Here is a 144,179-nt window from a genome sequence, read left to right as displayed (position 1 = left end):
GATTGCACATTTATGAGCTTATAGATGCATGCATGCATATATATATATATGTCAATACAGAAATCTATGTATTGCCTCATTTAGCTCTTCACATGTCTCAGACGAGTGATTTGGAGAGCAGATAGAAGTGCCATGGAAGGAATGAAGCCCTGTCACCTCTGATGGGCTGTGAAGATTTTGGGAAGTGTCTGAAAAAAAAAAAAAACTTCAGAAGTATTTGAGATTACTGGGCATTGAATTCTCCAAGATGAGTAATAATTGATAAACATTAGGGACGAGGGTTGTCAGTTGCCTGATACCATCTAAAATATGGTGGAATCTGATTACAGAGGCCTTTCATTACTTTTCATCAAACAATTTCGACCTTCTGTTGCCAAGCTTCTTTCTTTGGATTTGTAAAGAATCTATTGCAAAACTGGAAGAGATAAAGATGGAAAATGTTACAGGTACTTGATATGGATGTAAAAATTAAAATAATCTGATAAATGTAGAGTTCTGTACAAAAGTCTGAGGCACATGTAAAGAAATACTGTAGACCAAAAATGGCATAAAAGAATAATGAAATGTTTCAATATATTAAAAAAAAATACTATAAACAGTAATCAGTAAGCCATAATAAATGAAACAAAGTCCATATTTGCTGTGAGACGACCCTTTGTTTTAGTCTCAGGTACAGTGAGTGCAGTTTTATGTGGAAATGAGCTGTAGGTTTTACTGAGCATCTTACAGAACCAGCCACAGTTCTTCTGGACACTTTGTCACACTCGCTTCTTCATTTTGCACCAAAACCCAGTAGCCTTCATTACGTTTTCTTTTTTAATCTAAAAAAAGTGGTCTCTTATGTAATATGCTGCTCAGATACACACTTTTTTCTGTAACATTTAATTTTGTTCCAGAAAACGAATGTTTGGACTCTAAAATGCTTTTGTTATGTTTTGACTCGATAATGTAGGTCATAAAATTGAAATCTATAACAAAGTTTGTATGAAAAAAATATAGGGTGCCCAAGACTTTTGCACAGTACTGTATATATAGCATGTTTTCTTTTTATTTATCAAGATGAACCTGACTGAACAGCTCTATTGATGCTCACTTTTGTGGAGTTACTCATAGACTCAGTGAGGAAACATGGCTAACCCTTTTAGCTGGAAAATCATCAAACTGTCCGCTCCACACTCTGTCCTGAAGAGCAAGAAGAAATTTTTAATATGCAGTGTTTATGATCCATCCATCCATTATCCGTAACTGCTTATCCTGTACAGCGTCGGGGGCAAGCTGGAGCCTATCCCAGCTGACTACGGGCGAGAGGCGGGGTACACCCTAGACAAGTCTCTAGGTCATTGCAGGACTGACACAGAGACAAACAACCAGGATTTTTTTTTGTCTGTTCCCAGCATAACTCAAAAAGTAGTGAACTGATTTGGATAAACTTTGGTGTACAGCTTTAGTATTATCCTAAGTTCAAGTGATTTGATTTTGATGTTGATAATACGTGGCTTGGCGGAAGTATGCACTGTACCGAGTGCCCTTGTAGTTTTGTGTGATTAAATTCACAAGGGAAAGAAAGGGAGATGCTGGTGATCATTCATTGTTATTACATAACAGATAACAGGAACTATCCCTTCTGAATTTGGAGTCCTGTGATCTCAACGCCCTCAAGGGGGTGATTCCTAGAATCACTGGTGGAAGGGTGAAAAGCCAGGTGGTCCAAACACTCTGGCGATTCCTGTGGCCAACGCAGACATGTACCCCCCATCCTCCTGGGAACCAACATCCCCCCCATCCTCCTGGGAACCAACATCGGAGGTGCAGTCCCCTGTTGGCCCTGGTCCTCCTGCTCCCTTGCTTGCCACCTGGATCCCCAGCGGGGAGCGAAGCCATGCGGACAAGGACTGCACAACCTCATCACCACCAACAACAGATTCTTTGCTCAGGCTATGTCCTCCCTCTTATGGCCCTTTTCCACTACCCTTTTTCAGCTCACTTCAGCTCGCTTCAGCTCACTTGAGCCCGACACGGCTCGCGTTTCGACTACCAAAAACCAGCACGACTCAGCTCGCTTCAGCCCTGCTTAGCCCCTAAAACTCGCACGGTTTTGGAGTGGGGCTGAAGCGAGCCAAAGCGAGCCGAGTGAGGCTGGGGGTGTGAGCAGACACTCCCCTGTGCACTGATTGGTGAGGAGGAGTGTCCTCACATGCCCACACATGCCCCGCGAGCACGCTGGGATCTGTCAACACCGTAAACCCGGAAGAAGAAGAATTACGAATTACGAGAATTTCTGAAGCCTTATGCGCCTCGCCTCATCTATACGCTCTTGCCAGTATCTGTCCGCGTTGTCGGTGACAACAAGCCACAGCACCAAGACCAGCAACACTAACGACTCCATGTCCTCCATGTTTATTGTTTACTATCCAGGGCGTGAGACTACCGCTTAAAAGCTCACTGATGTCACTGTTTGCGCTGCTTAACGACATCACCTGATGTCCACCCACTTTCGCTAACTCCACCCAATGTGTCCACCCACTTCCAGCCAGCACGGTTCAGCACAGTTGTAGTCGAAATGCAACTCCAACAGCCCCGCTCAGCCCGACTCAGCACAGCACGGCTCAGCCCGACTCAGCCGCGTTTGTAGTGGAAAAGCGGCAATAGACAGTAACAACCCCAAAAGCAACAGCAGCAAGACTTGGAAGGCAAAGAAGACAACAAAGAGGAGGACTTTGACATTGTCATCGTCAAATATCAATAGTCAGCCATACACAAACAGGAACTAACTTGTCTCACATACATTCAACAGGATTTAATCTGACTATAAACTGTTAAAAGTGTGATATGTCATCTCATCTCATCTCATTATCTCTAGCCGCTTTATCCTTCTACAGGGTCGCAGGCAAGCTGGAGCCTATCCCAGCTGACTACGGGCGAAAGGCGGGGTACACCCTGGACAAGTCGCCAGGTCATCACAGGGCTGACACATAGACACAGACAACCATTCACACTCACATTCACACCTACGGTCAATTTAGAGTCACCAGTTAACCTAACCTGCATGTCTTTGGACTGTGGGGGAAACCGGAGCACCCGGAGGAAACCCACGCGGACACGGGGAGAACATGCAAACTCCACACAGAAAGGCCCTCGCCGGCCCCGGGGCTCGAACCCAGGACCTTCTTGCTGTGAGGCAACAGCGCTAACCACTACACCACTGTGCCGCCGTGATATGTCATTTTTTAATAAATTAAAATTTATAGTCTTGGGTAAATCACTGTGGTAATATGCATATCTAGCGGAGCTCCTGATGAGTTTATGAGCAAAATATTTGTAAGGGCACAAAGTCAACCTGAATAGAATAATAATATTATAGCACCATGAATGAACCATCAAATTGTGTCATGTCGTGTATTGCACCTCAATAAATTACTGCATTGCCTTGTGACAGTGAGACCAATGATGAGAAGCATCGCAGTTACGATAGATATTTATTCCTTTCTTTGACACCACATGCCATGCGCCAGAAACAACACCATGATATTTATTATGGTGTGACTCTGCTGGGTGCCTGGTGGACAGCAGTGAACCAGCGCTTTCACTTTAAATCAGTACTATAGAGTTACCATCCAATATCAAAGTCGATATGACAAACAGCTGTCTGGTTACATCTGTAACGTCCACGCATGTTTGCGCAGCACCATTAGGACTAATTACCATGCATCTGTTTCTGATTAGAGCTCAATCACAGCACAGACATATAAGGACTCTCAGTAACATACAAACTTTGTGAAGTATACACTCTGTACCCTGTGTCTGACGTTACCGAGCCTTGGATTTTGTATCACTTTTCTGGTTTTGACCCTGTTTGTGTTTTTGGACTGTGAGTATTGTATTCCCTCTGATATCCTGTTTGTGTCTCACTTCACCACTGCCTGTTTATCGACTCTGCCTTTGTTTACGTTTTGGATCTGTTTGCGAGTGCGCTTTCAATAAAACTCTTCCTGTGATTACATCCATCTATTGCCCTTACATGACAGAAACTGTTAACTGTCCAACAAGCTGATGGACTAATAAAACTGTTTTAACTAGTTTTATATAAAACTGTTGTGAATATTTTCTGTAAAATGTGTTAGTAAATAATCCCACATTCTTTTTTTTTAAAATAAGTACTGGCTAAATACCCATCTATCTTATGTCAATAAAAAGACAGATTTCGCTGCCCAGTTGTCAAGTGTTTATGACATACGTTGCCTTGCACTTACAATCAGGTTCCCTGTGATGGTACACATACGTTGTTCGTATGTACATCATACAGGCAAAGCCATCAAAAGTCAGGTCGATGCATTAATCTTAAGTCTGCGGATCTGCTCTGAGGAGCTCCTCTATAAGACGACTTTCTTTTAATGTCAGTGATGATTAATGTAACCAGCACAGAAGGAAAGAACCTTCCATAGAGATTCTGAGATTCTTATAATGATCTCTGAAAATAAGAGGATGCACTTTCTTGGTTTTACTGCACCTTGTTTGTCTGAAGTCAAAACCATATTTTTGAAAATATGTCTTTATGTGTATTTTATCTTTTATTTTTATTTATTTTTTGTTTGTTTGTTTGTTTGTTAGCCCTGCGATGATCTGGCAACTTGTCCAGGGTGTACCCCGCCTTTTGCCCGTAGCCAGCTGGGATAGGCTCTAGCTTGCCTGCGACCCTGTAGAACAGGATAAAGCGGCTAGAGATAATGAGATGAAGTCAAAACCATATTTTTGAAAATATGTCTTTGTGTATTTTATCTTTTATTTTTATTTATTTTTTGTTTGTTTGTTTGTTAGGCCTGCGATGATCTGGCAACTTGTCCAGGGTGTACCCCGCCTCTTGCCCATAGTCAGCTGGGATAGGCTCCAGCTTGCCCATGACCCTGCACAGGATAAGCGGCTATAGATAATGGATGGATGGATGTTTTTTTGTTACATCACATTAATACATTCTCCTGACCATATTCAAATTTCATATCCAGTGTTGTTAAATATCAAGCTTTCAGGATCATGCAAGACAATTTTGCCAGTACTGTACCGTATATGCATACAGCCATGCCAATACAACCAACAGCCCTTACAGAAACAAATGATAGTTTACTCTAATTTCACTCTGACTATATCCACCCATCCATCCATTATCTGTAGCTGCTTTATCCTGTACAGGGTTGCAGACAAGCTGGAGCCTATCCCAGCTGACTGCGGGTGAAAGGCGGGGTACACCCTGGACAAGTCACCAGGTCATTGCAGGGCTGACACATAGAGACAAACAACCATTCACACTCACATTCACACCTACGGTCAGTTTAGAGCCACCAATTAGCCTAACCGCATGTATTTGGACTGTGGGGGAAACCGGAACACCCGGAGGAAACCCACATGGACACGGGGAGAACATGCCAACTCCACACAGAAAGGTCCTTGTTGGCCGCTGGGCTTGAACCCAGAATCTTCTTACTGTGAGGCAACAGTGCTAACCACTGTGCCGCTGGCTATATCCACATTTTAGCTCTAAAATACATCACTTTTGCTACGTTAACTCTTGGTGCCCGCACTACTCTGGAGTGTTCAAGCTCCCAAAACAGAGATTTTTGGAAATGCTCCTGTCCTAAATTTAGTTTAAAAATTCCAGGGATTTAGTGTAAACAGGCAAAAATTGAGTTGTTTGGAAATGATGATCCAGACTCCCACCTTCTCTTCCTGATCGGGTCTTATCTGTCAGGATGTATCCTTCCCTGATTCATCACACTCCTATCATGTGACCCTTTTCCAGAAGAAAACAAATGACATCAGCTGTTTATACCGGCACTCGCATGCCCAGTGTACATGGATGGTCATGTGATCTGTGTTTTCAGGCATCTGGATGGAAATTGTTTTAAAACTAAAAGGTGTCAGTGTGGACGTAGCCTTAGATGCACCCTGGTCTTACCAAGGAACTGTACTGTAATTGTCGTTACCAAACTCAGCACCATGATGCTACCATAATTGTAACCATCATCTTGTTAGTGTTTTACTCGGGTGCTGTAGAGTAACTAATATTTAACTACAACACATCTACAGTTTTACCATATCATCACATCAAAAAGTCAAAGTCCAGGACCTGGTCTTCCCAGGCAGTCTCCCATCCCAGTACTAACCAGGTCCTTAGGGTGCATTGGGTGGTGCTGATCTCTGTTTCTATAGCCCACGGCTTCTCACCTATACAGCTTGGGTTACAGTGGGGGGCTAGTCCTCTGGTAATCATGAGAGTTTGACTCCCCACTTGCATCTGTATTGCAGCGTGCCTTACTAGATGGCAGTAGGTACCATTTTTTATGATGGTCTTTGGTATGACCCAACCATGAGGAGAACTCGCCATATCGTCACATGGAAGAATTACATTTTTGACGGGCTCATGATCATAGACTTTGGTGAGGCAGGACAACATTAATAATGACAGACCCTCAAACAAAATACTGACAATCACACTTGACTTCTGCTGTAGGCTAGTGTCTTATGCACTTTTTTAATTGTCTAACACTTTACGTATGCAACTATACAGGAACTAAGTGGGAGTTAATGAGTAGTTCTTCATTAAGAAGGATCTTACTCCCATTAACTACTAAGAACTACAAGTTAATTACCTCTGTCAACTTTGTTGGAGGAGGTTATGTTTTTGCCTCTGTTTGTTTGTTTGTTCCTAACGTAACTCAAAAAGTAGTAAATGGATTTGGATGAAATTTGGTGGAAAGGTGGGCCATGAGCCAAGGAACAATTGATTAAATTTTGATGCAAATCCAGATAAGCATGTAAATCCAGGATCCAGATATGTATGCAGATCCAGGATTTTCTTTTTCTTTTTTTTGTCTGTTCCCAACATAACTCACAAAGTAGTGAATGGATTTGGATGAAATTTGGTGTCCAGCTTTAATTATCCTAGGATCAAGTGATTTGATTTTGATAATATGTCACTTGGCAGAGGTATGCACTCTACCGAGTGCCTTTCTACAAAATTACGTTATTAGCAGCTGGCTATTAACTACTGATTCTTTCCCAACAATTAGTTAGCCTTACATTTAAAAAGAGTGAAAGGGAAAGTGTATAAGACAGTAGTAAGACCAGCGATGTTGTATGGTTTGGAGACAGTGGCACTGACAAAATGACAGGAGGCTGAAATGGATGTAGTGGAGTTGAAGATGTTGAGATTTTCATTGGGAGTGACAAAGTTGGACAAGATTAGAAATTAGTACCAGTATATTAGAGGGACAGGACATGTAGGACAGTTTAGAGACAAAGTCAGAGAGGTAAGATTCAAATGGTTTGGACACGTACAGAGGAGAGATCCAGGGTATACTGGGAAAAGAGTGCTGGAAATGGAGTGGCCAGGTAGAAGAAAAAGAGGAGATTTATGGATGTGGTGAAGGAGGACATTAGGATGTTTGGTGCGACAGATGAAGATACGAAGGACAGGAGGAGATGGAGGGACACTATCTGCTGTGGCGACCACTAATGGGAATAGCCGAAAGAAGAAGTTAGTCTTACATTTCTCCTGCAGAACTAATAGTTAATGATGACTTAAAATAATAATAATAATAATAATAATAATAACTACTGATTAATCAACCTAATTAACATACCTCAGCCTATTCCAGCACCTCAGTGTCCTGAAAAGGGTTGGGATGTTGTTTTTATTTCACCAACAAAACAAAACTACAAGGCTGTAACATGACTAACAAAACACTATGCTTCGGTAATTAGCAATGACTTACCTTGTGTTTGAAGTTGGCATCCGTCAGTCAGTGATGACTATGGGGTTGCACTTTAGGAGGTACAACCTCTACTGTGGCTGTAGGGGTCAAGTCAAGTCAAGTCAAGATGGCGGCAGGTGTGTGTCATGGCTTGGCAGGTGCTAAGACGTCACCTTCCCAAAAACCGTCTAGGGAAACGCCATCCCAGTATAATATTAAATATGCATTACCATCGATCTGGATACGTTTGTCTAACAAAAGATCACAAGAACTTTGCAACATTGTCTCTTATATCTTATATCTTACGATGGTGCTCATTCTACCTGTGTGGGGAAGCTGGCAGGCGGCCTGTTTGAGATCCGGCGCAGAGTTCAGCAGCGAGCCTCACTTACCGCACGTTTCATGGAACCTTTTCACCCTGTATTCCACCGTGTTGAAAAACAGGTATGCAAATGTTGTGCGCTGTTGGTGTAGGCAAGCAGAAAGTAGACCATCCTCTGGGGATCGGAGGCTTGCGACTATGCTGTGTGTGATCCTTCTACTCTGCGGCGACATCCAACTTAATCCCGGGCCAGAAAACAGCAGGCTTCCTCAAGACGAAAATAATTCAACTCCGCTGTGACTCGGAGATGTTCAGCACGGCTACATTACAACTGGCGGCCTTGGGCCTACTGCAGAATCCGTGATGTACCTCTTCAATGGAGAGCGACTGGTCGCTAAAGCTCAAGGTAACGCTGAAATCGACAAGGGTAATATGAAAAGCGGACCGCTTCTTTCCACGCTGAAATGTGAACAGTGCAATAGCAGCATTACGGCTGCTAAACAACAGAAAACAAAACTTTTTCAAACTGTTAACCACGCTAAAGTTTTCTGGGATCCAAAACTAAAGCCAAAAGGGATTTTTGGTGGACATTTAAATATAAGGAGCTTAGTATCCAAAACGGAGCAATTTGAACACTTGCTGACAGACTCTAATGTTGACTATCTGGGCTTATCTGAAACGTGGGTAAATCCATCTACTCCATCGGGTGTTTACAGTATTCCAGGCTAACGCATCTTCAGACGGGACCGTGGACATAGCAAAGGGGGCGGTGTCATGATCTATGTGAAAGAACACATTCAGTGTAAACCGCTTGATCTGCCAAATGATCTTGAATGTATTGGTGTCACCATTAACCTTTCGCCTGAAATGTCTTTTCATGTTATTGTTCTGTATCGGCCACCATCTGAAAATGACACGTTTCTTGATAAACTGTCTTCCCTACTGAAATCGTGTAATGGTAAAGAAGTAATATTAATGGGTGATTTCAACCTGAACTGGTTCGATAAAGCGAAAAAGAACAAGTTAAAGGTTATCGCTAATAAATTTCATTTAACACAGCTAATTCAAAGTCCTACAAGAATAACAAGATCTTCAAAAACTCTATTAGATTTAATCTTTACATATAAAACAGAACATATCTCGAAGACATATAACTTAATTACTGGTTTATCAGATCACAATCTTACCCTGGTCGTAAGACGGTTGTCAAAAAAGCGCTTTAGAAATAATATATCAGAAAGGGGAAATTTTATTTCACTCATTCCAAAGAAGGAAATGCAGCACTTTGAAAATGAATTTAGACAAATAAATTGGAGTAATATCGTGAATGATAAAAACAGTGAACAAGCCTGCAAAGATTTATTGGATGTTATTAAATGTCTTGTATCTAAATATACTAAAAATATCCTTCTTAAACATAGAAAACAAACTTTGCCCTGGTTTAACCCCACATTATGGCAACTCATTAAGGAAAGAGATGCAGCCCTGAAAAAATCTTTGAAGTCTGGGCTAGATACTGACCGCTCAATATATAAAAGCCTCAGAAACAAGGCAACATCGCAGTTTAGAAAGGCCAAAGCCAACTATTTCCTTGAAATTATAACACAAGCAAAAGGTAATTTAAAATTATTGTGGAGAACTATTGACCAACTTTCTGGAAAAGAAAGAAAAAAGAGTGCACCCATACAGCTTAAAACAAATGGTATGTTACAGAATGATAGTTTAGTAATTGCAAACTCTTTTAATGATTATTTTATTGATTCAGTTCTAGAATTGGGCAGTAATTCATCAGATCTCCATCTGTCAAAGGTCTCTCATCTCATCTCATTATCTCTAGCCGCTTTATCCTTCTACAGGGTCGCAGGCAAGCTGGAGCCTATCCCAGCTGACTACGGGCGAAAGGCGGGGTACACCCTGGACAAGTCGCCAGGTCATCACAGGGCTGACACAGACACAGACAACCATTCACACTCACATTCACACCTACGGTCAATTTAGAGCCACCAATTAGCCTAACCTGCATGTCTTTGGACTGTGGGGGAAACCGGAGCACCCGGAGGAAACCCACGCGGACACGGGGAGAACATGCAAACTCCGCACAGAAAGGCCCTCGCCGGCCACGGGGCTCGAACCCGGACCTTCTTGCTGTGAGACGACAGCGCTAACCACTACACCACCGTGCCACCCCCTGCCAAAGGTCATTGAAAATAATTCTACGTTAGTGAATTTCACTTATATAGATGAAGCGAAAATAGCTACAATTTTATCTGCAATACCTAATTCCAAGGGCGGCACGGTGGTGTAGTGGTTAGCGCTGTCACCTCACAGCAAGAAGGTCCTGGGTTCGAGCCCCGGGGCCGGCGAGGGCCTTTCTGTGTGGAGTTTGCATGTTCTCCCCGTGTCCGCGTGGGTTTCCTCCGGGTGCTCCGGTTTCCCCCACAGTCCAAAGACATGCAGGTTAGGTTAACTGGTGACTCTAAATTGACCGTGAGTGTGAATGGTTGTCTGTGTCTATGTGTCAGCCCTGTGATGACCTGGCGACTTGTCCAGGGTGTACCCTGCCTTTCGCCCATAGTCAGCTGGGATAGGCTCCAGCTTGCCTGCGACCCTGTAGAAGGATAAAGCGGCTAGAGATAATGAGATGAGATACCTAATTCCAAGGCAAAAGACATCTGGGGCTTTGATACATTTCTCTTGAAAAACTTTAAGGATGTCTTATCCACTCCCATTACATATATTGTAAACAGATCATTGGAGGAAAACTTTTTCCCCAATACTCTCAAAACGGCGATAGTAACTCCAATCTTTAAAGTAGGGGATAGACAGGATGTCACCAATTATAGGCCAATCAGTATACTGCCGGCAATTTCTAAGGTTCTTGAAAAAACAGTGTCAGAACAGTTAATAGCACATTTCAATAAAAGAAATTTATTACACCCCATGCAGTTTGGATTTAGAGCTAACCACTCTACTGACACTGCATGTTGTTTTTTTATTGAATACATTAAGGCAAATCTTGACAAGGGAGGAGTAGTGGGTTTGGTGTTTTTAGATCTGCGAAAGGCATTTGACACCATAAACCACTCAGTACTCCTCTCCAAGTTAGCTAGTTTTCAGTTGTCTCCAAGTATACTGCAATGGGTTGAGTCTTATCTGTTAAATCATTCCCAATGTGTCAGGATAAACGATAAAACATCATCCCTTAGAGCATGCCCCATGGGGGTACCGCAAGGTTCCATCTTGGGGCCGCTTCTGTTCAGCACATACATCAATGACCTCCCATCAGTATGTGATGGTGTGGAAATATTGATGTATGCTGATGATACAGTCCTGTTTACACATGGCAAAGACCCAGAACAGGTTGCAAACAGACTGACACTAACTCTCACTAAGGTCACCAAATGGTTGACCGATTCTTGGCTTACACTAAATACTGATAAAACTGTCACCATGTTTTTTAAAAGCAGATATAAACTAAATTCTGTACCAAATATATACGTAAGCGGAAAGCAGTTAAAAAATGTTGATGAGTTTAAATATTTGAGAGTGAATTTAGACTCCACACTTACTTTTAAGAAACATTTAAAAAAACTGGGCAACACTGTGAAATACAGTATAGCAAATTTCAGACACATTCGTAATTCACTAACTGTTGATGCTGCTAAGACCTATGTGAATGCTATGATAATGTCTCATTTACATTACTGTATGTCAAGCTGGTCTCAGGCAAACAAGACTGCCTTGAAATCCATTACATCACTTTACAAACAAGCTCTTAAAGTCCTGGACAAACGTCCTACTCAATTTCATCATTGTGCCATACTGGACAAGTATAGTGGTGCTTGAAAGTTTGTGAACCCTTTAGAATTTTCTATATTTCTGCATAAATATGACCTAAAACATCATCATATTTTCACACAAGTCCTAAAAGTAGATAAAGAGAACCCAGTTAAACAAATGAGACAAAAATATTATATTTGGTCATTTATTTATTGAGGAAAATGATCCAATATTACACATCTGTGAGTGGCAAAAATGTGAACATTTGCTTTCAGTATCTGGTGTGACCCCCTTGTGCAGCAATAACTGCAACTAAACGTTTCCAATAACTGTTGATCAGTCCTGCACACCGGCTTGGAGGAATTTTAGCCCATTCGTCCGTATAGAACAGCTTCAACTCTGGGATGTTCGTGGGCTTCCTTACGCTTCAGGTCCTTCCACAACATTTCCATTGGATTAAGGTCAGGACTTTGACTTGGCCATTCCAAAACATTAACTTTATTCTTCTTTAACCATTCTTTGGTAGAACGACTTGTGTGCTTAGGGTCGTTGTCTTGCTGCATGACCCACCTTCTCTTGAGATTCAGTTCATGGACAGATGTCCTGACATTTTCCTTCAGAATTCGCTGGTATAATTCAGAATTCATTGTTCCATCAATGAGGACAAGCCGTCCTGGCCCAGGTGCAGCAAAACAGGCCCAAACCATGATACTACCACCACCATGTTTCACAGATGGGATAAGGTTCTTATGCTGGAATGCAGTGTTTTCCTTTCTCCAAACATAACGCTTCTCATTTAAACCAAAAAGTTCTATTTTGGTCTCATCTATCCACAAAACATTTTTCCAGTGGCTTTCTGGCTTGTCCATGTGATCTTTAGCAAACTGCAGATGAGCAGCAATGTTCTTTTGGAGAGCAGTGGCTTTCTCCTTGCAACCCTGCCATGCACACCATTGTTGTTCAGTGTTCTCCTGATAGTGGACTCATGAACATTAACATTAGCCAATGTGAGAGAGGCTTTCACACTGTAAAAAAAGAATAGTTGAGAATACTTGAAATTTCAAGGCAACAGTCTGCATTAAGAATTTTATGTTTTGCCAACGATGTGCCCATGATAATCCAAACTATGATAAAACTGTTATCTTTATTAAGAATTCTTAATTAAGTCAATTTTCAATTCCTCATTCTGCCAACATAGATTTCTCTTTTTGCTGAACAGTGGCATTCACAGTAGTGCAAAAAGGCAATTAAGGTTATCAGACTTTTTTGGGGGGGCTTTTTTCACCTTTATTTGGATAGGACAGTGTAGAGACAGGAAATGAGTGGGAGAGAGGGACGGGGAGGGATCAGGAAATGACCTCGGGTCGGAATCGAACCCGGGTCCCCGGATTTATGGTATGGTGCCTTATCCACCTGAGCCACACTCACGACGTAGGTTTTAAAAACTTTATTTCAATATTGAAGTTTTGTAATTGTGTAGAACAATGAAAAAAGGCATGTATAGTTTAATGATAAATTGCGATGAAAATGGCTTTTAGGTAATCAGTCTTGTCAGCACTAACTTCAGTTTTTGTACTCACTTTGCGCCTGACATTTTGCACATGACAATAACCTTTTTTAATTTTAAGTGTGTGTGTGTGTGCCTGAGTGGCTGTTCTTATTTTATTGTCTTTTTTGTTTTTTCACCTGCCCAGGGACTGCAGATGGAAACTAGCTTCTAAGCTATAATCTGGTGCAGGTCATCTTTTTACTCTTGTAATAAATGTACTTTGCACATGGTCCCTGACAAAATAAACCAAATAAATAAATAAAATAAATAAAAAATAGAGGCGGTCCTTGATCGGTACTGTCGATTGCAGCGAGCACACATGAATGTTGCATTATTGATGGGCTGCTGTTGGAATTGCCTGTCCTTTCTTCTTTGGCGTTGTTCCGCTGCCTTGGCTCTCACGTTCCCCTCACTTTCAGTCAATCCGTGGCGCACCAGAGACCTCCAGACTGACCTGTCTGTCGCACGGGTCTCCCAGTTATTGGTGTCGATGCCACACGCCTTCATGTCGCGTTTGCAGACGTCTGAGAAGCGAAGGAAGGGCCGGCCTGCCTTGCGCTTACCACTTGACAATTCCCCATATAACAGGTCTTTGGGGATTCGCCCGTCATCCATCCTGTGAACGTGGCCCAACCAGCGAAGACTTCGCTTGCGAAGCAAGGTGTACTGTACATGCTCGGTATGTCTGCTTTAGCTAGCACTTCGTTGTTGGTTACTTTGTCTTTCCAAGTGATGCCGAGAAGCCTACGCAGACATCTCATGTGAAAAACATGAAGTTTCTTTTCATGCTGTGCATAAGTGGTCCAGGACTCGCTGCCGTAGAGCAGAGTGCTTATGACGCAAGCTTGATAGACTTTGCTTTTGGTGGAGACAGTGAGGTGTTTGTTTTCCCAGACACGCTTTGATAATTTAGCCATCGTTGTTGAAGCTTTTCCGATACGTTTGTTGTACGTTTGTACGTTTGTTCCGATACGTAATTAGCAATGAGTTACCTTGTGTAATACATCCATTAAAACATTTATTCACACTTTAAAATAACATTACATTAACAGCATTTAGTATGCATTCTCAGCCATTCCTGCTGATCCAGGGAATTGAACCAACAACCTTTTGGTCCCAAAAGTGCTTCTCTAACCATTAGGCTATGGCTTCCCAGCTTACATTAAGGTTAAAGTTATGGAGAGTGGAAAATCCTACAGGAAACCCTGCCAGAGAAATCAGCGATGTTTAAACTGCTGAATAAAGGTACAGCACTGAATGGCATCATCATCATCATCTGATTACAGCACACACAAGCTGACTCTCCTGAGTGTTGAACAAAGCTGACAGTGGCAATAAATTTGCCAAACCCATTCCGAATAAACCCGTGTGTCTCTTGAATATTTCTTTTTCTTTAGGAATAGATGTTTTCCTATTGATTTTGTGATTTGTTTAACAACCATCTACACAAAGTGCTCCGTTGACAGAATATTAAGAGCGACCCAAACCCGTTTGACGCAAAAAATAAAACGACTGCAAGCGCTATTAGATTAGCATCTCACAACAACCCAATACGAAGATCGAATAACAGAAATGAACAAGACATGCTGATAAATGAATTTTCACTCAGTGTAGGATATACTCCGAGTGTTGGACAGCTGGAAATCGTTACTACTAAAATTATAAGGATGTACACAGATGATATTTCATCTCAAGATCAAATCATTTTGCGGCGACCACGCCCATGTCCTCCCCCTCCATGACACTCTCTTGTCTAAATAGTCATTTATTTGAACAACTTAAAGCCATATTTAAAATACATGAAAGTCCTCGGACCATGTTTAATGTATAAAGTTAAATAAGTGCTTATTAAAGTATTCCAGATAAAATGAGAGGTTAAAACATGTGGAGGATTTTTTTTTTCCACAGAGGGTCATTTGCAGAGCCTTTTATACCCCTATTATTTTATTCATTGAGTCTCACATGAAATATCTTTCACATCACATTTTCCTCTTATACTGGCCATCTAGGAGGAGCCCAAAAAGCCTGCCTCTGAGTGTTAATAATGTCTGCACCACCGAATTATAATTACACTTCAGCACATTAATCTTAAGGAACAACCGATCGTACATTTTAGGTATTGGCAGGCTGAATTTTATCATTCAAAATTTGTTTAAAAAAAGAAGGAAAAAGTCCAGAAATTCTGATCTTCTCTCAAGGCCTCTCAATTAAATTTAAAGTAACTTTAAATTTAAAGCTTTTTTTTTAAAGCAGCTTTTTTCAACATAGCATTATCGGTTCTCATTAACAAACCGTGTTTGCATTAACACAACAACTCACTAAGTAAGCAACATTTTTTCTGTTTATACTAATGAGAAAAAAGAAACACCCATCCATTTTCCATAACCGCTTATCCTGTGCAGGGTTAAGGGCAAGCTGGAGCCTATCCCAGCTGACTACGGGCGAAAGGCGGGGTACACCCTGGACAAGTCGCCAGGTCATCACAGGGCTGACACATAGACACAGACAACCATTCACACTCACATTCACACCTACGGTCAATTGAGGCCAAGTTTACATTAGACCGTATCTGTCTCGTTTTCTTCGCGGATGCACTGTCCGTTTACATTAAAACGCCTGGAAACGCCGGGAAACGGGAATCTGTCAGGGTCCACGTATTCAATCCAGATCGTGTCTGGTCCGGTGCTGTGTAAACATTGAGAATACGCGGATGCGCTGTGCTGAGCTCTAGCTGGCGTCGTCATTGGACAACGTCACTGTGACATCCACCTTCCTGATTCGCTGGCGTTGGTCATGTGACGCGACTGCTGAAAAACGGCGCGGACTTCCGCCTTGTATCACCTTTCATTAAAGAGTATAAAAGTATGAAAATACTGCAAATACTGATGCAAATACTGCCCATTGTGTAGTTATGATTGTCTTTAGGCTTGCCATCCTTCCACTTGCAAGTGGTAAGTGTCGCGCATGCCCGACATGCACTGAGATCACACACACAGCGGCTCAGTCCCGAATCACTGCTCGTGCACTTCACTTGCGTGCTCTGTGAGCTGCGCAGGGCCGGAGTGCGCACCCTCCAGAGGGCACTCGCTGTTCAGGGCAGAGTGATTTGGAGCGCAGGATGCCTGCGGAGCCGAGCGTATCCGTGTATTGGCGTTGCTGTGTGCACGCAAATCGTGTATTGGCGTTGCTGTGTGCACACTAATCGTTTTAAAAACGTTAATCTGATGATCCGCTGATACGGTCTAATGTAAACCCCACCTTAGAGCCACCAATTAGCCTAAACTGCATGTCTTTGGACTGTAGGAGAAACCGGAGCACCTGGAGGAAACCCACACGGACATGGGGAGAACATGCAAACTCCACACAAAAAGGCCCCCCATTGGCCACGAACCCAGAACCTTCTTGCTGTGAGGCAACAGTACTAACCACTACACCACAGTGCTACCAAAAAGTAACATGCATTAACTAACTGAAAGAAATGTAATTCATAACATGAAGTTTACCTCAGCTAACATTATTTACAACATCAGTCAACATTAACCATAAACTTCAACCTCAATACAAAAGCAGAACGAATAAATACCACTAATTAACACCTTAATTAATGAACCTTGAAAGTCTGCCAAAAGAAAAGAAACACCTACGTAAGCCACTGTTTATTTCATCCATGATGAAAAATAAACAAGATAAATTAGCACAAATTAAATTACAGCATGTTACTAAATTGTTGATCATTAACTGAACTTGAGTCTCTATGTATAAATATTGGCACCACCTCTTTAGCAACAGTTATGAATTATGCTAATTAACCACCACAAACAAGTAACGACACTGTTTTGCGTGAAAGCATTGTTCAATCTCTGTAAGTTTCCTGCTAATATGCACAGCTAACTGTCAAGGTTCAAGGTCAAGGTGTTTTTTTTTAATTTGTCATTTCAACCATATACAGTTGGTACAGTACACAGTTAAAACGAAACAACGTTTCTCCAGGACCATGGTGCTACATTAAACATCACAGGACTACAAATCTACAATACAACATTAAGTGCAAGAGTGCAACGACTGCAACACTGCAGACAGTAAATGACACAAACAACATAAGGTGCAGAGTTGAGTGTGCATATTAAGGTAATATATGAAAAAGGAATAAATAAATGTAAACCTTGTATGTGGGAGAGACATTGTAAAAATTGTAAAGCAATAACCCAGATAGCAAAAGGGCGTTGATTCGACGGGGAATCATCGGCATGTTCTTCGACCATACGCCGTCGAATCATCGTGGATCACCGGCGTTGATTCAACACCGCTTTGCTCATACGAGTTTGCATTGAAACGACGTTGAAAAGTGGATGGTGGCCGACAGAGAATAGACCCCCTTTCACCCTTTATTCAACTACGGATTTCGGTCGATTTATAGTTTAATTTTCGGCGATGATTCATCCAACTTTACTTCCTGTTTTATGTACACCGAGTATGAAAGTAACACCAGGATAAGTTGTAACACCACCATTCCCACCAGTTAGGTATAAGATGCAGGTTTTGTAACACTTTCAATCTTCTTAGAATTAATTTATGATCATCTTGGAAATGTTAAGTTATTTGCAAAAAAACTTTCAAAGATAGAAGGTCAACCATTGCTGAGTTAAGAAAGTAAACTGTTTTTTGTTCTTTTTTTTATCATTTACTTATCATTATCACTTATACTTATATCATTTACTCGTATCTATGTGTAAGCAGAATAAGACAAACAGTGGCAATTTATATTCTGAACAATTAGTTGCTCATCCTACCAATGTTGAAAACTGGCCGGCAAAAGTGACGATGGTTCAACATCGTATATTCGACCTTCTCTGACGGTCGACAGATCAACCTTTACCCACGGTGATTCAACAGTGATAAATCGACCTTCTCCGACGGCGGAGAAATCGACGTTTCACGGCGCCGTTTCAGCGTTGATTTTCTGACTTACAACGGAAACCGACCATTCTGACCAAGAATCGGCGCCGTTTCAACGTCCCTCTGCTATCTGGGAAGACATTATTGTCCATCAGAAGTAAAATATCCTGTAATTCATGAATATTTACCATTTGCTAAAATGTGATTTATTGCCTAGGTGATTTCTTTTAGCTACTGGAATCTATGGGTGGTTCTCCACTATAGTTGCAAATTGGGATATGGACCTTGAGCAAACTGATAAGTTCATAAGGCAGAATTCTGGTAGCCAATTTTGGAGTTTTATCAAAGTATCTTCTTATTGCTCAATATGGCAAAATTCAAGGTCAAAGGTCAAGGTCATTTCAAGGTCGCCCTTGTCTCTGTCAGTACACAAACAGGTCTCTGAAATGCCTAATAAATCTCTGACCAAAATCAAAATGTAATTGACCCCAATTACAAATCTGGCCCTTATTATAAATAATTCTATTTGAAAATGTATATTTATCACAATAGAACAATAAATATATGTATTAAAAGGGTGCAGCATTTGTGTACTGACAGCATGTTTGTGTACTGACATGTTCAAAAATAAGACAACGAAGTTGATTATTTGAGCAGAACAGTAATAGATTTAATTTTTGAACCTCAAAAATGGCAACAGCATTAACCATGTGTTAACAAAATTAGGAACAAAACATATAAGAACCTAAGGCAACATTTCATGACACCAATTATAAAGTAGCCTAATTTAACATTTCTTCACTTTTCTAAATTTGCCCGTGCTTTTGACATTTTAGTCAATCCAAACAATGTCCAAATTCATGACTACACCAGGCGCTGGATAAATGTCCCAATCACTACACCAAATCTGGGTGATTTTTTACTAGTTGGGTCCATGAAGATGGAGGAATCATCATGTGCCTAGAGTTCTTGTAATTTCTGGTGACGGGGACACTCTCAGAAATTGACTAGGCCTAATCAGAAAACCTTTAAAGATATCCTGGTAGGATACATGTACTAGGTATAGGCCTATATCCTAGTAGGTTGACAAAAGGGATCGAGAGACATCAAACTGTCATCCTATCAAATTGGTCAATACACTAACACAATAGTCAGTACACAAACAGACTCTGGTGTTAGTGTATGGACTGTTAGTGTATGGACAAATAGTTCATCATCTGGTCACCAGGGTGCAGATGTGTATATGATGCCTGTGCATTGTAGTCTAGTTGAAAGGTCTTCTAACTCACATTCATGGCACAAACATGTTTTCATGACAAAGCTGGGCCTATATCATTCTAGAAGTGTTAGTGTATTGACTGCTATTATAAATTCTGTTAAAAATTGCCATACAAACCTGAACAATGCTGGAAAACTACCACAATATGAAATTCAATGTTTCCCTCCCTTGAACTTGTGGGATTCCCACAATGCACTGCAGTCATCTCATTAGAATAGTTCTGTCCATTTTCCCCAGGTGTCTCTAGTTAGTACTGTTAGTGTACTGACTTAATTACTTGGGACACCAAAAATCAATTTATTGGCGGGAAAATTTCTGACTAGTATTGGAAATATTTTCAAAATGTGCTTTTCTTCATGCTGCATGGACAATACTGATCATATTTAAATGGGTGACACAAAATAATAACACCAATAAATATTTTTCAGCAAGGGTTTATTTTCCTTCTGGGATGTATGAGACACGCATTTTGGACCCCCTTGGATACTTCCAATGAAAAATTCTACCAACACTATTATATTTGAGTGGATAAAATTTAATATCAATTAATTTTTATAATCAATAGGAAGGCATATGAACACAGACACCCTGATTTTATTTAAAGGCCTGGTCTCAGAATACTTGTTAAGTGATGTGACACCAATTTGCAACTATAGTGGAGAACCACCCCTATGCCAGTCAAACCAGGCTTTAGCAAAGAGAACATGCGATAAATAGAGTAAAACTAGGGTACTTGTTAGAGTGTATACCTCCACCAAGCCACATATTATCAAGATCAAAATCAAATCACTTGAACCTAGGATAATACTAAAGCTGTCCACCAAATTTTATCCAAATCTGTTGACTATTTTTTGAGTTACATTGGGAACAGACAAAAAATCCTGGATCTGCATGCATATCTGGATTTATATCAAAATCCAATCAATTGTTCTTTGGCCCATGGCTCACCTTTCCTTAAAATTTATTCAAAATCTGTTCACAACTTTTTGATTCATGTTGGAAACAAACAAACAAGAGGTAAAAATGTTATTAGCAACTTAGCAAAACTTACTTCTACATGCTTTTCAAATTACATGTATTTCATTCCTTCTAAGGAGGTAAAGATGCCTCGTTTTAGATGAGTCTTTGCTCACTCCAGTACAATGAAATATTTCACTCATCTTCAAGTTCTACACTGCAGCCCAGTGGCTTATTTGTGTATAGCGGCCTTTCACGTGACATCATCATAAATGACGATTTGTTTCTGCAGCCATGTTGCCTGGCAAGCTTTGTGTTTAACAACAACCAGCACAAGTGCATGTGAGTAATCTTAAGCCCAATTCAGTACATCTACAGATAAACTTGTAGAAGTTCTATTTAAAAGAACAATGCCAAAGAGCTATAGTGCTTTTGGATGTAATAACAGATGTGGAGATGAGCCTGGTTTAACTTTTCACTGCTTCCCAGCAAACCCAGAAAGACAAGAAAAATGGCGAGCTGCAATTAAATGGGAAGACTGGGTGCCAATAAAGAATTCCCATGTGCGTGGAGAACATTTCATATCAGGTTAGTGTGAAAGCTCTGTGTAACATTAAAATGTAGATTTGGATGTGGGCTTTGGACACGATATATTTTAGTAGACCTAATGCTTGTTTGTTGTGTACTGATAATGTAGACTCAGTTAAACACCATAAAATATGCTAGATCTAGGCCCTGGCTTGATTATTACTATTAGAAGTCCACATTTGAGTTACCTTTGCCATAATAAGGTATTTTTCTCATCTCATCTCATTATCTCTAGCCGCTTTATCCTTCTACAGGGTCACAGGCAAGCTGGAGCCTATCCCAGCTGACTACGCGAGGCGAGGTACACCCTGGACAAGTCGCCAGGTCATCACAGGGCTGACACATAGACACAGACAACCATTCACACTCACATTCACACCTACGGTCAATTTAGAGTCACCAGTTAACCTAACCTGCATGTCTTTGGGGAAACCGGAGCACCCGGAGGAAACCCACGCGGACACGGGGAGAACATGCAAACTCCACACAGAAAGGCCCTTGCCGGCCACGGGGCTCGAACCCGGACCTTCTTGCTGTGAGGCGACAGCGCTAACCACTACACCACCGTGCCGCCCCACACAGGGTCATATCTATGGTAAAAAGAAAATAAAGGTTCTTCTTTCAGCTGCTCCTATTAGGGGTTGCCACAGCAGATCATCCAATTTATGATCCACATACTTGATTTGGCACAAGTTTTACACCTGATGCCCTTCCTGACGCATCCCTCCCCAATATATCTGGGCTTGGAACTGAAACTAAGTATGCACTGGCTTGTGCAGCCCCACTGGCTGGGTATTTTACATCATCTGTATGTCTTTGAACTGTGGAGGAAACCGAAGCACCCGGAGGAAACCCACGCGGACACGGGGAGAACATGCAAACTCCGCACAGAAAGGCCCTCGCCGGCCCCAGGGCTCGAACCCGGACCTTCTTGCTGTGAGGCGACAGCGCTAACCACTACACCACCGTGCCGCCAAGGTATTTTTCTTTATCAGGAATTTCCCATAACATTCTGGCACAAAACCTGCCTCGAAATATTGGTAGGCATCTGTACTTTTGTAAGCCTTTAGCATGTAAGCCTTTAGCTCCGGTGTATTTAGAAGTCTAAATACTAAGTAGTTCAGGATGTCGTAGTGTCCCAAATCCGGTAGCTGGTTTGCCGAGCACTTTTCAAGTGGAATAAGTACATTTGTCGGTAAATTAAGAAGAAGCAGCCTTAATTTTTTGTCACATGTTAACTCAAGCACAGTGAAATTCCTCCTCTGCATTTAACCTATCTGAAGCAGTACACACTTGCATGCACACACACACACACACACACACAGATAGATAGATAGATAGATAGATAGATAGATAGATAGATAGATAGAGAGCACACACAGTGGGCAGAATAAATAAATACATTTGTGGGTAAATTATATGGATCTGTGATGCTGCATGTTTCAGATTTTGGATGTAACGTGATCTGCTAAGTATAATTTAAATTTTTAATCGTTTCAGAGAGATTGCACTTACTGCAGTTGTCTTGATTTTCATTATTAACTGTCGCAGCTGTTTCTTTGTTTGCCTGGCAATATAGCGGACACTACGTGAAAAACAAAAATCTGTGGTGTCAGTGAAAGGCCTCTATAAGTGCCCATGATTAGCTATAGTTGCTAACTACATTGTGTATCATGAGAAGGTCATCACAGATGGTATGATTTTTGAAAGTTGCTTCTCCATTGATGATGATTGGATGTTAACCTGAAATGTTAAATTAAATCTTTCTTGTACTTCCAAACTTTAAATAAATTTGACTTTAACATAATTTTTATTTCAATGAATAGTTGCACTTTTATTGGATAAACAATTCAGACCACTGTAATAATTCTGTAGCCTTTTCTCAGATACTACAAAACCCAAAATATTCTGTCAATCTCTCATTGATGAATTTCTTTCTCCGGGATGTATTTCCTCTTTTCCTCCTCTGACCCCTGTCACACACAATTCATAATTTATAGTCACTTTTTGTAATAGAAATAGTCTTTGGATACAGACAAATAAGGACCTTCCTTTGCACCTTTGCAGGGCAGAAATAGATTCCTGAACAACTACTGTTTTCTGTGTGGGAAGGAAATTGGCAGAGGAGTGAGGCAGTTTGCAAGGTGTGTGGTATGAAGATCCACGTTAGCAGAGGAAATGACAAAGTTCCACATGAGACAAACACAATTTAGTGTTAATGAATAATTGAGAGTCATAGGAGGGGTTTGAGAGGAGAGGACAATGAGTCTACGAGTCACATCCTCACTGCCATTTTGACAATTCAACAAATTGTCCACAATACATGCTGAAGAGTGACTGCTGGTAATCTATAGGTGCTAAAGAATGCAACTGGACTTGCTTGAAATCCTTGAAGACGTTTCACCTCTCATCCAAAAGGCTTCTTCAGTTTTGTCTGACTAGTGGGGAGTTCCAGGTAGTTATCCTCTAGTGGACCAAATGCAAGCCTAAGGAGAGTCATTGAGGTCACATGGGTCAAAGACCGGTGATTTGAAAGAGGAGTAAAAGAAGCCAGCTTCGTCAACCTGGAATGACCATTGCTGAACAGAGGAGGTGGTCTGAGACACCACTTATCAGCCACCTATGATGCAGTCCTTGGCACACTTCCCAGAAAACTGAATACACATCCTCACCAAGACTCAGCTGTCTTCAGTGACTCACATGATGGCAGAGAGGGCCAATGACCCACAGATCATACTAATGACCCTCAAGGCTGCTAACACCATTCACACCCAGCCTCCAGTGATCCTAACAGCTACAGGATGACTGAGGCTACATCCACACGACAACGGCAACGAGATTTTTTTTTTTTAAATATCGCATCCACATGGGCAACGGATCAGTAAAATATCAGGTACATATGGCAACGCAACGCTTGCTGAAAACGATGCAATACACATGCCACACCTCTACGTGCGCTGTAAGACGGTCCCATCGGAGACACCAGAACAATAGAAGAAGTAGACGCATGCGCATAAACCCCTTCTTCTGTAGCATCAGCCACATAAAGTTTTGATTATTAATCAGTAGCGTAAAATGAAAGATGTGGAAAGAGGAATGAATGGGAGTAGATGGAAGCCGGTACGCCAACATTTTGATATCCTCCAGAATTCTTTAATGGTCCGGAATAAATTGAATGCTACACGTTGATGGATTACTTTGTTCTTCTACGCCCTTTTTGAGGAATGTATTTTCGGACTTAAACCAACATCTGAAGAGGTGAGATCGCTCCTTTTTTTTCCCCTATTTTTGCTGGCGGGATTGTTTTTGTTTTTGGAAAGTGCATGGGCGGTGCGCGGTTTGGTACTGCTTCCGCAGTGTTTGGACTAAAGACTCTGTCCTAAGGGCTATTCTCTCACTCTCTCTCTCTCTCTCTCTCTCTGTCTCTCTTTGCACCATTACACAATAAATATTCACAGTGAAAATATTTTGTAAGCGCGTTTCATGAACCAAGTTACAGGATTTGTTGACAACTCGCGTTGAGTTCATTACACTTCTACCCGGCGTGAAGCACTGACAGTCATGTGGTTGTGACGTCATCGTAAACAAATCCGTTCTACTCATCCAGATGACTTCGCAACGGTGCCGTTGCCAGATTTTTCCACTCTGGAACCCGTTCTCAAAAGATTTCGTTTTGGGGCACCCAAAACGCCGGTGCCATGTGGACGCCAGGCCGAAATGATAAACAATTTTATCAGATTCACCTGAATCCATTGCTGTGTGGACAGGGCCTGATAGGGTCAACAACCCATGTGACCTCAACGATTCTCCTTAGGGTTGCTTTTGGTCCACTAAAGGATAAATACCTGGAACTCCCCACTAGTCAAACAGAACTGAAGAAGCCTTTCGGATGAGAGGTGAAATGTCTTCAAGGACTTCAAGCAAGTCCAGTTGCCTTCTTCAGCACCTATGGATTACGATGACCTGGATGACTGAGAACCTTCACAGACATCTGACTGTTGGTACTTTAGCCTACTGGTGAATGTAAAAGCATGCACCAGTAGGGTGAGTGTTTCAGGATGGTCGTGAAGGTGATTTGCATAAGGTGAGCATTTTTTGCTCTTGAAAACTTAATTCTAAACCACAATACCAGATATCAGTCAATAAATGAATGCTATGTTGCCTTAAAGCCAAACAAAACTCAAAAAATACACTCTGTTTGCCAATCACAGCAAGTGCCTTGATGTTCCTCCCCAGCACGTTTTAATTAAAAGTAAAACTTTACAAGGACAATTTATCCATTTTAAAAGTTATGATATTGCTAAAAATAGGCTTACCATGGCCATTTGCACAGAAACTGGATATCTGCTTGTGATGCAGTTTAAACACTCGTCCAGCATTTGCTTCAGTCACACAGAGCCATTGACTTAGAAATTTTCTGTAATTTTTTTTTGTAGTTTTGCTGTGCAAACATGGAAGATGTTCCTCTATAGAAAGCAATTCAACCGTACAGTGGGGCAAAAAAGTATTTAGTCAGCCACCAATTGTGCAAGTTCTCCCACTTAAAAAGATGAGAGAGGCCTGTAATTTTCATCATAGGTACACTTCAACTATGAGAGACAGAATGGGGGGAAAGAATCCAGGAAATCACATTGTAGGATTTTTAATTAATTAATTGGTAAATTCCTTGGTAAAATAAGTATTTGGTCACCTACAAACAAGCAAGATTTCTGGCTCTCACAGACCTGTAACTTCTTTTTTAAGAGGCTCCTCTGTCCTCCACTCGTTACGTGTATTAATGGCACCTGTTTGAACTCGTTATCAGTATAAAAGACACCTGTCCACAACCTCAAACAGTCACACTCCAAACTCCACTATGGCCAAGACCAAAGAGCTGTCAAAGAACACCAGAAACAAAATTGTAGACCTGCACCAGGCTGGGAAGACTGAATCTGCAATAGGTAAGCAGCTTGGTGAGAAGAAATCAGCTGTGGGAGCAATTATTAGAAAATGGAAGACATACAAGACCACTGATAATCTCCCTCGATCTGGGGCTCAACGTAAGATCTCACCCCGTGGGGTCAAAATGATCACAAGAACGGTGAGCAAAAATCCCAGAACCACACGGGGGGGACCTAGTGAATGACCTGCAGAGAGCTGGGACCAAAGTAACAAAGGCTACCATCAGTAACACACTATGCCGCCAGGGACTCAAATCCTGCAGTGCCCCCTACTTAAGCCAGTACATGTCCAGGCCCGTCTGAAGTTTGCTAGAGAGCATTTGGATGATCCAGAAGAGGATTGGGAGAATGTCATATGGTCAGATGAAGCCAAAATAGAACTTCTTGGTAAAAACTCAACTTGTCGTGTTTGGAGGATAAAGAATGCTGAGTTGCATCCAAAGAACACCATACCTACTGTGAAGCATGGGGGTGGAAACATCATGCTTTGGGGCTGTTTTTCTGCAAAGGGACCAGGACGACTGATCCGTGTAAAGGAAAGAATGAATGGGGCCATGTATCGTGAGATTTTGAGTGAAAACCTCCTTCCATCAGCAAGGGCATTGAAGATGAAACGTGGCTGGGTCTTTCAGCATGACAATGATCCCAAACACACCGCCCGGGCAACGAAGGAGTGGCTTTGTATGAAGCATTTCAAGGTCCTGGAGTGGCCTAGCCAGTCTCCAGATCTCAACCCCATAGAAAATCTTTGGAGGGAGTTGAAAGTCCATGTTGTCCAGCAACAGCCCCAAAACATCACTGCTCTAGAGGAGATCTGCATGGAGGAATGGGCCAAAATACCAGCAACAGTGTGTGAAAACCTTGCGAAGACTTACAGAAAATGTTTGAACTCTGTCATTGCCAACAAAGCGTATATAACAAAGTAATGAGATGATCTTTTGTTATTGACCAAATACTTATTTTCCACCATAATTTGCAAATAAATTCTTTAAAAATCAGACAATGTGATTTTCTGGATTTTTTTTCTCATTTTGTCTCTCATAGTTGAGGTATACCTATGATGAAAATTACAGGCCTCTCTCATCTTTTTAAGTGGAAGAACTTGCACAATTGGTGACTGACTAAATACTTTTTTGCCCCACTGTATATGTTTGAACCAGAATACGAGCTCAGGGAGGAGGAAACAACTGGTGAAAATGATTCCAGTGATACCGGAAGCAATGAAATGCAGCCATTTTGCCACATGCTCCTTCAATGTAATATCCTTTATTGGATTGTGGATTGCAAAAAACAATTTCCCTTTGCGACATTTGGGCTTGTTTTTACATCCAAAAGCTTGACACTCGCATTTCCAGGGTTGTTTCCAACAATTTAGAAGTGATATAGATGCAATGTATCCACTAGATCTCAGCCTCGATAAGTCATGTACCATGTAAGTGACCAAAATCTCTGATTTTCTTGCATAAGTTGCACTCAAAGCATGATGTTTGAACCTCACAGAAAACAAGATGGCAGTGCCCAGCAAAGTTTTATGATCAAGTCTGGTAGAATGATGCAGTGTGAAGTTTAAATGTTTAAATGTTCATTCCTCTGGGCAGTTCATTGTCATGAATTATAAAAGTTTCAAATGAAATGAGCATTTCTGCAAAAAACAGTTGTGTGTTCATCAATCTTTTTAATAGTTTCTGCTGTTCTTGTCTTAAAGATTTTCTCATATTCTCAAGCATCATTTTTTATTATTATTATGTTTATTATGGAGCCCTGCGATGACCTGGTGACTTGGCCATAGTGTACCCTGCCTCTTGCCCACAGTCAGCTGGGATAGGCTCTAGTTTGCCTGTGACCCTGTATAGGATAAGTGGCTACAGATAATGGATGAATGGATGTTTATTATGGCTGGGTTTTTGCCCGAACTGATAATTGCATCATCAGTTTTTCTTTGGCTAATCAGACACAAGGTACGCCACCACACTTGCCAGAGCAGTTGGGGGTTAGGTACCTTGCTGAAGGTCATTTGAGCCAATCCTGCTGGTTCAGGGAATCAAACTAACAACCTTCTGGTCCCAAAGCTGTTTCTCGAACCATTTGGCCATGGTTTCCCCAAAGCATCAGCTGATAATAAAAATTTTGAAAAGAACTGTACATAGTTTTGGCATTTATTGACTACCATACCATACAGAACACAACTCTTCCTATAGAGATCAGTGACTGTCATTCCACCGGACATTAACGTTGCTGTAGAAAACACCAGGTGAGAGAAAAATTCTGCTATTCTTAGTGATTTCTTATTAATCTTTTTTTTCTATTTTTCTTCATGTGAAGGAAATTTAGTGAATGAACATTCCTATTCTCTGTGTTTCTGTGTGTTGAGCTCAAGTGGCCTAGTGTACTGAGAAAAGTTGTTTTTCCCACATGCTGTAATCGCCTTTCTGTGCCCTTGGCTGGTGATAAGCAGGGTGTCTGAGTTCTCCCTAACCACGCATTCGCCTGCACATCCCAGAGCACGCCAGATACACACTTTAACAAAGCTTCATAGAAAGTCTCGAGCCAATCACGTGAAGACGAGAGCAATAAGTGAATGCCTTTAGAGTATAATAGATAACAGCCACTAAAACGCAACTCAGAGTGCACTCTCGACATCACTGGAGGTGGTGTCTTCTTCTTCTTTTTCTTCGTTTCCTGTTTTGTATCTCTGTTTATATAATTTACTATAATAAATAACTGAAAAGACAACTGCTAAGCATTCTGAAGGGTTTATTAGAAGTTTCCATTACATTCGTAAACAAATATATAAATGGCTTAGCTACAAATAAAACCACACATCATCATCATCATCATCCTCATCTTTATAGTCCTTTATTAGTCCATGCAAGCATGCGTTGAACTGTCATCTGATGCTTTTCCTATATTCAACTTGATCTTGTGCAAGGCAACTGGATATTCCTTTGGATCAGAGATCTTGATCAACAACTTGATGCCAGGTTTTCTGAGGGTGGCCATGACCCTCAATCAACAGCATTGTACCTCATTTTCAATTGAGTCCATACCAACAAGTCTCCTCTGCTCATCACAAGATTTCATCTCCTTCCTGGAGGAACCACACATCCAATGTACCATGACCATTTTGTTATGATGAAGTCTCTGAACATCCTCAGCATTTAATGGCCATGTTTCACAACCATACATCAATGTTGACCGATTGTTATATACCTAAGGTAGAAAAAAAAATGATTGATTTGGTTACAACCAGGAACGGAAAGCTTAGGTGCATCAATCCACTGGATGGCATTGTGTTTTAAAAGAAAAATAATCTGTACATGGTATACAGGTACAAATATGAACAAATCAATAATCAAGCATGTCTTGGATGGATATTATTTGTCAATATAGAGTAGTCTATTTTTTGGGTTTTGTTTAGCTTTAAACTTGGCTTCAGGACTGCAAAACCGTACTATACCACAGACTGTTTGAATTCTCAAATCTGATTGGTCAGAAGGTGTGGGTAATTTTTGTAGATGAAAACAGCACAGAAAGTAGTTCCGGCTACAACATGGATGATAGCTTAATATTAATGTGCTCATTATCATCTAATATATTATTGTTTGCATAGTAACAGGGACTTGTATGGCCAACATGCCACATCATCACATAAGATTTAATCTTCTTTTTCAGCTGCTCCCGTTAGGGATCGCCACAGCAGATCTGTTCCACATATTTGATTTGGCATAGGTTTCACACCAGATGCCCTTCCTGATGCAACCCTCCCCAATCTATTCAGGATTGGGATGGGCACTAAGTATGCACTGTCTTGTACAACCCCAGTGGTTGAGTATTTTACCTCATCTGCATGTCTTTGGACTGTAGGGGAAACCAGAACAAACATGAAACACAGGGAGAACATACAAACTCCAGACAGAAAGCCCCCCATCAGCCATGGGATTTGAACCCAGAACCTTCTTGTTGTGAAGCAACAGTGCAAACCACTGCACCACCATGCTGCCCATCACATTAGAGTAAATACTAGATAACAAACAAACAAACAAACGGTTTATTTACTTGATATTCTCAGGTATACCGTAAGTGCTTTGCAAAGTTTCCCAGCATGGGAGGGTCTTCAGGACAGAGAAATTTACACTTTCAGGATTCGCAGTCAACAGACACGCTGCATTTTTGAGAGAGAGAGAGAGAGAGAAAAGGAAGGAATTCCTGGTGAGGGTACAGCTGCTGATCGTTCCGATAATGTAAGTTAGAACAGGAACTCATTTGTCTCTCAGATGCTCCACAACACTGAATCTTAACTACAGCTAAAAACCATGAAAATACACATTGTGGAGTTTATTAATAAATTAAACATTATAATGACAGGAAAATTGCTGTGGTATAAGTGGAGTGATGCACTCCAGCAGACCGCGCAGTTATACAAAAATAATGCACTTTGCATTGGTGGTGTAGTGGTTAGCGCTGTTGCCTCACAGCAAGAAGGTTCTGGATTCGAGCCAAGTGACTGACAGGGGCCTTTCTGGATGGAATTTGCATGTTCTGTCTGTGTGGGTTTCCTCCGGGTGCTCCAGTTTCCCCCACAGTCCAAAGACATGCAGCAACTAGCGATAAGTTAGCAGAGTATGCTCGTAATCTAGAAGCCACTGCTGGCTTTAGATATATTCAGAAGATTGCTATGTGCAATGGAATCAACCCCTACAGTCTGGGAAAGAAGGATTTGTCATACGATCTCAAAAACTACCCTTCAGTCGAGTTCCCCGACATCTCGAACTATCTGGTGTTGCAGACGTCCTTCTACACCGCAAAACAGATGAAAGCATGGAAGAGTATGGAGGTTTACAGCTTTTCTGTATGTGGCTGGGTAAAGGACACATACTGTACAAAGTCCTTTACCCAGCTTATCAAGTCGCTGCTGAATGAATCCTGTATTGTTTTTGCCCGTGTAAGTATGTTTTTTTAAGCTTTCTGTTCCCGTTTTTACAACGAAGCGCTGCAAGTTGAAGTGTAAACAAAAAACAGTTGGCTTGATTCTCACTTGTGTTGGCTCTTATCTCTCAGCTAAATCATTCACAAAGATCATCAGAAACCCCTTTAAAGACCTGGATCTTAGTTAAACAAGATGGAGAAGTGATCATGGCGCATTGTAACTGTATGGCTGGGGAAGAATTTTGTCGCGACCTTCATGCATATGGACTTTATTATTCATGGTTGGTTTGATCGCATGCACTTGCTGAAAGACTCGTTGAAAAGGCAGCCATCAAGAGAGGAGTAAACAAAGAAACAGCTGGGGACTTTAGTGCTTCGTGACTAAAAAAAAGTACCGTAAAATAATGACACAGTAAGAAAAGTACTTGGAAAACACTAAAGACATAGCTGAGCGGGAAATACAAACCTTTCACCAAGTGATCACTGCAAACTCGAGCATGCTTCGACTCGGCTCCCTTCTATTTCAGTCAGAGGTTCAAAACCCACCTTTCTCGACGTCTTTTTGTGAAATCTTGTGTTCGTTCACCCTTTTTTATTAGTTCATGGGGAACCCTGAAGAAACTTTTATCAGTTTCATGGTTTGATCGATTCAAACAACCTAAAACAACATAAGCATAAGGCATTTTTCATGCAAGCAATGTACCTTCTCCGTGCAAACGCTTCGTTAACTGAGCTTTGGTAGACCACCAGCTAAAGTTTTGAATAACTAATGAGGTGGATGTGACATTACGTGAAACCCAAGAATCTGTGTATTGATTTCTGGTTTTGACTTTGTTTTGTATATTTGGACTCTGCTTTTCGTCTTTGCCGCCACCATTCTGTTTGTACCTTGCTCGACCATTGCCTGTTTCATGACCCTGCATTTCTTCGTCTTATGTTTTTGAACTGTTTGCCTGCCTGTTTGCAAATAAACACTCTTCCTGCAATTACATCCGTCATTCACCTGCTTACATACACACTGAACCATGCGCTCCTCCTCTTCCCACCAGAGACAAACAATAAGTAAATTAGTCAAGTCTCGCAGTCAAGTTAACAATACGTGTTAAAAACGCCATAAAACAAAGGATTAATGAGCCTCGTTTAGGTGTCGATCGCTAACAATTATCAAGAACGGTGATCAAATGAAACGACCGCTGATACCACTAAACTTAACACCTAGTTAAAGCGTACCGGTGGTGTTTTTATACCCCCAGCCCCACCCAGGTCTGTGATGCACCAAGAATTACATCATCAGTGATTTGCAACACATGAATGAACTGAATGGTGAAGACTTATGCCGCTTTTCCACTACCAATGCGGCTGAGTTGGGCTGAGCCGTGCCGTGCTGAGTTGGGCTGAGTCGAGCTGAGTGGGGCTGTTGGAGTTGCATTTCGACTACAACTGCGCTGAACCGTGCTGGCTGGAAGTGGGTGGACACATTGGGTGGAGTTAGCGAAAGTGGGTGGACGTCACGTGATGTCGTTAGGTGGCGCAAACAGTGACATCAGTGATCTTTTAAGCGGTAGTCTCACGACCCGGATAGTAAACAATAAACATGGAGGACATGGAGTCGTTAGTGTTGCTGGTCTTGGTGCTGTGGCTTGTTGTCACCAACAACGCCAACAGATACTGGCAAGAGCGTATCGATGAGGTGAGGAGCATAAGGCTTCAGAAATTCTCGTAATTCGTAATTCTTCTTCTTCCGGGTTTACGGTGTTTACAGATCCCAGCGTACTCGCGGGTCGTGTGTGGGCATGTGAGGACACTCCTCCTCACCAATCAGTGCACAGGGAAGTGTCTCCTCACGCCCCCATCCCCACTCGGCTTGGTTTGGCTCGCTTCAGCCCTACTCCAAAACGGTGCGAGTTTTGGGTGCTAAGCAGGGCTGAAGCGAGCTGAGTCGTGCGAGCCGTGTCGGGCTGAAGTGAGCTGAAGCGAGCTGAAGCGAGCTGAAAAAGGGTAGTGGAAAAGGGCCATTAGAAAACAGAGTGAGTCAGATGGTGGAAATTGACAATGATACACTGGTAACCGCCATCATTTCCATAACAGATGAAGAAATCATCGCCTCCATCCATGATCCTTTAACTCAGTCAATGAACTGCGAAAGTGACTCGGAAGGAGAAATCCGTGATAAGGAGAATGTGCAGAAAATTTCGCATATAACATGAGTGTTTGGTGTGACAAGTGGGTCCATTTCAGTATTACAACTTTTCAGTATAACAAATAATTTTGATGTCCCCCAAGGAGTTCGTTATAATGGGGTTGCAGTGTATGCTGATGCTGCCTTTCCACAGTTGAAAGAAGTCAGGGACTTTATAGGAGATATGCAGAGCCTTTTTTAAAATAAATTTCTGAGTGGATAGTATCTCCATCCTTGACTCTTGGATGCTGCATAAATGGGAATAAAAAATATATTTTTGAGAGTTAAAATCGACTGCAAAGTTGGCATTCGAGCTGCCCCGCTGAGCCAGCCAGCCCTGAGCGCGTGACGTCACAGCAGGAACCGGTTTTAAGGCCAGGGTCTTTTACAGCTATAGACCAAAGTCATATAAACAAAAAATTATGGTGAAAGTAAGAAATCCCGTTACCGACTTGCTCAACTAAGACTGATTTGACTTCATTGATTGTGGGTTGACTCTCATTAAAACAGGATGGGTGTTATAACTTATACAACATACATGTACATGCATGCATTTTCACTGATAAAACGTAAAAGGCTAATTAAATAATCAGATCAACTGAGACAATCACATTCTGAAGCAAATTAAATAATCTTAAACTGGTAACTTAAACACACAATACAAGTTACATGTATTAATCTAAATACAGGTAAAAAATGTGTTTGTTTTTTTTTAATCCAAATGAGAGTCGGAGCTTACCCGTCTGTTTTCTCGCTTCTTGAAGGCTGATCTTGTGGCAGATTGTTTTGAAACAATCTGACTTTCAGTTGTTCATTCAGTTCTTTTTTTTCGTTTCCGTTTCCGGTTGAGAGTACGTCATGTGCGTTCTGGCTGCCGCTTCTTACCAGAGCTTTTTTATTTTATTTTTATTTTCTTTCTTTTTCTATTTTCATTTTATTTATTTTATTATTATTATTTTTTTCTGTGTGTTTGTGTTGTTTGATGTTTGTTTGAGTGTTTTGTCCGCCGGTTGTGGTGTAGCTCTGGACCCAGTTTTGGGCGTCGGTTCCCTCCAGGCCTTGGTTCGCTGTGGGCGATGCCTGCGCTCCCAGCTGTGGACTGCAGTGAGCTCGTTGCTCATTTTACATCGTGGTTGTCCAGCGCTCTGTGCTTTAGTGCTTGGCGTGATGTTCCGAGCGATGTTGCTCGGTGGTGTCGCAGCGGCTGTGCAGGCGGTTTGGGACACACCAGTGCTCTGCGTGGCGGAGCTTCTCTGCTCGCTTTGTGGATCCATGGCGTGGTGTTCGAGCGATGTTGCTGACGGCGTCACGGCGGCGGTGCTGGAGAAGTGGGACTCGTTTTTGTGCACCTTTTGGTGGGACTGTGGCTGCTACACCATGGAAATTACATCCTGACCCCTACTTGGTGGACTTTTTACTTTTTATTATTATTATTATTATTATTATTATTATTATTATTATTATTTATTATTATTTTTATTTATTTATTTATTTATTTTTTCTTTGTTTATAATTGTAAAGCGTCCTTGGGTTTTTTGAAAGGCGCTATATAAATTTAACTTATTATTATTATTATTATTATTATTATAGTTCTCCATTCAGTCGCTTCTTTCATGTAAGGGCGAGATGGCAGCAATATCCAGTTTAGAAATCAGACGGCTGCTCCACTCATTCACTTTTCTTCATACTGTGTTCTGCCATTACTGCTCAGCTCAGGCAATTACTAAAACCCGGGACGGAACGGGATGTCACTGGTTTTAGCAACAACTGCAGGGAGGTCACTGCCCGAGTGATATGTCCCGTCCCGAGTTTTAGCAACAATCCTCGGCTCACTCCTGGAGGACTGGTGCAGCTGAACTTAGTTTCCTTTAAAAAAAAAAATAAAATAAAAAAATAAATAAATAAATAAATAAATACTTTCCTTTTCTTGTAGTTTTCTTTTTATTTAACTGTTGGTACTGCACCCTCTTTCAATACGGGCTTATAACCAACACTCCTCAACATATCATTGGTCTCGTACGAGTCTTCAATAAAATGTGCAGAGCAGAGGAGAGACCACTTCATAGGCACCCAATGTGCCTGTGAACTTCTCACAAACACGTCCAAATCTTTGCAGTTTGAACATTCTTGGGCCATGAATGCAACATAAATCCACCTTCTGTCGTGTTGCTGCACCGACCAGCAACACATCTACGTGACATGGTGATAAATTGGCTCAAAATGGAGGATCAGAGTTGCAGTCAGCTCTGTGTTTTAGTATAGCGGAAATGGCGATGAGACCGATAGACTTCCTGCTGTGACGTCACTGACGTCAAGGTCAGTCACTCAGACCACTACCTATATAAATCACTTTAATCATAAAAATTACTCTATTAGATTTATTGTTAATGCTTAAAACTATTCCAGTGCCATTCTTGAGGTCTCAAGGCATTTATAAACGAAAGTGAGGCATTGGCTCTGCGTATACGCTTTAATGAAGAAGGTGAGAGGTAATCTTGCTTGTTTTTGTCAAATAAACTAAACTGACATGGCTCAATATCAGATCAAATGTGTGTAAAACAGACCAAAAAAAAAAAAAAAAAAAGAATCCTTGAAAACAGTGTTTAATGAGATATTAACAAAAATTTTAAACACGTTATTTAGTAAACAGTGTATTACTTGCTTATAAATAGCTTATTACCAAATCTTAAATTAAAATATGACCACATTTCAGCGTGTCTTTCATCACACTGATCATAGCATTTGATTGTTTGAAATGTTGAAAAGGTTTCTTGATCTGCTTTGGATTTTATCATAAAAATGTTTGACTGTTAAACCAATTGTGGTGATTATTGCACACTCTGCTAACCAGAGCTTCTGGTAGAATTAGTATAGATGACAATAAGGCAATGTATTATAGACGTGAGTGAGAAAGGTCGTCTCATGGCTGTAACACTGATGAGGATAGAAACTTCAGAATGTCTCAAATCCATTATGGCAAAATCCAAAACCGTCCAGCACACATGCAACCCAAGGATAGAAAAGTAAAGTTTCATTTTTAATGAAAGCTCATAAATAATTTCATTCACTGTGTTGGCTTTGTGAGGAGGCGTGTCTGTGTAAGGTACGTAAGGTGCAGATGTTCAGGGAACAAAGCACGCTGGTCGAGTCGATTCTGGACCACAATTCAAATGCTCTCTCTGACTTATTTCATGAGACGCATTGTTCACTTCTCAGCTTATTAACTTCTCTTTTTAGGGTTGGGGCTGAAGGAGAGGGAGAAGAGATAACAATAAAAAATCAGGAAACAGGAATGGAGCCAGTCTCACGCTACCATATCAGACATGAGGCCTGATCATGATGAGCTCACGTAGATGGAGGAAGGAAGTACAGGATGTGCTTTTCGGGCAAACTCAGAACATATCATAAATTAACCTATTAAATCAAAAGAATCACATTCCTGTGCATAAAAGTAGATATATTTTATTCCTTTCATCTCATCTCATTATCTGTAGCCGCTTTATCCTGTTCTACAGGGTCGCAGGCAAGCTGGAGCCTATCCCAGCTGACTACGGGCGAAAGACGGGGTACACCCTGGACAAGTCGCCAGGTCATCACAGGGCTGACACATAGACAACCATTCACACTTATGGTCAATTTAGAGTCACCAGTTAACCTAACCTGCATGTCTTTGGACTGTGGGGGAAATCGGAGCACCCAGAGGAAACCTACGTGGACACGGGGAGAACATGCAAACTCCGCACAGAAAGGCCCTCGCCGGCCACGGGGCTCGAACCCGGACCTTCTTGCTGTGAGGCGACAGCACTAACCACTACACCACCGTACCGCCCCAGATATATTTTATTTTTATATTAATTATTGTATAAATGTATATTATGTTTAATATGCAGTTTAATATGGAAATACATGTCAGAATTATTGTTTGTTGCTCTTGGGTTTATTTTGATAATTTTTCAAAGTGCAAAATTAGATGACAAGCAGTTGGTAAAAGACAGTGATCAATTGAATAAATGAATAAATAAATAACTAAATAATACTCCATAAACTTATTTATTTATTTATTTATTTATCCCTCTGCCATCCCTGCCCCACTTGACGGAAAAAAAAAAACATAAGTTGAGAAAGACTCCATATAATAATAATAATAATAATGATGATGATGATGATGATGATGATGTAGAGATTATCAATCCAAAGTGCATGGACGCTCTGATCAAATAAAGCTGTACGTTTATAAATATATAATTTAGCGTGCCCACCTCTCGACCGTGAGATCATGAGTTCTACTTGCAGTCAGATCATACCAAAGACCATCATAAAAATGGTACCTACTGCCATCTGGCAAGGCATGCTGCAATACAGATGTGAGTGGGGAAGTCAAACTCTCGCAGTTACCAGAGGACCCGCCCCCCCGTAACCCTAGCTGTCTAGGCAAGAAGCCGAGGGCTACGGAAACAGATATTGGTGCTGCACCCATACGCCTTAAAGAGTTGGTTCGTACTGGGACAGGAGACTGCCTGGAAAGACCAGATCCTGGTGTGGAAGGGACTTGGACTTTGATAATAAACAATTGTAGTGGCTGGCTGCTTTATGTCCCGGGGCTCCCTCATGCCGGTGTTACCTTCTGGATCTGCCCTTTTAGTTATGCTGTAATAGTGAGTTTTGCCAGAGTCCCTGCTTGCACATATACTCTTCTTATTCATTTTGTGGTATTGGGTATACCGAACAACCTGTGTTTTCTTTCTTTCTCTCTCTCTCCCTCCCTCCCTTCAGTCTGTCTGTCCATGTAAGTTACATGTTGATCCTGAGACCGATATGCTGACCTCTTCTGCTCCTCAGACCTGCCTGATCCATCCTGATGCCCTACGTCTGGCTGGAGTCTCATCACATCACTCCTGTGGAGGACGGCCCCATATAGACAGTTGAAAGTCACACTTAGAAGATGCTCTGGAGACTTACAGTAATGCGTTTATGTCTGAGGACTTCAGTTAACTTGCTAACTTTAGGACTGAAGTTGTCATGAACAGTTTTGCACTCAAGTTTCCATCAATGAACAGTTTATAACTTCAACAAAACAGACTTCAGGTTAAAACTAAAATGAATTTCCTGGTTTCACAGCGATACTTTGTGACTCCTGTATATAGGACACTGTTATAGAAGCAAGTTATTTATAATCACGTTATCTGTTATCACCCAGATGAGGATGGGTTCCCTTTTGAGTCTGGTTCTTCTCGAGGTTTCTTCCTCGTGTCATCTGAGGGAAATTTTCCTCACCACTGTTGCTCAAGGCTTGATCATTGGGGATAGATTCTGGATAAAATTAGCTTGTGTTTAAAGTCTTTAATTTTCAGTAAATGTCACAGTATGGGTGGCACGGTGGTGTAGTGGTTAGCGCTGTCGCCTCACAGCAAGAAGGTCCGCGTTCGAGCCCCGTGGCCGGTGAGGGCCTTTCTGTGTGGAGTTTGCATGTTCTCGCCGTGTCCACGTGGGTTTCCTCCGGGTGCTCCGGTTTCCCCCACAGTCCAAAGACATGCAGGTTAGGTTAACTGGTGACTCTAAATTGACCGTAGGTGTGAATGTGAGTGTGAATGGTTGTCTGTTTCTATGTGTCAGCCCTGTGATGACCTGGCGACTTGTCCAGGGTATACCCCGCCTTTCGCCCGTAGTCAGCTGGGATAGGCTCCAGCTCGCCTGCGACCCTGTAGAACAGGATAAAGCGGCTAGAGATAATGAGATGAAATGAGATGAAATGTCACAGTCCGGTCCAGTCCATCCATGCCTTAAGGCCCGGTCACACAGCACTCCGCGTCTATATCACGTACAAAAAGATACAAAAATCAGGTGGACGTGGTCGTAAGTGGTAATTTTTGGTCAATTTTGGCTTTGCCGTGCTTTGTACGGGGTATGGCCGTCGGCGGCTGTTTCACTGCCATAGCACTGCCAAATCACGGGTAACCGCGGCTCAGCGTCGTTGGAAGAGCGGCTTGCTGCGCATATAAAAGCGGTAGGATATGTTGAGCCTGTATCAGTTGGTTCTGTTGGTGCTGGAGCATTAAGATGAGGAGATCACAGCGTTGAGGGTTCATGTTCACCCCTTGACATCTAGACTGCAAGTGCCGAGGTCTCAGAAAATTACGGTATTTACATGCCGCAAATCAGAAGTGATGCAGAAGTGATTAGACAGTGATCAATCGAATTTAGAACTTGTTTGAGACGTCGTTTAACGGGCTTAGACAGTGCTATGTACGCGGAAAAATCCATTTCTCAGTGATAAGCCGCTAAACACACGCTATATCCCGTGATACCAACGCGTAACACCCGTCCGATGACCGTGCTCTGCCTGTGATAGACCGCCAAACTTTCGCGTCTTACCACGTCTCCCCAAGTTTTAATAACGGCCGGGACACTGATTATCACGTGTTTTTCACCTGTGTTGCACGTCTTTACCACGTGTGCCGGCCGTGGTTGTCCGCGGTCTAAAGTTTTGAGCAGTCCAAAACTTTTTGCCGCGTCCGACGCCGTTCCGATTTCCCCCTGCGTCCTGTCACGTCTGTATATCGACTGTAACACGTCTTAACTTCGACATCAACACGAACAATATCGTCTGCTTCACGGGAGAGCACTTTTTGACGGGTTTTGGCCGTGATAAAGCCGTAAAGCGCTGTGTGACCGGGCCTTTAGATTGTGGGACTTCCATGCTGGCTCCACGACAGGAATTCAGTCCTGCCTTGTTGAAGGCCATTTCCTGAAGCGGCACTCCCACACCTGCTATCACTCCTCTCCCATCAGCCAGGGCTTTTTACGAGCTGTTTGGAGCTACTCTATTTGCCAGACTGTCTCTTGTAGACTTTCCTCGCCTCGCTACAGCTCATTGGTATTGTGTCTTCTTGATTCCCCCTGCTTGAATTTCTCCTTGTTATTTGTCAAGTTTTTCTGTTCTGTTTTTTGTCCCGGATCGTGTTTACCTGCTCCTCTGTGTTTTTGACCTCCTGGCCTGTTTTCTGAGTCTGCTCTTGGGTCCTCACTTCACCTCAGCTCGCCAGTCCTGACAGTAAAGCTGCTTTGCGACAATGTCTATTCTTAAAAGTACTATAAAAATAAACTTGACTTGAAAATAATTGACAGCATATTATGGTCTGTTCATGGTTTCTCTTCTCATCATGGTCAGTGTCTCGGGAGATTATTATTATTAAATAATAATAATAATAATAATAATTATTATTATTATTATCCCCCTCCCCCAGTTGTAGGATGTCCTTCTGACCAATAGGTGTCAATGTTAACCATATAAACATGAACACAGTGTTGTTCAGCTCACAGATACACATATACACAGCTTGTCATTCAGAACTAACTCTCTCTCTCTCTCACACACACACACACACACACTCAGACTTCTCTTCAGCCCCTTCAGCTTCACTGTCATTACTCAACTGGTGAATCTTCAAACAGAAGTACAGCATCTCATCCTGTTGTAAGTGTATAATTATAGCTGTTACAGATCTAGATAGAGATATAAAATCCTGTGATGATGCATCATGGGTAGATGAATGAATTATGAACTCATTACAAAGTCCACATCCTATAAACCTGGAATCTGATTACAGATTAGATGATGTCAAAAGTGCAATCTAATATGATTATATCTGATGACTCATTCATTCGTTACTCTAATAGAAATTAGTTACACACATTAATTACAGGGTTTTTTTAAACATATTTATTAGAATTCTAGTTTTTTTTTAAACTACTTCTAGGCTACAATGCAAAAGTTTTAGCCCACTCAGTAAATTGTATATTAATAGACAATATAAGCCATAAAACAAATGTCATTTCAAGACTCAGTTCCACCACAATGCTGTTACATTCTCGAACCTGATTGGCCAGAAGGTGTTGATTCAATTTCAGTAGTTCAAGCTGCAATGTTTGTATGTTAATGCACTCGCTCTAATATGTTATTCATTCTTTCGTTACAGTTTAAATAGTTTTTAAAAACCTCAGATGGTGAATCTGTCTGTGAGGAAACGTTTACAGCATATTTTTGAAAGGAGTCCCCAGTGTCAGCACTTTGTATCAGTTTGATTTTAAGTTTTCATTCATCTCCAGGACAAAGGAATTTGTGCTTTCTGGTCTCATTCATTATCTGTAGCCGCTTTATCCTTCTACAGGGTCGCAGGCAAGCTGGAGCCTATCCCAGCTGACTACGGGCGAAAGGCGGGGTACACCCTGGACAAGTCGCCAGGTCATCATAGGGCTGACACATAGACACAGACAACCATTCACACTCACATTCACACCTATGGTCAATTTAGAGTCACCAGTTAACCTAACCTGCATGTCTTTGGACTGTGGGGGAAACCGGAGCGCCTGGAGGAAACCCACGTGGGCAACATGCAAACTCCGCACAGAAAGGCGCTCGCCGGCCACGGGGCTCGAACCTGGACCTTCTTGCTGTGAGGCGACAGCGCTAACCACTACACCACCGTGCCGCCCGATGCTTTCTGGTTTCTCGGTAAAATGAAAAGCTGCATTTTTTTCAATTTATCTTTAACTTAAATGTTTATTATTATTATTATTCTGTTGACCAGGCACCACCCAAACTGATAATCACATCATCAGTTTTTCTTTGGCTAGTCAGACACAAGGTACGCCACCACTCTTGTTGGAGCAGCTGGGAGTTAGGTGCCTTGCTCAAGGCAAGTCCTGCTGGTCCAGGGAATTGAACCAGCAACCTTTTGGTTCCAAAGTTGCTTCTCTAAATTTTAGGCCATGGTGTCCTAAAACTGTTTATACCACTATATTGTAAGTGAGAACTTGTTGCTTGACAGTCCATAGCATTAAATATAATTGTACATGGATAAATAGTATGTGTGATCCTTTAACAAACAAACAAACAAACAAACAAACAAACAATTGTAATTATTGCTGAGAAGAATAGCAATAAAACACTTCAGGTTGTACTGTCATGGGAAAATATTCAACTTTGGGATGGTAATATGTAATATCTGCTTCATGTAAGGCTTCATTACACCAATCCATCTTTGATTATTTTCCTATATAAACATGCCATAACTTTATATATATGTGTGTGTGTGTGTGTGTGTACGAGACATGCTTGTGCGAAGATCTGAAGTTTATCTTCAAGTGGTGAATGTAAGTTTTATGACTTAGTGAAGTGAACGAGTGATTTATATTTTTCAACACGAGAAGATAAAATTCACATCTTCGCCCCACCATGTAATGTTTTTTATATTATATGGACATATCCACAAAAAATGCAAGTTAATCAAAAGAATTTAATTTTGAACCAGTTCACCATTTTGACAATGAACATCCAGTCAGTGGGAAAGCACTGGGAGTGACGTCATCTGAGTGACATATCGGGAAATATGCCATTCAGATCCATGATGTATTTCAGATGAAAAATGTGAGTTTTTCAACACGAGACGATAAACTTCATATCTTCAAGCGAATGTGTGATTTTCTTTTTATTATATCGACACATTCACAAACAAAACGTCCCCAAATTTATCAAAACAATTCACTGATTTCCTCCCGAGTGACATATAGTGATTGATGTCATGGTTTTGGTTCTCCATGTCCTAGATGGAGCTCGTATGAAAAATATGAGTGGGGTATTTCCTAGTACAACACTCATGCCTATATAATATAATACTCTATGCAACCCCTTATGGAGAAGCTCAAATACTGTAGGCAAGATTTTTTAATTTTTTTCATTTTGTTTTTCACATCATATCATATATGTATCTTTTAATTAAATCAAACATGTACTTAAAGTAAATAATCAATAAAAAACAACTTGCTGTACAATTCAGTTAATAATGAATATTATGATACTTCACATTTTATTTAGGCATTGTTCTGTATTTTTGTCGTAAGAAAAGACCTTTTTGTGGAACTTTAGGATGCTTGCCACCTTTTGCAGGCTTGATGTCATATCTCTCTCAGTCAGGTAGTGAAGGAGTCCGTGAGACAATCAGTGGGTCCTGAATCTCTCAGGATGAAAGAATCGGTGTGAGAACTCATCTCAATCCGAGGCCCTCCAGGAGGCGAGCGTCACGGTGCGATGAGAGCGCTGTCGGGGGGCTCGCTGATGCGAGCTCCATTTAGACATGTGCTTTAGGAGGAGAACGCAGCTCACACAGCCGCCACGCTTTTGCCTTTGGAGACAAAAGGCATGCAAATATTTGGCGCTGCACTCGGGGGCCAGAGAAGCATATCCAAAATGTCAAGGCGTTTATTTTGTGGAGCAGCCGCTCACCCGCTCACCCCTGAACTGCAGGAGGACGTCTTTCTGTCCTTGCTGGATTTCATTCACTCAGGGCCACAGTTTCGTTTTCAAGTTCACGAGCATTTTATTCTTCACATGCTTTCGTGCCTATGACAGAAAAATCACATACATTTCACAAGTGAAGCTGTACAGCAGGTAGCGTTGCTCCTCGGTCCCTGGTTCGATCCTGAGCTCCGGTTAATGTCTGTGTAGAGCATCACATATTCTCCATGTGGGTTCTTCAGGGTTCTCCGGTTTCGTCCCACCTCACAAAAATATGCTCTTAGATGAATTTGCTATTATAAACTGTCCCTAGTTGTGATACTCTGTGTGTGTGTGTGTGTGTGTGTGTGTGTGTGGTGCCCTGTGATCACCTCCAGTGTTCCTGATCCACTCCATCCGCTGCAACTCTGAGCAGGATAAAGCACTGAATGAAGACAAATGAGGGAATGTGAGTAAAACACGAGAGAAAAGACACGCAAAGGTGCATTTCATCAGATTCTACCTGGAAAACTGTCAACACGTGATATCATTTGAACAATATGTGATAAGTGGAAAAGTATTATTTCTGTCAGAAAGTTGCATGTGAAAAATAAATCATCTGAAAAAAGTGAAAACAAACAAACAAATAAATAAATAAATGTGTCAGACTTTCATGTGAGTGGCGCGGTGGTGTAGTGGTTAGTGTTGTCGCCTCACAGCAAGAAGGTCCGGGTTCGAGCCCCATGGCCGGCGAGGGCCTTTCTGCGCGGAGTTTGCATGTTCTCCCCGTGTCTGCGTGGGTTTCCTCCGGGTGCTCCGGTTTCCCCCACAGTCCAAAGACATGCAGGTTAGGTTAACTGGTGACTCTAAATTGACCGTAGGTGTAAATGTGAGTGTGAATGGTTGTCTGTGTCTATGTGTCAGCCCTGTGATGACCTGGCGACTTGTCCCGGGTGTACCCCGCCTTTCGGCCGTAGTCAGCTGGGATAGGCTCCAGATTGCCTGCGACCCTGTAGAACAGGATAAAGTGGCTAGAAATAATGAGATGAGACTTTCATGTGAGAATAAATACATAATGTCAAAATTACACAGGAAACAAATAATATAAAAATGACGTGAAAATAAATGTGCAAAAATTACATGTCAAAGATGTGCAAAAATGAGATCTTAAAAATGAATAAATTATATGTAAAGTTAAATGAGAAAATAAATAAAAGAACTTGCCAAAAGAAAAAAAAGTGTGCACACACGAAAATGAATAAATAATGTGTAAAATTTTACATTTGGAAATAAATAAATAAATAAATGTTAAACTTTCACGTGAGAATAAACACATGAATAAGGTCAAAATTACAAGTGAGAAAATAAATGGTGTGCAAAAATTACATGTAAAAAAATAAATACATAAATATGTAAAAAATAGCCTGAAAAATGTGCAAAAATTTATATAAATAAATAAATAAATCCAGAAATTACATGAGTAAGTAAGTAAGTAAATAAATAAATAAATAAATAGCATGTCAAAATTGCATGTGAAAACAAATTAAACGTGATGGTGCAGGACAGTGAGCTCTGTCGCCTCAGAACAAAAAGGTTCTAGGCTTGAACCTCACAGTCGACTGAGGTCTTTCTGTTCAGAGTTTGCATGTTCTCCTCGTGCCTGTGTGGGTTTCCTCCGTGTGCTCCGGTTTCCTCCGACAGTCGAAAGACATGTGGATTAGGTCAATTAGCTCCTCTAAACTGCCCATAAGTGTGAATGTTAGTGTGAATAGCTGTTTGTGTCTGTGTAGCCCTGTGACAGATTGGCAACCTGCCCAGGGTGAACCCCGCCTCTCACCCACAGTCAGCTGGGATTGGCTCCAGTTTCCCCTGTGACCCTGATGGATTAGTGGTATCAATAAGGGATGGATAGGAATAAATATTATGTAGGTATTATATGTAAAAAAAAAAAAAATAATAATAATTTCAGTATACAGTATGTGTGTTATTTTCATGATCAAGACCCAGACTGTAGGTTGTTTCCAATAAAATAGAAAAAAAAAAAATCACAAATGTGACTAAATTCACTGATACGCATTTCTTGTAGAATTAAATTAGATTCTATTAGTTAATGTTTAACAAAAAAATTCAGTTCTGAAATAAATAAACGTTTCAAAATGATGTGAAAAATAAATGTGCAAAAATTGCATGTAACAAGTAATGTGTAAAAATGAGCACATCATATGTAAAGTTGGATGAGAAAATAAACAAATAAATAATGTACAAAAAATTGTGTAAAAGTTCAACGTGAAGATCAATAAATAATGCGTCAAACTTACATGTGAAAAAAATAGACAGCATGTGAAAATGATGTGAAAGTAAATGATGTGCAAAAACGACATGAAAAACAAACACAAACAAAAAATAAATTACTGTATGTGCAAGTATAGCATAAAGTGTGCAAAAATTATATCTATAAATAAAAAAAATAAATAAAATGTTAAAATTAAATGAGAAAATTAGTTTTAAAAAAAAATCAGTAAATAAGCAAATAAATAAGTAAATAAAGGTACGAATATTAACGCTTCCCCTGTCTCCAGTCTTAAGCCTAATTAACCTTTATACAAACTGCGTCTGATGTATTGTTATGAATTTGTGTGCGTGTGTGTGTGTGAACCATATTGAATATTTAACATTAGGAATTTATTCAGAATGAGATTCAGATTTACACACACTGCTTGTTTTTAATTTTCATGGAGCTGATATAATTTGATAATTGAGCAGAAAGGTATATGATTTCATATGTAGTACAAATTCAACCAATAAAATAATTGAACATTTACGCAGATGAATGGAATTCTTCTCTCCCACCTGGGCTCAGTCTCTCTCTCTCTCTCTCTCTTCCTTCCTCCTGCTCCATCTCTACTTCTCTGTACTGTGATCAGGGCTCGAGCTGAAGCGCCACCCCCAGGGAGGCCGCAGGGCTTCGGTCAGCCATATGGCAAAAACTCCTGCTCCCCTCTCTCCATCATCAGCCTGGAGGAGGGCCTGACACAAAGCTGGAGCTGACTCTGTGCCTCTTTACCGAGGAGGCTGAATACACACACACACACACACACACACACACACACACACACACCAACTTGATGAATCTCCACTCATATTAACGTTGCACATGACTGTATGAAATTCACTGGCTTGTTTATTTATTCAATACACAATGGGACAGATTTAGAGTTTAACTCTGTCGCGAAGATACTGGAATTGCGATTTTACTGAACTATAAACACGTCAGGCTGAAATATATGCATCAGACAATATAAATACACTCAAAGATTGTGCACGAGCATTTGATCACAATATTAAACATATAATAGACTATGTATGACATGTAAAAAAATAAATAAAACACTGAACCACAATGTGAAGTTGAGTTCCTGTTACCACACTAAAACCAGAACGTCCTGGACTGTTTCATTCCTCAGATACCAGAGGCATTTTCCAAAGTTTGCAATTTTCATCCATTCAAGAATGACATCTTATGTTGTTTTTTGTCCATTTATAGTTACATTCAATAGAACAAGTCAGCTGCTGTTCTCACTTCCATTATAGCAGCTACAAACGATTGTTCTGTCACCAGACTCTTTTTTTTTTCTTTCTTGAAGATAATTAGTAAAAAAAAAAAAAAATCAAGCTTGTCTTGTTAACAAGAAAGCACACCATGCAAACTCATCTCTCCTGACCTGTCAGACTTCTTCCATAAAATTTTAAATAAACATCTGCTCAGCGTATCAATAGACTTTAATACATCAACAAATACACGGTTTTCAGTCCAATTAATTGCAGCATACAATCTGCCATAGAAGCCTTTGTGTAAGCTGTTGCTATAGAAACAATTGCATTGATATACAGTACTGTAAACCTGTGATTTGAATTACAGCCAAAACTACTGCCAGAACTCATGTTATAGAAAATATCATGGGGAAGCCATGGCCTAAAGTTGCTGGTTCAATTCCCTGGAAGAGTAGGGAATGGCTGAAGTTGCCTTGAGCAAGGCACCTAACCCCCAATTACTCCCTAGGCTATTCTGGGTACGTTATAAGTCACTCTGGATAAGAGCGTCTGCTAAATCCCTGTAAAATAAAGTAAGTAAAGTAACATTCATCACATTTCTGCAAATATTCAACAACATTCAACCTTTCCATAACTATAGACAAATTAAAACATATAATATTAAGTAGAAGGGTATGTGGTAGAGTGCATACCTCTGCCAAGCCACATATTAGAACATCCAGATGTTTGCTAATCTGAAAAAAAAAAATTGATCCAGATCCAAAAACTCAGTAATTTTGATCAAAATCAAAATTACTTGACCCTAGGATAATACTAAAGCTATTACATTGAGAACAGGCAAAAAAAAAAAAAAAAAATCCTAAATCTGCATACATATCTGGAGCCTGGATCCACACACATATCCGGATTTGTAGCAAAATCTAATCCATTGCTCCTTTCCCCATGGCTGACCTTTCCACCAAATTTCATCCAAATTTGTTCACTACTTTTTGAGTTACGTTGACAACAAGCAAGCAAACAAACAAGCAAGCAAATGAAGGTGAAAACATGACCTCTTCCAACAAAGCTGGTGGAGATGACAATTCTTTGACAAGTTGCTCTTGTTTAAAAGGAATAAATAAACTTCAGGACATACGGATGTACCTGACCAGCCCAGATATGATTATTAGCTCATCCGGCCAACAGGTGACGAGTTTATGCCATCATGTGTTGTCCGTCGTTCGTCCGGCGTTGTCCACATTTCATGAAAATCACTTCTCTCTCAATTCTTCACCGATTTCTATTCTTTTTGGCAGGAAGGTAGGTCTCTCTGGGGTGCATATAGCTTCTACCCAAATTTGCATAATTGCAATTAATAATGAAGATCTGGAGTAATTAAGCCCTAATGAACAGTTTCCACACAAATTGCTTCATTTCCCTCAGTTCTTTACCAATTTTGATTCTTTCTGGCATGAAGGTAGGGGTACCTAAGGTGCATATAACTTCTATCCAGATTTGCTTAATTACAATTATTCATGAAGTTATGGACTAATTAAGCCTTAATGAGCAGTTCAACAAAAATTGCTTCTTCTCGGTCAATTACTTGCCGTTTTGGACTCTTTCTGGTAAATAGGTCGGTATTCCTAGGGTGGACATCACTTCTATATATAGCTTGTATATAGTGTATATAGCTTACAATATTTATTGTGCAAGGTGGCCCACTTTAGATCGTTCCTTCTGGACTAGACGGGGCCAGAGTGAGCTCCGGAGTGAGTCACCGACTGTCTTGTTTTCCTATAAATGCACCCCTCCCCCAAATGTTTTATTCCTTATATTTTTAATAATGTGACTCCATCACTAAAGAAGGACTGAACTCCATCGAGAAATATAATGTTCACAAGGGAACAGAAGCCCCAAAGGAGATTTTGCTAAGAAGTGAAAAAGATGATCTACTCCTTCTTATGCACTTTTGCATTATATGACTTCAGCTTCCCACTTTAGGGCTTACGGTCATTTACTGACCAGCAGTGAACAGCATATTAGAGAAACCAGTGAACTGCTGTGAAACTCATCTAATCAGCCATAACAATTAGCAATCAAGGGTGGCGTATGTTCATTATGGAATTGAAATGAAATTAGAGAACACTTGTCGGAAAGCCTGAGAGCTTTTCCCTGGTGTGTGGTGTATGTGTGTGTATGTGTGTGTGTGTCAGAGAGAGAGAGAGAGAGCAGAAAAGCAGGTTAGTTGTAATTCATTGTGAAGATGATGAAGATGCTCGAAAGAGAGATTGTGTTCCCAAGGAGCAGGATCCTTGATGGAAAAGTTTTCAGCACACCCACCCTCCGAGCTCCATCTTTCCTCCTCAACTCTTCGACACCAGCTTGTCATTTTGGCTTTGTTTAGCTTCTTTGAGATGTCTGAAGGACTTGATCCACGCATTAGAAGATGCAGACATGTTAGCGTCTGATCCTCTTTTGGTCTCTGTCTTTAATCGAGACCGACTTCTTTCTCTGCCTCGCAATTTATAATGCATGCTCTCACACACACTGCCACAGGTGCCTCAGCACCGGCCCTTTTTCTGATAATACTCATGATAAAAAAAAGGCATTTTTCTTGTTTCAAGGTGAAAAATATATAGCAGTGGCACACCTACCACCCTGATTATGAATTTCTGACACAAAAACATGAGCCGACCCGAGCTAATTAATCTTCCGTGTTTACGTCGTTCATTACAACCTTGACAGTTATTTCTCTTTATCTGAGAAAGGAATCCTTTCATGATGGATTACTAGGCAGCACGTGTGACATTCCCCGACTACAGAGGTGTCCCGTACGAGGGCCGAAAAGCCCAAATGAACCCAACGACACGGGCGTCTTGAAGATATGAGCTATTCAAATGAGACACTGAGGAACTTTACCATTGCCGGGTTCCTTATGATAATGCTCTCATTTGAATATAAAAGAATCTTTTCTTTTTCACCATTTTCTTTCCCTACTCAGATCAAAAAATGGAAGCGGGTCAAATTGGCATTCGGCTCACACAGGAAGCTAACATGAGGCGAGAGTTAACAGGCAGTTGTTCTTTGTTTGACATTCCAGTGGTGTTCAAATAGGACTGCTGGAAAGTCACGGAGATGTGGGTTAAATCCGAGGGACAATGCGAAAGAAAATATTATCATATATGTGATCATTGTTTATGTCAGTGTTCTAGGTGGGTGTTTATTCAATGAAAAGCTTACACACTTAGAATTTTTTTTTAATGCATTATCCTGTACAGTATATAGTCAAAGGTAAGTGTTCTTAGCTTTCTGTTGGGGTCCAACTCTGATACGGTTAAGTTCTAGTTTAAACTTTTTTTTTTTTCTACATGTTAAAAAAAAAATAATTAAAACAAATAAAAATATATTTTTTTAAATAATAATTATAATTTCAACTTATATAGCATCTTTCTTACACCCAAGGTTGCTTTACAATTTAAATAAATCAATCAATAAAAAAAAGTCGACCAAAAGAGAGTCAGGATGTAATTCCAAATGGTGTAGCTACTCACAATCCCATCAAAAGGCACACGAAGGTATGTCCCACACTGCTTGCACAGCCACCACGATGCCACCAAGCAACATTGCCCGGACCACCGTGTCATGGATCCACAAAATGAGCATAGAAGCACTACTGCACAGAGCACTGGTATGTCCCAAACCATCTGTACAGCCACCACGTTGCCACTGGGCAACATCGCTCGGAACACCACACCAAGCACAGAAGCACCGCCGCACAGAGCGCTGGACAACCCTGATGTTAAAAAGAGCAACGAGCTCATTGCAGTCTATTGAGGAGCACAGGCATCACCCATGGTGGACTAAGGCCCGAAGGGAACCGATGGCCAAAACTGGGTCCAGAACTATGCCACAACTGGCAGACAAAACATTCAAAGAAAGAACATTCAAACAAAGAACAAACCTCAAATCATACAATCACAAAAAGAAAACAAAGGAGAAAAATAAAAAGCTCCAGTGAGGAGCAGCAGCCAAAATGTGCACAGCATACTCTCAACCAGACATGAAAGGTCATAAAATGAGATGTGTCCAGACAAGAAGAACAACAACTTAATTTATCACACAGTTGTGAAATTCCTCTCTGTATTTAACCCATCTGAAGCAGTGAACACACACATGAGCAATGAGCACATACAGACACATACCCAGAGCAGTGGGCAGCCATGCTAACAGCACCGAGGGAGCAGTTGGGAGATAGGTGCCTCACTCAAGGGCACCTCAGCCCAAGGCCATCACATGGCTGACACATAGAGACAAACAACCATTCACACCTGCAGTCAATTTAGTGCCACCAATTAACCTAACCTGCATGTCTTTGGACTGTGGGGGAAACCAGAACACCCAGAGGAAACCCACACAGACATGGGGAGAACATGCAAACTCCACACAGAAAGGCCTTCGTTGGCCACTGGGCTCGAACCAAGAATCTTCTTGCTGTGAGGTGACAGTGCTAACCAGGCAAGCTGGAGCCTATCCCAGCTGACTATGGGCAAGAGGCAAGGAACACCCTGGATAAGTCACCAGATCATCTCAGGGCTGACACACAGAGACAAACAACCATTCACACTCATGGTCAATTTAGAGCCACCAATTAACCTAACCTGCATGTCTTTGGGGGAAACCAGAGCATCCAGGGAAAACCCACACAGACATGAGGAAAACATGCAAACTCCACACAGAAAGGCCCTCGTCAGCCACAGGGCTCGAAACCAAGACCTTCTTGCTGTGAGGCGACAGTGCTAACCACTACACCACTGTGCCACTCCCAGTGTCTTCCCAACTTTCAAAAACATTTCACTGGCTGGATTGGAAACTCTAACTTACCACTAGGTGTGAGTGTTAAAAAGTGTGTGAATAATGTGGGTGTGTTCCCCACACATGCAAGACATATTATTCCCATTCCCACCTGAGTGTTCACGGGATAGACTCAGGATCCATCTCAACCTAAACTGGATTGAATATAAAGTGGTTACTGAAGGTGCACTGTAAAAACAAAAATGCTGAGAAAGCACAAATTATCAAGGCAACATGCTGCAAGAGATTTTTGAGTTTTCTCAGTTCTTGACTACTGTTATTGACTTTGTCATGCTTTCGAGTTTAGATGAGAGTTCTGCCAGCTAAATCTTCTTGTTCACCAAATTATGATACTCTTGTGAGGCTAACAATGAAATTTAACAAAAATGTATGTTTTTGCAATTGCATTTCAGGAACGCTCGATAAATAAATTAATATATAAATAAAATGAAGAGCACACAGCTGAAAGTTAGCTGAAACCATGTTGAGGAACATGAGGGATAATGGGAAAAGAGTGAGGTAAGTCTTGCCTCAAGTACAACATACAAAAATTGACTGAATATAGTGATTAGGGCCTCAACCACTTCACAAACATTGTCCTCGACACAAAGCTACAACTTGCTTGTTATGAACTTCAGGCCACAAGGTCATCTGTCCATAAAATGCAGAACAACCTCCTGCTCACATGTCTCAGAGATGTACGGGGTTTCCCTAAGGGGTGAACAAAACCAAGCGCAACTCAAAAATCCTTGTTGTAGTATTTTGAAAATACTTGTTCAGGTAAAAATAGCACTATGTTTTCTGGAGAGGTGAGTCTTTGTTAGTTGTAAATAACCAAGCTTTATTTCTTTATTACTTATTAGTTATTGTTTTTACAGTGTTAATATATGAATTTTGGTATTACTTTAAATATTATTAAAGCTTTCTCTTCCCCACCCACTTTTTGAGGGTGGCATGGTGGTGTAGTCGTTAACACTGTTGCCTCACAGCAAGAAGGTCCTGGGTTCAAGCCCAGTGGCCAATGGGGGCCTTTCTGTGTGGAGTTTGCATGTTATCCCCGTGTCTGTGTGGATTTCCTCTGGGTGTTCCGGTTTCCCCCACAGTCCAAAAATATGCGGGTTAAGCTAATTGGTGGCTCCAAATTGACTGTAGGTGTGAATGTGAGTGTGAATGATTGTTTGTCTCTATGTATTCAGCCCTGCGATGATCTGGCCCCTTGTCCAGGGTGTACCCTGCCTCTTGCCCATAGTCAGCTGGGATAGGCTCCAGCTTGCCTGTGACCCTGCAGAGGACAAGCGGCTACAGATGATGGCTGGATAGATGGAAATTCACTTAGATGAATTTGAGTGATGTCTGGTACACAGAGCAGTTCCTATGGTCTGGAAACAAAAGTCAGAAGCACCATCCCAAGGAGCTCACCGCACAGTAAGGGTCAAGCTTGCCTTTAGCCTATTGCTTGAATGTATTAGCTGTCCTTATTGTTTAAAAGGATAAATGGCTAAACAATAAAAGAAACATGATGAATTTAGTAGCTAGAGTAATTTGGAATTGCAGAGAATATTATAGAGTCTGTGTGGATACAAAAGAAGGCAGTTGTGCACATAATATCTGTGGCATAACTTGAAGATTGCGATACACCAACGCAACCTATCTAACTTGAAAGAGTTGGAGCAGTTTTGCCTTGAGGAATGGGCAAAAATCCCAGTGGCTAGATGAGATAAGCTAATAGAGACATACTCCAAACACTTGGAAGAAGATTCTCTGGTCAGATGAGACTAAAATTTATCTTTTTGGCCATCATGGGAAATGGCATGTGTGGCGCAATCCCAACACGCTGAGAACATTATTCCTACAGTGAAGCATGGTGGTGGCAGCATCATGCTGTAAGGATATTTTCATCTGCAGGGACAGGAAAGCTGGTCAGGCCTGAAGGAAAGATGGATGGCACTAAATACAGGGCAATTCTGGAGGAAAACCTGTTTGAGTCAGCCAGAAGTTTGAGACCAAGATGAAGGTTCACATTCCAGCAGGACAATGACCCTAAATATACTGCTAAAGTTATGCTGGAGTGGTTTAAATGGAAACATTTAAATGTCTTGGAATGGTCTAGGCAAAACCCAGACCTCAACCCAGTTGAGAATCTGTGGCATAGCTTGAAGATTGCTGTACACCAACACAACCCATCTAACTTGAAGGAGTTGAAGCAGTTTTGCCTTGAGGAATGGACAAAAATCCCAGTGGCTAGATGTGCTAAGCTAATAGAGACTGTGGCAGCGGGGGCATGGTCAAGTGTTGGTCTGTGACTGGAGGGCAGAGTCAAGGAAGGTAAGTGGCAGAATCACTGCACCTGATGTCAGTTAACCTGTGTTTGTGTGTCTTCCCCAGTGACCGTGCCCTATAAAAGGAGAGAGTGAGCAGAGGAAGGGAGCTCTCTCCCCAACCAGACGGCTTGTGTGTGTGCATGCATGTGTGGCTGGCAGAGTGTAAAGTCACTGAAAAGTGCAAAAATAAAGAGTTTTGGAAACTCAATTCTGGCCTGCCGTACTTCTGTGCTCCACCCACCCGCTCAAAGTTCTACAGTGGTGCCGAAAGCTGGGATTCGGAGCACAGAGGAGAACAGCCCCATGGAGTCCTCCCCCTTTGCAGACCTGATCCACGCCCTCGCCACGGCCCAACAGAGCCAGAACCAGGCGCTAGTCGCCCTCCAGAAGGAGCAGGAGCAAAGGTTCGAGGCCCTGGTGCTGGCGCAACAGGAAGATCGTCAGGCGTCCCGGCACCTCCTCGCGTCGGCGGGGTCCACCACCTCCACTACCGCGGGCCCTCCCCACCTCACCCTAATGAAGATGGGCCCACATGACGACCCCGAGGCCTTCCTTGCGCTCTTTGAGCAAGCAGCAGAGGCCTGGGGCTGGCCGGTGGAACAGCGCGTGGCGCACCTCCTCTCCCTGCTAACGGGCAAGGCACAGCTGGCTGCGCTACAGCTCCCCGCGGACAGCTAGCTGGTCTATGCAGACCTGCGCCGGGCCGTCCTCCAGTGTGTGGGGCGCACCCCAGAACAACATTGACAGCGCTTCCGCGCTCTGCGCCTTGAGGAGGTCGGCCGGCCATTCGCGTTTGACCAGCAACTCCGGGACGCCTGCCGGCGGTGGCTGAGGGCTGACAACTGCGACGCCGAGGGAATCGTCAACCTGGTGGTACTGGAGCAGTTCATTGCCCGACTTCCTGAAGGGACCATGGAGTGGGTCCAGTGCCATCGCCCGGCGTCGCTGGATCAGGCCATCGAGCTGGCGGAGGACCATTTGGCAGCTGTTCCCACGGCAGGACAGCATGTCTCCTCTTCTCCCCTCTCTCTCTCCCCCTCCCCTTCTGTTCCTCGTCCTCGCCCCGTTCCCCCACCGCGGAGGTGGGGGCCGGCTCCACCCCAGCCGGCCCGCCGCACCCACGGTGCCCTCCCGTTTCCCACTTCCGTGTCTGTCTCTCCCCCCCCTCAGGTGAGTGAGTCCCAGAACGCTGGTGCAGAGAGAGAGCCCGGGCCGGTTTGCTGGCACTGTGGGGAGCCGGGGCACCTCCAGCATCAGTGCTCGGTAATGGAGGTGGGCGCGGTGGTCCAGATCCCCGACGCGCCAGGGACTGCCCTCAATCGGGCCAGAGCGTATTGCATACCGGTGAGTATCCAGGGGGATATGTATCAGGCTTTGGTGGACTCTGGCTGTAATCAGACCTCAATACACCAAAGCTTGGTGCAGGACGAGGTATTGAGGAGAGCACAATTGGTGAAGGTGTTGTGTGTGCACGGGGATGTTCACAACTACCCTTTAGTGTCGGTCCACATTCTATTTCGAGGGGAGAAATTTAGTGTAAAGGCGGCGGTTAATCCTCACCTTACCCACTTGATAATTTTGGGGACTGATTGGCCGGGATTTCGGGAATTAATGACACATTTAGTGAAGAGTGGGGTCTGCCATAGTTTAGCAGGGGGAGGTCCCGGTGTGGCATTGGTGGGAGCAGCTGTCACAGAGCCGTCTACGTCATCACCGCATCAGAGTGAGGAGCAGCAGGCTCCTCCTCCCTCTCTCGGGGAATCCCTCACGGATTTACTGTTAGAGCAGTCGCGAGACGAGACTGCAGCATGCGTTTGACCAAGTGAGAGTAATCGATGGTTAAACGCTCCAGCCAAACGCCACCCTGTCCTTCCCCGATTTTTCCATTATGAAGGATAGATTATACCAAGTGATGCAGGACACTCAGACTAAGGAGCTGATCACACAACTTTTGATCCCAAAGAGCCACCGGGAATTGGTATTCCAGGTGGCTCACTTTAATCCCATGGCTGGACACTTGGGGCAGGATAAAACACTAGCCCGAATAATGGCCCGGTTCTATTGGCCAGGGATTCACGGCAATGTCCGTAGGTGGTGTACGGCGTACTGCGAATGCCAGTTAGTAAATCCAGCGGCCATTCCAAAAGCGCCTTTGCGCCCTCTGCAATTAATCGAGACACCGTTCGAAAGAATAGGGATGGATCTCGTTGGGCCATTAGATCAGTCAACACGAGGGTATCGCTTTATTTTAGTTCTGGTGGACTATGAAACATGATACCCAGAAGCAGTGTCTCTTCGCAATATCTCAGCACATAGTATTGCAGAAGCACTCTTCCACATCATCTCCTGAGTTGGAATCCCCAAAGAGATTATGACTGATCAAGGCACTACGTTTATGTCACGCACACTGCACGAACTGTATGGGTTATTAGGAATTAAGCCGATCCGCACCAGCGTTTATCACCCACAAATGGACGGTTTAGTTGAACGGTTCAATCGCACCCTCAAGAACATAATTAAAAAGTTTGTACGCGAGTATGCACGCAATTGGGATAAATGGCTCGAACCCCTGTTATTTGCAGTGCAAGAGGTCCCACAAGCCTCCACGGGGTTCTCCCTGTTCGAATTATTATATGGGCGTAAGCTGCGTGGCATCCTAGATGTACTGCGGGAAAATTGGGAGGAGGGACCTTCGATGAGCAAAAATGAAATTCAATACGTTATTGACCTGCGCGCAAAACTCCACACACTCACACACCTAACCCAGGAGAATTTGCGGCAGGCCCAAGAATGGCAAATCCGCCTGTATGACAGGGGTACGCGCCTTAGGGAGTTCGCACCGGGAGATAAAGTACTCATGCTGTTGCCTACGTCGAGCTCCAAATTGATCACCAAGTGGCAAGGACCCTTTGAGGTCACACAGTGAGTCGGGGATGTCAACTATGAGGTGAGGCGAACGGACAGGGGTGGGGCACTACAGATTTACCACCTCAATCTGCTCAAGCCTTGGAACGAGGAGGTCCCCATGGCGTTGGTGGCGTTGGTTCTGGAGAAGGCGGAGCTGGGGCCGGAGGTTCAAAAGGGAACATTGATATCGCTTACCTCTCTGGTCCCCCATGGAGACCACCTCTCCCCGACCCAACTCATGGAGGTTGCCCAGTTGCAGACTGAATTTTTGGATGTGTTCTTGCCCCTGCCCGGCCACACCTGCCTCAAAGAACACCACATTGAGATGCCCCTGGCAGTGGTAGTGTGCAGCCGCCCTTACAGGCTGCTCAAACACAAGAAAAAGGTGGTTCAGGAAGAACTCGAGGCCATGCTTGACATGGGCATCGTTGAGGAGTCCCACAGTGACTGGAGCAGCTCAGTGGTCTTGGTTCCCAAGGCCGACGGGTTGGTCCGGTTCTGTGTGGACTATAGAAAAGTCAATGCGGTGTCTAAATTCAATGCGTATCCAATGCCTTGTATTGACGAGTTGCTGGATCGACTAGGCATGGCTCGCTTTTATTCGACACTGGATTTGACAAAGGGTTATTGGCAGATCCTCTTGACTCCATTATCCCGAGAAAAAAATGGCCTTCTCCACACCGTTTGGCTTCCACCAATTTGTCACACTTCCTTTTGGGCTGTTTGGGGCACCTGCTATGTTCCAGCGGCTTATGGACAGGGTCCTCCGCCCCCACCCCACCTATGCGGTCACATACTTAGACGATATTATAATCTATAGTAATGACTGGCCGCAGCATCTGCAACACCTAAGGGCCATCCTTGGGTCGCTGAGGCGAGCGGGTCTCACAGCCAACCCAAAGAAGTATGCGATTGGGCAGGTGGAAGTACAGGATCTGGGCTTCCACTTGGGCAATGGGCAGGTGCATCCCCAAATTAATAAGACAGCAGCGATTGTGGCCTGCCCGAGGCCCAAGAACAAAAAGGGGGTGAGACAGTCCCTGGGGCTGGCTGGCTACTATTGTAGGTTTATACCTAATTATTCGGACGTCACCAGCCCGCTGACTGATCTCACTAAAAAGGGGGCACCAGATCCAGTCCAGTGGATGGAGCAGTGCCAGCAAGCTTTCTCTGAGATAAAGGCTGCACTGTGTGGGGGGGCCACTGTTACACGCCCCTGACTTTTCTCTCCCCTTTATGTTGCAGACGGACGCATCAGACAGAGGGCTGGGCGCTGTTCTGTCCCAGGAGGTGGAGGGGGAGGATCACCCAGTGCTGTACATCAGCAGAAAGCTATTGGTGCTTGAGGGCCACTACAGCATGATAGAGAAGGAGTGCCTGGCCATCAAGTGGGCGGTCCTTGCCCTCCGCTACTACCTGCTGGGACACCCTTTCACCCTCTGTTTGGACCACGCACCCCTCCAGTGGCTCCACTGCATGAAGAATGCCAATGCGTGGATCACCCATTGGTATCTGGCACTCCAGCCCTTTAACTTCAAGGTGGTCCACAGGCCGGGGGCGCAGACGGTCATGGCGGACTTCCTCTCCTGTCAAGGGGGGGGGGGGGGGAGTCGGCTGCAGGCCGGATGGCTGCCCGGCCTGAGTCGGGCAGTGGGGGTATGTGGCAGCGGGGGTGTGGTCAAGCGTTGGTCTGTGAACGGAGGGCGGAGTCAGGGAAGGTAAGTGGCAGAATCACTGCACCTGATGTCAGTTAACCTGTGTTTGTGTGTCTTCCCCAGTGACCGTGCCCTATAAAAGGAGAGAGTGAGCAGAGGAAGGGAGCTGTCTCCCCAACCAGACGACTTGTGTGTGTGCGTGCATGTGTGGCTGGCAGAGTGTAAAGTCACTGAAAAGTGCAAAAATAAAGAGTTTTGGAAACTCAGTTCTGGCCTGCCGTACTTTTGTGCTCCACCCACCCGCTCAAAGTTCTACAGAGACATACCCCAAGAGACTTGCAGCTGTAATTGCAGCAAAAGGTGGCTCTACAAAGGATTGACTTGGGGGGATGAATACCTATGCACACTCCAGATTTTTGTTTTTTCATCTTAATTATTGTTTGCGTCACAATAAAACAATAATTGTCACCTTTAAATTGGTAGACATATTGTGTAAATCAAATGGTGCTAACCCTCCAAAAAAATCCATTTTAATTCCAGCTTGTAATGTGACAAAACAGGACAAATACCAAGGGGGATGAATACTTTTGCAAGACACTGTACATCCAACATACAGTATGTTATGATTTCCATCATAATTATGTATGGCAGTGGGGGCATGGCCGAGCATCAGTCTGTGAATGGAGGGCAGAGTCAGGGAAAATGAGTGGTCATATCGCTACACCTGTTGTCAATTAATGTGTGTTTGTGTGTCTCTTCCAGTGACTGCACCCTATAAAAGAAGAGTGAGAAGGGGAGATCGGCACCAAGGGCTTGATAATAGCCTGTGTGTGTGTGTGTGTGTGTGTGTGTGTGTGTGTGTGTGTGTGTGTGTAAGAGAGTTCAAGTGTTTTGTATTGAAAATCCAAAATAAAGAAAAATAATGAAGCAAACAACTGCCTGCCGTGCTTCTGTGCTCCACCCACATCAGGGTCTCGCTACAATGGTGCTAAAACCTGGGAGTGCAGAAGGGAACAGCCCCATGGAGTCCTCTCCATTCAAGGACCTGATCCATGCCCTCGCCACAGCCCAGCAGAACCAGCACCAAGTGCTGGTCACCCTCCAAAAGGAGCAAGAACAACAGTTCGAAGCCTTGGTGCTGGCCCAACAGGAAGACTGCCAGGCGTTTCAGCATCTGCTTGCGTTGGCGGGGTCCACGACCGCCACTGGAGCGGACCCTCCCCACGTCACCCTAACAAAGATGGGTCCACATGATGATTCAGAGGCTTCCTCACGCTCTTTGAGCAAGCAGCGGAGGCGTGGGGTTGGCCGGTCAACCAGCGCGCAGCGTGCCTCCTCCCCCTGCTGACAGGTGAGGTGCAGCTTGCCCTGCTTAAGCTCCCCGCCAACAGCCAGCTCATGTACGCGGACCTCCAAAGAGCCATCCTCCAGTGTGTTGTCCGCTCCCCAGAGCAACAGCAGCAGCGCTTCTGCTCAATGCGCTTGGAGGAGGTTGGCCGACCATTTGCGTTCGGGCAACAACTCCGGGACGCCTGCCGACAGTGGCTGAGGGCAGACGACCGTGATGCAGAGGGTGTTATCAACCTGGAGACACTGGAGCAATTCCATGTGGCAGAGGACCACATGGTGGCAGTTCCGACGGCAGGAAGACGTGTTTCCTCTTCTCTTCTTTCCTCTCTCTCTCTCCCTCCCTCTGCTTCCCGTCATCGCCCCATTCCCCCACAGTGAAGGCAGGGGCTAGCTCCCCCCCGGCCGGCCCAGCGCACCCATGGTGTCCTTCCATTTTCCCCTTCCTTGTCTGTGTCTTCTCCCCTCCAGGTGAGTGATGTCCATAACACCGGTGCAGAGGGAGAGCCTGGGCCAGTGTGCTGGCGCTGTGGGGAGCTGGGACATCTCCAAAATCAGTGCTCTGCGATGGAGATGGGCGTGGTGGTCTGGGTCCCCGATGCACCAGAAAATGCCATCGATTGGGCCAGAGTGTATCGTATACCGGTAAGTGTCCAAGGGGATACATACCAGGCTTTGGTGGATTCTGGCTGTAACCAGACCTCAATCCACCAAAGCCTGGTGCAAGGTGAGGCATTGGGGAGAGCACAAATGGTGAAGGTGTTGTGTGTGCACGGGGATGTTCACAACTACCCTTTAGTGTCCGTCCACATTCTATTTCAGGGGGAAAAGCATAGTGTAAAGGCAGCGGTTAACCCTCATCTCACCCACTCGCTAATTTTGGGGACTGATTGGCCAGGTTTTAAGGAATTAATGACACACATAGGAAGGAGTGGGTCCTGCAGTAATCCATCTGGGGAAGACCCCGGACTAGCATTGGCAGGAGAAGCTGTCACAGAGCCGTCTAAGTCAGCACAGCGTCAGGGTGATATGTGGAGTGAGGAGCACCCCGCCCCTCCTCCCTCTCTCGGGGATTCCCTTGGGGATTTCCCGTTAGAACAGTCACGAGATGGGACTCTGCAGCATGCATTTGACTGAGTGAGAGTAATCGATGGTCAAATTCTCCAGCCAAATGCGACACTGGCCTTCCCCTACTTTGCTATTATTAAGGATAGGTTATACCAAGTGATGCAGGACACTCAAACTGGCAAAAAGATCACACAGTTATTAATTCTAAAGAGCCGCCGGGAACTCTTATTCCAGGTGGCTCACTTTAATCCCATGGCCGGACACTTAGGGCAGGATAAAACACTAGCCTGAATAATGGCCCGGTTCTATTAGCCAGGGATTCACGGGGATGTCAGTCGGTGGTGTGCAGTGTCCTGCGAATGCCAATTAGTAAATCCCATGGCCACTCCAAAAGTGCCTTTGCGCCCTCTCCCTTTAATCAATACCCCTTTTGAAAGAATTGGGATGGATCTTGTCAGGTCATTAGATCGGTCAGCACAGGGATATCGCTTTATTTTAGTTCTGGTGGACTATGCAACACAATATCTGGAAGCAGTGCCTCTCCACAATATCTCAGCACCCAGTATTGCGGAAGCGCTCTTCCGCTTTATCTCAGGCCAAGGCACTACATTTATGTCACGTACACTGCGCAAGCTGTATGGGTTACAGGGTTACTGGTTACTGGGGATTAAGCCTATCCGCACCAGCATCTATCACCCACAAACGGATGGCTTAGTGGAACGGTTTAATCAAACTCTCAAAAATATAATTTGTAAGTTCGTAAGTGAAGATGCACGTAATTAGGATAAGTGGCTTGAGCCCCTGTTATTTGCAGTACCAGAGGTCCCACAAGCCTCCACAGGTTTCTCAACATTTGAATTATTATATGGGCATAAGCCACGTGGCATTTTGGACGTGCTACATGAAAATTGGGAGGAGGGACCTTCACCTAGTAAGAACAAGATTCAATACATTCTCAACCTGGGCACCAAACTCCACACATTCACGCACTTAACCCAGGAGAATTTGCAGCAGGTGCAAGAACATCAAGTCCGACTGTACGACAGGGGCACGCGCCTTAGAGAGTTCACACCGGGAGACAAAGTACTCGTATTACTGCCCACGTCAAGCTCCAAATTGATTGCCAAGTGGCAAGGGCCCTTCAAGGTCACACAGTGAGTCAGGGACGTCGATTATGAGGTGAGGCGAACTGACAGGGGTGGGGCATTGCAAATTTACCACCTCAATCTATTAAAACATTGGAATGAGGAGGTCCCCGTGGCATTGGTGTCAGTAGTTCCGAAGAAGGCAGAGCTGGGGCCGGAGGTTCAAAAAAGAAAATTGACATCGCCCACCACTCTGGTCCCCTGTGGAAACCACCTCTCCCCGGCCCAACTCACGGAGGTAGCCCAGTTGCAGAAAGAATTTTCTGACGCGTTTTCACCCCTGCCCGGCTGCACCCACCTCATAGAATACCACATTGAGATGCCCCGGGGGGTGGTAGTGCACAGCCACCCTTACCGCCTGCCCAAACACACAAAAAAAGGTGGTCTGGGATGAACTTGAGGCCATGCTCGAAATGGGCATAATCAAGGAGTCCCACAGTGACTGGAGCAGCCCAGTGGTCCTGGTCCCCAAGACCGATGGGTCTGGTTCTGTGTAGACTATAGGAAAGTCAACGCGGTGTCTAAATTTGACGCATACCCAATGCCTCGCATTGGCGAGCTACTCAATTGATTAGGCACTGCTCATTTTTATTCGACACTGGATTTAACGAAGAGATATTGGCAGATCCCCTTGACTCCTCTGTCCCGAGAGAAAACGGCCTTTTCCACACCGTTTGGCTTACACCAATTTGTCACACTTCCTTTTGGGTTGTTTGGGGTGCCCGCTACGTTCCAGCGGCTAATGGACAGGGTCCTCCACCCCCACACCACCTACGCAGCCACGTATCTCGATGATATTATCATCTACAGCAATGACTGGCCGCGGCACCTCAAACACCTTAGGGCCATCCTAAAGTCGCTGAGGCAGGCGGGTCTTACAGCTAACCCAAAGAAGTGTGCAATTGGGTGGGTGGAAGTATGGTATCTGGGCTTCCACTTAGGCCATGGGCAGGTGCGTCCCCAAATTAATAAGACTGCAGCGATTGCAGCCTGCCCGAGGCCCAAGACCAAAATGGGGGTGAGACAGTTCCTGGGGCTGGCTGGCTACTATCGTAGGTTCATACCTAATTATTCGGACGTAGGATTGGGAAGATTCACCGATTTGCATCGGGGAATCGATGCGAACCATACGATGCGGTTGCATCGGTTGGCAAACGTCTGAATCGGTTAAAAATTCAAATGGGATCGAGATGCATCGCGACTAAAATATCTGCATCGATACGAACCGAATAATATCTATTATTTAACTTTTTAAAAACTGGCCTGTTTCTGGGTTGAGTTATCTATGCAGCCGTCATTGGCTGATTCAGCCCAACTCTCGTCTCGCGCGAAGAGGCGGGCCAAGCAAACAGCAGAAGAACAGCGGTCAGATTTTGAGTCAGAGGTGGCCAGCGAAACATGGAAGAATCTGAAGTAATACATTCACCGGTTGGCTTTAAATCAATAGTTTGGAAAAGTTTCGGCTTTTACAAGCGAGGTGGAGAGCTGGACAAATCTACTGCGATATGCAAACTGTGCCGTGCGGCGATTAAATACACAGGGAGCACCACCAACTTAACTACTCGCCTGAAGCGGCGACACGACTTGAATGTATCGTCGACTTCAGCTAGCAGTAGTGCTACTAATGCACCTGGTGAGCAAAGTAGTGGTAGGCCCACAGTTTTTTCAACCCCCACTGTCTAGTAATTCTGCTCAATCGAAAGCCATAACAGAAGCCATATCCTTCTTTATATGCAAAGACATGCTACCTTACAGCATAACCGGGAGCGAGGCTTTCAAATACCTCCTTGAAGTCGTGGAGCCAAGATATAGCATACCTGACAGGAAGATTTTCACTGACAGGATAATTCCTGCTCTGTACGACAAAGTAAGGTTAATTTTTTTGTTAATTTACTAGTTATTATATTGGATGGGATCCACTATCCTAAAATCTCATGGCTTTTTTCTTTTTATTATTAGTATAAATCTAATTCTTTATTAAACCTCTTTCAAAAACTTAACGCAGCCTGAGCTGCTTAGGTTAACATAAAAATGTGGCAGAAAGTTAATTGTTCATTATTCAGGTCTGAATTTTGAAATTGTGTAATTCCTGTTTTTTAAAATAAAAGGCACAGCCAGTGGTAATGCTTTAAGTGCCAGTACTTGAGAAATACTATGTATTCCATGGTATAATTTTCTTCTGCATCGCATCGTATCGAATCTCACTGCATCGCATTGTGTTAAAATGAAATTGTACAGTATCGCACTGTATCGCAGTAGGTTGGAAAATCGTATCGCATCTTACCATTAGTAATTTCATGAATCGTTAATGTATCGAATCGTTGGCAGTGCATCGAGATGCGTATCGTATCGTGTTGATGATGAAGATCCCATCCCTATTCGGACGTCACCAGCCAGCTGACTGATCTCACTAAAAAGGGAGCACCAGATCCAGTCCAGTGGACAGACCAATGCCAACAGGCTTTCTCTAAGGTAAAGGCTGCAATGTCTGGGGGGGCCACTGCTACACTCCCTTGACTTTTCTGTCCCCTTTATTTTACAGATGGACACATCGGACAGAGGGCTGGGGGCCGTTCTGTCCCAGAAGGTGGAGGGGGAGGAGCGTCCTGTGCTGTACTTTTAGCCAGAAGCTGTCAATGTGGGAAGGCAGGTACAGCACGATAGAGAAAGAGTGCCTAGCCTTCAAGTGTGCGGTCCTTGCCCTCCAGTACTACCTACTGGGACGCCCTTTCCCCCTCTGTTTGGACCACACGCCCCTCCAGTGGCTCCACCACATGAAGGATGCCAACGCGTGGATCACCCATTGGTACCTTGCCATCCAGCCATTTAAATTCAAGTTGGTCCACAGGCAGGGGGCACAGATGGTGGTGGCGGACTTCCTGTCCCATCAGGGTGGGGGGGTGGGGGGGGGGGGGGTCTGCTGCAGGCTCCCCAGCCTGAGTTGGGTGGTGGGGGTATGTGGCAACAGGGGCGTGGCCGAGCATCAGTCTGTGAATGGAGGGTGGAGTGAGGGAAGGTGAGTGGTCATATCGCTACACCTGTTGTCAGTTAACGTGTGTTTGTGTGTCTCTTCCAGTGACTGCATCCTATAAAAGAAGAGTGAGAAGGGGAGATCGGTGCCAAGGGCTTGATAATAGCCTGTGTGTGTGTGTGTGTGTGTGTGTGTGTGTGTGTGTGAGAGAGAGAGAGAGTTTGAGTGTTTTGTGCTGAAAAGCCAAAATAAAGAAAATAATTAAGAAGCAAACAACCGCCTGCCGTGCTTCTGTGCTCCACCCACATCAGGGTCTCACTACATTATCTCATCTCATCTCATTATCTCTACCTGCTTTATCCTGTTCTACAGGGTCGCAGGCAAGCTGGAGTCTATCCCAGCTGACTATGAGCAAAAGGCGGGGTACACCCTGGACAAGTCGCCAGGTCATCACAGGGCTGACACATAGACAACCATTCACACCTACAGTCAATTTAGAGTCACCAGTTAACCTAACCTGCATGTATTTGGACTGTGGGGGAAACCAGAGCACCTGGAGGAAACCCACACAGACATGGGGAGAACATGCAAACTCCACACAGAAAGGCCCTCGCCAGCCATGGGGCTCCAACCTGGACCTTCTTGCTGTGAGGCGACAGCGCTAACCACTACACCACCGTGCCGCCTCACTACATTATGTTAAAAAAAATCTCATTCAGACTATCAGGAAAGTTGTGATGAATAATTGAACAAGTAGTCCTGAAGAACTAATATAATATATTCCAGTTAATTACACTTTTACACCAGGTCAGTATTGTACACATTTTTTTTTCTTTTTGACCTTTGTCTCAAAGTCTTGCCTTAATTACTGCTTGTACATTTCATGTTCATTCCCCAAGCCTTCATTCTTTATTGGGACTCTAATTCCTTATATATAAATAAATCATCATGTGATCATCGGTAATTGAATATGAATCCGTATTAAAGCCTATTAAAGATTCCTTTCTGTTCAGAAAAACAGGTTTAATCTCAAAGACGATGGAAGCACGGAGCAAATTATTTTAGAAATAAGTATCCACGGCTTATATCCATAGATATAACTTATGTAGCATGTAGGGCATGTAATTCCGAGCTGTATTCTGTGAAGCTGGTAAAAGTCAGGAGAGGTCAGTGAGCTGCAGCATTGCCGCAGTGCCTGTGTTCTCAGCTCAGCTACTGAAGCTCTTTAGTGAGAGCTGAAATGAAGGGCTTGTCATGCCTTTGACAGGCGAGTGACGCCTCGGGCAGATCCCACAGCCACAGCCGAAATGTGCTTCCAGTGGCACAGACACCTTCCTAACGAGACACTGCTCCATAATTACTTGTGCCACATCCAAAGCGAGGTGTCAGGGGAGCACAAAGTTTCTTCTTGAAGGAGCCTTCAGTTCTGTAATCTTAACAGTGCTGGCTTGCAGGGATATTCAGCGCAGATGTAGCACTAAAAGCTACAGAGACAAGCAAGAAGTAAAGCAAACCAATGGCAACAATATGTCTACAAGGCTTCAGTGTTCACATGTGGATGGTTTATGAGTCTTCGTTTAGGGAGACTAAAATAAATCTTGTTTTCTTTTCATAGGTTGTGTATATCCTTTATTATTATACTTACAGGACATTTTTTCCATGGAATAAAAACGTGTTCTATTCCGTTCTAGTGGGTTTATTGATGCCATGCAATATTGTTATCATATCACTTATCCTCCATGTATTACACCACTCTCCCCTATGGAGAATGAGTGTACAATATTGTTATAATACTGCATGTTGTCAAGACAACACAATGTCACATGCGAAGATCCAATGACAAAACTTTTCTGTTGCGCATGAGCACAATTGTTTCTGTCAGCCGGGAGAAAGAAGACAGAGTTAATTCAGTGCTTGGTTTAAGCACTAAATAAATAAACTGAAACTAAAGACGCACTGAACACCCAAAAAGCTACCAAAACTTCATTACATATTCTTTATATATATTTACAAGAGAAAAACAGACCAATGGACATCGAAAAACTGGAAAAGAGACACATCGGAGATGTAAAATTTCCATGCTAGTGAGTGACTGTGATAGTTTGTTCACAAAAATGGCCTTGAGGTTTGCTTCATTAAAATCCAAACACACGCTGAATACCTGAAAGGCTACCAAAACTTCACTGAATATTCCTCAAGCATTTAATCTTCTGCATTAAATATGTGGAAAAACTGGAAAAGAGACAAGTCGGAGATGTAAAACTTCCACGCTAGCAAGTGACTGACAGTTTGTACATAAACATGGCGGCGGGGTTTGCTTCATTCAAAGTGGAAGATTTAAAGAGACAGACGCGCTGAACATCTGAAAGGCTTCAAAAACTTTACTGGATATTCTTCACACATATTAACAAGACAAAAACATACCCACAGACATTGAAAAACTGGAAAAGAGAACAATAATGGAAATATTGTCAAAGTTCTATTTGGAAGTGAGGAAATGTGACAGACATTTACAAGAGGACTTCACTTGTGTACTTCACTCAGCAAAGCCCTTTTGTTTTGAACAACTGCAATGCAACGATTACAGTGCCCTCCACAATTATTGGCACCCCTGGTTAAGATGTGTTAAAAGCCTTGAAATAAATTCAATTTTTATTGCAGAAGCATAATCTCACACTGAAAATTGTAGAAAAATGTAACCCTTAACTCAAGTGAATAAAAAAAAATCCCTGACTAGGAAATAATTTTTCATAAAATCACCTGTTCCACAATTATTGGCACCCATAATTCTTAGAAAATAAATGTAATTGAAGCATTTCTGTCATTTCTACTGTAGTTTATAAAGTTGATCAGAGTATCTAAGAACCTTTAATTAGTAATTCATCACATCCTGTTTCTCTGGGGTATAAATATGATGTGACACAGAGGCCTAGTTCTCTTATCCACTCTTCAACATGGGAAAGACAAGAGAACACACCATTCAAGTAAGGCAGATGCGTGTCGACCTTCATAAGTCAGGCAATGGCTACAAGAAAATAGCCACTCGCCTACACCGGCCCATATCTACAGTCAGAGGAATCATCAAGAAGTTTAAAACAACTGGAACATTGGCAAACAAGCCTGGACGAGGAGTTTATCTTGCCACGAGTTTATCTTGCCACCACACACAGTGAGGAGGATGGTAAGAGAAGTAAAAAGTTCTCCAAAGCTCACTGTTAGAGAATTGCATCAAAGAGTAGCATCTTGGGGTCACAAAGTCTCCATAACAACCATCAGGAGCTATCTACATGCCAACAAGCTGTTTGTGAGGCATGCATGGAAAAAGCCTTTTCTCACTTACAAGCATAAACATAAACGTAAAGCACCTCATGCCCACTGTGAAGTATGGGGGAGGATCGGTGATGCTGTGGGCCTGTTTCTCTTCCAAAGGCCCCGGGAACCTTGTTAGGGTGCATGACATCATGAATTCTTTGAAATACCAGGACATTTTAAATCAAAATCTGGTGGCCTCTGCCCGAAAGCTGAAGATGGGTCGTCACTGGGTCTTTCAGCAAGATAATGACCCTAAACATGTGGCCAAATCTACACAAAAATGGTTCACCAGACACAAAATCAAGCTCCTCCCATGGCCATCTCAGTCCTCAGACCACAACCCAATTGAAAACCTGTGCGGTGAGCTGAAGAGGAGAGTGCATAGGAGAGGACCCAGGACTCTGGATGATTTAGAGATATTGTGCAAAGAGGAATGGTCGAAGATCCCTCTCTCTGTATTCTCCCATCTTGTGAAATGTTATAGGAGAAGATTAAGTGCTGTCTTGTTGGCAAAAGGGAGTTGTACAAAGTATTAACATCAGGGGTGCCAATAATTGTGGCACAAATTATTTCATGTAAAAGAATTATTTCTTAATGTGGGAATTTTTTCCCCACTGAATAAATGCACTTGAATTAAAGGTTGGATTTTTCTCTTTCTTTGCATTGTCTCATCTCATTATCTCTAGCCGCTTTATCCTTCTACAGGATTGCAGGCAAGCTGGAGCCTATCCCAGCTGACTACAGGCGAAAGGCGGTACACCCTGGACAAGTCGCCAGGTCATCGCAGGGCTGACACATAGACAGACAACCATTCACACTCACACCTATGGTCAATTTAGAGTCACCAGTTAACCTAACCTGCATGTCTTTGGACTGTGGGGGAAACCGGAGCACCCAGAGGAAACCCACGCGGACACGGGGAGAACATGCAAACTCCACACAGAAAGGCCCTCGCCGGCCCTGGGGCTCGAACCCAGGACCTTCTTGCTGTGAGGCGACAGCGCTAACCACTACACCACCGTGCCACCCTTCTTTGCATTGTTGCCCTATATTATTTAAAAAAAAAGAATTTATTAGAAGCCTAAGAACATATCTTAATGAGTGGTGCCAATAATTGTGGAGGGCGCTGTAACTCCTACCAAAAGTAACTGAACTTGAACTGTAACCTGTATATAAGTTGGGTTGTTGTTCAGGCTTTTTGGACTTGTACCATTTTTATTGTTAGAACTTTAACTTTATAACATGTACCTTGGATTGACAGAACATTGAATTACATTCGATCAGAATCAGCATTCAGTAACGGTAAGTTACCATCCTATTCTTAACTTTTTGTAAAATCTATAATTGATCCATCGAATGTGTGCATATAATAATAATAATAATAATAATAATAATAATGGCGTTTTTCATGGTATATCAAATATATTCCATTCAGCTACTTGTCTTCAACTCATTCGATATCATGCTAGCTGAATGGAATATATCCAATATACCACTCAAAGTCAGTCAACATTATTTAATTATTCTATCCACATTCACTGGATATGAGCAATTGCATGCTTTGATTGCCGACTCTACTACTAGGATATCAACTCGTATACTGTGAGTAGAGAAAAAAACAAAATGGCGGAGCACATCAAGTCAGATACATCACTTTGTTATCAAGTATTTAAAAGAAACAGAGATACCTAAATAAAAGAATACAGTTTGTCCCCCCAGTATCTCCTGTTCCACACTCCAGCTCAGTCAGAGCAAGTCAAAGAGTCCCATATATACGTTTTGGGTACATACATTGGGGGAGTGTCTGTTAAAGAACACACTCTGTCTAGGCCATCGGCATGGTGAGGTAGGGTGGCCAGTTCCTTTCCTCGCCGCCTTTTGACTTCCCCAGTGTTTTTCCATCAGGTCCCCATTCACTGCTGGGTGGACAGGGAGTGAGCCCCAGATCCCCGTCGAGCCGAGGCTTGAACTGGGGACCGTTCACTTAGCGGTCAAGCACTCTAACCACTTGGCCACCTGCACTCCGTCAGTGGCGGTAACGCACCTTTAAGTTGGTTTACCAAATGCCAAAAAAGAAGAAAAGAAAATGGCGCTGCATGTTACTGAACCAACCAAGGATGAAATAAAAGATCTACTCGAAAACAAAATCCAGGAAAATACACAAAAAAAGCAACAAAATATTGAATAAAAGTATTTGATGGTCAGAACATATCTTTTGTTCATTTTCAAGAATTATTATTATAGCATTTTTTCACAAATTGCTACTGTCATTTCTGGGCTTGAACCCAGAACCTTCTTGCTGTGAGGCAACAGTGCTAACCACTACACCCCCATGCCACGCAGTCGAACAAGCTACCAGCTGCCATAGCACAGGTCAGGCTTGTATAGTGGACAGTTCACATAAACAAATTAGAAGTCATAGCTTAATGGTTAGAGAACCAGCTCTAGGACTTAAAGGTTATTGGTTCAATTCCCTGGACCAGCAGGAGTGACTAATGTACCCTTGAGCAAGGCACCTCAACCTGATCTGCTACTCTGGGTATGTTGTATATTGCTCTGGATAAGAGTGTCTGCTAAATGCCAATGTAATTTTGTGAGTTTGTTTACATTCTAAGTGGAAATGATTTTGTCGGACTTTTGTGCAAAGTTTTTATTTATCGAATTTGCAAAAAAATAAAAAATAAAATAAAAATGCTCCATTTCTAAAAATCCAGTGAATGTGAATAGGATAAAACAGTTATTCCACTCAATCTCGTTGTACATGGCTTATAGCCAACTCGGTGCTACGCGCCTCGTCGGCTATCAGCTCATGTACGACTCGATTTTGTGGAATAACTTAATTATATTAATATCATCTTACAGTAGTATTAACAGGTTACAGATACAAATGCACGAAGCATTTAATGACTGAATGTTACAATAACACAGAAAGGTGAAATTACTTAGAGAAACAAGAGAAGAGAACCATAAAACAAAAAGAAAGGAAAACAGGATATATCTACAGTGCCCTATATAATTATTGGCCCCCCTTGTAAAGATTCGTAAAAAGGATCAGAAAAAAATCCACATTTTGGTGAAGTTGCGTCATCTCACACTGAAAAAAATGAGAAAAATCCAAGCTTTAATTGAAATCTATTTATTCAGAGAAAAACAAATCCCTCATCAAAAAATAAACTTTCAACAAAAACACATGTGCCACTATTTTTGACACCCTGGTATGTAATACTTTGTACACCCTCCTTTGCCAGTAAAACAGCACTGAATCTTCTCCGATAACATTTTATAAGGTTGGAGATAGAGAGCAGGGCATCTGAGATCATTCCTCTTTACACAATCTCTCCAGATCATCCAGGGTCCTCGACGCTCTCCTCTTCAGTTCACCCCACAGGTTTTCACTGGGATTCAGGTCAGGGGACTGAGATGACCATGGCAGAAGCTTGATTCCGTGCTCAGTAATCATTTTTGTGTTGATTTGGACATACGCTTCAGGTATGCAGCTGGAAGATCCAATGACGAGCCAGTTTTAGCTTCCTGGCAGAGGCAGAGGAGGCAGATTCTGATTTAAAATGTCCTAGTATTTCATGGAGTCCATGATGCCATGGACCCTAACAAGGTTTACAGGGTTTTTGGAGAAAAACAGCCCCAAAACATCACAGAACCTCCACCATATTTTACAGGTGGGATTGGGTTCTGTTGATTATAGCCATCCTTCTTTTTTACACCAAACCCATCTTGAATGTTTATTGCCAAAAAGCTGCATTTTTGTTCCATCAGACCAGAGAACATGGTTCCAGTCAAAGTTGTAGTAGTTTCGCAAGCTTCAGGTGCTTAGGTTTGTGGTTAACTGACAGAAAAGGCTTTTTTCTGGCACCTTTTAAATAATCTGTTGGCATGGAGGTGGAGTCTGATGGTGATTTTGGAGACTCAGAAACCCCAAGATTTTACTTTTTCTTGTAATTCACCAACAATGAACCTTGGGGATTTTTTTTTTTGCCTCTCTTACCCTCCTCCTCACTGTACATGGTGGCAAAATAAACTTGGGTCTTCTTCCAAGCAAGTTTATAACCGTTCCAGTTAGTGTCCACTTTTTTATTATTGCCCTTACAGGACATATGAAATGGATATTTTCAGGTGAGTAACTATTTTTTTTTTATAACCATTCCCTGACTTATGAAAGTCATTTGGTCTGTGTTTCTCTTATCTTTCCCATGTTAATGGATGATTAAGCAAATTTGGCCTCTGTATCACCTCATATATTTGTTCCCCAGTTAATCAGGAAGTCATGGATTACAGCTTGAAAGTTCCTACACACCCCAATCCACTCAAAAATATTGTACAATTTAAATGGGAAACATGCTTCAGGTCCATTGTGTTCACTATCATTTCCAGGGGTGCCAATAATAGTGGAATTTGTGTTTTTATTGAAAATATATTTCTTGAGGCGGCATGGTGGTGTAGTGGTTAGCGCTGTCGCCTCACAGCAAGAAGGTCCTGGGTTCGAGCCCCGGGGCCGGCGAGGACCTTTCTGTGTGGAGTTTGCATGTTGTCCGGGTGGGTTTCCTCCGGGTGCTCCGGTTTCCCCCACAGTCCAAAGACATGCAGGTTAGGTTAACTGGTGACTCTAAATTGACCGAGAGTGTGAATGGTTGTCTATATGTCAGCCCTGTGATGACCTGGCGACTTGTCCAGGGTGTACCCCGCCTTTCGCCCGTAGTCAGCTGGGATAGGCTCCGGCTTGCCTGCGACCCTGTAGAAGGATAAAGCGGCTAGAGATAATGAGATGAGATGAGAATGAGATATATTTCTTGATGAGGGATTTGGGCGGCACGGTGGTGTAGTGGTTAGCGCTGTTGCCTCACAGCAAGAAGGTCCTGGGTTCGAGCCCCGGGGCCGGCGAGGGCCTTTCTGTGTGGAGTTTGCATGTTCTCCCCGTGTCCGCGTGGGTTTCCTCCGGGTGCTCCGGTTTCCCCCACAGTCCAAAGACATGCAGGTTAGGTTAACTGGTGACTCGAAATTGACCGTAGGTGTGAATGTGAATGGTTGTCTGTGTCTATGTGTCAGCCCTGTGATGACCTGGCGACTTGTCCAGGGTGTACCCCGCCTTTCGCCCGTAGTCAGCTGGGATAGGCTCCAGCTTGCCTGCGACCCTGTAGAAGGATAAAGCGGCTAGAGATAATGAAATGAGGGATTTGTTTTTCTCTGAATAAATTTATTTCAATTAAAGGTTAGATTTTTCTCATTTTTTCGGTATGAGATGAAGCGACTTCACCAAAAGATGGATTTTTTCTAACCTCTTTTGCTAATCTTGCCAATAATTGTGGAGGGCACTGTATATTATATATAGTATAAACTATACTGTATACACAGTATCATAATAGACAAGAAATGAGACACAAGTGACAGGTAATACAGGACAGCAATGCACAAAATAGGTGTGGCTAAAACAAAGTGAATATAAAGGATGAACTTGGCATGGTCAGAATGTCACACACACTGACGGTGTAATTTGGCACAATTTTTGTATTTTTGCAGGTGAAACCCTAGACTTTCCCAATCCTCAGTCTGTAAAACCGATATGAGCTTAGTTTGTGATGCAATGAAATATACTCCACAGCTTTGCACCAGTCAAGTATTACTCTAAAAATCAGATTTAAAAAGAAAGTCTAATTGGCCCTCTTGTATCATGAATGCACAATGAGCTTCAGGGAATGAAAACAGTCACTTTTCCAGTGAAAAAATATCAAATCTAGAACCCTTAAGGAGGGCTAAAAATTACCTTCAGGGGCCAGTATCCCTGAATTCTTAGTGGTCCCTTAGAATAAAGTGGCCCTTAAATTTCATCTAGTTGAACACAATGCGCAGTCGCACGCATTCACACCTATGGGCAATTTAGAGTAGCCAGTTAGGTGGGGTTTACATTAGACCGTATCAGCGGATCATCAGATTAACGTTTTTAAAACGATTAGCGTGCACACAGCAACACCAATACACGATTCGCGTGCACACAGCAACACCAATGCACGGATACGCTCGGCTCCGCAGGCATCCTGCGCTCCAAATCACTCCGCCCTGAACAGCGAGTGCCCTCTGGAGGGTGCGCACTCTGGCCCTGCGCAGCTCACAGAGCGCGCGAGTATAGCGCACGAGCAGTGATTCAGGACTGAGCCGCTGTGTGTGTGATCCCAGCGCATATCACTTACCACTTGCAAGTGGAAGGATGGCAAGCCTAAAGACAATCATAACTACACAATGGGCAGTATTTGCATCAGTATTTGCAGTATTTTCATACTTTTATACTCTTTAATGAAAGGTGATACAAGGCGGAAGTCCGCATCGTTTTTCAGCAGTCGCGTCACATGACCAACGCCAGCGAATCAGGAAGGTGGATGTCACAGTGACGTTGTCCAATGACGACGCCAGCTAGAGCTCAGCACAGCGTATCCGCGTATTCTCAATGTTTACACAGCACCGGACCAGACACGATCTGGATTGAATGCGTGGACCCTGGCGGATTCCCGTTTCCCGGCGTTTCCAGGCGTTTTAATGTAAACGGACAGTGCATCCGCGAAGAAAACGAGACAGATACGGTCTAATGTAAACTTGGCCTTAATCTCACCGCATGTCTTTGAACTCTGGGGAAAACCAGAGCACCTGGAGGAAACCCACACAGACAGAACATGCAAACTCCACACAGAAAGGCCCCCCATCAGCCACTGGACTAGAACCCAGAACCTTCTTGCTGTGAGGCAACAGTGCTAACCACTACACCACCATGCCGCCTGGTCTGACAAGCTACCAGTTGCCAAAGCACAGGTCAGGTTCATATAGCAGACAGTCCACATAAACAGATTAAAAGCCATGGCCTAATAGTTATAGAAGCAGCTTTGGGACCAAAAGGTTGCTGGTTTGATTCCCTGGACCAGCAGGAATAGCTGAAGTACCCTTGAGCAAGGCACCTAACCCTGAACTGCTTGCCAGGCTGCTCTGGGTATGTTGTACATAACTCTGGATAAGCGCGTCTGCTAAATTCCATTATGTAAAGAAAAATAAAGCATGTGGAATTGTTAGTTTGGTGAACTTTCCTATAAGGCAATGTTGATTTTTAATTTTTTTTTTTTTTGGAAAGAGTCTCCCTGGCAGTAAAACATCTGAGATAAAGCTCTCACTTTAAGTATTTCAGCATGATAAAGTCTTCAAGACTTTCTTCGTTTCAAGCTCCTGAAAGGCTTTCTTTCTTTTTTAGATGCCAAAGTTTATACTGTTTCACCCTCGGATTCCACAAGTAGTCGTACTCTGGATGTGAATTAGATCAGACGATAAGTTTGACAATCTCTATTACAACTCACACACAAAAAAAAAATCATGAGCTGCCCATTACTTTTAACTTGACGCAAGAGAGCTAACGTTATCCCGACATAGCTAGCAATAACTTTCAGCTAAATATGTTAGCAAAAACCACCGCTAGTTCACTAAATCCCATTCAATTTCTATGGAGTGGTGGTTAGATAATGGCAGTTTACACTTAGCTGGAAAAAATCCATGTCTTAATTCCAACCTGAGCACATAAAAATAGATGTCTGTTGGTTTTCTAAGCATTTGATGAGGTAAATTCATCACGTTGGGTTTACACAGGACAACTTACAGTACCAGCATAAAAAGATATAAGTTGTCTGTCTTTTTCTTTGCTCCGTTGCCGGAGACGCCTAGCCTAGTAAACTAGACCCACCCGCCTAGCGGCCAAAAATATTTTTGCCTACGAGTGGGTCTAGCCTCGGACCATATCAACAAAACACCCCGGGCATCAAATCGTGCCCGCCAATCACAATGCAAGGTTTTTGTTTGGATTCTTTGGGCGGGCTTTTGCAGGAGTGACGACAAGGCTGCGCGACGCTGGAGAAAGCACAACAGGAAAGATGGGTACGGCTATTGAACAGCGCTAGTTTGACTCCGCTTTGGAATCAGTTTTAGAAGAATTAGACTTGGAGTTTTTGTTGAAACATGAGCAGGAAGAGGCTCTCCGCTCATTCCTTTTCAAGAAGGACGTTTTCGCTGTTTTGCCGACCGGCTATGGCAAAAGTCTGATCTACCAGCTGGCTCCGCTGGTAGCCAAAAGGATGGGGCTAGTTTGTGCAGTACGAAGAATTAATAAACAGCTTTGAAACATTACTTTTTGATTGTTTCTTATTTTCCCATTATTTTAAATTTAAGGGAATTTATTTCACCAAACACCACTAAATAAAAATAAAAACTCTCAAAAACGGTTTAAGCAAACCCTTGAAAAACACTTGAAAAAAAAATAAGAGTGTATGTTAAGTATGTGGTACAGACTCCAAACTTGTGGTCATTATCTCCAAATTTCTTAATATCTAGAACCTGTTTATTAATTAATACGCATTTTGAAAAATTATTTATTTCAAGGCCTCCCCCACTGCTTTCTGTCGCTCTGACTACGTCACAGTCACTGTTGCGCTGATTGGTCAGAGCGTTGGCCTATATGCACAGAGACAGTTTGAAAGACAACGGGTTGGTCCTACCCACACCCTTCGGAAATGTCTACGACCGAGACCAGACTAAATATTCACATTTAGTCTGGCTTGCCAGGCTAGGAGATGCCACTATCTTTGTTCAAAATTTCAGAAGCTCTCAGGTGGTCATGTGATGCGCTGCTAGCACTCTGATTGGATGATCTTAATAATAACAAGTTGCCCAAAATGATCAAAATCATCCAGATCGAAATTATGTTGCCCGATCCCGATGGGAAAGTGTCAAAGAGCAATTGCCCGGCTACAGTGCTCAAAAAGTTGCCCTGTGTATTATCAGCCACATAGGTGCCGAAACTGACGGCACAGCGTCAGAGCTAGTTTTCGTAATATAACTGCTTTCATAACAACAGCAGCCGGTGAAGAAACAGCTGAGAAAGTCACAAAAATATTCAAGCTACACTGTGAGTACAAACCAAAGAACTCCTGCTCTTGAAAATGTTGCAACAACCCTTTTGTGGCCGATAAACCCACCTCATTAATTTTTCCAATTATTATTCCTTTTCGGTTCTCGTTCTAGCGGGGCAAAGCCACAGTGCGAATGAAGGGAAAATAATTAGCTACTCCCAATATTACCGAGGTGTTGTACAGGCCTGGGTCAAGGCGAGCATCCTGCCGATTCTGACATTTTAAATTACCTGAACAATACCTGAAGCAATCTCTGGACCTAATTAACTTCCCATCGAGAGCAAACGTACACATCATTTAAAAAGATAGATACGAGATGACAAAACGCACGTGCCTGGCGCACACTCCCTCCTCCCCTCTGAGAAGTTCCAGCTCATATGCAAGAGCCGATCCTCTGTCGCGGCATGTATTATATTATAGAGTAGGGGGACTTTCTTTCCATCGAGTAATCAATGCGCCATTGGAACGAGTTCATTTTAATGCACTCAATCTTGCCTTTAATGTTTATGGCTTACGGGCGTAGCAAGCGTCAGCGATGCAGGAATGTTATATGGCTTCGGTTTCGGCCCATTTCATCAAATATTCATGCGCTAAAAACAGGCATCCAAATAGGAGGGAAGGAGAATTGGATTCGCTTTGTCTGGATTTCTCTCTCTCATTCTCTCTTTTTGCCTTTTTCTGTCTCTCTCTCTCTTGTTCTGGTGCCAGCTTTCTGTGTTTACACTTGAACTCAGCGTGAACATGAGCAACCTCCGGTTTTGTCTATGTTCCTGAGATTGAGATTGAGATGGCTTTAGCAAAATCGTTTATGGCAGAAACACACAATGTCTATCGTTTCTCCAAGCGGCACGGTCTACTCTAAACGGCACACCGAAAGGAAATGACATTAAAAAAAAAAACCTGAAATTTGAAAAAACAAAAGAATAAATTCTCAATCTGTTCTTTCATCTCAGCCTAGTAACACTTTCTCTCTCTCTCTCTCTCTCTCAATTCCAAGAGCAGCACATTAACTCTGTCACACATGTCCCCATATTTCACTGGAGCTGTTTGATTGCAGCACCCGCAGTTATATTAATTTTGCAGCTGGCCTCTTTAAGCCCTTTTGTGAAGACAGTGGGTTTAAGTATGTCTAAATTCTTAACACCACTTTCATTTGTTCTCTTAAAGAAACATAACTGAACATGCTGAGCCCTCAGATATACACACAGACACGGCCCAGATATGGTATTATCCTGTTACACATGACTTTCAGGCATCTCGATGAAGCCGAGACATGAATATTAGTAATCTTAGCTCAATTACCGTATAAACTGATTCAGTGTTTATTCAAGCGTAATGTCTTTTTAAATAAAAATAAAAGCTAAAGGGCGGCACGGTGGTGTAGTGGTTAGCGTTGTCGCCTCACAGCAAGAAGGTCCGGATTCAAGCCCTGTGGCCGGCGAGGGCCTTTCTGTGCGGAGTTTGCATGCTCTCCGCGTGGGTTTCCTCCGGGTGCTCCGGTTTCCCCCACAGTCCAAAGACATGCAGGTTAGGTTAACTGGTGACTCTAAATTGACCGTAGGTGTGAATGTGAGTGTGAATGGTTGTCTGTGTCTATGTGTCAGCCCTGTGATGACCTGGCGACTTGTCCAGGGTGTACCCCGCCTTTCGCCCGTAGTCAGCTGGGATAGGCTCCAGCTTGCCTGCGACCCTGTAGAAGGATAAAGCGGCTACAGATAATGAGATGAGATGAGATGAGCTAAAGGGTGGTACGGTGGTGTAGTGGTTAGCACTGTCGCCTCACAGCAAGAAGGTCTTGGGTTTGAGCCCAGCGGCTGACAAGGGCCTTTCTGTGTGGAGTTTGCATGTTCTCCCCATGTGTGGGTTTCCTCCAGGTGCCCTGGTTTCCCCCACAGTCCAAAGACATGCAGGTTAGGTTAATTGGTGGTTCTAAATTAACTGTAGATGTGAATGGTTGTCTGTGTCTATGTGTCAGCCCTGTGATGACCTGGCGACTTGTCCAGGGTGTACCCCGCCTCTCGCCCATAGTCAACTGGGATAGGCTCCAGCTTGCCTGCAGCCCTGTAGGACAGAATAAGCGGCTACAGATAATGGATGGATGGATAAAAGCTAAAGCTATTACAAACCTAGAACTGGTTCATGTAATTTTCAATAGCAGAAAAGAAAGCACTTCCAAAACTTATATCAGCATTTACCAGAGGTGGACAGTAACAAAGTACATTTACTTGAGTACTGTACTTAAGTACACTTTGTGAGTATCTGTATTTTACCTGAGTATTATTTTTTTGGCAACTTATAACTTTTTTCAAAGACAAATATTGTACTTTTTACTCCACTACATTTCTATCAAGGTCCTCGTTACTCATTCCTATGAAGCAGCTTTGAAAGTGGATGTTTTTTCTTTTCTAAAACACGATTGGTTTTTTTCCCCAGGTGACACTGAGACAGCCGGTCAGTAATCACTAGGGTCACGTCACGTCCATAGACTGTATAAAATCAAGTTCAGTGATTTCTCCGCAGCATTATTTAACACGATCAGTTGATGGCAGAATGGAAGGAGGCAGTTCTTCTGGGGAATGTACACACCCATGAACCCATGTTTCAGTTTTCTGAAAGGAATAAAGAGTCATTTCGTTTTAAATGTTTGCTTTGTTTGCCTAAAACAGAGCAAATCACAGCCTACAAAAACTCGCCGTCCGACCTGCAGGAGCATATTGAGGTATACACTACCGTTCAAAAGTTTGGGGTCACCCAGACAATTTTGTGTTTTGCATGAAAAGTCACACTTTTATTTCCCACCATAAGTTGTAAAATGAATAGAAAATATAGTCAAGACATTTTTCTGGCCATTTTGAGCATTTAATCGACCCCACAAATGTGATGCTCCAGAAACTCAATCTGCTCAAAGGAAGGTCAGTTTTATAGCTTCTCTAAAGAGCTCAACTGTTTTCAGCTGTGCTAACATGATTGTACAAGGGTTTTCTAATCATCCATTAGCCTTCTGAGGCAATGAGCAAACACATTGTACCATTAGAACACTGGAGTGAGAGTTGCTGGAAATGGGCCTCTATACACCTATGGAGATATTGCACCAAAAACCAGACATTTGCAGCTAGAATAGTCATTTACCACATTAGCAATGTATAGTGTATTTCTGATTAGTTTAAAGTGATCTTCATTGAAAAGAACAGTGCTTTTCTTTCAAAAATAAGGACATTTCAAAGTGACCCCAAACTTTTGAACAGTAGTGTATAAACGTTTTATTCCAAGAGAAAGCTTGCAATGAAGTTTTATGTGCTTTTAGAACTAGCGATAATGTTGCAAACGTAGCTATGCAGTCTGGTTAGTCAAAGGACTTTCTGTGGATTTGCCCACCAAGTTGCTGTAGCCTTGTCCACAGCGAACGTTTACACATAGCTTGTTAACTTGGACACTGTTAGTTAGCATGTAAAAATGGAGTTATGCTAACATGAATAATGTTAACTTATCTGAAGTCCTTTCAGAAATATGTTTTATCATAATCTTGCCAAATAAACAGAATGTAGAAATCTTTATTTTCTAGTAGCATTTGTTACCCAATATGATTTCAAGTTTGAAAAGAGTTTGCTAGCACGTCAGGTAGAGCTTCACTGACTAGGTAGCTTAATGTTAAACCACCATGGTGGCACAGCATTTGTTCATTTTGTGAATTCACATTTCTGTCTTTGGTAACGGCATTAGGTTTTGTAAGCGTTGTGGAAATAATACGTCGATATAATGGAAATAATGCGTCGACAGAAAATGTACTTTTAATACTTAAGTATTTTTAAAAGCAAATACTTCAGTACTTTAACTTAAGTAAAAAATTTGACTGTACAACTTTCACTTTTATCAGAGTAACATTTGACCAGTAGGATCTGTACTTTGACTTAAGTAATGAACTTGGGTACTTTGTCCACCTTTGTGTACATGTATGTTCATGTAATTTTCAATAGCAGAAAAGAAAGCACTTCTGAAACTTATATCAACATTTACACAGGGAAAGTTCTTCATACTCAGAGTTGGGTTACACACCTGCTTAAGCTGATTTTCAGTGCTTCACGTTCAGATCGATTAAATCACCACTGTTTAGTCGGTGTCTCCAAGGTTGCCAGATGTTTCTTCAGTAGAAGTGTCAGTGACGGGGTTTTTCAGTAGCATGTAGACCACCACCTTTTAACACAAACACTTGCATTTACAAAAATCAAAAATAGGGATAAACTAAAATCAGGGGTAGAAAATGCAGGCTGAAGAAGCGATGATGTATGATATGATATCTTCATATCTCATGGATAGAGGCTTCATCCAATCAACTGTGCATCTGGAACAGTCTTCCTGATCACAATGTTGACAACATATCTATAGATGACTTGCAAGCATGTGATCAAAACGTGCTACGTATGTCATGAGCATCCGCCATGATGGTGGATATACAAAGCAACTAGGATGGCAGCCGCTGAAAGCGTGTCTGTAAACAATGCTGAATTTTCTCAGTATTACCACGATTTGAACGATTGAGCGACGATCCGATACAAAGAGAAGATAGACGTGTGGTTTTGATCCATATTATTTTAAAAAAGTCAGACTTTTCTGAGGATAAGATGCTTCTACTAACCATAGAGTACCCAGATCAGTTTGGAAATCTTAAATTTATAGAAAGTTTCAAAATAATATTACTTTGTTTCAGCCAAAATTAGCTGACCTGGTATTAATTTCTCAGCTTCAACCATGGTGTCTTGGATGTCTTCGAACTCCACGGGTGAGCTACCACATGCAGCTTCCACAAATTCAGCTGTCTTCCTCCTCCTTTGAGCTGGTGTCATTTGGCTGCCAAAGAATCAAGTCTGACCTTGGACGAAACATAGCCCATTTTCTGAGTGGGTGCCCAGTCTGGATTGTTTCTATCGTATAATTTTGCTGGCGCTCCTAGAAGCGAAATAGTAATACACGTGTTAAAATTATAACAATGACCGAGTGAACCATGACAAGAGAACACTCATTTTATAACAAAATTCTATCAACACAAAATAAAATTCTTCCATGATATTATTGAGGAAGCTTTTGAATCTCACCTGAGATAAAATGATTACTGCAAACATGAGCTGTTTTGGTTTTAGCCTCTGTTAGCTCAGCCCTGCCGATGTTATTCAGCCGTGCTCATCTCCTCTCCGTACTAAGCCTCAGAGTTTCCTTGCCCTCTTTCTGAATCATGGACGGAATTCTAAAAAATCGGAGCATGCCATGGTCACGAGTAGTTGTGACCACAACCATATACAGCACAAAGATATGGCAAAGCTCAAAGAATGCTTAAAGCAGTGAAAAAACAAAGCGTTGCACACATGACTATGTTTTGTATGGAATGTCACTTGACCCCGCATTTGTATATCCACCAACATAGCCGACATCTGGCTTTCTATTTTGCTTTGACGCCACTTGCAAGTCAAGGATATCTGGCCTTGACTCCTTCAAAGAACGTGCACGTGGATTTCTCCTAGCTAGACCTTAAGTTATTGCTGTTTATTTTTTATTTTAGCATATTGATGTCTTGTTTTCTTATGTTTCTTGAGCTGCAGTGAACCATTTGATTGGCTGAGTGGGGTACCTCTTTGTTAATCTGCCAGGCAATTGTATACATATGCAAATTATATACAAAAATATATTTATATATCCACGTTCACTGGATATGAGCAATCGTACACTCTAACTGGCTACTCTACTATTAGGATATCAGCTCATATACCGTGAGTAGGGAAAAATAAAATGGTGGAGCATTTTGCTGAACCAACTGAGGATGAAATAAAAATTAGACTCAAAAAGAATACCCCAAACCCCCCCCAATACAAAAAAAAGCAACAAAATATGGAATAAAAGTATTTGATGGTAAGAACGTATCTTTTTTATTTTTTCCAAGAACTATTATTTTAGCATTTTTCACAAATTGCTCCTGTCATTTCGCTGGTTTATTCACATTCTTCATCTTTAAGCATTACAATTTGTTGAATTTTTTTTAGACTGGTTCAAAAGCTCCAAGAAGTTTAAAAATTACAGAATTGAAATGTCCAAGGAGGAATTAAATAAATGTCTAAAGTTATTCTATACCTCGGCATGACAGCAAGATGGCACTTTCTACAAAAAAACAACATTAAAGTCAATTTGTGCAGCCATCGATAGGTTTTTAAGAAGTCCGCCTAAGCGGAAATTATTTTGTCTGATGTTTTGTCATTTTTAATAAATTAAAATTGGTAAATCATTCACTGGATATGAGCAATCATGCGCTCTGATTGGCTACTCTACTACTAGGCGATCAGTTCATATACCGTGAGTTTAGATGGCGGCGTGCACAGACACAGCGGCTCTTCACTCTCCGGTCCAGTGCTTCTTTTGTATGTTTTTGTTTGTCTGTCTGCTTGTTAATGTGAAGTATAGTTGGGCAAATCCCATCTATAGTCGACTGGATATTTTAAACATCGGACATCGATGCAATCAAGCAGTTACAAATGATTTTCTGTGGACACACAACATACCAGAGGAGATGGCCAGAACACTGGGCTCTCCGTGGATTGTTATCAGCTCTGGCAAGCGTTGAAGGCGGCTCAGACACAAGAAACAAAAGCGCAGATGCCGATCGGGCCTACTTGCTTGGCTAAAGAAACAACCGCACAAACCACCTCTTCCCAGTGTTTTCCTCACCAAAGCCAGATCCATCAACAAAATGGATGAGTTACATCTCCAGAGTTCCACGAACAACCTCATAAAAGACTGTTGTAATCTACTAATAACAGAGACATAGCTAAACCTGCACATTCCTGACGCCGCTACGGAGCTAGCAGGCCGCATAATGTTTCGCTGGGACAGAAACAAATGGCCCTTTTCCACTACCCTTTTTCAGCTCACTTCAGCTCGCTTCAGCTCACTTCAGCTCGACACGGCTCGCGTTTCGACTACCAAAAAACAGCACGACTCGGCTCGCTTCAGCCCTGCTTAGCCCCTAAAACTCGCACCGTTTTGGAGTGGGGCTGAAGCGAGCCAAAGCGAGCCGAGTGAGGCTGGGGGCGTGAGCAGACACTCCCCTGTGCACTGATTGGTGAGGAGGAGTGTCCTCACATGCCCACACACGCCCCGCGAGCACGCTGGGATCTGTAAACACCGCAAACCCGGAAGAAGCATAATTACGAATTACGAGAATTTCTGAAGCCTTATGCGCCTCGCCTCATCTATACGCTCTTGCCAGTATCTGTTGGCGTTGTCGGTGACAACAAGCCACAGCACCAAGACCAGCAACACTAACGACTCCATGTCCTCCATGTTTATTGTTTACTATCCGGGTCGTGAGACTACCGCTTAAAAGCTCACTGATGTCACTGTTTGCGCTGCTTAACGACATCACGTGATGTCCACCCACTTTCGCTAACTCCACCCAATGTGTCCACCCACTTCCAGCCAGCACGGTTCAGCGCGGTTGTAGTCGAAATGCAACTCCAACAGCCCCACTCAGCTCGACTCAGCTCGACTCAGCACGGCACGGCTCAGCCGCGTTTGTAGTGGAAAAGCAGCAAAAGACTCCGGTAAAAACAAAGGTGGCAGGCTCTGCATTTACATACACAACAACTGGTGCTCCAACACCATCATCGTAGGAAGGCATTGTTTTCCCGATTGGGAGTTCCTGATGATTAAGTGCAGGCCTTTCTACCTTCCAAGAGAGTTTACCGCTGTAATCATTACAGCTGTTTACATTCCACTGGACGCTAATGTTAGCACAGCACAAGGCTACCTGCTAAATGCCATCAACTCCTAAATAGATACCAACCCCGAGGCTGCTTTTAAATCCACCGTGGACTTCAACCATGCGGATTTAAAAGCAGTTCTCCTGAAATTCCATCAACACATCAGGTGTGCAACAAGGGGGGGAAACACTTTGGACAAAGCCTACTCAAACATCAAGAATGGATATAAGACCATCCCGACCTGCTTAAAATCAGCAACAAATATCCCAGTACCGAAGAAACCAGTCATCAATGGCCTCAATGACTATCACCTAATGGCACTCACCCCAATCATCATGAAGTGCTTTGAGAAGCTAGTCTAGCAGCACATCAAATCCAACCTTCCAGCCACCTTCGACCCACACCAGTTTGCCTACAGATCAAACAGGTCTACTGAGGATGCAATAACCACTGCCCTGCACACTGCACTTTACCACCTCAAACAGCAGGATGGCTACGTGAGGATGCTCTTCGTAGACTACAGCTCTGCATTCAATACAGTCATCCCAGACAGACTGATTCCCAAGCTGTCTGACCTAGGACTCTCTCAAACCATCTGCCACTGGATCAAGGACTTCCTCACCAACCACTCCCAGATGGTAAGACTAGGCCCCTACACCTCATCCACCCTCATACTCAGCACTGGAGCCCCACAGGGCTGTGTGCTGAGCCCCCTCCTCTTTGCCCTCAACACCCACGACTGCACTCCCACCCACCCTACCAACACCATCATCAAGTTCACGGATGACACAACTGTGGTTGGACTTATCTCAAGAGATGTCGAGACAGCCTACAGGGATGACATCCAAAAACTGACAAGGTGGTGTGAAGAAAACAACCTAGTCCTGAACCCATCAAAAACAAAAGAACTTATAATAGATTTCCAAAAACACAACAAGGACTCCACTCCATTGCTAATCAGCGGGGTCAGAGTGGAAAGAGTGCCCACTTTCAAGTTCCTGGGCACACACATTGCAGAGGACCGCACCTGGACCACGAACTCCACAGCGGCAGTGAAAAAGGCACAGCAGTGACTGTACTTCCTGAGGATCCTCAAGAACAACCTCCATGAGCAGCTGCTAGTGACCTTCTACCATTGCTCAACTGAGAGTGTGCTGACATACTGCATCACTACACCAGCAGCTCTGTGGCAGACAAGAAAGCCCTTTAAACAGTCATTGACTCTGCACAGATGATCATTGGCTGCCCACTGCCCTCTCTAGAGCAACTCTACACCACCCGTTGCCTCAGCAGAGCCACCAACATCTTAAAAGACCCTTCCCACCCTGGACACCAGCTTCTTGAACCACTGCCCTCTGGTAGACGGTTCAGATCCATTGCATCATGGACAAATAGACTAAAGAACAGCTTTTACCCGAGTCTCATACATGAACTGAACAAAGCCAGTCACCTACACAAATACCAGCAGCCCAGACAGAAACAGGACTGAACGGTAACACAAACCGTCTACACCTCTACATGCCTACCTCTTACTGGAATAGTATATGTTTTTACAACCGCATCCACCTTATTCTCTGGATCATCTATATTTATTTATTTATATTGCTCCTGCTCAACTGCACTCCGTCAACATGGGCAAATGTGCAATAACCACGCTTAATTGTGCAATACATTCACTTATTACTGTGCAATAACCCGCTGTATCATGGGTCACAATCTAGATACATAGATCCACCTTTTTTTTTGTCAAGCAGTTCTTGAAAAGATAAGTTTATCTTTTTTATTGACTTATCTATCTTGTATTGATTTGTTTATCTTTTTACTTGAATGTTTATCTTCAACAGATCTGATCCCCCAATGCTAAGTGAATGCACCGACTGGATTGTGTGCTTTAATTTCACTGTACTGTATGGTGCAGTGACAACAAATGAATCTTGAATCTGGAATCTTGAGAAAAACAAAATGGCGGAGCGTGTTGCTGAACCAACTGAGGACGGAATAAAAACTCTACTCACAAACAAAACCCCGAAAATTTTATCAAGTATTTAAAAGAAACAGAAATAGCTAAAGGTGGCACGGTGGTGTAGTGGTTAACGCTGTCACCTCACAGCAAGAAGGTCCGGGTTTGAGCCCCGTGGCCGGTGAGGGCCTTTCTGTGCGGAGTTTGCATGTTGTCAGCGTGGGTTTCCTCTGGGTACTCTGGTTTCCCCCACAGTCCAAAGACATGCAGGTTAGGTTAACTGGTGACTCTATATTGAGTGTGAATGGTTGTCTATGTGTCAGCCCTGTGATGACCTGGCGACTTGTCCAGGGTGTACCCCGCCTTTCACCCGTAGTCAGCTGGGATAGGCTCCAGCTTGCCTGTGACCCTGTAGAACAGGATAAAGTGGGTAGAGATAATGAGATGAGATGAGAAATAGCTAAAAAAAAAAAAAAGAGTATAGTTCCCCCCCCCAATATCTCCTGTTCCACACTCCAGCCCAGTCAGTGGTGCTAATGTACTTTTAAGTTGGTTTGCCAACCGCCAAAAAAAATCCCTAAAAAAGAAGAGAAACCCAAAAATACAAAAAAAAACCCCAACAAAATATGGAATAAAAGTATTTGATGGTAAGAATGTATCTTTTTTTCAAGAATTATTATAGCATTTTTCACAAATTGCTACTTTCATTTTGCCAGTTTGGTCACATTCTAAGCGGAAATTATTTTGTCGGACATTTTGGATTTGCAAAAAAATAAAAATAAAAATGCTCTGTTTCTCAAAAACCAGTGAATGTGGATAGAATAAAACAGTTATTCCACTCAATCTCATCGTACATGGCTTATAGACAACTCGGTGCTACGCGCCTCATCGGCTATCAGCTCATGTACGACTCGATTTTGTGGAATAACTGTTAAATGATGATGCAGTATATGATTCAGGAAACAGCGATGAATAGTCCTAGTCATAATGATTACATCAATCGCTGCGGATTTGGTTTAACTTAACAAAATGACTGTTACTTCCAACATCTTATAAAATAATAATTTGTACTTGTTGTTTTTAAATATATTGTGCCCAGAGAAGTAAATGAATCCATGAGACATCAGATCTCATGTGTATGTGTGATGATATGTGATGGTGATTTTCTTTCACTATTTTGAGTTGTCAAATCAATAAAATAATTCCAGTGTTTTTGTTCATTCACTGCTGAAAGTTGGATGGATAAGAAGATCTGCTACACTTACAGCTCACTTTAAAGTTAATTTATAACTTTATACAGAAACATTTGGTCCTCGATTCAGCAAATATCTGCAACATAATATAAGCAAGTAATGAAATTGGAAGGAAATAAAATGGAAACCAGCACTTGTGGTGCATTGCAGTACATACTGCATCTCCTGCTCTTACTTCACCTGCAGCCCACAGAGAGTTCGACTCTTTCCAGTGGTGTGAGGTGAGAAATGTGATGTGCTGGACTGAGAGGCTTTCTGACACCCAAGCTGGAAACATCTGGGTAGGTCTGGGCTTTGCACACGTGTGCGTGTGTGCATGCATGTCGGACCGAGCTGTCAAAAGTGAGCATGTCCTGCTGCGTGCGCTCCCTGAGATCTGAGCTCACAGCTCCCTACCACAACATGCTCCTGATCCTTCAGCTTCCTGCAATATTTACTTCCTGCATGAGCCTCGACACAGCCCTGGATACACCTTTTAATAGACACATCACACCAAATTAGCCATGTTCAAGAGTTCTGAGTCTGACATGCACTGCATTTAGGAATATTAGATATATCTGATATTCTCATAAATATATTTAAGACATGTTAACACCTTTGAGGGAACATTTGCAGACTTGAAATGTTGATGTTCTTCTGAGCTATGAAATATATAAACAGGAATCTGAACTGAATTAACGTCATGTGCTCATAAGCAGAACGTTTTGAGATATACTGTAAGGATACACTACACTGTAAAAAAAAATTAGTCAAGCCAACTTAAAAATGTAACGCAACCTGCTGCCAAAGGATTTTGAGTAAACTCAACTCCGGGCCAAATAGTTGTGCTGACTTGCTCTTTTAAGTCGACACAGATGAGTATTTTATGTTGACCTTACTTTATTTAGCAAGTTCAGTGCATTCAAATTGTGATGTTGAAATAAATTGAAATAATCATTCCACTTAACTTGGAAAAGCAAGTTGGCACAAAAAACATTAAGTTATCCTAAATTATTCTTTTTTTTAAGATTTTTTTGGGCTTTTTCCACCTTTATTGGATAGGACAGTGTAGAGACAGAAAATGAGCAGGAGAGAGACGGGGAGGGATCGGGAAATGACCTCGGGTCGGAATCGAACCCGGGTCCCCGGATTTATGGTATGGCACCTTATCCACCTGAACCACGACACCCTTGTTCTTTTAAGTTCACATAGAAGAGTATTTCTCTTGACTTGCCTTTAGCAGTTCAGTCCAACAAATTGTTTAGTTGAAATAAATTGAAATAATAATGCCAATTAACTTACAACCCCGATTCCAAAAAAGTTGGGACAAAGTACAAATTGTAAATAAAAACGGAATGCAATAATTTACAAATCTCAAAAACTGATATTGTATTCACAATAGAACATAGACAACATATCAAATGTCGAAAGTGAGACATTTTGAAATTTCATGCCAAATATTGGCTCATTTGAAATTTCATGACAGCAACACATCTCAAAAAAGTTGGGACAGGGGCAATAAGAGGCTGGAAAAGTTAAAGGTACAAAAAAGGAACAGCTGGAGGACCAAATTGCAACTCATTAGGTCAATTGGCAATAGGTCATTAACATGACTGGGTATAAAAAAAAGCATCTTGGAGTGGCAGAGGCTCTCAGAAGTAAAGATGGGAAGAGGATCACCAATCCCCCTAATTCTGCGCCGACAAATAGTGGAGCAATATCAGAAAGGAGTTCGACAGTGTAAAATTGCAAAGAGTTTGAACATATCATCATTTACAGTGTATAATATCATCAAAAGATTCAGAGAATCTGGAAGAATCTCTGTGCATAAGGGTCAAGGCCGGAAAACCATACTGGGTGCCCGTGATCTTCGGGCCCTTAGACGGCACTGCATCACATACAGGCATGCTTCTGTATTGGAAATCACAAAATGGGCTCAGGAATATTTCCAGAGAACATTATCTGTGAACACAATTCACCGTGCCATCCGCCGTTGCCAGCTAAAACTCTATAGTTCAAAGAAGAAGCCGTATCTAAACATGATCCAGAAGTGCAGACATCTTCTCTGGGCCAAGGCTCATTTAAAATGGACTGTGGCAAAGTGGAAAACTGTTCTGTGGTCAGACGAATCAAAATTTGAAGTTCTTTATGGAAATCAGGGATGCTGTGTCATTCGGACTAAAGAGGAGAAGGACGACCCAAGTTGTTATCAGTGCTCAGTTCAGAAGCCTGCATCTCTGATGGTATGGGGTTGCATTAGTGCGTGTGGCATGGGCAGCTTACACATCTGGAAAGACACCATCAATGCTGAAAGGTATATCCAGGTTCTAGAGCAACATATGCTCCCATCCAGAAGACGTCTCTTTCAGGAAAGACCTTGCATTTTCCACCATGACAATGCCAAACCACATATTGCATCAATTACAGCATCATGGCTGCGTAGAAGAAGGGTCCGGGTACTGAACTAGCCAGCCTGCAGTCCAGATCTTTCACCCATAGAAAACATTTGGCGCATCATAAAACGGAAGATACGACAAAAAATACCTAAGACAGTTGAGCAACTAGAATCCTACATTAGACAAGAATGGGTTAACATTCCTATCCCTAAACTTGAGCAACTTGTCTCCTCAGTCCCCAGACGTTTACAGACTGTTGTAAAGAGAAAAGGGGATGTCTCACAGTGGGAAACATGGCCTTGTCACAACTTTTTTGAGATGTGTTGTTGTCATGAAATTTAAAATAACCTAATTTTTCTCTTTAAATGATACATTTTCTTAGTTTAAACATTTGATATGTCATCTATGTTCTATTCTGAATAAAATATGGAATTTTGAAACTTCCACATCATTGCATTCCATTTTTATTTACAATTTGTACTTTGTCCCAACTTTTTTGGAATTGGGGTTGTAGAAGAGCAAGTTGGCACATCATGGTTCTAAGTTGAGTTTACTCAAAATCCTTTGGCAGCCGGTTGCGTTACATTTTTAAGTTGGCTTGACTATTTTTTTTTTTTACAATGATTTAGCGTGCATTACATTTTTTAGTTAACACAAACCTCTCAACACTTAAGTTCTACTTCACTTTGCCTATTATTACACAAACAGAAACAAATACCGACATACAAGGAGGGAATTCCCTGGCCTCTGTTGAGGAAAGCTTAGTCTATACTCCTATACAACGTCTCGTGTCAGTTTCCACAGACTTCTCACTCCACCCGGCCGCTGAAACTTTCGAACTTGTGAAGTACGCATGCGCAGTGGCATTGGTTAAGGGGCGTCAATCAGCACTTGAATATATAAAGTTCACTTAACTTAATTTTCCAATTCCTATGAACTTTTTCCTATGAACGAAGGAAAGGCGTTTCAACTATTTTTTTTAGTTACTGGAACAATTAGAAGGGAAATTTGTTGATTCAACTTAGAATCCTTTTTTCACTCAACAATTTTGCAAGTTACATTTTTTACAGTGTAGTTGATTTATTTATTAAAAATAAACTCCTCCCCCCTTAAAAAAATCTTTCTGCATCTTGAAAATCAAGATGTAATCAACAGTTAAAATCAATCAATCAATCATCATCGGAGCATCCTCAGACAAATATCATGAGCTACTTTTCTCCAGAATCTCCTCTCCTCCATTGTTTTTGGCAGGTTATTCTTTGTTATTTCAGAGGCTTCCACCAGTTGGTCAACAAATGTTCTTGCTGGATGCCCTCTTGGTTGCGTTCCATGTGTTGGTTCCCATAGCAACATTTGGCTAACCACCTCATCTTTGTTACAATAGCAATATCCACAGAATTCCAGTCTTCTTTTCCTTATAGTGGTGGTAATGCTAGGAAGATTACCATATAACACTTGGTTTGTTGTGTGGGACTGCCATTTGATATTAAATCAATAATGTCTATGTTATTCCTAGTAAATGTGTGATCTGAGGCCATGCTTTTTTTCCCCTCCTAATACTTGGTGAACAAGGTCGAATTTGGGAATTTTTTTTTTTAAGGATTGTTAGTTTATTTATTACCAAGTCCCAGTGTCAAGCTGAACGTTCCATTTTAGCTGGCTTTACATTTGGTAAAGGCGGCTTTACCACTCTGGAACCCTCCTATTTATTATTGTTTTTGTTATTTTCATGCCAATTACATGTATGTAATAAGCGGCAAAGTTTGTTTGTTTATTTGTTTGTCTTGAGCAAATGTCGCCATTTCTTGATGGATTTTCACCAAATTTGGCAAGTAGGTCCGGGGATGACTCAGAATTTTGGAGATATTAACAAATTTCATGTACGGGCCCCAAGGAGGTCCCTGGGGGGCACAACATCCACCCACTCCCTCCGTCAATATCTTTCAAGTTACATTTATTAACACAAACTCTCAACAGATCTTCCCTAAACTTGGAACATAGGTACAGGAGATAGCTACAATTTTGCAGAACTCAGAAATTCCATATTTGGGCCCCAGGGGGTCCCCGGTGGGCCCCTGGGTGGTGAATGTTTGGGCTTTTGTTTGTCTTGGGTTAAAATCACCATTTCTCAACAGATCTTCATCAAATTTGACATGGAAGTCTGGGGGCAACCCAGAATTTTGCAAAACCTGGGCAACTCTGGGTAACCTGCTAGTGTCAAGTGTAGAAATTTACCAAACCAATCATGAATAACTCTGTGGGATGCCAAATTTAAAAGTTTTAATCCTTATTTCTATCTGTATTATCTCATCTCATTATCTCTAGCCGCTTTATCCTGTTCTACAGGGTCGCAGGCAAGCTGGAGCCTATCCCAGCTGACTACGGGCGAAAGGCGGGGTACACCCTGGACAAGTCGCCAGGTCATCACAGGGCTGACACATAGACACAGACAACCATTCACACTCACATTCACACCTATGGTCAATTTAGAGTCACCAGTTAACCTAACCTGCATGTCTTTGGACTGTGGGGGAAACCGGAGCACCCGGAGGAAACCCACGCGGACATGGGGAGAACATGCAAACTCCACACAGAAAGGCCCTCGCCAGCCACAGGGCTCAAACCCAGACCTTCTTGCTGTGAGGTGACAGCGCTAACCACTACACCACCGTGCCGCCCATCTGTATTATTATTATTATTACCTCTGCCAACTTTGTTGGGGGAGGTTATGTTTTTGCCTCTACTTGTTTGTTTGTTTGTCTGTTTGTTCCCAACATAACTCAAAAAGTTGTGAATAGATATTGATGAAATTTGGCAGAGAGGTGGGTCATGGACCAAGGAACAATTGCTTAGATTCAGATGCAAATCCACATATGTATGTGGATCCAGGGTCCAGATATGTATATGGATTCAGGATTTTTTTTTTTTGTCTTTCACAACGTAACCCAAAAAGTATTGAAGGGATTTTGATTAAATTTTGTGGAAAGATGGGCCATGGACCAAGGAACAATTGCTTAGATTTTGATGCAAATCCACATATGTATGTGGATCCAGGGTCCGGATATGTATATGGATCCTGGATTTTTTTTTTTTTTTTGTCTTTCACAACGTAACCCAAAAAGTATTGAAGGGATTTTGATTAAATTTTGTGGAAAGATGGGCCATGGACCAAGGAACAATTGATTAGATTTCGATGCAAATCCAGATATGTACAGTATGTGGCTCCAGGATTTTTTTTTTCTGTTCCCAACGTAACTCAAAAACTAGTGAACGGATTTGGATGAAACTTGGTGGACAGATTTAGTATTATCTCAAGTTCAAGTGATTTGATTTTGATAATATGTGGCTTGATGGACATATACACTCTACTGAGTGCCCTTCAAGTGACATTACATTGCATTACAGGCATTCAGCAAACACTCTTATCCAGAGTGAAGTACAACAAGCAGTTAGGGGTTAGGTGCCTTGTTCAAAGGCACTGCAGACCCAGGGAATTGAACCGGTGCCCTTTTGGTCCCAAACCTGCTTCTCTAACCTGTAGGTACAACGAGGATAATTCATGCAAAAATATATTGACAATATACTATACTCCTATTAATTATTTAAAACAAATTCCATCTTCTCCTTCATATATATCTTGCTTAAAAAGTATAACATGCTACAGTGGTGCTTGAAAGTTTGTGAACGATTTAGAATGTTCTATATTTCTGGATAAATATGACCTAAAACATAATCAGATTTTCACACAAATCCTAAAAGTAGATAAAGAGAACCCAGTTCAACAAATGAGACAAAAATATTATACTTGGTCATTTATTTACTGAAGAAAATGATCCAGTATTACATATCTGTGAGTGGCAAAAGTATGTGAGCCTTTGCTTTCAGTATCTGGTGTGACCCCCTTGTGCAGCAATAACTGCAAATAAACGTTTCCGGTAACTGTTGATCAGTCCTGCACACCAGCTTGGAGGAATTTTAGCCCATTCGTCCATACAGAACAGCTTCAACTCTGGGATGTTGGTAGGTTTCCTCACATGAACTGCTCGCTTCAGGTCCATCCACATCAACATTTTGATTGGATTAAGGTCAGGACTTTGACTTGGCCATTCCAAAACATGAACTTTATTGTTCTTTAACCATTCTTTGGTAGAATGACTTGTGTGCTTAGGGTCATTGTCTTGCTGCATGACCCACCTTCTCTTGAGATTCAGTTCATGGACAGATGTCCTGACATTTTCCTTTAGAATTCGCTGGTATAATTCAGAATTCATTGTTCCATCAATGATGGCAAGCCGTCCTGGCCCAGATGCAGCAAAACAGGCCCAAACCATGATACTACCACCACCATGTTTCACAGAGGGGATAAGGTTCTTATGCTGGAATGCAGTGTTTTCCTTTCTCCAAACATAATGCTTCTCATTTAAACCAAAAAGTTCTATTTTGGTCTCATCAGTCCACAAAATATTTTTCCAATAGCCTTCTGGATTGTCCACATGATCTTTAGCAAACTGCAGATGAGCAGCAATGTTCTTTTTGGAGGGCAGTGGCTTTCTCCTTCCAACCCTGCCATGCACACTATTGTTGTTTAGTGTTGTCCTGATGGTGGACTCATGAACATTAGCCAATGTGAGAGCGGCCTTCAGTTGCTTAGACGTTACTCTGTGGGGTCCTTTGTGACCTCGCCAACTATTACACGCCTTGCTCTTTGTTGGCCGACCACTCCTGGGGAGGGTAACAATGGTCTTGAATTTCCTCCATTTGTACACAATCTGTCTGACTGTGGATTGGTGGAGTCCAAACTCTTTAGAGATGGTTTTGTAACCTTTTCCAGCCTGATGAGCATCAACAACGCTTTTTCTGAGGTCCTCAGAAATCTCCTTTGTTCGTGCCATGATACACTTCCACAAACATGTGCTGTGAAGATCAGACTTTGATAGATCCCTGTTCTTTAAATAAAACAGGGTGCCCACTCACACCTGATTGTCATCCCATTGATTGAAAACACCTGACTCAAATTTCACCTTCAAATTAACTGCTAATCCTAGAGGTTCACATACTTTTGCCACTCACAGATATGTAATATGGGATCGTTTTCCTCACTAAATAAATGACCAAGTATAATATTTTTTCCCTCATTTGTTTAACTGGGTTCTCTTTATCTACTTTTAGGACTTGTGTGAAAATCTGATGATGTTTTAGGTCATATTTATGCAGAAATATAGAAAATTCTAAAGGGTTCACAAACTTTCAAGCACCACTGTATTTCTGTTAGTGCTCCTTTTCTATCCTTGAATTTCCCAGGCTTAAAGGCATGTGCTTGATTTTAAAAGTGGTCTTCTGGACACTGTTTAAATAACCCTGTCTCGGAGGTTATTACTCAATAAAAGCCTGGCAGCATCACAGGTGTAAACTGCATGTAGGTGATTTACATAGTCCAAACAGACTGCACAGAAGTTAATGTGTGTAACATGAGTCTGAATACACAAAACTTTCCTCACATGATTATTGGAGCAACTTTTGGACATAAGTTGCAAACTCTGAATACGGTCCACAGTGCGTAAAACCTGAAAGTCTTAATGGGTAGGGGAAAAAAAACCTTATACCCACATACTCGAAAACCACCCAGTTACTGTTCATTGTTACTTTCTATCTCTGCAGTAGACTACATTCAAGCAGAGTATACAGTAAGGTTGATGTCTCTCATCTCCCTCCAGTCTCTAACGTTAACCAAGAACAGATATTTCTTCTTTGCAGGCAAATTAAAGAGTCATGTTGCGCTCCTGCTTTTATGGAAATGGGTGAAATGAGTTTCCTGGTTTCATCAAAGCTCATAACCAATTTTTGGGGGTATTATTGAAATTTATTTGGAGAAAGTCAAAAAGCCAGTCAGCCATATTATAGATATTTTACTTTGCTTTGGGCACAAACGGTATGAGATCATTCTGCCAATGTAATGTTTTCTATTTCATCATCTCAGCCTCGGCAATAGTGCTCAATGGGCTAACAACTCCCCAGTCTCAAATTCCAGCTTATACAATATTGCTTGGATTCATTGAACCACCAGCTTTCCTTCATGAGGATCATCTGCTAGTGGGCACAAAATGTTGATGATAGATCTTCCTGGCTTGGACCGGTGTTTTTTGATAACAATATTCACTGAATGATCTGTTCCTGATACCATACCCCACTGCTAAACAGGGGAACAACAGGGTGATTTTATTAAGTCAGTGTCCCTGGGAAAGGACGGAATCAAATTACTTGTCCATGAGAAATTTATCAATGTGTGTTTGTCAAAGTATGTTGTTAGCTGGCTAAGGTAGTTCAGAAGCAAGGATCCCTTGCTGTAGGGAATCATTTAAGGGTCAATTTAAAAATTGTAAAGTTTTACAAGAGACTTTCTGCTGACATACCATGTATAGGAGCATCACAATTATCAAGATCCAACAATATTCTACTACTTTACCAATTTAACATTTTCCCAGCCTCTACCATAAGATATAACTTCCTCATGAGCCTCTAAAATCTCAGCCATTACTTGTGTCTAGAACCCTCATTTCTGCATGGCATGAGTTATATGAGGCATCAGCGTCTCTCATTTTGGGCGCTGCATACATCTACGCTGGGACTGATTTAAGGGGTTTTGGGGAAAGCCTGAGGCCAGTTATCCTAAGAGCCCCACTCTCTCCCCACCCCACCTCACCCCTGACAGCAGTGGGACCGCCTGGCAGAATAAAAGCCAGGCAATAAAAGCAAGGAGGAGGCATTGAATGGGGGGGCACCCTCAGGCAATGGCCCATGTGGCCTCTGGATAAATCCTCCACTGAAAGCTTAATAATCCAGACATGGGCAGACTGAAAGCGAGAGGACAGCCTCTAATCCAAAACAACAGCACCCTCTTTAATTGTTCCTTTTGTCTTCTAATCGGGGGATATCTGAAAAAGAACCCTCAGTTTGAAATGTATCAATAGATCGCTACTTCAAATAGGTTTGGGATCACAAGCAGGCTAACATGTGGTATAGGACTTCTGAGCATTTTGTTTTTGGAGTGATGTCAGGTTTGTAATGATATGCATGATGATGTTTTGCTAATGCCTTTGTGAACCTTCAGTAGCATGACACTTGCAAGAAAAAAAAAGGTCCATTCCAAACAACATTTGAAGTGGAGAGAGATTTCAGTCGAATTTAGGCTCAAATACAGACCAAAGAAAAGATTGCCCAACCCTGACCCCAATCTTAACCTTTGCAACTGTTTGTAGAAATTTAGACTTGCAAATTGATATTATTTTAAAAAAAGGTAATTAATTAGCTGACTTAGCAGTCCTTTATACATTAGATGTCATACACAAACACTTATTAGGAACAAATACAACATAATTCCAACAATTCCTGGTGATTCCTACAATTATTCAAGATCTCTTGACTTCCTAAGGTGTCATTTTTTGCCATGACCTGCCTGATCCATCCTGATGCCCTACGTCTGTCTGGAGTCTCATCATATCACTCCTGTGGAGGACAGCTCCATATGGACAGTCGAAAGTCACACTTGGAAGATAGCTCTGGACACTTACAGTAATGCTTTTGTGCCTGAGGACGACAGTCGACTTGCGAACTTTAGGACTGCAGTTGTCATGAACAGTTTTGCACTCAAGTTTCCATCAATGAACAGTTGATAACTTCAACAAAACAGACTTCATGATAAAACTATAATGAATTTCCTGCTTACACAGTTATACTTTGCAACTATATAGGACACTGTTATAGAAGTGAGCTATTTATAAATCATGCTATCTGTTATCACCCAGATGAGGATGGGTTCCCTTTTGAGTCTGGTTCCTCTAGAGGTTTCTTCCTCATGTTGTTTGAGGGAGTTTTTCCTTGCCACCATCGCCACAGACTTGGTCATCAGGGATAAATTAGGGATAAAATTAGCTCATGTTTAAAGTCTTTAAATTTCTGTAAAGCTGCTTAAAATCGCTATAAAAATAAACTTGACTTTTGCTTTTTACACGGCTGTTATAGAACATAAATCGACATCATCTGTCCAATCAGAATAGAGAATTCAATAGTGCTGTGATATAAAATATTGATATGAACTGCCAAGCTGTGTCAGTGCATTCATGCACATTTGAGTGTAAAAATCATTTTTCAGCATTGAAGGTAAGCGGTTAATGATGAGAACATGGCCAAGTAGGTGCTGCCAGACTCTTGCTATATATAGACCCCGTGTGCATGATGTCACGCATCACGTAATAATTTCATCTGGGGGTCAAACAGACACTATCTTTCATGTAAGCAAGGCTTAATATGTCTTCAATATGGTTCGTTTTTGCACTGTTTTTGCTTGTTCAAATCAAGAAATAGATAAAAGGTATTACCGTCTCCCTACCATCAAGAAAAATGTCAAAGAGAAACAAATGCTTCAAGAACAATGAAGAAATGAGTGGTTGAAGAGAATATGATGAGAAGAGCTAAGCCTGAAAACACACACAGTCTGAACTTTACAACAGCTGCATGCATGTGAAATGGAAATAAATCGACTAAGGCAGCAAAAATTATTTTGGATAAAAATTGTTATTGTCTGGGCGGCACGGTGGTGTAGTGGTTAGCGCTGTCGCCTCACAGCAAGAAGGTCTAGGTTCGAGCCCCGTGGCCGGCGAGGGCCTTTCTGTGTGGAGTTTGCATGTTCTCCCCGTGTCCGCGTGGGTTTCCTCTGGGTGCTCCGGTTTCCCCCACAGTCCAAAGACATGCAGGTTAGGTTAACTGGTGACTCTAAATTGACCGTAGGTGTGAATGTGAGTGTGAATGGTTGTCTGTGTCTATGTGTCAGCCCTGTGATGACCTGGTGACTTGTCCAGGGTGTACCCCGCCTTTCGCCCGTAGTCAGCTGGGATAGGCTCCAGCTTGCCTGCAACCCTGTAGAACATTAACTGTTTATTGAAATTATTATTACAAGGGTGATTATAGTGACTACATGACACGTTTGGGTTTCAGTCACATGACTTTTCTTAGCAATTTCACTTCCAGTAAAACACCTGGTGGTCTAGCAAACCAAAACGGCTGCCGTAGTGCAAACAACTAGCGATAAGTTATCAGAGTATGCTCGTAATCTAGAAGCCACTGCTCACTTTCAATATATTCAGAAGATTGCTATGTGCAATGGAATCGACCCCTACAGTCTGGGAAAGAAGGATTTGTCATACGATCTCGAAAACTACCCTTCAGTCGAGTTCCCCGACATCTCGAACTATCTGGTGTTGCAGACGTCCTTCTACACCGCAAAACAGATGAAAGTATGGAAGAGTATGGAGGCTTACAACTTTTTTGTATGTGGCTGGGTAAAGGACCTCGGGATCAAGTCACTGCCAAACGAATCCTGTATTGTTTTTGCCCGTGTAAGTATGGGGGTTTTTTTAAGCTTTTTGTTCGCATCTTTACAACAAAGTGCTGCAAGTTGAAGTGTAAACAAACAGTTTGCTTGATTCTCACTTGTGTTGGCTCTTATTTCTCAGGTAAATCATTCACAAAGATCATCAGAAACCCCTTTAAAGACCTGGATCTTAGTTAAACAAGACGGAGAAGTGATCATGGCACATTGTAACTGTATGGCTGGGTTAGAATTTTGTCGCGACTGTCATGCATATGGACTTTGTGAGGAGTAAACAAAGAAACAGCTGGGGACTTTAGCACTTTGTGACTAAAAAAAAGTACCGTAAAATAATGGCACATAGCAAGAAAAGTACTTGGAAAACACTAAGGACATAGCTGAGAGGGAAATACAAACCTTTCACCAAGTGAAACTCGAGCATGCTTCGACTCGGCTCCCTTCGATTTCAGTGAGAGGTTCAAAAGCCACCTTTCTTGACGTCTTTTTGTGAAATCCTGTGTTCGTTCACCCTTTTTTTTATTAGTTCACGGGGAACCCTGAAGAAACTTTTATCACTTTCACAGTTTGATCGATTCGAACAACCTAAAACAACGCAAGTGTAAGGCATTTTTCATGCGAGCAATGCACCTTCTCCATACAAACGCTTTGTCAACTGAGCTTTGGTAGACCACCAGCTAAAGTTTTGAATAAATAATGAGGTGGATGTGATGTCACGTGAAACCCAAGAATTAGATAAAATTAAAATAAAATCTTACAACATTGTTTGAAAATCTAGAGCAAGTTAAATATTTTGTTATTTTACAAATAATAACACTTCAGATATTGTGTTAACAATAATAATAAGTATCAATGTATAAATGATAGAGTGCAAATAGCTCTGTAACTAGATGTCCTTGGGATTGCTGAGACATGGAGGGTTGGGAATACCATCGAGCCCACAGTTCAGGTAGGGATCCTTTGAGAGTAAATGCTTTGTTTTTTGTAACATTCTGTTCCCAAAAGCTGATGTCAGGAAAAAAAAAATCTTTACACAAAGAAGGTTTTCTTACTTTTGTAGCTTTCTTTAACTGTTCTTCCATTTTGGAACTTTTTGGGGAAAAAAAGGTATATTCCAACATGTAGCTAATGCTAACACTAGGCCAGAAATCTGCACCATCACTCCAGTCATTTCGAGGAATTTTGTAAGGATCGTAACTGCTAATAAACTCAAATTTCCACGTATATATATCCTTCGCTTCTTTCTGACTAAGATTATCCAAGTAATCTAGTAGTAGAGCTTTTTTAGCTGTAGTTTTCTTCGGACAACAGCAACGGACGTCGGACATCTTCACTTGGCTATAGTATGTAAACAAAGTTCGCTTGTCCCCCAAATCTAGGGTAGCGATGGTTGCTAATGTAAATGTGATGTCAATGCAAGGGGTTTATTCATGTGAGTTCACATGTACCGGTACACATTTGCACAGTGTTATTGTAAAAAATTCCCATTAAGTTTATTCTCACTGGACCACAATCATAAAATTAAATCCTGTCACACAAACCGAGTAGTTACTTCAATATTCAATTTGCAAGGCATGTAGCAGAAATACTGTATAGAAATTGCTTTCATTACTAATGAAATAGAAACACTTCTTGGGAGTGGATTTGGACTTCGAACCTTTGGTAGTCACCAAAGGAAGGATATTTAATTAAAGACACTGAAATTAGCTGAACAAATACTTTAAATCCCAAACATTGGGTGGTACATTGTTGCAGTGGTTGGCACGGTTGCCTCATGGTGAGAAGGTTCTGGGTTTGAACCTCATGGCAGACAGTCTGTATGGACATTGCATGTCCTCCCCATGACTGTGCTCTGGTTTACCCAACTGTCTAAAGACATACAGTTAGGTTAACTGGCTACTCTAAATTACTGATAGGTGAGAAAGATTGGTTGGGAACTGCTCTACGTCCTGGGTAGCTCTCTGGAGCTAGCTAAGAAATCTGCAGTAAAACAGTCAACTATGGCTGACGTATGATAAGAAGCCGAATCCCAAACATGATGGTAGTATTACAAGTTTTATGCAAAATATTTTATGCAATTTCTGTCCAAATCAACATTCATTAAATCATCATTATTTTATTAAAGAAATTTCATGATTTGAGACAAAAATCCAAACATTACAACAACCTTTTTTTTCTCCCAATGAGAATAAGTGTAACAAGTGTTATTCTATTCATATTCACTGGATATGAGCAATTGCATGCTCTGATTGGCTACTCTGCTACTAGGATATCAACTCGTATACCATGAGTAGAGAAAAACAAAATGGTGGAGCGCATCACGTCAGATATATCACTTTATCAAGTATTTAAAAGAAACAGAAATAGCAAAAAGAATATTAGCCCCCCAAATCTCCTATTCCACACTCCAGCCCGGTCGGTGGCGGTAACGCACCTTTAAGTTGGTTTTCCAACTGCCAAAAAAAATCCTAAAGAAGAAGAAGAAAATGGCGGAGCATGTTGCTGAACCAACCGAGGACAAAATAAAAACTCTATTCGAAAACAAAACCCCCAGAAACACAAAAAAGTCCAACAAAATATGGAATAAAAGTATTTGATGGTAAGAATGTATCTTTTTTATTTTTCGAGAATTATTATCAAAGCATTTTTCACAAATTGCTCCTGTCATTTCACGGGTTTGTTTACATTCTAAGCAAAAATCATTTTGTCAGACATTTTGTATAAAGTTTTTATTTAGCGAATTTGCAAAAAATAAAAATGCTCTAGTTCTCAAAATCCAGTGAATGTGGATAGAATAAAACACTTATTCCACTCAATCCCATTGTATATGGCTTATAGCCAACTCGGTGCTACACGCCGCATCGGCTATCAGCTCATATACGACTCGATATTGTGGAATAACTGTTATTTAACTGAGCATTAACCAATAACGCAAGTAACCAATTTGGATACAAATGAATGATGGTCTTTTATCAAGCGACCTTGTTATTTTATTCAAATGTTGAACAATATCTTGCACAATATGTCTATAAAGGGGCGGCACGGTGGTGTAGTGGTTAGCGCTGTCGCCTCACAGCAAGAAGGTCCTGGGTTCGAGCCCCGGGGCTGGCGAGGGCCTTTCTGTGTGGAGTTTGCATGTTCTCCCCGTGTCCGCGTGGGTTTCCTCCGGGTGCTCCGGTTTCCCCCACAGTCCAAAGACATGCAGGTTAGGTTAACTGGTGACTCTAAATTGACCGTAGGTGTGAATGTGAGTGTGAGTGGTTGTCTGTGTCTATGTGTCGGCCCTGTGATGACCTGGCGATTTGTCCAGGGTGTACCCCGCCTTTCGCCCGTAGTCAGCTGGGATAGGCTCCAGCTCGCCTGCGACCCTGTAGAAGGATAAAGCGGCTAGAGATAATGAGATGAGATGAGATGAATATGTCTATAAACTTATACCTAAATTTATACAGTCTCTAGGTAGGATTATGTTCAATACATAAGATTTTTTTTAAACATTGTGGTATTCCAAATAATGACAATCACAACATCTGTGAAAATCTGCAAGTACGAATTCAGAAGAAAGCTTGGAAAAGAAAGATTGTGTTTATATGACAGTAAAGTTCATGAATCTTGAATGTGGGTAGTGCCAAAATTGAAGATGCCAAAAAATGGATGTTTGTTCAAGCTATACTGAAAAAGCATAGCTGCTTATAGTGTTGTAATCAAGACCATTGAAACTGAGACCAAGTCAAGATCAAGACCAAGGCAAGGCCAAGACTTTGAGGGGTTGAGATCAAGTCAAGATCAAGACCGGGTGAGACCAAGTCAAGACCAGGACCAGTTGAAGGGGGTCAGTGGAGGGGTGATGACTGTTAACAGGAAGATAAATTTCAAAGTAGCAATGAGTCATGTTATTGGTTGCATTTGAAGCAGAAAATTTGACATCCAATCACAGTAACAATGTTAACAAATAAATCAGACAACGCATAGGCAATTTAGTGAAATCCACACAGTTGTCCAGTCTTGAAATAAAATCCCGACACCTCTATGTCAGAGACCGAGACAAGACTGAGTAAAAAAGCAGTCGATTCCAAGACAAGACCGAGACCTTCAAAAAGTGGTCTTGAGACTGGTCTCAAGTACGACAACACGAGCTGCCTACAGTGGCATTGTCAGGAATGAATTTCTATGGGGATGAGGAAATATGGTAAAATTACTGCGTGATCTGTACAAATAAATTGCATTTCGGATGGCTGCCAGAAAGTTGAAGAAGCATGAGGTACCTTCAGCCATCCTGACATATTAATGATTTTAATGGGAATAGAAAAAAAAAATTATACCTTTAGTTCCCCTGAAAATGATCATCATAACATGATAGTAATGCCTTAAAAAAATCTGATCTACTGGGGAAAATGCAGAATTCTGATGGGTGAATTGGTCTGTTTCTCACTGTAGCCAATAAAACTTGCTTGGGAAGTAAAGGAAGCATTTGTTTAATGTCAGATTTGTAGTACTCAAGTCCAGGACTCAGACTCGAGTCCGACTCATGCCCTAATTTTAAGGGCTCATGACTTGACTTGGACTTTAGCACTGATGACTTGGACTCGGACTTGTAAATTAATTGCATTCGGACTTGTAAACTGGAGACAAGAACTCTGATTTTTTTTTACTTTTTTTTTGTAACATGCCATAATAATTTGGCATAAGATATTTATATCTACATTAATTTTTATACCAATTTCATGCAGGAGAACGCACATTCACCTGTTCATACGTCATGTTCAGGAACAAACTAACGTTAATGTCCACTTTGCTTATACAGACTTCTCGTGCAGTGGGAAAAAAATGCACTGCTATGTGTTCTATATAGAAGAACTACCGAGGAGATGACAGGGACGACCTCGAACTTCAGTCCACATTTAGTAAGACTCCACCCAGAGAAGGAAGTGACACGCTATGTTCATTGCTCTGTTGATAGTGGGTGGGGCTTGCTGAGTGATGAACTAGCTAGTGTTAACCCTCTCTCATGTGATTTGCCCTGTTGATAGTGGGCGGGGCTTGCTGAGCAATGAACAAGCTTTTTATCTGTAGCCTGTTAACTAAAATGAGGTGGGCAAGCAGTAATGTCAGTCCAACACAGGAGCAGATATGCTTTCACATAAAGGCGGCAACAACCACCGTCAAATGGTGCGAATGGAGTCTTGTTCTCGGACTTGACTCGAAATTTTCTTTAATGACTTGGACTTGAACACTGGGGACTTGAGGTTTAGTGACTCAACTACAACACTGCTTGATGTTGACCTTTTATGAAAAGATCAGTTTCAGCATATGTTTGTGTGTTATGTTACAACCCTGGGATAACTTTTTGAAAATGTAAATTATTTCAGCGGTGGTTCAAACCCAAACTCTTGCCTTTTAGTGATGCCCAAACAAAAACACCAAAAATGATAACAAAAAACCCGACATATTCCTAACGGCTGCGGTTAGCAGGACTCATTAAGAGGAGAGGAATTTCAGTGACGCGTGCTGGTTCCCCACAATGGCACCCTGCCTCGCACTGACCCTACTTTGCATGATAATAGCTTGTTTGAAGAAGGAGGTTGTGTCTCACTTTCTGCCAAATACATGCTAATTATGACAGCAAGGGGTCAAACTAATTAGCTCCGACTATGAACTCGAATGTATGTGTTTCATGTGAGACGTAGACAGCCGAGGCAGCTACGACTTTACAGAACATCGAAGAGCAGCCAGGATCGGTGTACTTTTTCCTGATGCTCTGATTTCCGTTGCTGTTCAGAGAACTCTAATAATCATGCAGTGATTATCCATTGTATGCCAGCGATGCAGCGGATGGTCCCGTTAACAAGTTGAATGTCCTGCTCTATCAAATCATGGGTCAACACACACCATTAGATCTGCAGCGAATCATAACTGTCTTTGTTTAGCTTCGCTAAGTAAAGCATATCATTACAAGGCGCTGATGGCGCTTAAGTGGTAGTTTAAAGGTCCATAAATTCAATTAGACACAATTTAATCCTGCCGTCCTCTGTTTTTTACTCACTGATCCACGCCATGGCTGGAGTTTTGAAGAATTATCGCTTGAGATTTCCATTTATATTGTCATTTTAATGGCACCTCTCTGGAGCGTGAGGGCCTCAGATGCTTACAGAGCCACAATCACAGCTCAGATCTCCCATAGGACATCGGCTAGTCATTAGAGCAGCCTGCAAAAGGAGACACCCCACAGACACACACACACACACGAGTCTCCACTCCACACTGTTTTCCGTTTGTCTCTCAGGATGAATGCTCCAGTTTAGCAGCAGTCACCAAGAACTCCAGACACACATCCATATGTCTGCTTACTTGCTCTCCGTGCTGATAAAACCCCACGTTACATTCCCATCCCTCCCACACTTGTCCTTATCCTTGTCCCTTTGTGGCCCAGACGAGTCTCCTCAGGGCTTGACTCCTCAGAGAGGACAGGACGCAGGGAGTGAGGGAGAGTAGGAGGGAGGGATAGAGGGATGGGTCTGTTCTAAAAAGAGCAGCTGCTGTGAAAGAGTGCCATTTCCCCCTGCTGCCACCACTCTGGCAACCAGTAATACCCACACACCCATCCACACACTCACATGCACACATGCCACCCCTAGCCTTGCCTCCCTATTAATATGCAGATGAACTTGTTTCTCTTAGTTGTGAACTCCAGTGACAAAGCGCGAAAGCATATGCTTAAAATATTTATGATCTTATCCAGTAATTAAGAGCGAGCGAGGCTCTCAGTGAGCGAGTCACAGCAAAGCAGGCTGGGCTAAAGCGAGCGATATCATGTGCACAAAAAGGGAAAAAAGCAACACACATACACACACAATGCTCACAATGCCTAGGAATTTTATAACAATCAAAAAACAGGTGTTTGTTATATAACCATGAGAACGTTCGGAAAAAGATGAAGTTACATAGTTGATTAACTGATTCAGCTAAAATCACTATTTGTAAACGACTTTGCATATTTTTAAATTTAAATTTTTCCCATTCTCATAAACTTTCGTTCATTTCGCATCACATCTCCTTTAGCTAACATTATTGACTATCGAGGAGTAAAGAGCATTTATACCACAAACATTGTTGAACACTTGACTCTGATTGGTCAGAAGGTGTTGATTCATTTCTTAAAGCAGAACTGAAGGCAATTTTTTTTAATTATAAAACTTCTATTTATTTCATTTTATTAAATATCGGAATGGATTTTTGATAGCTATTTTGTCACTGCTATAGCAAGTTATGAGTGTTTGAAATATGCTATGTAATATATCAGTCTATATGTCAAAGCAATGGCCGTAAACAAGATTTGTTGCGACCTGTGAGACATCATAAAACGGAAGTAAAACATACAGCGGAAATCAAAGTGACCAACATCTGCCAATGTTCTGTGTCTGAAATCGCTCACTCGTTCACTACTCCCTATATAGGGAATTACTTTATAGGAGGACTATATAGTGAGCTCATTGGTAAAATGGAAAGAAAAAAAAAAACCTTTCGGACACTAGTCCGTCGCGCTGGTATTTACGTCATTACTGTCGCACAATTAAAACGTGCCAGATTTGTCGGCTGGTGGGTTTTCAGAATAATAAATACATGCATGTATTTTTGCGACAAATCCATATTATACTGAGCGTATTTTCCACATTAATCAATACAAAGTCCCTGCATCTTTCAGTTTTTTTTTAAAATCAAGGCTGAATACTTTCTTCTTTGCTGCTGCTTTTTATTAAATCAAATTGGATTTTTACTTGGATTTTTCAAATTACTTTTAATTTGATTTCTTTCAGCGCGACCACAATGCATGATGGGATATACTGCTTTGGTTAGTGACCATCGTTGTACACAACTTTTCGTGATACATTGTGGGATACTTTGAGTGCACTATATAGGGTGTAAATAATCCTCACTAAGGTTTCGGACAGCACTACAAAATGTCGTCCCCATTATATAGTGCCCTATGTAGTGAGTAGGGAGCGATTTCGGACACGGGGCTGTCAAAAGATGCGCACGCCCTCTTTTGAATGCTGATGTAATCAAGCCAGAAGTTCTGTTTGTTTTGATAGCGATCAGGAAAGTTTGAAAAAAGTAGGCAGTAATCGCCATTTAAACTCATTTTTGTGCAATATTTCATTTGGAAAACAGTTTTCAAAATGGCGGCACTGACACCTGGCTGACACTTCACGTTTTGAACTCTCGCACAAGTCTCATGAAGATTGCGCGGATAAGCGACGCCTGCCATGGACCAAACGAACCAAATTCAACACGGCTAAAAACTGAATTGGCCGATAAGTATAATATTTAATTGCAATTAGTTGCCAATACGAGTCACGATATAAGGTTACTAAAACTGAAAACATAATTGAATAACATGCTAAGAAGTAAAGCAAGTTTAAAAATGACTTCAGTTCTCCTTTAATACACGATGATCATTCTGAAATGTTATTGTTTCCATAGTTACAACCGTGTATCACAGGGACTTGTAAGGAAGAATTCTCACTCAAAGATTCTGACTGCAAAGTTGAATTCTGGGCAAAATGTTCGATTTCTATAGCTGTTGGTGTTTCAAGATGTTTTGCTACTGCACACACACACACACTGTATTCTGTGTGTAAATGTTTTGCCGAGATAAAAAGCGTCTCGAGTTTTACGATTCCGGAGATTGCCGAAACAAGCGAGCAACAATATCATGTGACCACCATGGGGTGTGTTTGACCTACTTTTAACCAAAACAAGTCAGCGTGGGCAAGCATGGTGGACTTGGCTCTCCCTCCAGTGGAAAAGAAAAGGAAAGCCTGCCAAGTGAGTGGAACTGCAATATAGAGCAAGGTTAGAGAGATGACATGTCATTTTTCTGTACAGATAACTAAATCATTCTAGCTATCACTTAGCTATCTTGCAGAGAGAAAAGAAAAGAAATTCATCTTTGGTTTCACGGATCTATTCGCGAATGTCAACCACAAATTACAACCCCGATTCCAAAAAAGTTGGGACAATGTCGAAAGTGAGACATTTTGAAATTTCATGTCAAATATTGGCTCATTTGAAATTTCATGACAGTAACACATCTCAAAAAAGTTGGGACGGGGCAATAAGAGGCTGGAAAGTTAAAGGTACAAAAAAGGAACAGCTGGAGGACCAAATTGCAACTCATTAGGTCAATGGGCAATAGGTCATTAACATGACTGGGTATAAAAAGAGGAGTGGCAGAGGCTCTCAGAAGTAAAGATGGGAAGAGGATCACCAATCCCCCTAATTCTGCGCCGACAAATAGTGGAGCAATATCAGAAAGGAGTTTGACAGTGTAAAATTGCAAAGAGTTTGAACATATCATCATCTACAGTGCACATCATCATCAAAAGATTCAGAGAATCTGGAAGAATCTCTGTGCGCAAGGGTCAAGGCCAGTAAACCATACTGGGTGCCCGTGATCTTCGGGCCCTTAGACGGCACTGCATCACATACAGGCATGCTTCTGTATTGGAAATCACAAAATGGGCTCAGGAATATTTCCAAAGAACATTATCTGTCAACACAATTCACTGTGCCATCCGCCGTTGCCAGCTAAAACTCTATAGTTCAAAGAAGAAGCCGTATCTAAACATGATCCAGAAGCGCAGACGTCTTCTCTGGGCCAAGGCTCATTTAAAATGGACTGTGGCAAAGTGGAAAACTGTTCTGTGGTCAGACGAATCAAACTTTGAAGTTCTTTATGGAAATCAGGGATGCCGTGTCATTCAGACTAAAGAGGAGAAGGACGACCCAAGTTGTTATCAGCGCTCAGTTCAGAAGCCTGCATCTCTGATGGTATGGGGTTGCATTAGTGTGTGTGGCATGGGCAGCTTACACATCTGGAAAGGCACCATCAATGCTGAAAGGTACATCAAGGTTCTAGAGCAACATATGCTCCCATCCAGACGGCATCTATTTCAGGGAAGACCTTGTATTTTCCAACATGACAATGCCAAACCACATACTGCATCAATTACAGCATCATGGCTGCATAGAAGAAGGGTCCAGGTACTGAACTGGCCAGCCTGCAGTCCAGATCTTTCACCCATAGAAAACATTTGGCGCATCATAAAATGGAAGATACGACAAAAAAGACCTAAGACAGTTGAGCAACTAGAATCCTACATTAGACAAGAATGGGTTAACATTCCTATCCCTAAACTTGAGCAACGTGTCTCCTCAGTCCCCAGATGTTTACAGACTGTCGTAAAGAGAAAAGGGGATGTCTCACAGTGGTAAATACCCAGATAGCAAATGATGTTATTTCAATGTTGATATTTGGTCAAGATGGTTGATTTACACTTATAGTTGAACACTGATGGTGGATCAACCATTAATCAACCACTGATAAAATAAAAAGTTGAAAAAATGTGTTCGAATCAATGTACTGGTTGATGGAAACATTTGATCAATGTTGAATATATGTTGATTTTGTTGTCATCATACACTGCACCACTGGACGGGAGCCTGGGGTGCACTCTGGGGGAGACCATTTTGCGGGAGGGGGGTTTCCTATATTTCATTGAATTTCATTTATTTAATTTAGAATTTTAATAGAGCACAAGGAACTATGAAGAATAGATTATTATTTATGGTTATGTGCAAATCTTGTGTGTGCAACATGTAAGGAAAAAACAAACAGAAAATTCTACTGGCAGCTATTTGGAATCGTCCAAATAACCTTCTCTCAGAAGAACTTTCAGAAGAGCTCAAGCTCTGTTGACAATGAGACTTGCGACCATAGACTGTCCGTGCTTGCGACTGAAGAAATTTGGTTCAACAACACTGGCCAGTTCTCCTCTTTGTGGTAGTGTGGTTAAAAATAGTGGTTAAGTGAACATGTGCTTGTACACATGGTACTCTGATGGACAAGAACCCCATCCCACCTCACGCCCAGTGTTCCTGGCATAGGCTCCAGATTCACCACCATACTGAGTAGGATAAAACAGTGACTGAGGATTACTATACAGACTTATTATGACATGTTATGTACTCTCATCTCATTATCTCTAGCCACTTTATCCTTCTACAGGGTCGCAGGCAAGCTGGAGCCTATCCCAGCTGACTATGGGCGAAAGGCGGGGTATCTACACCCTGGACAAGTCGCCAGGTCATCACAGGGCTGACACATAGACACAGACAACCATTCACACTCACGGTCAATTTAGAGTCACCAGTTAACCTAACCTGCATGTCTTTGGACTGTGGGGGAAACCGGAGCAAATATTAAAATATTTTGTTAGTCAGGCAGTTATTTGAATTGTACAGTAAGTTTAACTGCTAGTACTGTATTTAGGCAATATTTTATTGTCCAGGTAAAGCCTGTATAATCCTTTCTGGTTCATATCATCAGACAGGCCTTTCCATCATTGTGTACGGTGAAACATCAGCATCAACCCAATTTCTCATGGTGGTGTAGTGGTTAGCACGGTTGCCTCACAGCAAGAAGGTTCCAGGTTCGAACACAGTGGCCGGCGAGGGCCTTTCTGTGTGGAGTTTGCACGTTCTCCCCGTGTCTGTGTGGGTTTCCTCCACAGTCCAAAGATGTGCAGTTAGGTTGACGTGGGGCGGCCTTGGGCTGAGGTGCCCTGTATTGGGAGCACAGGGCCCAGATAGCAAAAATCAGTTGAATCAACATTGAAATAGTGTTTGGCAGAAAACATTGAAATAATGTTGAAATGATATTGAAAGTGTCCCCTTGAATTTGGGTTGAATCAACGTTGAATTTTCAACCCTATCAGCATTGAATCAATAGTGATTCAACCATCATCTAAATAGAAATTTCTATTTAGATGATGGTTGAATCACTATTGATTCAGTGCTGATAGGGTTGAAAATTCAACGTTGATTCAACCCAAATTCAAGGGGACACTTTCAATATCATTTCAACATTATTTCAATGTTTTCTGCCAAACGCTATTTCAATGTTGATTCAACTGATTTTTGCTATCTGGGTATGGCCTTGTCCCAACTTTTTTGAGATGTGTTGTTGTCATGAAATTTAAAAATCACCTAATTTTTCCCTTTAAATGATACATTTTCTCAGTTTAAACATTTAATGTGTCATCTATGTTCTATTCTGAATAAAATATGGAATTTTGAAACTTCCACATCATTGCATTCCATTTTTATTTACAATTTGTACTTTGTCCCAACTTTTTTGGAATCGGGGTTGTGCATTCCTGCGTCGTAAAACTCTCCGACTCAGTTTCAATGCAGAGTCTCGATGTTTTCTGCACGTCGCCATCTTGGTGTGATGCAGTTCCATAGTTATGCTAATTAGTTAAAGCTCCTCCCTCACATTTAGCTGATTCCATAAAGTCAAAGCCATACTGTTTACCTCAAGAGGTAGGAAAACAGTCCCAAAACGAAGAAAAGCAACCCTCAGGATATCAAAATGATCACTTCTCATTTGTCTGCATGATACTGTTCTCAAGAGACATAGGAAAATGCCATGCACAATAAATAAAAAAAAAAAATGGAAATTTCAGATGACTTTGCAGTCGGCACCTTTAAGTAAAATATGTACATTCTACACAAAGTAAATAAGCAAATAATAGGTTTATGGCAAGTTAAACTAATTAAACTGAAATAAGCACATTTGTGAATTTAATATATTGTAGTAACATGGACTTATATCAATATACTATATACATATATAAGCTACTAGGCATGTAACGATATATCATATGATGATAAATTGTGATACAAATTGACAATTCAAATCAATGTAATAAAAAATGAATCACGATTATTACCAGGCTGCATAATCTCTTAGGTTTTCTTGCTGTAATTGTGTTGTTTAGACAGCAGACTGTGTAATAATGCACAGTAGAGGAAATACACGACTTCACTATCTAGGTGGAAGTAACACAGCTCTAATGCTGAGAAAACACAATAAAAATTGCCTCAATGAGGCTGTAGCTCATACCAGCCACTGTTGTTGTGTGCAAGTTTGAAATATGATCAATTCTGTAGGAGGGGGGAGCAGCGATTTTTATGAAATTGCATATGACCCCTGTGTAGCCGTATCCATGGTAGGTGGTGCCACCTGGTGAACAGCTCTTGTTGGAATATGTCTTTTGAGTCTTTTGGGTGAGTTTCAGTGAAAACATCCTAGAAGTTTATGAACAGTACTGTTTGGTGTAACAAGTCACCCAAAATTTTCAGACACACATAAAATTATAAATATGACAGGTGGCACCACCGTCTTGATAATTTTTATACATACCAACCTGGGGACCATTCCATAAGAGATTGATCAAAATCTGATCACACCTGTAGGAGTGATTTTCGTGAAATTACATATGACCCCTGTGTAGCCGCATCCATGGTAGGTGGCACCACCTGGTGAACAATTCTTGTTGCAATTTGTCTTTAGAGTCTTCTGGGTGAGTTTCAGTGAAAACATCCCAGCAGTTTACAAAGAGTAGCATTTAATGTGACGAGTCACACAAAAATTTCAGACACCCATAAAATCATCAATATGACAGGTGGCGCCACCATCTTGACAAATTTTTATACATACCAACCTGGGGAACATTCCATATGAGATTGATCAAAATCTAATCACACCTGTAGGAGGAGTACTGATGTTCGTGAAATTACATACGACCCCTGTGTAGCCGCATCCATGGTAGGTGGCGCCACCTGGTGAATAACTCTAGTTGGAATATGTCTTTAGAGTCTTCTGGATGAGTTTCAGTGAAAATGTCCCAGCAGTTTACGAAGAGTAGCGTTTCATGTGATGAGTCACCCAAAATTTTCAGATGCCCATAAAATCGTAAATTTGACAGGTGGCACCACTGTCTTGGCGACTTTTATGCACACCCACCTGGGAAACATTGTATGTGAGTTTGACCAAAATCTAATCAATCCTGTCGGAGGAGTAGCAATTTTTGTAAATTGTGGACGGATGATGATGGACAATGCATGACTGCATAAGTTCATTCAGCCTGGCCTATGGCCAGATGAGCTAAAATTCAGATCTAAAATGTGAAAGAGGTGTTGTGTGACTGTGTACAAACAGATTTAAACAAGAAATCAGAGCTCTCCTTTTACAGGCTGAAGAAAGATAAAGAAAAGAGAAGCAAATGGAGGAAGTAGAAATGTTAATTTTATTTTAAAAAAGGCCTATTTCTTTTTCACTTTTCTTCATTTTTAATAAAATGCATTTTTTTTAGTTAATAGGCTATTATATTTCACTCCAACCTTTACAAATGTGCGTAAATAATTATTCTTGGTCATAAAGAAAATGCAACAAACTTTTTTTTACATTAAAAAAAGGAATATTAACATTCCTAAATAAATAAATAAATAAAGGGGGCGGCACGGTGGTGTAGTGGTTAGCGCTGTCGCCTCACAGCAAGAAGGTCCGGGTTCGAGCCCTGTGGCCGGCGAGGGCCTTTCTGTGCGGAGTTTGCATGTTCTCCCCGTGTCCGCGTGGGTTTCCTCCGGGTGCTCCGGTTTCCCCCACAGTCCAAAGACATGCAGGTTAGGTTAACTGGTGACTCTAAATTGACCGTAGGTGTGAATGTGAGTGTGAATGGTTGTCTGTGTCTATGTGTCAGCCCTGTGATGACCTGGTGACTTGTCCAGGGTGTACCCCGCCTTTCGCCCGTAGTCAGCTGGGATAGGCTCCAGCTTGCCTGCGACCCTGTAGAACAGGATAAAGCGGCTAGAGATAATGAGATGAGATGTTTATTTCACATTTATGGAAGGAGTCTCCAGCATCAGCACTTTAAAACAGTCAGAGATAAACGTTTTCTGTTAAGGGAAAGTCTTCGAAACAGAGGCACTTGTGCTTTGTGGTTTGTTAGTAAAATTACAAGTTGTGTTTATTTGTCTGCAAACAGAGACTGGTGAGGAAATGATGGTTTATAGCTGCTGCAGTGTAAGCGATAATAGGAACCAACTTTGCAGACATCCCATAGCATTGTATGTAACTATAAATGGATAAGAAAAGCATGAAGTGTCGTGCATTTATCGGAAAATAATCAGTGAGGTCAAGCTAGTCCTGAAGTGCTAGCTGCATTCCTCTTATACCTCAGTAATTGTGCAACAATTGCTATTTGTATTTGTTCTTAGCTCCCTGATGGTGTATTCATTTTTTTTTTCTGGAGGGGATGGGCGTGAGGTGTTGTTGTCGTGATGTTGTGAGACAGTAGCAGGAGGCAAGATTGAACATGGCAGCACTCTGTTGTTAGACACCGAGAACAACAACAACAACAACTCGCATGGATTCAATAGACTCAGCTTTTTTTTTCACCCACATATCAAAACTGCACAAAATTTCCAATTATTTAAGTGTGGAGCATTTCGAAGAATTTATTGATAAATACTTTGTACTCATGAAGAAACGCGAAGACGATGCGAATAGCCCAAGGAAGAGGAAAAAAGGACTCTGCCACTGACACAGATGATCTCACTACTGACGTTGAGGTGAGTGTCCTTGAATCAATAAACAGAAAACTCAACATTCTTGAGGAGTTACACCAAGAACTGTTAGTCTGGAGTACAGTCAGGGCTGAAATCCAGACCCTCAAAAACGACAATACCATCCTCAAATCCATCATCAGAACATTCACGAAGCAAATGGAGAATGTAATAAAAGAAAGCTGGTAATGAAAGGAACTATACTTGACATTTAATGTTGAAGCATGCACAGGAATCTCATTTTAACAAACGCGATCCAACACAATTCATGCATACTGCACTGAAACTTCCATCAGATGCGATCGAGAAAACAACATTCCACTGGTTCCATCATCTCGGAGCATGGGGTAAAGGAACCGGTCCTCGACATATGATAGTGAAATTTGAACATTTTAAACACAGGGAACTAATTAAAAGCAAGCGGAAAGAGCTCAAAGGAAGAAACTTTGGGCTCAATGACCAATTCCCCAAAGAAATAAACAAACGAAGGAAAAAACTGTTCACAATTATGAAACAGCATCAAGCAAAGGGCAACTGCGCATCAATTGTCATGGATAAATATCAACCGACAACTCTTCCGCGACTGCTCTAATACACCTTGGCTGATCTGAGTTCCATAACTGTATCAAAACCTGAATATATACACAGTACAAAACCTCCTAATGTGATCTCATACATCTAATACCTTACTAATGCTGGAGTTGAAAAGCTATAATTATGGACTGTCGATAATTATCGACACCGTTTTAGATTTACCAATAAAAAAAAGCAATTTTACAAAAGGTGAGTTTCAGGTACAACAGTTATTATTGGTTAATTATTCAACCGGAAGACGCCCCTCACTCTTTGATCATGTCGTCATGTCGTTTGATCACACCTCATTATCTGAGATGGATTTTTTTTTTTTAGCACAATCAGCAATTTGAGGAAAACCTGGATGTTATCACAGGTAAGCATGGTGGAAAGATCATGGACATGTTTTTACTGATCAAATTCACTGATATTTCATGATCTCCTTATCAAAAACCTACTTTGTTTCTTACTCTTTCATTTGACAGCCGCCATTTTGTATCTAAAGTTGCGTTTGAGAAGTCACGTGCGTGAGGTGTCGATAATAGTGATCACTTTCACCGGTGTCCACCATTATCAACACCTTGTGGAATTAAGTGACATTTACAACTGTTATAGATCGATCTATGGGTAAAATTGGTGAAGTTGATGAAGTACTTAAAAAATCATAAAAGTGCTGTGATTTATAATATTTTTTTTTCTGATTCATAAAAGAATGGAACGTTTACAGAGTATTTGGAATCCGACTGCAATAAATAGAATTAGACCAGAATTAAATTCCCCGCATATAAAAAGGTACATGCTTGAAATATTCAGATTTTTCTATTCCATTCAGATTTTTTTTTTTTTGCAGTTTGTTGTAAATATCTACCACATATTACAATATCAGTAGACATTTTATGTTTTGGTTCGAGGAATGAGATGTGACCTTTGACCTGGAGTTTCATGTGGTTACAATGCCAAATGCCTGTTGACATTTATTGGTAAACTACAAAACTAGAAATTAATACAAACAACAACGAATGATTAACAAAATGTGATCTACAAAAATACTTAGGAAGTGGAACAAAAAGATTTTCTGACGCAGGTTAAATATCTCATCTCATTATCTCTAGCCGCTTTATCCTGTCCTGCAGGGTCTCAGGCAAGCTGGAGCCTATCCCAGCTGACTACGGGCGAAAGGCGGGGTACACCCTGGACAAGTCGCCAGGTCATCACAGGGCTGACACATAGGGCCCGTCCACACGAGTACATTTTTGTCGAATCCGCATAAATACTTTATCGTTTTGGCCTCATGTCCAGACAGATCTGGCTTTTTCGAGGTGTGAAACCGGTATTTTTTGAAAACGGGTCCCAGAGTGGGAAAATCCAAAAACGCCAGATAGCCCGGAGTCGTCTGGATGGCGAATGCAGATTTTTTCAGAAATGATGACGTATAAGCCCCGCCTCTCTAACTTTTAACCTCAGCCGCTGCTGCTAGACGCGTCATAACAATAATGGCGGACTACAGGCTTGTGCTCGTACTGCAGAAACGTCCAATGTGACACGAAGTAGAAGTTCCACTTCATTGTCGGTCCACACAAAAGACTCTCCTCTTCCTCTCAGAGTTGCGCTGGCCATGATCGTCCTCTTCTCGTGTTATGAGCTTGTTTGTAAACAGCGCGTGACCTTTATACGCATGTTCCATGGCTTATCTTCCGGTTTTAGTGTATTGGTGTGGTGGCGTCACAGTGCCACATACAGGCCTGGCATATGTACTACAGCGTTTTGGGTTGATTCCAGTGAATCCGTGTGGACGCAGATATTTCTGGAAACGACGCTGTGTTTATGGAGATTTTTTTTCAAAACGACAGCGTCTTGGGTGAGGCCGCATACTCGTGTGGACGGGCCCATAGACACAGACAACCATTCACACTCACACCTACGGTCAATTTAGAGTCACCATTTAACCTAACCTGCATGTCTTTGGGGGAAACCGGAGCACCCGGAGGAAACCCACGCGGACATGGGGAGAACATGCAAACTCCGCACAGAAGGGCCCTCACCGGCCACTGGGCTCGAACCCGGACCTTCTTGCTGTGAGGCGACAGCGCTAACCACTACACCACTGCGCTGTCCCATATCTCATCTCATCTCATTATCTCTAGCCGCTTTATCCTGTCCTACAGGGTCGCAGGCAAGCTGGAGCCTATCCCAGCTGACTACGGGCGAAAGGCGGGGTACACCCTGGACAAGTCGCCAGGTCATCACAGGGCTGACACATAGACACAGACAACCATTCACACTCACATTCACACCTACGGTCAATTTAGAGTCACCAGTTAACCTAACCTGCATGTCTTTGGACTGTGGGGGAAACCGGAGCACCCGGAGGAAACCCACGCGGACACGGGGAGAACATGCAAACTCCACACAGAAAGGCCCTCGCCGGCCCCGGGGCTCGAACCCAGGACCTTCTTGCTGTGAGGCGACAGCGCTAACCACTACACCACCGTGCCGCCCCGCTGTCCCATATATTTATATAAAAGATCTCATTATCTCTAGCCACTTTATCCTGTTCTACAGGGTCGTAGGCAAGCTGGAGCCTATCCCAGCTGACTACGGGCAAAAGGCGGGGTACACCCTGGACAAGTCACCAGAGGGCTGACACAGACAACCATTCACACTCACACCTACGGTCAATTTAGAGTCACCAGTTAACCTAACCTGCATGTCTTTGGACTGTGGGGGAAACCGGAGCACCCGGAGAACATGCAAACTCCGCACAGAAAGGCCCTCGCCGGCCACGGGGCTCGAACCCAGACCTTCTTGCTGTGAGGCGACAGCGCTAACCACTACACCACCGTGCTGCCCCTATATAAAAGATATTTTGTACTAAATATAAGTCTATGGAAAACAAATTTTAAATAAAAACTGTTTTGTTAACTTAATACCACATACTGATTTAAATATATATATATATATATATATATATATATATATATATATATATATATATATATAAAATCATCTGGGTGTCGATAATTGTGGAACAGTGTCGATAACTGTGGTCAAAGGTGTCGATAATTGTGGAACAGTGTCACGTGATCTGATACACTAACTAATCAGGAATCAACTCGTTTTTGTTTGTTTTTTTCCAGTGGAAGTTTGAGTAATTATTCATACACAATTTACATATTGAAAGTCTTTTCTACTTTTGCAACAGCCAAAAGATCATGAAGGTGTCGATAATTGTAGCCACTACTCTAGCTGAACGCATTCTCCCTCTGTTTAAAGTGTAAGCTTCTGGAAAGTAGGAAAAACAGTATGTCAAAAAAAAAAAGACAAGACTACTTTGTTCGTATGCAAGTATAACCTAAGTATCGCAAGTTGGCGGCATGGTGGAGTAGTGGTTAGCATTATCTCCTCACAGTAAGAAAGTTCCGGGTTCGTGGCCGGCGAGGGCCTTTCTGTGTGCAGTTTGCATGTTCTCCCCATGTCTGCGTGGGTTTCCTCCATGTGCTCTGGTTTCCCCCACAATCCAAAGACATGTAGTTAGGTTGACGTGGGGCGGCCTTGGGCTGAAGTGCCCTTGAGCAAGGTACCTAACCCCTGACTGTGCCCTGGGCGCTGTAGTGTGGCTGCCCACTGCTCTGGGTGTGTGTGTGCGCGCGTGTGTGTGTTCACTGCTTCAGATGGGTTAAATGCAGAGGATGAATTTCACTGTGCTTGAAGTGTGCATGTGGCAAATAAAGGTTTCTTCTTAAGTATAGCATGTAGTCTCTCACTCACTTATGGAAAGCACACCTGTTAGGTTATTTATTTACTCGCTGCGTCCACGCACCATTCCTTTTTTTTTTTAAAAAGAGACCCCCACAAAGATGAATTCATAATCCGAACCCTGATGCAGCGGATAATTCTGGTTTGCACACTGGATTAAAACGTTACACGCACACACACACGCATGTTTTCTCACTCTCTCTCTCTTGCTCTCTCTCATTTCACTGTCTATGTCTCTCTGTCTTCCTCTCCTCCAGTAGCTGGATGTGATCCGTCTCTGGATGGAGTGTCCCCTATGTTCAGCGCTCAGGTTGATTGCATTCGACGTGCAGCTTGGAGATGAAAGCAGGGCAGACAGCTGGCCCAGTGCTCTCCCCACACCTCACTCACCTCCTCCTCCTCCTCTCTCTATCCTTGGGGACCGGCACCTCTCCTGCACATCCGTGGGCCCCTGTCTCTCTCCCTCTCTCTTTCTCTGTCTCACTGGTGCCTGCTCCAAGGCTCCATGTTCCTGTCTCTCTGCTTCAAGCAGCTCGGCATTCCAAGCTCGCTGTCTCACCGCTGCTCTGTGCCACACTGGCTCAGTTTTGTCAATAATCATTTATTTGTTGCCGGCAACGTTACATCTGACCTCCCTGTTTCATCAATTATGGATAGATTATTGGATGGGAACATCTGCACGAGCCTGTACTCACCTCGTGGCTGAGATTAGATCAAGTATTAAACTGTTGTTTATTGTCAGGCCAAAACTCCGTTGTGAAGAGCTGTAGGGGAATTGCTATGAGCCTCGGCGCTAAAGAAAACACAACTCCCATCAGCGGGCACCTCGATTGTTCAGCCGTGGCTCCGAGAAAGCCCCCGCCTTCACTCCAGCCCCCAACCCCCCCCCACACACACACACCTCCTGTAAGATGACGGCCATGCATTATTTACAGGTATTACTGGTTGTTATAAGGCGTGCAATAAGGGCTCCTGGCAGACGAGGTGGTTAGCGCTTGTTTTGTTGCGTTGGAAAATGCATGAGGCTGAACAAGCCGCTCTAGAGCACCAGGCTCAGGCGAGCATATGGAGCTTCAGCGCTTTGCCAAAAGCAACCGGCTTAGCTGGAACTGAAAACCCCAGCAGCGTTCCTGAAAAAGAACCAACCTCTGGTGACTGAGCTTTAAATAAACCTCATAAATCCCAACACGTTCTGTAGAGCGCGTTAAAATTTGATATTTTTTGCTGATTTCATGCCTGAGACAAGAACAGATTCCAACATGAGTAAATAAATTCTAAGGGGAGAGTTAAAAAATGTTATTTTCTTTCTTTCTTTTTTTTTTTTTGACATTTTGGCTGTGTCCTAAATGATATAATTACAACTAGGAGCTGAGCGAATACATTCATATTTTATGAATAATCTTTTTGGAACCATTATAAATAATGATCTTTGAGACCAAATTGTGAAAACATGATATGAAATGAAAAGATGCACCAGCTTTTCATAATTGAAAACATCTGCTTGTCTATGTGTCAAGATGTAAGTAACATTGGGATAGTCATTAAAAATGTTCGTACTGGCGTCAGTAGATCACTCAAATACTGTATCTCTAAATAAGTGTTATACTATCAGATTAGCAGTTGAGATGTGACAGGTTAGTCGGTTTTTAGAACGAAGTCCAGAACTGGAGTTAAGTATGGAATGAAACACTTGGGGTCATGTTTACTAAGCAGTGAAATTAGCGTGATGCTGCTATAATAATAAAAAAGCACAATGGGAGTGGCCAGGTCTGAAGGTGATCTATGAAGAATGTGCAAACTAATAAACACAAATGAAGCAGTCGGTGTTGTAGTCGAGTCATTAAACCTCAAGTCCGCGTCCAGTCTTGAGTCCCCAGTGTTCAAGTCCGAGTCATTAAAGAAAATTCTGAATCGAGTCCGAGAACAAGACTCTAACCGCACCATTTGATGCTGGCTGTTGCTGCCTTTATGTGAAACCGTCTCTGCTACTGTGTTGGACTAAAGTTACTGCTCGACTGCCCCATTTTAGTTAATAGGCTACAGATAAAAAGCTTGTTCATCGCTTAGCAAGCCCCACCCACTATCAACAGGGCAAATAACATGAGAGAGGTTTACTAGCTAGTTCATCGCTCAGCAAGCAAGCTCCGCTATCAACAGAGCAATGAACATAGCATGTCACTTCCTTCTCTGGGTGGAGTCTTGCCAAATAACGATTGAAGTTCAAGGTTGTCCCTGTTGTCTCCTCGATAGTTCTTCTACATATGGAACACATAGCAGTGCATTTTTTCCCACTGCACAAGAAGTCTGTATAAGCAAAGCGGGCAATCCTAGGGGTGTTCTCTCCAGGCGTTTTAGTGCCAGTAACATTAGTTTGTTCCTGAACATGACGGATGAACAGGTGAATGTGCATTGGCTTGCACAAAACGAGTATAAAAACTAATGTAGATATAAATATCTTATACCAAATTATTATGGCATGTTACAAAAAAAAGTAAAGAAAAAAATCAGAGTCCTTGTCTCCAGTTTACGAGTCTGAATGCAGTTAATGCATGAGTCCGAGTAATCAGTGCTCAAGTCCAAGTCAAGTCACGAGTCCTGAAAATTAGGGCATGAGTCGAACTCAAGTACTACAAGCCTGGAAGCAGTACATTTAAATAATGACCACCGTGAACCTACCAAGAGCAGCACAAATTAGCATCGGGTCACAAACAAGTACGTGATTTCTAGTCAAAGGCTCCAGGTCATCTTTAGTTTCTTCCAGTAAATTAAGAACAACATGCCTTGATCATGTCTTCCTCTGACATTCCATCCATCCATTATCTGTAACCGTTTATCCTGTACAGGGTAGCAGGCAAGCTGGAGCCTATCCCAGCTGACTATGGGCAAGATGTGGGGTACACCCTGGACAAGCCGCCAGATCATCACAGGGCTGACACATAGAGACACGCAACCAGTCACACTCACATTCACACCTATGGTCAGTTTAGAGCTACCAATTAGCCTAACCTGCATGTCTTTGGACTGTAGGGGAAACCGGAGCACCCGGAGGAAACCCATGCAGACACGGGGAGAACATGCAAACTCCACACGGAAAGGCCCTCGTCAACCACTGGGCTCAAACCCAGAACCTTCTTGCTGTGATGCGACAGTGCTAACCACTACACCACCATGCCACCCCCCTCTAACCTTCCAATTATTAAAATTAAAACAAGTGGAGAAAGTTCTCTCCTTTCTACAATTATTCTCGACGGCACCTCGTCCTAGTGGAACAATCACATCCACACCAAATGCAAATGCTTTTTGTCTCCATTTAATAGTGGCACAATTAACAGTAACTTGGCAACCACAAAACTTCAAAAATTTAGAATTTACTTTGATTTACATTTCGACTTGAGTTAAAGAACAAAAGTACCTGAGTTTTACTGTACTCACATGTATATCAAAAGTAAACGTGCTGAGTTCTTTTAATTATATCATTTTCATGATCAGTTTATAAAGACCTCTAGTTAGAACAGTTGGCAAACACTTGTCTTTATTAAACATTGTAGAAACTGTTCAAACTTTTTCACCGAATGTCTACAAAATTCCCAAAAATAATTATTTAGAAATGATCCAAGAATGACCTGTCAGAGAAATAATTTAATAAATAAACCTGGGTCGGCATGGTGGTGTCGTGAGTCATGGTGATGCTTCGCAGGTTCCTGCTTCAATCCTGAGCTCAGATTGCTGTCTGTATTCTCCCACTGTACATGTACTGTAAATTTCCCCCAGGTTCTCTGGTTTCCTCATGCCTCCCAAAAACATCTCATTATATGTACTGGCTATGGTAAACTTTCCACTCCATGTGAATGAGTTTTTGAATGTGTGTGAATGGTGTCCTGAAATAAACTGGTGCCCCATCCATCCAAAGTGTTTTCCCACCTCACAACCAGTGTACCAGATATAGGAGTGAAACTGACCAGGAATAACGTTAAGACTAAAGATAGATGAATGAATGAACTAACCAACTCTTTAAAGTGTATGGGTGCGGTGCCAATGTCCATTTCCATAGCTCTCGGCCTCTTGCCTATACAGCTAGGGTTACAGTGAGCGGCTAGTCCTCTGGTAACCACAAGAGTTTGACTTCCTCACTCACATCTGTAGAGATGACTTGCAACCAAGTGATCAAAATGTGCTACGTCATGAGTGTCCACCATGATGGTGGATATACAAAGCAACTAGGATGGCAGCCACTGAAAGCGTGTCTGTCTGTAAACAGTGCTGAATTTTTTCAGTATTACCATGATTTGAACAGTTGAGCGAAGATTCAATCCAAAGAGAAGATAGTGTGGGTTTTACCCATGTTATTTAAAAAAGTAGGACTTTTCTGAAGATAAGACGCTTCTACCGACCATCGAGTACCCAGATATCGCATTCTATCTGGTTTGGCTGCTGCAGAATCAAGTCCGACCTTGGACGAAACATAACCCATTTTCTGAGTGGGTGCCTAGTCTGGATTGTTTCTATCATATAATTTTGCTCGTGCTCCTAGAAGTGAAATGGTAATACACGTGTTAAAATTATAGCAACGACCGAGTGAACCACGACAAGAGAACGCTCATTTTATAGCAAAATTCTAGCAACACGAAATAAAATTCTTCCATGATATTATTGAGGAAGCTTTTGAATCTCACCTGTGATAAAACGACTACTGCAAACATTAGCTGTTTTGGTTTGAGCCTCTGTTAGATCAGCCCTGCCGATGTTGTTCAGCCATGCTCGTCTTGTCTCCGTACTAAGCCTCAGAGTTTCCTCGCCCTCTTTCCGAAGCATGGATGGAATTCTAAAAAATCGGAATGTGCCACAGTCACAAGTACTGTTGTGACCACAACCATATACAGCACAAAGAATGCTTAAAGCAGTGGAAAAACAAAGAGTTGCACACACATGACTATGTTTTGAACATCGCTTGACCCTGCATTTGTATATCCACCAACATGGCCAACAACCAGATTTCTATTTTGCTTTGACAGCACTTGCAAGTCAAGGATTGCAGCATGCCTTGCCAGATGGTCGTAGGTACCATTTTTATGATGGTCTTTGGTATGACCTAACCATGAATAGAACTCACAATCTCCCAGTCTAGAGGTGAACAAGCTAACCACTAGGCCAACTCGTGGTTCAAAAGTCTTAGCCCCCCTATGTTTTTCATACAAACTTTGTTATAGATTTCTATTTTATGACTTCTACATTATCAAGTCAGTACAAAAACATTTTCGAGTTCAAACGTTCATTTTCCAGAAGAAAATTAAACTTTACAGGAAAAAAAAAGTTTGCATCTAAGCAGCACATTCCATAAGAGAGCACTTTTCAGATTAAAAAAGAAAACATAATGAAAGCTACTGGGTTTTGGTGGAAAAATGAAGAAGCGTGTGTGACAGTCAAAGTGTCCAGAAGAACTGTGGCTGGTTCTGTAAGGCAGCTGGGCCATAGAAGGTTCACGCTGCACGCTGCACGCTACACGTTCACGTGAAGAACCGGACCCTGGGCCATTAAACTTCATGCTTGGATGTTCACGTGTTGCGTCTGTTCTACTTTGACCGAGTAACCAACAATATGGACTCTTCGGATGACGACGATTGCCTCATTCTGCTTTTACTGAGACAGAGGAAGAGAAAAAGGAACAGAATTTGGAGCCGAGAACACTTCCTTCTGAGAGAAACCCGTGGTGAATTTCACCGAACATTCTATAATCTGCTTGACAATCCCGATGAAGAACTATTTTTCAATTATACCATTCAATTATATTTTTTCTGAAGTTTTCCCCTGAAAGCATAGAGTTATCTCCCTAGACCCGTTCTGATTGGCTGGCGCGGCGGTGACCGCATGCATTGACTGGAATTTCCATCTTCACGCCTAGAAAAAAGTGTGCATGTTCATTTCTCGCTTCACGCGTGAAGTGTGCAGCGTGCAGCGTGCAACGTGAACGCCGTTCTATGGCCCAGAGCAAGTCATGCTACGTTTGTCCACTTTTCTTTACACGCGTGTAGCGTGCAGCATGCAGCGTGAACCTTCTATGGCCCAGCTGCCTAAGATGCTCAGTAAAACCTACAGTTCATTTCCTTATAAACTGCATTCGTTGTACCTGAGACTAAAGCAAAGGATCGTCTCACACCAAATATTGACTTTGTATAATTTATTATGGCTTACTGATTACTGTTTATAGTATTTTTTAAATGTTGAAACATTTAATTTCATTATTTTTAAGCCGTTTTTGGGCGACAGCATTTCTTTACATGTGCCTAAGACTATTGCACACTACTGTACATGAGAAATACAAATAAAATTTATGAACAAATATCATGAAGTAGATAGTTGGTGAAAATAAGAATAAAAAAGATGTTTGCATCACAGTGGATTCATCACAGTGAACGTTGATGTTTGAACATTGAAAATGTGGCCCAATAGAAAAGCAAAGTTAATTGTACCCTGTTTCTAAACAAAGAAAAGAAAAGAGACCTAAAACAGGGGACAACTGCTCATTGCTTCCATCAACTTTGTTAGAGGTGGTTATGTTTTTGCCTCCATTTGTTTGTTCTCAATGTAACTAAAAAAAAAAAAAAAAGACAGATTTTGATGAAATTTGGAAGAAAGGTGAGCCATGGACCAAAGAACAATTAACTAGACTTTGATGCAAATCCGGATATGTACCCAGGATTTTTTTTTTTTTGTCTCTTCCCAATGTAACTCAAAAAGTAGTGAACGGATTTGGATGAAATTTGGAAATTTGGTGTACAGCTTTAGTATTATCTTAGGTTGAAGTGATGAGATTTTGATGTTGATAATATGTGGCTTGGTGGAGAGTGCCCTTCTACAGTAGTTTTCCAAAATTACTTGTTGCCTACTACTTCATAAAAGCAAACTAGCTAACTAGTGGGGAAAATTGGCTGGTAATGGAATGAATATTTATAGCTGCTATAACATGCAATAAGAGGAAATAACTTATGTCAAGGATGTTGTACAATGAAAATTGTAAATATAAATAGGCATAACAGATGCTCCCTGGCCATGCTGTGAAAATTGTGCATGCAGACGCTCATGTAAGTTTCCAAATCTGTCACTGATCGGTTTCAGACTGGATTACTCATCAATATCAATCAGATAACTTTTATAGGGATGTTCTCTTGCTCTCACTGTTTCTGATGACGTATTCAGCAAAATTTTCCATCTGCCAGTTTTGATGTTATGATTCACAGGAGACTCTGAAGTGACTTTGAAAGCTGAATATTAATCGAAATAGTCATTTATATTCTTTCTATATAAACACTAGTAGGCCCGGCTTTTGATGTTTGAACATTGAAAATGTGGCCCAATAGCAAAGCTTTGTATTGAGAAATACAAAGGCCTACAGAGCACAAAGAAGGTATTAGAAATAATCTTTTATTACTTTTTTATTTTGATAGAAAATGGTAGATGTGAATGATATTCAGTGCTTATTTGTGCATATTTTATAATTAACATTGATTCCTCCTTCTTTGTGATGTATAAATGAGAGTTAAGATCAGCTTTATATTACACACATAAAGCCATTTAGTGAAACTTTGAAGAAAAGAGTGTACCAATTTAACATTTTACCTAATTAGCATAATGAATACTAATTTTCATAATTAGTTTTTACTAATTTTTTAAACTTTGTATTCAGCATACAACCATCCATGTGCTGCCAATTTCCATGTTAATATCTTGAAAAATAGAAAAGTTAAGAAAAAACATTTGATCTCATTGGTTAATGAGGCCCATTTTGGACCATGTGATCCTCATACAGAATATTATGGCAGTTTTCTAAAAATTAAGCCATTTCTTCAACCTTTTTTTGTAATATCTCAAGAACGGACAAACATTTTAATTCTGTAAAAAGTATGTTGTTCTGCATTCAATTCTGAATTCAATGAAACAAGCAATTTCAAGTTTCAAGCAATTTGGATTGAATTTTCACCTGATATACCTACTGTAAATAGATAAAAAAAGATTGATGTGTAGTTCATTAATTGAAACTAGAGGGGCATTCAGTAGAGTGCATACCTTCACCAAGCCACATATTATCAACATCAAAATCAATTCAACCTAGGATAATACTAAAGCTGTCCACCAAATTTAATCCAAATCTGTTCACCACTTTGAGTTACATTGGGAAGAGACAAAAAAAAAAAAATCCCAGAGCCACATACTTATCCAGATTTGCATCAAAATCTAATCCATTGTTTCTTGGCCCATGGCTCACCTTTCCTCCAAATTTCATCAAAATCCATTCACTAATTTTTGCATTACATTGGGAACAAACAAAAATGGAGGTGAAAACATAACCTCCTCCAACAAAGTTGGCACAGGTAAAAATGCAATTGATGATAAATTGTTGTGGTACAAGAGGAATCCAACACTTCAAAATGTGCTGGTCTTGGAAAATAATCACCTACTCGATGGCAACAGTAACTCTCCACTTCACATTACATCACCACATCATTGATCATTTTACGACAGCACATCTTGAAGTGTTTTATCCCTTACAATTCATCGCAGTGAATTTCACACATGTAAGTTGATCAACTTTGAAAGTGTATGCCAATAGAAAATAACCAATATATAAGCAAGCTAGCTCACTATGGTTTCCTCCAAAACCAGATTCTACAACTGCATGTTTATCTCAACCCCAAGAAAGCAAGTCTGATTTAATTGGGTCAACTGACATCCGTGTTTGCTTCTAAACGTTCTCACTATAAAATTTTACAACTGGCATCAATATAGCGATAAAACATCACTAAACAGGCTTATTTCCTTGCATTTTCACTCTGCCACTTCTCTAATTAGGATGTAATGGTTTAATCCATTCAGCTCTAAACACCTCCCAGTCCTGCCACAAGTTGATCATCTGATAGTGTGTGTAAATTCCCTCCTCATGCATCCTGCATTATTTAACACCATTAATCATCATGTAAAGCACTCTGCCATATCATCATCATTGCATCTCAGCTAACGAGAACCAATCAAAGCGCCATCATTCCCATGTTCATTTGTACACACACACACAAAGAGGATGTGTTGTGATGAGGTTAGTGAGGAGCACATGTAGGATTTGGGTACCTGAAGTTTTTATAATAAAACATAAAAGTTGAGCTAAAATCTGTGATTTTTTTTTAGTTCCTAACAATATGTATATCTATATTTTATGCATAAATGATTTAAAAACATTCATAGATTCTTTGGATTTTTTTCTACTCTTTAAAATTGCATGTCATATTATTATTATTATTATTATTATTAATCCTTTTGCATGTAGTGCATAGAGCTAGTCAGAGAAGTCAGGGCCTCCATTTTTGCTGATCCTCTTCCAATTGGCGGCCTTGTTGCAGGGTGGTGTTGCAGGCTTCCAGGTCCTTGGCCACAACGTCTAGCCACTGGGTGTGAGGGGCTCCTTGGGGGTGTCTCCACCCTGCCTGGTGTGAGTCAAAATCTAATGCCGCTTTTCCACTACCAACGCGGCTGAGTTGGGCTGAGCCGTGCCGTGCTGAGTTGGGCTGAGTCAAGCTGAGTGGGGCTGTTGGAGTTGCATTTCGACTACAACCGCGCTGAACCATGCTGGCTGGAAGTGGGTGGACACATTGGGTGGAGTTAGCGAAAGTGGGTGGACATCACATGATGTTGTTAGGCGGTGCAAACAGTGACATCAGTGACCTTTTAAGCGGTAGTCTCACGACCCAGATAGTAAACAATAAACATGGAGGACATGGAGTCGTTAGTGTTGCTGGTCTTGGTGCTGTGGCTTGTTGTCACCGACAACGCCAACAGATACTGGCAAGAGCGTATAGATGAGGCGAGGCACATAAGGCTTCAGAAATTCTTGTAATTCGTAATTCTTCTTCTTCCGGGTTTGCGGTGTTTACAGATCCCCAGCATGCTCGTGGGGCGTGTGTGGGCGTGTGAGGACACTCCTCCTCACCAATCAGTGCACAGGGGAGTGTCTCCTCATGCCCCTAGCCCCACTGGGCTCGGTTTGGCTCGCTTCAGCCCTACTCCAAAACCGTGCGAGTTTTGGAGTAGGGCTGAAGCGAGCTGAGTCGTGCTGCTCTGAGGTAGTCGAAACGCGAGCCGTGTTGGGCTGAAGTGAGCTGAAGTGAGCTGAAAAAGGGCCATAAGAGCAACCATGTTGGGTTGTCAGGAGGCAGTCAAAGTACATAGCTAAACCATCTTACTCTGCAGGCTGTCACTTGGCAGGAAGCAGGAGGCTGTTGGGTGCAGTCTTGTAAATGAAAGTTGGACACATGTTGCTGCCATCTGATGCCCATGATCCTCCATAGGGCTTTGCTGTCAAATCCATTGAGCCTGGCTGCCAAGGTGTTGTTGAGTGGCCAGGCCTCAGCTCCATATAGGAGGACTGACAGTCCATAGGCATTGTAGATGTGCAGTTTGGTCCTCAACATGATGTGTGATGGTGCCACCACAATGGTTGCCAAAGTGACTGCATAACTGCCGATGCCATTCTTCGCCTTTTGTCAATCTCCAGTTTTAGGTCGCCTGTGTTTGAGATAGTGGAACCGAGATAGTTGAAGGTTGATGCAAAGTTAATGGTGTTTATAATGTGGAGAGATGAAGGGTCAGGGCCATCTCCAATGTGCATGAGTTCTGTCTTGTTCCAGTTAACACATAGACCTAAATTTTTGGCCTCTTCGTCGAACATGCTTAAGGCATTTCTGAGCTGCTCCAGTGTGTCAGCAAGGAGGGAAGTGTCATCCACATATTCAAGGTCCACCAGAGTGTATTCACCAAATGAGACTCCTGGGACCTGTTCACAGACCCTTGTCATCAGATAGTCGATGATGCAGTTGAAGAGGTCTGGAGAGGCGACGCAACCCTGACGTACTTTGCTGTTGATGGAGAATCAGAGTCTGTGCCATTCACATGGACGCAACTCTCAGCATTGTTGTACAGCTGTTGGAAGAGGGTGATGATTTTAGGTGGTGCGCCAAGGATCTTCAGAATCCTCCATAAAGCTGCGTGGTCCAACATATCAAAAGGCAGCCTTGAGGTTGACAAAGGTAATGTAAAGATGCCGATCTCACTGGAATTCCTGGACCTTCTTGATGATGAGGTGAAAAGCTGAGATGTGGTCAATGGTGGAGCAGTTGGGCATGAAGCCAACTTGTTGTGGACAGTGTCTGTTTCTGATAGCTGGTAGTGCTCTGGCAAGTAGAATGTAAGTGAAAAGTTTGCCAGGAATGGAGAGAAGTGTGATGCATCGGTGGTTGCTACACACAAGCTGGTCACCCTTTCTCTTCCAGAAGGGTAGGATGATACCCTGTCTCCAGTCTTCTGGTAGTCTTTCATGGACCCACACGTGATTGATGATTTGGGTGAACCACTGGATCATATGGTCACCGCCGGCCTTGAGCATCTCCGCTATTATCTTGCAGATGCCTGGTGCTTTGCTGTTTTTCAGTTTTCTCAGCATGGCCCTAACCTCATCAGAGGTAACTGGGGTGGTAGGACAGTCTGAGCTTGGGTCATTGGTGGCATCAGCAGCCTCAGTGAGCATGGGGTCCTCAGGGACTGGCGGAAGGTTGAAGAGCATGCTGAAGTGTTCCCTCCAGCGATTGATGCAAATATATCATATAGGATATGATATATTTATATTCGAAAGTAAATGGTTTGCCCCTTTTTAAGTAAAAAGGATAAAACATTATACTGAGTGAGAAAGGTCCATATAATACCAAAATTATACTTTAATGTTCATTACTAAAATAATTTTATAAATATACTAAATGTTATTATTGTAATGATTTACATGATTTAAAGGTAGATGGCCTTTCAGATTTTAAAGTGCAGGTCATAAAAATAATTTTCCCCGTCATGGTGCAGGCACTTACAGACGTAGGCGCAGAAGAGGAGCATAGAGCAAACAGTGAACAAGCCAAAACGTGAGACGAGAATCAGAGTCAAGGGACTAGCAATGGTCAGGTGAACAGCAAACAGGACAAATGAGAGAAGACAATAGAGTAAACATGAGAGGGAAGCAAAGGTCAGGAAAATGAGAATCAGTCAGAAGAAACAAGGCTTGGTATGAACAGAGAATAGCAGAACGATACTTTGCAATGAAGTGGTGTGAGAGTGAGGTTTAAATAGGTAGAGGGACTAATTAGAGTGATGAGTGACAGCTGTGGTTAATAGTCAGGAGACAGAGGGAGCTGTGAGTTCTGGGAAGTGTAGTTCAAGGAGTCCATGTTTGTAGTTTGGATGATATCAGCAGGTTTACTGACAGAGCCCCCCGAGGAGGAGCTCCCACCTGGAGCTATAGATTTTCTAGGGTGCCCCCTACCTCTGGGTGCAGGTTTGTCTGGATGTGTGGCATGGAATTCTTGCTTGAGGAGTGTATCTAGGATGTCTTTGGCAGGAACCCAGTTCTGTTCCTTGGGTCCGTAACCCTCCCAATCTACCAGGTACTCGATCTGCCCTCTTCTTCATCTAGAGTTGATGATCTTGTTTACCTGGTAGATGGGTTCACCTTCTAAGTCAAGAACTGGGTGTTCCTGGCTTGATGCATTTTCAGCGAGAGGGCCCAGGATGGCAGGTTTCAGATAGGATACATGAAATGTGAGTGATAGTTTGCTGTGAGGGGGGAGCTCTAGCTGGCATGAAACTTCATTGATGCGGTCAGTGACTTTAAATGGCCCGATATATCATGGTTGTAACTTCCTGCATGAATTGGGTTTTCAGAGGTTCTTTGTTGCTATCCATACTCTGTCCCCTGGGTTGTATGTCGGTGTATCTGCTCTGTGTTTGTCTGCATACTCTTTGTACTTGGCATTGACCATTTCAATATGTTGGTGTACCTCTTCCCAAACTGTCTGGCTGCGTGAGAAACAATCTTCAACAGCTTGAACTTGGTTGGGCGAGTTGTCCCAAGGGAACAGGGGTGGTTGGTAGCTGAGTATACACTGAAGCAGTGTTAGTTGGGTTTCAAAGTGCTTGAGGGAATTCTGTGCATATTCGGCCTATGGAAGGAAGTGTGCCCAGTCCACTTCCATACAGAAGATTCTCAAGAAGCAGCCAATTTCCTGATTTGCTCTTTTGACTTGGCTGTTGGACTGAGGGTGGCATCCGTATGTGAGACTCACAGAAATTCCTAATCTCTCCATGAAGTTCTTCCAGAAGCATGAAATGAACTGTGCACCCTGGTCACTGACAATATCCTCAAGGAGACCATAGTAACAGAATACCTGTTGGAATAACAGTTCTGCCATTTGGGATGCTTGTGTGAATGCCAGGTAACAGAATGAGTCTGAGTTGTTTCAAGGCTGCTGGGACAATAGGGAGTGGATACAGGTACTTGACTGACACTTGGTTCAATCCTCTGTAGTCGATACATGGGCAAGGACCACCACCACGTTTCTCCATAAAGAAGAAGCCTATTGAGGATGGAGACTTTGAAGGATTGATGTAGCCCTGTTTGAGGGCTTCCTGGATGTATTCCTCCATACCAGCTTGCTCCTTCTGAGAGAGAGGGTAGATGCACCCTCTTGGTGGTGATGTGCCCAGCAGTAGGTCGATAGCACAGTCGTATGGCCTGTGAGGTGGCAACCTGCATGCCTTACCCTTACTAAAAACCTCCTTGAGGTCAAGATAACATGCTGGGACATTGTCCATAGAGTCAGGCATGGGACTCTCCACAGAGATGGAGGTGAGTGTGATCTTAGGGCTAGAGATGCAGCCTTGAAAACATGTGAGCAACCATTGTAGAATCTCCTTGTTCTGCCAAGAAATCAAGGGGTCATGAAGTTGAAGCCAAGGGTAACCAAGAATGATGTCATGACGGACTGTGGTGGTGACAGAGTGAAATGAGCTCAGAATGGAGGGCGCCCACTTGGATGCGGATGGGAGCGGTGTGTAGGGTGACTAGACTGTCCCCTATGGGTCTTCTGTCGATTGTACGAATGCTGAGTGAACTTTGAAGAGGGATTGTAGGCAAGTTGAACTTCTGGACGACAGCGCTGCTGACAAAGCTCCCCTCTGCTCCTGAGTCTATGAAAGCAGAGAGGATGTGGGTGGAAGAAGTCAACTTTAACAACACTGGAACCTTGAACGACTTGGAATTAAACCTGCATATGGGACTTACATGGTGTGGAGGACACTCTGCAGTAAATGGATGAGGAGGACGAATGGAACAGTGGCTGAGCTGATGTTCAGAGCTTCCACAGTAAAAGCAGAGTCCCTCCCTTCTCCTCCTCCTAATGCGTTCAGAGTGAGTTAACTGGGTGTTTGAGGCTTCCATGGTGGAACTGTCCTCTGGGATCAGAGCTGGTTTTACAGTCTCCTGCAGGGAGGGTCGATGAGTTAGGAGATTGCCCAGATGAACTGCAAGGTCAATGAGAGAATCCAGTGTCAATTGTTCATCTCGGCAGGTGAGCTCATTCAGAATCTCAGGGCTCAGCCCTTTGCAAAAGACAGTCTTCAGAGCAGGATCATTCCATCCACTAGTGGCTGCTAGTGTTCTGAATTCCAGAGCATACTCTGCTATGCTTCTGAAACCTTGTGACATGGTGAGTAAACTTTCACCTGTACTTTGATGCCTTCGGGTTCGTGATCAAAAACCCATTTGAATTGAGCGAGAAACTGCTCATAAGACTTCATGGGTCCTCTGTCGTTGTTCCAGATGGCACTGGCCCATCAAATGGCTTTTCCCATGAGAAAGGAGAGGAATTTATCCATCTTGTGCTCATCAGACATGTTTGGCATGGCAGCAAAGTACATGGAGCATTGGAGGAGAAAACCCTTACATGTGAGTGGATTTCCGGCGAACTTGTCTGGAGCAGGAAGTTGTAGCGCTGGGCTCAGAGATGGTTCAGAGCATAGTAGGAGGGCCTGCAACACCACAGTTACTAGTTGAGACATCCTTGTGTTGAGGTCGGCTAGCATCTGCTGATGTTCTCCAAGTAAGCATCCATGAGCATTGAGAGCTGTCTGCTTTGCCTCTTCCGCTACATCCATGATGGCAAAGTATCCTGTCACAGTGCAGGCACTTATGGACATATGCACAGAAGAGGAGCATAGTGTAAACAGTGAACAAGCCAAAACATGAGACAAGAATCAGAATCGAGGGACTAGCGATGGTTGGGCGAACAGCAAACAGGGCAAATGAGAGAAGACAATAGAGTAAACATGAAAGAAGGAAGCAAAGGTCAGAAAAACAAGAATCAGTCCGAAGACCCAAGGCTTGGTATAAACTGAGGGTAGCAGAATGATACTTCGCAATGAAGTAATGTGAGACTGAGGTTTAAATAGGCAGAGGGACTAATTAGAGAGATGAGTGACAGTTGTGGTTAATAGTCAGGAGACAGAGGGCGCTGTGAGTTCTGGAAAGTGTAGTTCAAGGAGTCCATGTTTGTAGGTTGGACGATATCAGCAGGTTTACTGACATCCCTGACACCCAATTATTTTTGTTTCATGGACCAAAAGCTACTGAATTCAAATCACAGACTTCCAATTTAATTAGTTTTTTTAAAGAACAATTAATTAATTTAAGACCATGTGTACCTTAATTCTCTGCTATTTTTTCCTGCTTCACCATGCCCCAATTCAAGATATTATGTCATGCATCATGTGGTGGGCTTTCTCTATTCACGCAAGGCATTGTCGGATACAAATTTGAAACAGGAGAGAAAAATGGAGGATGTGAGTGTGCGAATGAAATGTGGAAGACCGACTCCAGTAAAGGAAAGTGAGAAGAAAAGACATTATGTTGCGAAGGAAAGGAAACACCAGACTAAATTAATAAATATTGGTGGTCAGCGAGCACCTCGGTGTGATCAGCTGTTCGTTTAGCGACAGAATGATGTAACTGTCAGTGCATGGTCAAAGGTAACCCTGTAGATGGCAGTAATGCAAGACTGGATGCCTGCTGCTATAAAACCCAAAAGAAGAAGAAGAAGCAGGAAACCTGCAAAGGCGCACACGGACTTCCTCTGTCTGCTTGACTGCACGAAGTGAGCGATTTCATGCACATTATTTGCTCAGGAATCCCCTCTAATTAAATAACTTCCCAGTGACAGAATGGCCTGATATTTTGTGAGATATTACAGAAATAAACATATATCACAATGACTAAATATCAGAGGGAGCTAAATTTCACTGATTTTATGAAATCAAAAAGCTATCTAGCTTTAAAACATATTTTTTTAGTATTGATTAATTACTAAATGTATTTATTTATTTAACAAAATGCAAAAAGAACTATATAGAGACTGTAACTAAAGTCACAGTGATTTGTGCTAGCTTTTACAAACTGGGATGTCTGGTCACTGTACTCTATAGATCTGGAATGGTAAGAGATAGAGAATGACAGTGAGAAAAAGCCTGTTTTTCATGGATCATTGTGGTTTGGTGATCCAGATCAGCACCAAAAGTCACAGCAACTTGAGTCAGCCCAGAGGTATTCTTCATGTGAAATTTGGTGTTGATTAGCTAAAAATTGAGGGAGAAATAGCATCCTAAAAATTGTTAGGATAATAATAATAATAATAATAATAATAATAAAGTAAAAAGATCCTGAGTGAGAGTAACAATTTGCACCAGCACTGTTAGCGCAAATTAAATATTCTTGAGAAGATGTCATGATGGAGTTGGAGGTTTTTTTTCTTGTTGTTGTTTTAACATTTTAGTCTGACACAAAAATGTATTAATTTCTGATTTTGTGTAAAAAAAATTGTCGAAATAAATACTAGAGCCATGCTGCATTGAAAATGGAAAATATTATAGAAACCATGATGATTTGATTATTTTTTATGCTTAATACATGTTCTGACATCTTATATTTTCATTAAATATGAATATACACTTTAATAGGACCACCTTTAAACCTGCTTATTTATGCAATTCTCCAATCAGCCAATCACATGGCAGCATGCGCAGTGCATCAGATCATGTAGATCTGTGTGATCTCAGTGACTTTAACCTCAGCATGGTTGGTTTGAGTATTTCAGAAATCTCCTGGGATTTTCAAGCACAACAGTCTCTAGAGTTTAAATCGGATTGTGTGAAAAACATCCAGGTCAGGAGCATGGCCAGACTGGATGACAGGACAGCTCAAATAACTCACATAGCCACTCTTTACAACCATCAGAAAAGCATATCAGTGTTATTATTCCCCAAAAAGTGAATGATGAGTGTATATAGACAGCCTTAAATTGACAATCCATACTGTATGCTTAGATATTAAAAGGATTATAAGGGGTATATAAAGAACACATTTTTTACTATAGGGTTAAATAAAGCATGATACAGTACATAGTGCATATAGACCACTTTCCTCCATCCGCTCTGCTGTGTGAGCTCAGTAATGTGCCGTGTGTATCAGTGGGATGCCACTCATCGAGATACCAGCTGAGGTTGAAAGGCTTTGAATAAGGTCAGTGTCACCATGCTGCATTATTAATACACCCCTGCTTACGTGTTTCGCCTGTAGAACCTCACTAGAAGTCAGACAAAGAATAAGACACACTATAAGATCAAATATTGATATAGATTTATACTTACGTGAGGCAGATTGGGAAAGAAAACAGGTCGGACACACACGTACACACACGTCTAGCGTATACACTCAGTGTGATCCACTGAATAGGAGTGAGATTGAGGATAGTGCAGAATCCAGGCTGAGTAGATACACGTTAAAAATAAATAAATAAATAAAATTCCTTGCCTCCCCAACACACACACACACACACACACACACACACACACTCTTGCCTTTCTATCCTTATGAGGACCTCCCATGATGTAATTACAAATGTGACTAATTAATGCTATTTCTCAATCTACACTTAATGCTAACCTTATCTTCAGGAATGAAAAGCACATGTCTTTTAGTTCTCTTTTAGTTTTTACATTAAAATCTGCAGTTTTTGTATAATAAATCAATAAACAAATGAAAAACAAACAAACAAACAAAAAAATCCTAGTGGGGACCAGCCAAATGTCCCCACAAAATCAAATCTGTCAGATATTTCTGATTGTGGAGACATTTGGTCCCCACTAAGATATAAAAACATGCCCCCCCCAAAAAAAATTCTTGTCTTACTATCCTTATGAGGACCAAAATCAAACCTTTTTGTTCTTTTACTTTTGAAACAAAATGCTGCAATTTTTTGTGAGGACCAGCCAAATGTCCCCACAAAGTCAAATCTGTCAGATATTTCTATGATTATGGAGACCTTTGGTCCCCACTAAGATATGAAAACATGCCCCCCATAAACACAAAAATTCTTGTTTTCTTATTTTTATGAGGACCTTTTCATTCTTTTACTTTTAAAATACAATGCTGCAGTTTTTAATGAGGACCAACCAAATGTCCCCACAAAGACAAATCTGTCAGCTATTTCTATGAATGTGGAGACGTTTGGTCCCCACTACGATATAAACACCCACCCACCCACCCACACACACACACACACACACACACACACAGACACACTATTGTCTTACACTCCCTATGAGGACCAAAATCAAACCTTTTTGGTCTTTGACTTTTACAACCCTGATTCCAAAAAAGTTGGGACAAAGTACAAATTGTAAATAAAAATGGAATGCAATAATTTACAAATCTCAAAAACTGATTCACAATAGAACATAGACAACATATCAAATGTTGAAAGTGAGACATTTTAAAATTTCATGCCAAATATTGACTCATTTGAAATTTCATGACAGCAACACATCTCAAAAAAGTTGGGACAGGGGCAATAAGAGGCTGGAAAAGTTAAAGGTACAAAAAAGGAACAGCTGGAGGACTAAATTGCAACTCATTAGGTCAATTGGCAATAGGTCATTAACATGACTGGGTATAAAAAGAGCATCTTGGAGTGGCAGCGGCTCTCAGAAGTAAAGATGGGAAGAGGATCACCAATCCCCCTAATTCTGCACCGACAAATAGTGGAGCAATATCAGAAAGGAGTTCGACAGTGTAAAATTGCAAAAACTTTGAACATATCATCTACAGTGCATAATATCATCAAAAGATTCAGAGAATCTGGAAGAATCTCTGTGCGTAAGGGTCAAGGCCAGAAAACCATACTGGGTGCCTGTGATCTTCAGGCCTTTAGACGGCACTGCATCACATACAGGCATGCTTCTGTATTGGAAATCACAAAATGGGCTCAGGAATATTTCCAGAGAACATTATCTGTGAACACAATTCACCGTGCCATCCGCCGTTGCCAGCTAAAACTCTATAGTTCAAAGAAGAAGCCGTATCTAATCATGATCCAGAAGCACAGACGTCTTCTCTGGGTCAAGGCTCATTTAAAATGGACTGTGGCAAAGTGGAAAACTGTTCTGTGGTCAGATGAATCAAAATTTGAAGTTCTTTATGGAAATCAGGGACGCCGTGTCATTCGGACTAAAGAGGAGAAGGACGACCCAAGTTGTTATCAGCGCTCAGTTCAGAAGCCTGCATCTCTGATGGTATGGGGTTGCATTAGTGCATGTGACGTCGGCAGCTTACACATCTGGAAAGACACCATCAATGCTGAAAGGTATATCCAGGTTCTAGAGCAACATATGCTCCCATCCAGATGATGTCTCTTTCAGGGAAGACCTTGCATTTTCCAACATGACAATGCCAAACCACATACTGCATCAATTACAGCATCATGGCTGCATAGAAGAAGGGTCCGGGTACTGAACTGGCCAGCCTGCAGTCCAGATCTTTCACCCATAGAAAACATTTGGTGCATCATAAAACAGAAGATACGACAAAAAAGACCTAAGACAGTTGAGCAACTAGAATCCTAGAATCCAACATTAGACAAGAATGGGTTAACATTCCTATCCCTAAACTTGAGCAACTTGTCTCCTCAGTCCGCAGACGTTTACAGACTGTTGTAAAGAGAAAAGGGGATGTCTCACAGTGGTAAACATGACCTTGTCCCAACTTTTTTGAGATGTGTTGTCATGAAATTTAAAATCACCTAATTTTTCTCTTTAAATGATGCATTTTCTCAGTTTAAACATTTGATATGGCATCTATGTTCTATTCTGAATAAAATATGGAATTTTGAAACTTCCACATCATTGCATTCCGTTTTTATTTACAATTTGTACTTTGTCCCAACTTTTTTGGAATCGGGGTTATAAAATAAAATGCTGCAGTTTTTAGTGAGGACCAGCTAAATGTACCCACAAAGTCAAATCTGTCAGATTTTTCTCTGATTGTGGAGACATTTGTTCCCACCTGAGATATAAAAAACATGCCCCCCATACACACACCAATTCTTGTCTTCTTATTTTTATGAGGACCGTTTGATTCTTTTACTTTTAAAATACAAATCTGCAGTTTTTAATGAGGACCAGCCAAATGTCCCCACAAAGTCAACTCTGTCAGTTATTTCTATGACTGTGGAGACATTTGGTCCCCACTAAGATATAACCCCCCCCCCCCCCCCCCCCCCCCCCCCCACACACACACACACACACATACACACAAATTCTTGTCTTACTATCCTTATGAGGACCAAAAGCAAACCTTTTTGGTCTTTTACTTTTGAAATAAAATGCTGCAGTCTTTTGTGAGTACCAGCCAAATGTCCCCACAAAGTCAAATCTGTCAGATATTTTGATGATTGTGGAGTAATTTGTTCCCCACTAAGATATAAAAACATGCCTACCCCCCCCCACACACACACACACAAATGCTTGTCTTACTATCCTTATGAGGACCAAAAGCAAACCTTTTCATTCTTTTACTTTTTAAAATAAGATGCTGCAGATTTTAGTGAGGAACAGCCAAATGTCCCCACAAAGTCAAATCTGTCAGATATTTCTATGATTGTGGAGACATTTGGTCCCAACTAAAGCCTCACTCACAACCGACCACAAGTGCTTTGGACACACACGAGTCGCAGGTTTGGTAGCTTGCAGCCGTGCCGCAGGGTCGCGGTGAACCCAGGGGAAAGTTTGGGGGAGGAATACAGGCAAAGTACTTGTCAAGTACAGGTTGCACACCTGACTTCCTCGAGGCGTGGGAAAAATTGTGCCATTCGCCCGTGGAAAGTGTATATCTGACGCACGTGATCAGTGTGTGTTCAGTGAGTGTGGAGTGTGTGAGACTTGCATTTTACCAGTTTCCTGTGGTCCGAGTTTGGGCTGCACTTGTGAAGCATGTGTGACGAATGTGATTAGCACGTTACAATCACTCATAACTTGTGTGTGATGCAAGCCAGGAGTGGGTATAAAACCAGTGTGTCTGCAGCATTCTGCATCTGTCTTTCGACTGATGAACATTGGATATTTTGTGGGTAAAATTTAAAAATTTTCTTTTTAAAGTTTAGAAAATGGGACCCAAGAAGAAGCGAGCAAAAGTGAAGTAACCCAGCTTGAAACACCAGAGGGGGAGAAAGAATTTGATAATGATAGTAGCAGCACCGGCGAGCCCTGCACGGACAGGGAGAAGTATGGCTTCAAGCCGGCAGAAGGCACAGCACCCTGCCAGAGGTACAGTATTTTCACAGGTAAATACACATGCTTTAAACATTCATTTCAGTATCTATATGTTTATGTAATTAATATTATATTTGCTGATTTTCATGTATGTTTCAGCTAACGGCGCCCAGAAGTGAGGACATTGCAATCCCATCATCGGTGTCAGGCCATTGTGCCATGCTCAGTGATAAGGACAAGGACATCCCGACACCCCGTCCCACCACTCAGCAGGAGCAGGAGCAGGACAGCAGCTCGGAGTCAAAGTGTGTTTCAGTGCTCAAACTGTTGGCCTATTTAGTTGGGATTTTTTACAGAAACGAAGAAACCTTTATTCGTCACATATATACCTTTGAGGACATTTGGTCCCCACGAAGATATAAACAACATGCCCACATACAGAGATGCTTGTTTTACGATCCTCATGAGGACCTTCCTTCGACATCACACAGCTAATTACCATAAGGCTACACCTAAATCTAACTCTCATTTCTAAATAAAAGCTGCAGGTTTTGTTAAAATAAACAAACAGAAGAAAAGCAAACAAACAGTTTTACAAGTAAATTGTCCCCACAAGGTCAAAACTCTAATTTTTATACTTGTGAGGACATTTGGTCCCCACTAAGATATAAAAACACACATGCTATCTTCTCTCTTGGCTGACATTTTTAGAGAAAACAGGATCTCCTTCAAATCCCCATTCAGGTTTAAAGTATTGTAAATCTTCCCCGCCTGTATTTGCATGTCATCTAAAAAGGCTTTCTGCATGCATCAGATGATTGCGGCTTGAGCCTTAAGTGCTTGATGGCTGCGCATCTCGAGCTGCCATTAGCATTAGCCACGTGATGCTAGCATAGCGCTAACAGATGCGTCGGCGGGTGCAGGTTGGACGGCGGCCCATAACGCGTCAGGAGCCATTAGCCTCCGAGCTTTGATTAATGTTGTAAGTGATTGTGTGAATAGCACTCTGGGACTGTGAGAGAGAAAGGTTAGGCTCTCACAAAGGACCAACAGGAGAATGCTACAGGAATAATGAACATTTTATTCTCTCTCTCTCTCTCTCTCTCTCTCTCTCTCTCTTCTTTTTTCCCCACTGTAGCCTGCTCAGGCTTTCTGGCTGCTGGTTTGATTTCAGCTTCCTGAGAGTGTGTTTGCATGGCTCCTCCCTGCGTCGGGAATAGAAACGCATTAATTATTGATCGGCTGTGATAATAGGAAAAGATATAACGATGTCATATCAAGCTGTCCTATGTGGGAATTAAGAGGCTTCCCTTCAGTAAATATCGGGAACATTTTTCAACTTGGAAGAACAATGGGACACCATTTCCAAAAATATTTTGTGACTGATTTTTAGTTTGAATTCCACAGCTGGCAAAAGGACAACATGGTTTCTTCTGAAAGAAAAATCTCAGCTCACTTTCCTTTGGGTATGTGCGATAAAAATATTTATTTAGTTGTACAAGCCCCAAATGCTGTACCACAGTGCTGCTGAATTCTCAGTTCTGATTGGTCAAAGGTATAGATTCATTTCTGTAACAGCCGCTCTGACAATAGTTCCAGTTGTACTTCAAATCAAGGGTTTATATTAAAGTGTAACTTCACCCCCAGCTCTGAGTCTAACTCCACTTAGTACATTATTTTGAAAAACGCTAAAAAGTGGGCAAGGGCTGAGAGACGGGGTGGGGAGGAGCTGAGAGAGGCTGAAAAAGGGGAAGGAATGATGAGTTTCAATCAGCATATATTTAAAAATAACTCAAGTTTCACAGACTCCCACTCAAAGCTGGGGCAGGTGGGCTGCCCACGTTTGATTCATCTCATCTCATCATCTCTAGCCACTTTATCCTGTTCTACAGGGTCGCAGGCAAGCTGGAGCCTATCCCAGCTGACTACGGGCGAAAGGCGGGGTACACCCTGGACAAGTCGCCAGGTCATCACAGGGCTGACACATAGACACAGACAACCATTCACACTCACATTCACACCTACGGTCAATTTAGAGTCACCAGTTAACCTAACCTGCATGTCTTTGGACTGTGGGGGAAACCGGAGCACCCAGAGGAAACCCATGCGGACACGGGGAGAACATGCAAACTCTGCACAGAAAGGTCCTCGCCGGCCACGGGGCTCGAACCCGGACCTTCTTGCTGTGAGGCGACAGCGCTAATCACTACACCACCGTGCCGCCCTACGTTTGATTCATTCTTTTTCATATAAGTCTCATGATGTAGAGAAGTACCAAGTGGTCGACTCTATGTCAGCATCAGCCTTGAAGGTTCAGGATAATTTTTACCAGTAGATGGCATTTTGATGCATTTTCAACCCATAAAATGCCGATTTTTATAAAAAACAGTAATTTTGTCTATATTAACACAGGCATTGATGTGTTTCATCACAGTACAGTATATATCATTTAGTTTACAGCTTAAAAAAACATTTATGTGTGCAGGACCTCTTTAATGCACTCGTTCTAATACTTTATCAATACTTTTTCAATTACTGACTGGTTCTCTCTTAACTATCTATCTATCAATCATTCAAAGACAAAGGCTATCACCTTTGGTAACGGTGATACCATCCCTACTTTCACTCTCGAGAACAACGCCATTGAACAGAAAGACAGTTTGGAACTGCTTGGCATTACTATTGACAGTATATTGTCCATGAGTCTTCATATTAAGAAGTCAA

The sequence above is a fragment of the Neoarius graeffei genome, chromosome 7 (assembly GCF_027579695.1).
Source record: "Neoarius graeffei isolate fNeoGra1 chromosome 7, fNeoGra1.pri, whole genome shotgun sequence".
Taxonomy (NCBI): domain Eukaryota; kingdom Metazoa; phylum Chordata; class Actinopteri; order Siluriformes; family Ariidae; genus Neoarius; species Neoarius graeffei.
The sequence above is the reverse complement of the archived record's forward strand: the minus strand, read 5'-3'. Positions refer to the sequence as shown.